At 37.1% G+C, this 144,179-nt stretch overlaps 2 protein-coding genes across 8 annotated transcripts in view; one reads left to right on the top strand and one right to left on the bottom strand.

Annotated features, from left to right (window-relative positions):
* Positions 1-2,048, top strand: part of LOC763081 (insulinoma-associated protein 1a) — a 5,572-nt gene extending 3,524 nt beyond the window's left edge. Inside the window, exon 1 of the mRNA XM_003728770.3 lies at positions 1-2,048. This exon is cut by the window's left edge and continues 3,524 nt beyond it. The gene's annotated coding sequence lies outside the window, so the exon portion shown is untranslated.
* Positions 2,049-53,996: 51,948 nt separating this feature from the next.
* LOC574609 (ral GTPase-activating protein subunit alpha-1) lies at positions 53,997-135,735 on the bottom strand. Of its 7 annotated transcripts, none has more exons than XM_030998813.1 (44): positions 135,509-135,735; positions 126,270-126,430; positions 121,106-121,163; positions 116,144-116,187; positions 115,327-115,510; positions 114,624-114,739; positions 113,282-113,420; positions 112,668-112,794; positions 111,945-112,209; positions 110,153-110,224; positions 108,863-109,111; positions 108,355-108,513; positions 107,779-107,945; positions 107,102-107,210; positions 106,089-106,211; positions 104,729-105,044; positions 102,949-103,128; positions 102,020-102,100; positions 101,099-101,611; positions 100,547-100,743; positions 99,768-100,022; positions 98,764-98,892; positions 94,743-94,877; positions 93,556-93,723; positions 92,788-92,898; positions 91,738-91,806; positions 90,820-90,945; positions 89,577-89,757; positions 89,096-89,172; positions 88,463-88,666; positions 87,741-87,879; positions 86,651-86,826; positions 85,364-85,545; positions 84,434-84,541; positions 83,643-83,714; positions 83,134-83,257; positions 82,265-82,414; positions 81,414-81,572; positions 76,834-76,961; positions 65,113-65,231; positions 62,876-62,995; positions 61,653-61,709; positions 57,151-57,351; positions 53,997-55,665 (listed from the first exon to the last, which is right to left on the bottom strand). In XM_030998813.1, exons 1-44 carry the CDS (start codon positions 135,612-135,614, stop codon positions 55,460-55,462), a joined length of 6,762 nt encoding a protein of 2,253 aa, XP_030854673.1. In that variant the 5' UTR covers positions 135,615-135,735; the 3' UTR covers positions 53,997-55,459. The 7 variants fall into 7 exon arrangements, with proteins under 7 accessions (XP_030854673.1, XP_030854674.1, XP_030854676.1 ...); XM_030998814.1 differs by having other exon boundaries at positions 102,020-102,097; XM_030998816.1 differs by having other exon boundaries at positions 108,878-109,111.
* Positions 135,736-144,179: the final 8,444 nt, after the last annotated feature.

The following is a 144,179-nucleotide window of genomic DNA, read 5'->3' as shown; positions in this document are numbered from 1 at the left end:
AGTGCTCGGAAAACCGCAGACAAAGAAACCGTTGGAGAACGCGCCTCCAACCGAATTCGCTGCACACAATAAGACGAGATTACTGCAATGAAATTGCCTTTGTCGCACCGGAAATGTATAAATCTTTATTTCTGTCATATTTTTTCCCATTTGCTTACATTCCAACGGTTGACATAGTGGTATTTCACTTTCCAATCGTATTCGTCTGTGATTGGAATGTTGCCTAATTATGTTGTCGAACCCTTGCCATTTTCTGTCAGAAAATCAATAGTAACTTATTTCTTTTGTTTGTACTTTATTTCATCTGTTGGACTCAATGATTAGTGCAAGAATGTATTGTTAACTATTTATGATTATATGATATTTATTGCTGGTGTGAGTGAATTTCTCTCTATTTATTTATTTGGTTTCTCTACTTTTAATTGAATTCGATTTTAAGCATAGTTTCCCAACTATCCTCTTTTTAATTTTTGTTCGTGCTATTTCAGAATTTGTCACTTCTCCGTTCACTGTATATTTTGAAGCACTTAAATCTGCCTTGTTGTTCACTAAGTTCAGTATTTTACTTGCACATTCCATCAGAATGTTTATCTCTCTTTATTTTCCTTTTAAAACCACAGTAGCCTTCAAAACGCAAAATGACCAGAAGACTGTCTGGCAAAATCGGCCAAAATTAACCTTTTTTGCGTCGATTTTAACCAGAGGGTGCTTATGCATTCACGGTGCCTATTTTAGCCACGATACCTTGGCCTACTTTGATTTAGAATTAGTAAAAAGAAAAGTTATGAGCCTTATTTAGTGATAATTTCACTTTGACGCGCTGATGACACAATCATAACGCGTCGATATCTATATTTCACGGAGAAAAAAGTTATCTGAAAAGTTCTGCCTAATTTTGTAAATCAATTGTTGTCAATCTGAGCATTTCTGTAAATCAAAATTGTCTGTTCAATGAATAATTGTCAACTCTATATTTTTTAAAAGAAAAAAAATCAAGTATAGATATAATCTGAATCTACTTTTCGTCATATTAATATACGTAACTGTAATGTCTGCAAATGCCTTCAATTGTTTTATCAAATATCACCGAAAAGGTACATGTGAAAATGCGTAGTTTTCCGAACGAGAAAGCTGTAATAACATTAACAGAAGTATTTGAATTTGTTTTTTCTTCGTCAATGTATACATACTGTTTTCGTGATAACATGAATTTGGTATCCAAATAATACTTATCAAAATGATGATTACCATATTGCCAGATACTGCAGTGAAGAGATACAGCAAGTCTTTGTAGCGGAAAATTTATTGTACTGTACCTGTTCGATAAGGACTGTCAATGATGCGTACAAAGTATAGATTTATCAACATATGCATTTGGGGACAAATATCAATGCAGGATTACGCATTGTCTTGTCCGAAAATGTTGTCAAATAACATGTTTATTTGAAATGCCGTCAGTTTAACTTCTTTCGATTGCTGCCTTCTCTTCTCATGCGTCTGATCATTGTTTGCTGTTACGTAAATTCCTCTATTTTTCTCAATTTCTATCCATTCGATTTGTCTATTTTGTGTATTTTAAGTTGGTGTGGACGATATAATAGTGTCCATGTCTCGCAGTCGGGTTGAAACAAATGCTGACAACAATGTTTTTATAACATGCAGATGTATATCAATGATTCCATATTCTATCTATTAACTTATTGGACACATTCCACGTTATTTATTACAACAAACACCTTGCAAATATTATTATTTGGTGCTGCGAGAAGATATAAGAAAATGGATTGGCCCTATTTAAGGGTGAGGCCATTGTTAAGTTTAACAAATACCTGTATAATGATTACCGTTGTTTTTGGATTGCCGACATGTTGGCAAGATTTTTTAGTTAGTGTTATGAATGTATTTATTTTGTCGTACATCCAAAATTTGTAACAGCTACGCATGCTCATGCTGAGTAGTTGAATTATTTGATTTGTGTAATATAACTTTTACAATTATGTTGACTGAATAAATGAATAAAGTTAAACACTTTAAATATTTATTGTGAATACGATGTGTATTTTAATGTTTCGTTGTATACTTGGTGATATTTGATATGAAGTCTTTTGAATAGATGACGATAACCTTGCTGATAATAACACTGTAATGATAATGACTGTAATGATGATGATAATGATGATAATGATGATAGTGATGATGATGATGATGATGATGATGATGATGATAGTGATGATGATGATGATGATGATGACGGCGATGATGTTGATGATGATGATGGTGATGTCGATGATGGTGATGGTGATGATGATGGTGACTACAATATGGCGATGATGATTATGATGATGATGATGATGATGGCGATAGTTTTGATGATATTGATGATGAAGATAATGTTGAAAATAATGATGATGATAATGATGATGATGATGATGATGATACTGATAATGAACTCTATTTATACGTAACTGAAAGAAAGGAGAGAAGAACTGAGGGTAATTTTATTTTTTTTATTTTTATAAATGCAATTTGAAATGTTGCTGTTCGTGATTATGACACTGGTGAGTGTGGGAAAGAGGAAAGGAGGTAGTTGGGGATGATGTTGATGATGATTATAGTGATAAGAAGATGATGATTATAGTGATAAGAAGATGATGATTATAGTGATAAGAAGATGATGATTATAGTGATAAGAAGAAGATGATGATTATAGTGATAAGAAGAAGATGATGATCAAATGATGGAAGTAAGAAAGGGAGGAGAATGGTGATGCTGACGATGATGACAATGATCCTGCTGATCACGAAGAAGATTATTGTTTTGGTGGTGATAGTGGTGGTGGCGGCAGCGGTGACACGATGATGAAGGTGATGATGATGATGATGATGATGATGATGATAATAATTATAATGATGATGATGATGATGATGATGATGATGATGATAATGATGATGATGATGATGATGATGATGATGATCAGGGCTCAAATTAATTTTTTGTCCACGGGGGCTCTTCCCCCCCCCCCAAAAAGAGCCCCCGTGAGCCTTCTCACGGGGGCTCTTTTAGTACTGACAGGGGCTCTTTTTTATACAAATATCCATTGAATTGGTACCTATGATACTCCTCAATTATTTGCTATTTCATCATTATCATTCCAATCAGCATTTTCCCTCTTACAAATTTACAAGCTACATAGCTGTTACTGGCCTGTATATAATACGCATACAACACTGATCTTTATGATGTCTTTAACGTGACATATCTTCTTCTCCCCTTGCAAACGAGAAAGAAAACAAGGTCATTAAAAGGGATTAAGCGACAAATAATGATTGTGATTCAAATTGATGCGAATATTTGTTTGAATAAGCACTACTATTCACCCGAATCTTCTTTGTAAAAACAACTTTTACAAATCTCAGCCATGCTTACTGAGTTGAGACGTTCCATTCAATGTAAAATACTCATTAAAGAATACACTTCTCCTAATCTGAAAGTGATCTTACAACACAGTGGCAGATTTGCATGGCTGAGATTTGTAAAAGTCGTTTTTACAAAGAAGATTCTGGTGAAAAGCATTGCTTATTCAAAAAAATCCTTGCATCAATTTGAATCACAATGATTATTTGTCGCATGATCCTTTTATTAAATAACCTTGTTTTCTTTTTTGTTTGCAGGGGGAAAAGAAGCTATCACTATGAACATGACAGACAAAGAAAGCGGACAAAATATACAGTTCCTCAGGTAGACAAAGGAACATTCCTTCACTGCTATTATGTAAAAAGGTGAATATGCATGTGACACCTGTTCTACACATTTTTACATAATAGCAGTGAAGGGATGTTCCTTTGTCTACCTGAGGAACTGTATACTTTGTCCGTTTTCTTTGTCCGTCATATTTATAGTGTATGTCACGTTAAGAAATCATAAAGATCAGTTGTATTATGCGTATATACATTATGATACCAGAACAAATGTTGATTATCAGAATGTCATTTTGGAATACCTCTATACAAATACCACATTGTCTTTAGCCCGTATCAGTATTAGTATGATGCAATATAAAGCTATTATTCTTTATTTAATTCAGTTAGGGTTGAGACGCTAAGAAATGGTTTCAAATTTACATTACACAAACCCTGAACCATTGCAAAATTATGGTGGTTCTCTCTCTCTCTCTCTCTTTACTTTAATCATGCATTATCAACTACATATAAAGCAGCAACCAAAAACTTAGGGTTATCTGGAAGTAAGAGTTAAAAAGATAGTCATGCTAAAACGGCGCTTCACTCCCCCCCCCCCCCCCCCCCATGAAAAAAAATAATTAGATTAGTAGTCCTCCTCTCCAGCATCCCCCCCCCCCCCGCTTTAATATCACATTTTCACTTGGCAGCCCAAGGGGGCCCGGGGTGGGAGGAGGGGGTTAAACCCCTAACCCCCTCCCCCCCCCCCCGTAGATCTGCCCATGTTATCATATCATTCCACGACATCTTGGTCTTCCTCTTCTTCTCAATAGGGACTTTTAGATTTGCGTGGACGTGGACGTGTTACGTCCTTTTAAGGCACTGGCAGTCACATGTCACGTCCTTTTAAGCACTGGCACTGCCTTAAAAGGAGGTCACACGTTTCAGTCCACGTTCCCATCGTGCAAATCTAAAGGTCCCTAATATTGATTTACTGGTCGAGGTTCATTATTTGCTAGTCATTTGAAATCACCAGATTTCAGCGGGTTAACGCTTTCACAACGAAAAACTTCTCCATGACCATGTTTCTGCCCTTGCGCGATCGCCTCCAGCTCCAGCAGACATAGCGCGGCAGCGTGACACGTACCGCTACTAAGGGCGCAGTAGGCCTATAACCAATGCTGACGGCGGCACTGCACTGTGAGCTGAATCGGTAATAATAGGCCTACTCATAAAACAAGAAATCTTGCACGCTAATCTAAGTTCCATTTCATTTGAAAATTGAAATTCAATATTGTGTTAAAGTTATAACAGAAAAGAAAATCTTTATTTTATAATTCCACGGGGGCGATTTTTAATTTTGCAATCGCCCCCGTGAGCAACCTGACGGGGGCGATTATGTAGCTCACGGGGGCGAATCGCCCACCGCCCCCGTGTATTTTGAGCGCTGATGATGATAATTATAATGATGATGATGATAATGATGATAATGATGATGATGATGACGATGATGATGATGATGATGATGATGATGATAATTGTAATGATGATGTGGACAAGATACGATTATGCGGAAGAGAAAGGCTGTGGTTATCCACGATCATAATGATGATGATGATCATGATTCTGACGATGGCTTTGAGGTGATTATTTGTTTTTCATTTTATTACCAGGCGTCTTCTATCACGTGAAAACAAAAGAAGCACAAAAAAGGTTAATGTTCCTGCTAAATTAAGATTTCAAAGAAATGCTTTATACGACATACGACAACCAAAGATAATTTCTTTCTCATTTGACTAACAATACAGCACTTGTCAGGGTCAACTATGCGTGGTGTAAACGCAAACCTCGCTCAATGGCATGGAAATATTACTGAATAAAACAGATATAAGCTTATGATCATGATAGCGGATTTGTAAAATACAAAATGCCATCAAATTAACAAATAGCTACTTACGAAAAAGAATGATGGGGCATTAGTGCTGCAATTACATAGTATCGGCATCATTGCTGGTGATTAATTGATTGCTTTGTCACGAACAGCAGCGATTCAGACTGCTTCACAAATTAGTTCTTTAATGTTGAAACAGAAAAACGCTAAGTAATTCACCATCGATGTTTACTAAATCTATATCGTATTGATTTTTATTTTATTTTTTATATTTGTTCATCAATAGTATGAATTAATTTATGAAGAAGTTATTAATATAAACGGCCTTCCCCTTTTATCAGAAAGAAAAATCATACAATCAGATAGAAAGTAGAATTCACCTTTTCTATGATTATTGAACTGGAAATATCATTTTGGATTATTCATCATTATGAATTAAATCCCTAATGCATGTTCCCTTTGCAATTTTGACAAAATATCAGCGGGTAATTTGCCTAAAATGAAATTGTAAAGCGGAAAGATTCATTAATAAATCAGATAGGTCATTAAATGCACTTCTGTGTGACAAGCGAGCTGTTCTACTTAAAATAAAAGCAATTGCAGTCGTACTTTGATCCGAATTCTCATTAATGAGATATAGGGGTGTTGCTTTAAATGTGGGAGGGGAAAACTCCTGAATCTAGTGTTTTTATCAGCAAATCCATGATTATTGTTTTCAAATTTGTAATTTTTTTGGACATTATCCACCCTTGACGACAATTTTTTATAAAAATGAAGACCACATTTTTGCACGTTTGTAAACTTTGTTTTCTATCGGCACCCCCCCCCCTAATCGATTGTTGAAACGACACACCTGACTATAAATAATCAGTTTTAATTTAAAAGAAGAGAAGATGTATTGCAATGATATTGGTGATAAAAATGCAAGCGTCGTCAGCAATAAAGGTGTCAATCTTAAGAGGGGTGACGAGTCCAAATGAAAATACCCCTCACTAATACACATTAGTTTTCAAATAGGGAGAAAATAAAACTATTTTTAAAAAAATCATCTTTTTCATCGCTCTGGGATGGAAATTTGTTTTAATGGAATTGTCATAGTCATAATCAATTTAAATGCCCTACAGAGTTTTGTACCCTAAGAAAAGAATAGGTTAAAAAGTTTTTGTTTTCAAAACTTTTGTTTGTCTCTCTTCGAAAGTAAAAATGACAAATTTCGCAAATCAGTTATATATCTTATAGCTAGATACAAGTGGCTTATAAAAGCGAATGTTAAATGAACTTTTGTAATTTTTTCTTGGAAATCAAGGCGTCGACAAGCTTATTTGTCACCAGCTTTTGATTTTAATTTTCAAAGGAAAGTGATGTCAGCTTTCTGTGTTCTTTCATTTCTGTCTTGCTCGAAACATAATAAAGAATTGTGAGACTTTTTGAGGTGGCACTTAGTCTGAAATAAAAGGAGCGGAATTGAAGGATGAGCTCTTCCCTCCTTGTTTTCGTCTGCTCTTTGTTCTCGGTCAGATGTCGCCACCCTTAAAAACATCATTGAATTATGAAAATGTCGGTTGAAGAACACAAAAAACAGTACATATTCAGAATACTTCTCAACATAACAAAGCCATGTAGACTATTCTAGAATTAGATTTGAAGTATTAGGTCTAGCGAAAGTACCGATTAACCTCATAACGCCGTTATGAAATACTGGAGGAAAGAATTCTGTCAAAATGATGTCCATTTAATCAAATTTCTTCACTAGGCACGAGATTCACAGCCATGGAATTTCTCCTCTCATATGTCATTCCATTATTGAATTTCCTTATGCCGACGCACGGATAATATCGGTCGCCAAATTGTCTGTGACGTAACAACGAGAAGACAAGCCGTATGGCGAGTAAGAACAAAAGCTGGCCGATTAGTTACTCAAAAAGGCGTTTTTAATTTGGCCGCGCGCTCTGAGAACGCGATCCGTGCGAAGAAGAACAGAAGAAGAACGCTTGGGACATAATCTGGATACGACCCCTACGGCGACACAACAACACTTTTTCTTACACTGATTACAAGTTTGAGAGGCGAAAGGGCTACATGACAAGAGGTCTCGAGACGGTTGTTATTGTATGATTCATCGCATACGCTGCTTGGACAGCGATGGGAATATACCAAGTCAAAGAGGACGACTGGCTGGAGTGGTGGTAGAAGGGGGTAAGGGACTGCACCCCCTTTAATTTAAACATCCCTTTTCTCTCCGAGGAACAAGAATATTTTTTTTATTTTTTAGTAATCTTGTTTTATTCCTCCAAATGTGTAATACAACAAAAACATACAATTTAATGAAATAACACGCACAAGCACAAAGGTAAAATAGTTATAATATTTTAAATTGCATTATTGAATTATTTTTGGGGCCTTTGAAAGTATTAACGACAAAAATTGTAATAATTCATTGTTTTTAAATTTCTATCTCCCCGGAAAAAAACATGATAACAAGTAGCCTAAGTGTTAAATAATTTGGCACTGCCAACAGAAATTCATCAAAAGTTGGATACCGTGATTTTTACGGGAATAGATGTTTACAAATTGTTTGCACGATATAATTAATCATGAGGAGATGACAGATAGATGTGTTCAAAGGAAAAATCACTCCGTTATATCGTTTATTTAATACCGCCCCCCCCCCCCTCTCTCTCTCTCTCTCTCTCTCTCTCTCGCTGTCTCAATCTCTCTTCATTCGTTTATGTTCAACATTATTATTTGTGTATAGTCTCGTGTTTTGATTGATCAATCTTTATATGAATCTACATTAGTATCTATCATTCCTTTTTTACTATCTATCTATCAAGATATCAGTCATATTTCTTTAATTTATTATGCACCCCTACCCCCCTCCCCTCCCCTCTTTCATGCTTTTAAAATTACCCTGCTACGCCCTCCCTTCCGCATCACAGTATCATCCCGTGGAGAGGGGCGGCGCAGGCCAGATATGATATTGAGTCCAAATTGTCATATTTTGACTGCGCTGTCACTCACCACCGTCTGCCCCTCACATCCCGAGGCGTAGCGCGCTTGAGAAGGCAGACACACACACACAAGCAGACAGACAGACAAAGGCTTTATAGAGGGACATCTTCTCCCGGGGAAGGAAATCATAAGTGTGGTGCCGATGGCGTGTTCTTACGAAAATTAAATAGATAAGGGAGTATTTGCACTTTTCATGCTTTTCAGCTCGAGCGAATGCAATCAAGCAGAAAATGGAATAATCACATTTTAAGCTGGAGCTGTGTCACTCGTTGTCACATAATGTCGAGTATTCTTTTTCTTGTGTTATACGCCCACTGAAATTACGATTATGGGCTAATAACATATTTTGTCTACTTATGGAAAGGAGATAAATAAAACAGGGGCGGATGTAGGGTTTTCGAGAAAAAGTACACCAAAAACAATTAGAGGGGCATATTTTGTATGCACTTAGGGTATGAACTATTAGGTTTTGAAACGGGATCATAATTATGGTACTTGTACCACCTCTATATGCAAGAGATACGTGGTTTAGCCGTTTGATGGGTCATTTACTCTGATTAACATCGAATAATCACAGAGTGAGAACATAACATAGAAGAAGAATAGGAAAGGATGGCATGAATAATAGACAAAAAAGTGAAATGAAATGTGTGGAATTAAGATAAACTTAATCATAATAGATTTAGTATCAAGATAAACTTGTTTTTACAATTCTCATGATCTTCTTCCTCTCTCCCTCTCTCTCCCTCTCTCTCTCTCTCTCTCTCTCTCTCTCTCTCTCTCTCTCTCTCTCTCTCTCTCTCTATCTTTAAATAGAAAATGAAACGAAGTCATTTCGCAACGCATGATGATCCAACATCATATACACTGTTACCATGCCCTCAATCTGAAAATAGTTACTTTATATTACGTCAGAAGATTTTGGGGAATTGCAAGTAGGCCTAGGCTATATTATGGAGAAGGGATGAAGATTGAAGAAGAAGTTATGCATGATGTGTGGATCTAGAGGCAGGCAGTAGCGAAGACGCAGCAGAAGAAAAAAAAAGACCCAAGAAGAAACGACTATTAATCAACCCAGATGTGAATACTGGTATCATCAAATTGGATAACAAGAATACCCATGCAGGTGATCTCTATAATTTACCCAAATCTTCTTCTTCGTCAGGATACTCTGGCGTATGCCCCCTCTTGATGCCACCCTCCTAAAAAAATTCAAACAAATTTGTAGTCGGTTATGGACACATGGCGCTGCAACCCCTCTCCCCCCTCATCCTCTTCCTCTCCATTCACCCCACCCCCATTAATAAACAAGGCAGAGGTCTGTGATTCTGCGATTGAAAAATTCGGGCAACCATCATAATGTCCAGCGAGTCTGTATTTAAAGATTGCAAAGTGTTTTAGTGATACTAAATTCACCGTCAGTGGAGCCCCCCCCCCCCCCTAAAAAAAGAGTATTGCTCGATTTAAAATAAAAACTATACACTATTTTCATTTTGCGAAATTGTGCCCCCATGCATGGTCATTTTGCTCCCCTTGTTATCAATTTCTGGATTAAACACCACTGCACGGAGTTATCAATAAAATAAAACACCTTTTACTATTTTCTCCCTTTACATTGTTACGTCATAACTCATCTTCAAATCTCGATGTCGCGACGTCGCGCAACTCCACCGTGATAACTATATCCGTTCATCACTCGTCGTCCGGACCGCACATGGTATGCAAGCCGAATGGCGGATTTATGAAATTTACGAATCAACCGTGAAATATCGATCAAAGACAAATCAGCGCCTTCTACAAACCTTTACGGGACGGTGGACTGGCTGGCTGGCCGTCACGCGTAATACAGTTAATGAAGAAGCGTTGATAGGTCGGAGTATCGTCTTATCTGGGGGCTAATCAAGATAGATGCTTGAATGTTGATGATGTGATAACCATATTTCACACATGGCTTTAGTATGGCCATTGCTAGTAAAGTCCATGGTTATGACTTTAATAGGAAGAGGGATATAAGGCTACATTTCAACGGGACGCATTGCTAATACTTTCGGCAATATAACTTGATAAGATCAGGGACTTGATAGATAGTTGTGAAAAGATACGCATATAATTATGTATAGTGTTAAATAATGATTTGTTTACTACTTGTGGAAAATGAAACAGTTAATCGATGACATGCATTTTCTGGAGATTGGTTTTCTTGTTTGAACAATATGGTCTGACCCCAAAACAGACTTTTGTTTCTTCTATTCACCTTAAAATCTAAATAGGGCAACATTGATTAGCCCCCCCCCCCCTCATCCCCTCTCTCTCTCTCTCTCTCTCTCTTTCTCTCTCTCTCTCTCTCTCCGTTTATAGCTTTACCTTTATGAATTGATTGTTTTCAAATACTTTAATATCGAAGTAAGGTAGAGGTGAGGAGATGTAGAGAGGGGGATAGGAATAGAGATAGAGGGGGAGATGGGGAGACAGAGAAGACCGTCAGAGCGGCAGAAATAGAGTGATGGGGAGCAATGTGAAAAGAGGCAAAATAATAGATTAAGACATCAACATGTTTACATCCTTGGTTCCCACGCCTGTTGCCACAGGAGTCACTTATCACCCATCAACATTTTCATCTTCTCCATCACACTACTAAACGCGGACGCACATAAAATAATACGAACAGCAAATAAAACTGAAAATTGAATAAATGTTTATGATGGGTACGCGAAGACCGGAGCATAAGCAAGCAGCACATTCCTCCAAATAAGGACGATGGCATGTATTTGGGGGAGAGAAGTAGGACTTTGATAGTGGTTTGATATTTAACAGAGCAGACTGTTGGATTCTACTTATGGGGTCACACAAGGTCAAGTCCACTCGCGCTTGGACGACGTGGGGTCTTGTAGTCTATAGTCGAGACTCGGAGTTGGAAAGAGGCTACTGAAATGTCAGATCGTTATTGACATATTGATTTCTTATTTTGACCGTCGTAGCGTGTGTGTGTGTAAAATTGGGTTTTTAAAGACCATTTTTAGCTGGATTACAGGCGCACGCCACAACGCCCCGTTAGCGAAGTGGGGGTGAAAAATTAAAACTAAACCATTGAATAATAATACATCAAAAGCCAGTTCAAAATATGTGAAATAGAAGAAAACTTCACATAACCTTTATTAATTACTACCGTTCATTAAATGTTTAGCTCGCCGACTTCGCTCGTTTAGATCATAAGTCATAAACTGTAAGGTTTTATTAATATTTGTTCAGTAATAGACATTATCCATTTTGGTGTGTATCAATAAAAGTTGCATGCTCGTTTGCAATTATTTTATCTAGCCCCCCCCCCCAAAAAAAAACAAAAAAACAAAAACAAACAAACAAACTTTCTTGCTGCGCTCGGTCAGAAAAGGTTAGGCTATTTCTATAATCTATAATAGGCTATCCGATTCATAATTTGATAATGATGATATTGATAGTTTTAAGGCGATAATTACATTTTTTTTAATTTGTTTGTTATAAGATGATACCGAACAAAAATGAACCGGTCCATATAGGCGTTTATAAAATGCACTCAGAAAACGAAGTGATGAAAATCTGTTTCTAGATGGTTTATTAAGCCCCGAAGAAATCCGCTAAAACTATTTTTGTTTAATCTAGCAAACCTTAGGTTTCTACATAATTCAATGAAATATGTTTTTATATCAAAGACTTGAATAGTGAAGTTTCAGGATCGACACTTTAAAAGAAAACAACAGCATCGTCATTGACTAATAAGTAGGTCTGATGTAAAGCCTATATGTGATGCTATGTCTTTCTAGCCTCTCAGCTCAGCTCAGCTCAGCCGCCGTGCAGAGCGAGGTTTTTTTTTAGTTTTGCGAGCTCGAGACCATGCATGGCAGTATATACGATGCGGGTATAAAACTTTATGACAACGCTCTCGTGGTTCACACGGATAATGATAGCTGACTTCCAGAGATATCGCTCGGTGGTTGATCTCATCTTCTGATTTCTACCCCCCCCCCCCTCTTTGTTTAGTCCACTCTTGCGCTCATCACATCATTTCCTTCCCTCTTTCTTCTTCCAAACCCACAATATCCTTCCCCATCTGTCTTTTGTTCTGTGCTATAAAGATTTCTCAAAATTCTTCAAACTTCGCTGTCAAATTAACACACACCGCCCCTCCCCCTCTTCATCTTACTTGTGTATCGGACATTATGCTCTATTTTCAGGGGGTCATTTACCCAATTTACAATAATTTTTTTAATACGTATTTTCGATCTTTTCTTTCTTTGTCTTCTTCACATAAATTGTATGAACTTTTCATTTTTGTCTGATTACGGCTGTTGTAAACCTGTAACAACTATGGCTAAAGGGCTTTCACTTATAAGCCTTAATCTACATTTATTTGATCTCTTCTTTATTTTCCAAGGGCGATACACTGTTAACATTTCAAATACTAATTGCGTTTATTCTATACTTTTTTCGTATAGATTTCTGATAATGTTATGCATGGCAGCATGATGTGGGCCTACTCTTGACAGTTTATGATTAAAATATTATTACGATTGTCTATAATTATAAATGAATATTAACATATCGACGCATCTCCCAAATCTCATTTGAGGATTTTAATCTATTCAGAAGAAAAAAGTTCGCTCAGTGATAAAAATAATGATGTCCTTTGGATAATTGCTTTTTCTTTTGCAATTAATTCGACGTGCTACAATAGTCATAATTGTTTATTTAACATTATTAATCATGTGTCGAATTTGCTTGATTTTTGTATTCATTTGAGCATACTGTCCGTGATCCGAAGCTCATGCATTAATATTGCTTTGATTTACTTTATAACTTATTTGCTGAAATTAACTCACTGCGCAGCGCACACAAAAGGGTTTACTAAGTCAACAACAGTCCCTCCTATGGCAGCTGGTGTAACCAGACAAGCACTGTAACATTGGTAGAAAATAGAGCATTATGGCAGCGCTGGCATGAGACAAAAGACGCCAGGCACGCGTCCATGCAGGGTTGGGTTTAGCCGAGCCCATCGAGGCTAGCCTACCGACCGCCTGCCTGCCCGGCCGTCGTTCCCGGTTCGTGGATTCACGGACCAGCTTGCTCCCACGCTCCCATTTTTTTTTCGCGTATCATAAACTTTTATACTCGCCCAAGATTTTTATGTCCTGAAATTTCAGCGAATAATAGACGAACAGATGAAGGTTGCTGGGAATGAACTTGAAGAAATAGAAATAATAAGAAAGAGACTGAAAATGCATTTTTCCTGCTGTCATTAATCTTTGCCTTTTTGAGAATAAAATGTATCTGGCCCATACTTTCACACAAATATTTTTTTCTTCTTTTGCTTCGATTTGTTTTGTTTTGCTTTGTTTTTGTTTTGTATTTAGTTTCATGTTTACTTCAGTAACATCTTGGGAATTCAATAGTCATTAAATAGAAATCACAAAAACGGTCCCACGATACAAAAAGAAATTATTTCTATATATATCTCTTTAGGTATTTGATAATAATCTATTGTGAAAAGAAATAAAGTCCAGCGGTATTCACAAAATAGGCATGAAACATAAAAGCGTGATTTTAAGTGGGCTTAATCGTGTTTTTCTGCCATATTAATGAATATTTCTTCATCACCATAAACTCTTCATTCAAAATGCGCATGTTTAATCTTCTCTCTTTTGTTTTGATTTGTTTGATTTAGTTTTTGTTTATTCATTATTGTATCTGTTTTTTGTGTGTGTGTGTTTGTTTTTATTTTTCCTTTGTTTATTTCGTTCATATTTCGTTCTTTACAAATGATATATATCATTATTTCAAACTATATTATAAAAAATGAGTACTTTGATAAATTGTTAATATTTGCTTGTATACATTTCGTTATGAAACGTAAGGTGCACATATTTCGACACGATCTAGAAACAGTCGTGACATCAAAATACTGGTTATGAGAATAGGAAAATAAAACATCGAAATAAAAGAAAAGTATAGCAGCAAACTACAGCTGTTTAGAGACACGCAATCAGACAAACAACTGCAGTGAGACACAATGTACTTGAAATGCTAAGTGTGTTGCTAAAATTTATTTAAAATACGTTTGTCGTAGAGGTAGGCTACAAATATTGATCATCATTTTTTTCTATCATTGTTTGACGTAGGCCTACACAGGAAACAACCCGGGGCGGAAGCAAAAGCAACTATTATATCAATACTCGTTTTTATTGATCGATCTTAAAAACAATATCGTGTCAGGTGACTTTTAAACAACTTGCGCGCCATACAAACTTGTCTCTGTATGTTTGCCGCTTGCTCAATAGCCGATGACACTGTGCTTGTATAGTCGTGTACAGTGTCAAGCAATGTCGATTCGAATGTGTCTAAATCTAATCAATCAATCATCATTCACATAACGATGGATTTAACGTTCATCGATCGCTCAGAGTTGAGTTCACGTGCTCGAGCATTGAGGAAGGCGACAAGTCAAATCGATGGAGGAACAATATAGATCGGATACTAGGATAAATATTTTTTTTTACTCGTATAGGAGAAAAGGGGACTTTTGACTCTTTCCTGGCACGCTCCATGACTGTGAAAGAAAAGAGGATGTTTTAAGAAGAGTAAAATACTGTATAACTATGTATAAATGTAGATATACCAGCAGAATCCAATAGGGAATTTATTGAGACTGCATTGTTGTGAAGATAACGCTCATTTGTAACATCATCACATTTTGTTGCAAACGCGTGTCGTGAGGCCAAAGCAAATGCCGGCAGAATTTAAATTAAATAAAACTAAAATGGAAAAAAAGAAACGTGAACAGAAAGCAAATAAGAAAAACTTTTAAATGTTGCCGAAGTTTTTAAGTAACAGTAATGTTGTATCCCTCCCCATGTTATATTCCATTAAAACATAATGGGTTCTGGTAAGTGAAAGTGAATAAAAAAACAGAGTGTCTCATAGTAAAATGAACCTTAGACTGATCTTGAAAACTACAAGTAAATAATATCTGGCAAACTGTTTTTTTAAAATAATTTATGACTATACAATGAATTGATTATGAATAGTTAGTACCGTTGAATGTTATTTATCCATTAGTATAGATTTTTAACGCTATTCTTTCAAAAACTCCTAGATTCCCCCCCCCCCCCAAAAAAAAAAAACGATCAGTGAAGTTGAAGAAAGGCTTCTCAGAAGCGTATACGCCCTGACGGAGAATGATTATCTTGCTGTGTCGTATAGCTAGAGTGATTAACAAGAGGAGAGAAAATAAGAGTTGATCTTTCATTCGAAACAGCTCTGCATCTAAAAGTATTTGGGGGAGCATTGATGGAGCATTGAAAAGCTAATTAATGAAAAGGAAGCGATGTGTCAATCGTGCTCTGTCTCCCAGATCATCAATCTCTTTCAAGATTTTTGCAATTGGGGCGGTGATGGAGAATAGCAAGTGATGCGGGATGCAATAGGGAGCATATTTTGGAAGATGCACTCCAAGGCAATGGAATGCATCAATGTCGAGGGGAGCAAGACGAGAGATGGAGAGGGGGGAGAGAGAGGAAGAGAGAGAGGGAGAGAGGGGGAGAAGGGGTGTAAGATAGAAAGAGAGAAAGAAGGGAGATGAATATACAGAGAAAGAAAGAGAGGGAATGAGAGATACAGTCAAGAGTGAGAGAGAAAGAGAGAGAAAGAGAAGAAAAAAATGGAGGAGAAGGGAAAATATAGTGAATGTAAGAAGGAGCGGAAGAGAGAGAGAGAGAGAGAGAGAGAGAGAAGGGATGTAAGATAGAAAGAGAGAGAAAGACGGGAGATGAATAAAATATACAGAAAAGGGAAAAGAGGGAATGAGAGATACAAGAGTGAGAGAGAGAGAGAGAGAGAATGGGAGAGAATGGAAAATATAGTGAATGTAAGAAGGAGCGGGAGAGAGAGGGGAGAGAGAGGGGGAGAGTGAGAGAGAGAAATGGAAGAGAAAGATAAAGTAAGACAGGTGGAAAGAAGGATAACAAGGGGGAGATAGAGACGAACAAGATTATTAGAGAGAGAGAGAGAGAGAGAGACAGATAGACATACAGACAGAGATCTGGAAGGGACATACATAACGATTGAAAGATAGAATAAGTGAGAGAAGGGAGGAGAGTGAGAGAGAGAGAGAGAGAGAGAGAGAGGTAAAATAAGATGAGTGATAGAGAGAGAGAGAGAGAGAGAGAGAGAGTGATATAGAGTCAGGTATGAAGAGTCAGGAAAATACTACGAGGGAGAAAAAAAGACAAATAAATAAACTATGTGACCAAAACGATAATCAAAAGTGAAGTGAACGAGAGTACGACGAAAAATGTCAAAGAGATAATAACAGACAAAAGATAGGGAAAGTAAGAATGAGAATGAGGGGGCTAAAGTTCATGACAGACATTTCAAAAGGGTAACTGTTTAAAACTGCATTCGTGCAGACTACCCGCGGAGTTGGCATTCGTTCCTATACAAAAGTGTGATCTATCACACTGCCTCGCTTCAATCCGCTGAAAGCATCTCTCCAACGTTCCTAGGGTGCGAAATTAGCACCTCTAAGCCAGTTCTGCATCCATTCATGCATCTAGAGCAATCTGCTCTTCATAAAGAGGAGGAATTAATGCAAAAGAATAGATCGAATCACGGATTTATATTCACTCTCGATTTTGCTTTTTTTTTCTTCTTTTCTACAGTTACGTTGTCGTGTGAAAACTGCCAACCGTAGCAGGTGAATTCAGTGTGTAGAGTATTCTTTTCTTTTATAGATGTTGTCAGTGGGATTTCGTTTTAAAAGAGGGATTTCCGGAACGTCTTAGGAAGTTAGGGTCGGAACATCAATGTCGTCATTTGACTGACAAAAAAATTTCGAAACACCTTGACCCGAGTATGCCATTGACTTGCGAAGAAAAAGTATGCGTGAACTGTGTAGAATATGTATTTGAACTTGCAGAGAGAGGGAATGTGTGTTATTTGTAAATTAGTGCATTTTAATAGTTTGTATTTGTTTTTCTGTATCAGAGTGGTTTGGTCATTCATGTATTTGTCGACCCCCCCCCCCCCTCACCCTTTGCGAAAAAGGCGCGTACTTGCACACTCACCCGTTGCTATGGAAAAAATATAAACAAATCCAAAGCACATCCGATAAAAGGTTTACTCTTAGACACACCCCTCCCCTCTCTCTTCTCTTTTATCTCTCTCTCTCTCTCTCTCTCTCTCTCTCTCCCTCTCTCTGTCTTTCTTCCTCTCTCTCTCTCTCATTCCATGTTCTCTTTCCCTAAATTAATACCCATCTCTCTCTTTCACCCGCCAACTTTTGTTCTCCATTCAGATTTTTTTCTCCTGGCGAATCAAAAAGGCTTAGACTTTTATAAAAAGATATTGAAATCTTTGCTCCAATTCCATAAAATATTCTACATCTGGTTTCGAATCATAATCCATCGGATCGCAAAACGTGGAAGAAAACAAAAACACAAAAATGAAAGAAAACTATAAAATAAAATTTACATATTGATTTGGAGTAAATTTGACGAATGCTAATTCTGTCCTACAAACTTGTCCGTTTCTTTATTCTTGAAAAGCGTGAAATCCCGTTGTGAAGCCCGGGCGTTCCTGAATTCACCCCCTTGGGCTAGCTAACTAGCAAAACTCCTCATCCTCGCATCAGCATTTGAACCCTTTTACCCCATAGTATGTGTGTTGAATACAAATTGTCATTTTAATCATGGTTGATGGATAGTGGTGTGCACTGAAGAGGCAGGCAGTAAAGCCCAGGCCTGGCATCCGGCTTTAAGAATTAGCATGGACATGTTTATGCATGACCGATTAAAAAGATAGAATGGAGGAAACGGTCTTCTATAATGTCTCCCTCGCAAGAAGAATCTCGGCATTGAGATGGATTGGTAAAAGGAGAAACGATCTCGGGGGTGAAGGGGGGAGGGGGTCGGGGAGGGGTTGACACCTCTTCAGTATACCCAACACTTCCACTGGTTTTGATGAAAGGGGTTTCAAACTAGATACCCTTTTGTAAGAGAACTATAAACAAAAAACAGACTCATGTTAAACAAAAAATAGTTGAAATAACATACAAGCGGCTGCCGCAGAAATTGTTAAAGGCAATTTTAATAAAGAGAAGCAAACAACTGTCGAGAAAAATTGTCTTTTTAATGACGACACTGTACTCGATAACATTTGCTTTCACAACTTTATTTTGATGTTTGAATGGAAATAAACACCTAAATAAAAATAATTTCACTTGATGTTTGTAAAGAATGGAATATTCATATCAATGATTTCACTCGGAATAGTAAAATTATGTTTTTAGAACTATTGGAAAAATATGACATTGATCTCATAAAAGCCACCGGAATATACGAAATTCCTTTAATGTTTTACACGCAATATGTTTCTCCGCTCGCACAGTTATAATCAAACAAAAAACATACCGACAGACAGAGACATCGAGGAGGTGTCATGGGGGAGGGGGAATAATTTGTAGGACTGACTGCCGTCTTTATTCACGTAAATGGCCCCCAATATGATGCTTAATAAACATTAACATTTTCTATTCTTCGAGTATTGTTTATCAACCAGAAGGGGGGAATTGATCGCATGAATATTTCGAGTCTTAAACACAAAGATAGGCGCCTCTCTATTAGTATGTTATATAGAGGAGGAAGAATATTTACTCATCATTTAATTGTAATACTTAGTAATGAAAATCCGTATATTATTATAGCGCATTATGATTATAACGTCTCTATGAGCTTACATATATTATTACCCCGGCTTTAGCTTCGGCAAGTTTAGCGCTCAGTGCATTCAATGAATACATCCTGTAATAGGTACACATTTACTACACCTGGGTTGAGTGTGGCAAATGTAGATTAGTGTCTTTCCAAAGGACGTTAGTGCCGAGGTATAGGGATTCGAACCCCGTACCCTGGAGGATGTATTTGTTGCGACGGCGCCAAAAAAAAAAGGGTTAACATAAGTCAAAGGCACATGTTGAACAAATAAGTTTAATTTCCTGGAAAGGCAATTCGTATATAACTGGAAGCATGTCCCGCTTTGTGTATAAGGATTGTTTAAAATATAGGTAAAAAAAACAACGCATTATCTGTTCATCTCATCCCCTTATTTTTCCACCTAACCTTCCGCAATTAGCAAACAGCCCTCTCTTGTAGTTTTTGTTTATCGCTTTCACAAAGTGATTGAAAGCATTACAACACAATATCCGCGCGATCTCTTTCCGTTCACACCGGCGGCCAAATGGAAAATAATAAAAGACGAGGCGCATATTGATTAGATCAAGACGTATCGAGTGCGCTTTTGGCGCGGAAAATTGATATGAAATTTATCTAACTTGATATCGCGATACGGGTAGGGAGGAAGAGTTGGGTGTCCCATCAATAAATCACTGCAAACAACGTTCAGTGAAACTTGAAGAGGCCCTGGTGAATTGCACAACTTCTGCTGTTACTAGAAAGGTCAGAAACGCGACTCGGCGTGGCGGATCATGAAGCCATGTTAGCGGTTGAATTATGGTAAAGATGAGGGTGGCTCTGGAACATAATATTCACATTTGATTTGGGGGCTTTCTCAGATGAGACCCTTTTCCCGCTTTTTTCACTCGGAATCTGGACCGTTCGATCATCGGATTCCTCTACTCGCTTTGTTTCACCTTCCATGACGATGCGATACAATGTGGGGTTATTACTTTCTTTGTTGTATACCTGAGGGAGATAGTTTACCCGAGCAACTAGTTATACGCTGTATTGAGGTTGTGTTGCGGATTTGCATCATTCAAGTTGGTAATCTTGAATCAGATACAGAATATCATACATCAATTTATGCAATCACGTAATATGCTCAAGATAGTATTAGCGATAACGATCAATAGAGACGTTCTATGAAAATATAATCAGGGTAAATAAAGATGTTGTCCCTAATAACTCTAATCATTTTTTCCTTCCCTGACACAAAACATTGTTAAGATATAACGCTTTTAGAGGATTTAATTTCCACTCTTTTATTAGGATGAACATGGGTTAAATTCATCAGTAAGAGGGGTGACAGTGATAAATGAACTGCTAAATGCCTCTGTGACAATGAATGGGTTAACAATTAGAACTAGAGTGATGACTCGTAGCTGATACATACATCATCATTGTAACATCCTCTGTCCATCTCTCTCTCTCTCTCTCTCTCTCTCCCTCTACCTCCCTACATTTTTAATCTTCTACTACTCTCCCCATTCTCTTTCGTCTGTCTCCTTCTCTCTATTCACCCTCCAAACATGCCCTCCATTTTTCGACCCCCATCTCTCCATCCCCTCTCTCTATAGGTTCGATGCGGTCAGTCATGGATGGTTGGACATGGCTAACACACCTGTTTTCTCATCAGATAGAGGTGATTCATTTTCCATGCCGACATCTTCCAACATGTCCACGTCATCATGGAGTGATTCAGATTAGCCGGAACGGTTCCGCTCACCATCACCACCAACACCAACCCCTCCCTCCCCACCCCCATTGCCTGCTGACTTTGTCATTGTATTTATAGTGGATAATAAGGCGCCAATCCTGTTTATGGAAATACTTGTAAACACGTTCAATTACCATAACCATCATCATCATCATATCATCATACATACCATTGTCATCTTCAGCGTCATCATTATCATCATCATCATCAATATTATTGTCATCTTCAGCGTCATCATTATCATCATCCCCATCATCATCAATAATAGTGTCATCTTCAGCGTCATCATTATCATCATCATCATCAATATTATTGTCATCTTCATCATCGTCATTATCATCATCCCCATCATCATCCTTATTATTGTCATCTTCATCATCATTATTATCACCATCATCATCATTATTACCACCCCCCCCCCCCAGACCCCCTCTCTTCCCTCTTGCCCCTCTCTCTGAGCAGGCATCCTCCCCTCCGTGCTCCGTCACGCACGCGACACGCAACTGTGATTTCTGCTCCACCATCAATCTTGCTACTCTTCCCGCCAAATGATCGAATATGCCCTCGTTAATTGCGTATACTGATACCCACGCCCTATAAACATGTCCCAAGTGTCGTCTGCAGTTGACGCTGTAGCCAGGGGGTGTAACAACTTGCACATGCCTGTAATGAGTCTTGCTGTTAAGAAGGGTTACACGTGTTGACATCTTTTCTCCCTCTCTCGACTCTCTCTCTCTCTCTTCCTTTATCTGTCTTTTTTCTCCCTCTCTACACCCTCTCTCCCTCTCCTCTCTCTCCCTCTTTCTCTCTTCATTCATGCCTAGCACAGTTAAGTTGCGTTTGCAGCAGGTGTTCGATTTTTTGTTTCTTCCTCAAGGTAAAACGGGCAAGTAGAATGAAATAAAAGGAGAGGATGTTGCCAGTCATGGATAACTGAAGGAAAGTTGGTTATTATGCTTAACTAACGCAGCGAAATGGGTCACGACAATGCATCTCAATGTTAATGAGGCTAATTATTACTTAGTAAGTTCCGAGATTATCTATTGTTTTCTTAAGATATCATTCTTCAATAATGGTAAGAATATTTATTGAGCGATTTAACACGATATATTTATATTACTTTCTGAAAGCATACACGATTCACGCTAATGTTACATTCACATCTACCGAAGAAAGCATGTTGAAATGGAAAAGGTGGATCTTTAAAATTTCTTCAAATGTGAAAGGTTTGTTGGAATCTCTTCGAATGAAATTATTGTGATGATGGTAACGGTGCTGGTTTGGCATTTTATGCAAATAAATGGTGTAATCGGTCATGATGACGTCACTGGAAGTTTAATGTTAAAGTTGGGGATGGTGATGATGATGATGGTGATGGTGATGGTGATGGTGATGATATTACAGGTGGTGATGATGCTGGCGTTAATGAATTTGAAAAGAATAACAATTTTAATGCAGCAACGTCTTGCCAATAGTATCTCTTGTATACGTACATGACACCAATCATTGTATGAAAATGTATTGTGTTCAGTTGCTGTTTGTAAGCAAAAAATCAATCAAATCAATCAAATCAATCAAATCAATCAAATAAAATTCAAACTTAATATACCATTGGATTCAATCAATCATGCATGGGTTTATCTGACTTTGTTAATATCCCACACTATTCTCTTTATCCTTTTAGACAACATCTTTAAGCAGACAGACGACCTTTTTCAACAAGGACGCAATTCGACATTTAATCAATAAATAATTTACGTACGAGACGCTACTGCTGGAATGAATTGATTTAAGCTCATTGATTGATGCCAACATGACGGATAAGACAACGATACCCCAATAATAGATGTCTAGTGGTCATTAGGGATGACCCCATTAAGACAACGATTGATCGGGTTCTATTATTCAAGCAATGACCCTGTCAAATTAAGATGATAATAGAAATTACCATCAGTCAGAAAATGGCATTTGATAAATCAGTAGCCATTGATAATGGCGTCCACGTGGGAGAATGGGGTTAGATCGTTGGTTTATAGATCTATCATGGAGCGCGCGGTGGACAGCGCGTTGTGGTGGACAAAAAAAAACGTAGCAGAGGAATTCGATATTTTGGAAATACAAACTGTAATAAACAATAAAACTAAAATATAATGGGCTAATTTGGCTTTATACCTTACTGACTACATCAAATATATTACTTTACCCGATGATTTTATGACATTGATAGCTCAAACATGACTTAGATCAGACGAAATATCATGAAACGGCAGGAAAGGAAGTATTCATACTGATGTGGATAAACCTTGAGTGAGGAAGACAAATTAAAAGGGGGAAATGACAGTTCCGATGCTACTTTATGTTTATTATTCAAGATACCTGGAAAAGTACAGGACACAAGCCGCCCAAATATTACCATGGACTTGCCGACTGAATAAGATGTGCAATCCTATGATTTGAAGAAGAGATAAATTCACAAAATGAAGTTCAGTCTCGGGAAACAAATAAAACAATCTCGAATTAGGTGCCCTCTTAAATGCTCCTGACCTTTCGAATCTGTACCTCTCGTTTCCTTCCGACAGCCTCTTGACTCTGATTTCAAATATTTAAAGTAGCGTTCCCCCCAGAAAGGCGGGAAATGAAGGAACTTTGAGAGTCAGAGGGAAAGAGAGGGAGAAAAACAGAGTGAAACAGAAAAAGAGAGAGAAAAAGACAAGGTGATGATGGAGAAAGAGATAGACAAGCAGTGGGAGAGAGAGGGTGGGAGAGAGGGAAAGAGAGAGAGGGAGAGAGAGAGAGAGAGAGAGAGAGAGGAAGAAACACTCGGGAGTATCACAATTTCCGAGCTGCGCTCAAGAGCAAACGTCACGTGGTTATTATCGTCCTCAGTTACCTCGTTCAATATGGCGAAAATAAGGTTAATCGGGTTTTCGGTCAACACGCCAATCGGTTGCATAGAGCAGGGTTGATACTTCATGAAATTTCATGCTATTCCCAGAAAGACCTTGGGATCATTTCCTCAATGAATCATTACAATCTAGGCTTTTTTTCTTTGTCGTTAAGAATGCTCTTTCATGAAGTTACAGTTTCAAATTTGGAGGTCTTTTCTAGTTTCGAAGTCTGCTGGTCGAAACTTGCAGGCAAAGTGATAACTTTTGATAATTTTTTTTGTTTCGTTCTTACACTATACAAGGCTTCAGAGAGTGGTGGTGATGGTGGTTATTTTACCTGACTGCTAAGAAAGCATAACTGCTTGTTAGTTAGCAACCAGAGGACCAACGACTTAAGTTCCTTTCGGAGGGACCTGGTAATAAGGATTAATGACTTACCAAAAGACACTAGCGCATCGACTTGGTTTCGAACCCGGGTCGCCGGATAACGAGACCACTGCTCTACCAACTGAGCTATCGCGCCTCCAGTTTGATAAAATAAATCATGAAACTTGACTAGCGTTAAGGTCAAGTGTTAAAAAATAAAATTAAAGATACGTGTAGTTTTCAGAAACCTAAAGGACAAAGGAAATTGAACACATTGGGCATGCATTTCTAGTTTTCCAAGAATACCACTGATTGTTATCATATTTCTTTGTCACTTAAGGATGCTCTGTGACTTCATGATCCCCTGTTGCTAAACTTAATGATTCCTTTTATGATGACAGCGGCCATCGAGATGAGCTTTGATTCTTTGTTACCGTCCCACGCCTATTACTGTCCAATGGTTTTAGCTAGGCCAGACTTTCCCTATCAGTTGTCCCATTCTTGCGTGCCAGGGACACACGGGGGGACTCCAAGCATTGCCCGCGTAACCCGATCTCCCCAATGTCTGCTTTTCAAGGCACCACCTCCTAGCGCTTATTACCGGGGACAAAAAAGATAGAATCGTCTCCACGGACGCGTGGTTTCACAATCCACCAAGAAATTAATAGTATCAACTCTCCCCGCTCTCATTATGTTCTATTTATTTCAGAGGGATTTCAGCACCATCATAAAATGTCATTAAGGCGAGGATGAGTCAGCCTTCCTCTGTTATTTTTTATGATCATTTTGAAATTCATCCCCCTCTCATATCATATACGGCCACTCAATCTCTCTACCCCAATTACAACTACTTAGACGTCTTCCAAAAATGTATTCGATAAATGGATTTCCTATCAACCGCGCTAATGAATCCAACTTGTGAGATGTTCCTTCATTGCTATACATGGCTAAATCATAAGCCATACTCCCCTGGGAGAAGAAAGAGAGTGATGAAAAGAGAAAGAGATTGAATGAAAGATGGAAAGTAATGACAATGCATATTTGTCCGAGATATAAGTATACCTAAACATCATTGTCTAATTATTTTCCATTTTCCTTTTACACTATAGAATTTCTTATCTAACATGAAAATATCGTTGAAACTATCGCGATCTTATTAAGGGGGATAAGGTGCAACCTAGATAAGCGTTGGTTGGTTGGTTATTGTTTTACCTGACTACTAAGAAAGCATGTATTATGCTTGTAAGTGAGCAACCAGAGGACCGACGGATTTAAGTCTTCTCCGAGGGACTTGTTAATGAGGCTTAATGTCTTTCCAAATGGCATGTTTGAAATATTGTAGAGGAATATCAATTTAATATGAGATGATGAACAATGTGATTTTAATTCATAGGTCTCCGAAAATTTGGACTAGAAAATGAGTGAGAAGAAAATTAAAATTCATCTCAGTGATTGAGCTTAGACTTGAGCGGTAATAAAAGTTTATTTCTCAACTTTTAATAATGTTTTTTGCTAAATTAATTATAACTGAAGGCAGCGTTAGAAGGGGAAGGGGCGATTGCCCATTTGATTTGCCCCCGCTCAACATGATTTGTTTTCGCATATCGAAAATATTTCAGAACTGTGCACCCCACCCCCCCCCCCCCCCCCACCCCATCCCCCTTCCGCCTCTTCCCCTGAAAAGTATGTTTACATTTTAACCTAACAAATACTCGGGTGAGATCACTGGGGAATTTCCCGAATTGCGTCGGAAAGTATAAACAAATCTATTAGTAATTTGGCAGCGATTTTCCTGTCTGAAAATAGCATAGTCAAAGTGTAGAACATAATTTTACATAAAAATTGGAGATATAATTCTACAACTTATGGTTAAATGAATCAGCAATATACATATTAGCATGATTCTTTGTAAGAAGTGTCATGGTTGAAGTTCACTTAAAATCTCGACAACATAATGGCTGGCTCTTAATTTAAAAAAAAATCGCTGTACCCTTCGTTCTTCGTGACACACTCATCAATCTTAATGGGTAGGAAAATTTAAAAGGAAGGAAAGCAAAAGAGGGAGTAAGAAAGAGAGGAAGGCCATCCCCTTCATCAATGGCATGCAGGCCATTCCGTTATGAATCGCATATTTTCTGATGTTTGCCTAGCTGAGCTATAATTCATCTTGAGTGCTTCTTTCACTATCCTCTATACACGATCGAGATTCCAGAAGATTGCATTCATCTTTACTTTGTTGTACACTCGTCAAATATGTCGACAGGATAATGTCATTAACACCTGGTTAATATTCAATCCAAATGCCAGAGTTTTATCATATTTCTCCTCATTTTCATCGTCTCCATATAGCTCCTCCACTTGAGACATGTCTTCGCAAAAATGATAAGCGTTTTTTCTCTTATTTCTTCTTCTACTTCTTCTTCTTCTTCTTCTACTTTCTCTTTTTCGTCTCTTTTTTTCTTCTTCTCTTTTTATCTTTTTATTCTTCTTCTCCCGTTTTTCTTGGAAGATATGGAGTCGTGTGGATCGTCTTGTCTCCTTTTTCTGATTTATGATTTTCTCAAAACTTCTTAGACATCATAAACTCCTCTTCCTCTGTCTCTTATCCCCCACTCTCTCTCTCTCCCTCAACCCTCTCTCTCTCTCTCTCTCTCTCCCCCCCCTCTCTCTCATTCTTTCTCTCTTCTCTCTCCTCCACTTTCCCATTTTCTCCCCTCTTTTCTTCCTCATTCTATCTTACCCCTTATCTCTTTCCATCTCAATTGACACCAAACAGCACAAGGGGCCTTCTCCCAAAAACATTTAGCTGCTCCTCGATGTTTAGACGAGTTATACCATTATGTTCCCAGACGCTTTTATATACACCGCGGACAACAAACCTCCCTAGACAGCCACCATTCTTAATGTTACAATCCGATTATGGATTTATCAGATATCAATGAATAATTATTCATCAAACACATTGTCTTGGACTCTTGGATGACCTGCTATCTAGTGAGTAGTTTCCCGAATGATAATATTCAGAGGTTAGTAATCGTTCTAGGCTCAAAAGTGTCCGAGTACCGGAGTGAATAGTTTTCAGAGGTGGGTTATTATTGTCCGGGATAATGATCCGGGTGTCGCCTTTAAAGTTAATCCCTGGTCATATTTAAATTGCTGATACATTAATGGAATACACTAAGGAATCTATATACGGGGATGAAATTATATTTTACCTCCTCTACAGTTCTGCATATCTTTAGTAGATGTAGAAATAGTGTTGTCGGCAAACTCTTATAGTATTTAAAAAAAAAAAAACTTGCATTCTGGACTGTTCCTTTAAGCCCATATACATGTACATCTATTATTAGTCTGATACCTTTTTAAAGTTGAGGCAGCCCACGTGAAGTTACCAATTCAAGTTACATCCTAATTCAAAACAGGCAAACTCACCAAACGAAAAAAAAAAGAATGATCTCAACTTCACAAACTTTGTCACACATAAGTTCATTGACCTTATGTTCAAATCATTATGAGTGATGTCATGACATTAAATCTCTTTTCATTCATAAGATCATGCGTGCCGTCGCAACTGGCGAAAAAGGGCAAACAAACTAGAGGAGAAAGGCTAAAAATAGTCGACATAATGCCGGGCATTTTCATCTGATCTTTCTACGGACCCACCTGCCCGAGTGAAGAACGAATATACATGCATGCAATTCAGAGAGAGAGAGAGAGAGGGGGGGAGAGAGAGAGGGGTGAGAGAGAAAGAGGGGTGAGAGAGAGAGAGAGAGAGAGAGAGAGAGAGAGGATAATGTCTTCTGGGCATTAGTGGTTGTGATTAGGGAGAGCAATTTTTCGCGGCGGCTTTGAAAAGTGCATGAGGAGTCAAATGGCTAACTGCATTTGAGTCGGCACCTCGCCCTCGCCTGTCCACGCCGCTCGCCCGCCCGACCGCCAGCCCGCCCGCCCCAGACCGCTGTGATGGTCCGCAATGGTGGCGGGTTAACGTACTATGATCGGGGGGTATAGGCACTACACCATTGACTCGAGAGAATTTGATTCATTAACCTTACACAAGAGATAACTTTAGAATAGGAGCGACGTGCACATTTTGGATTCATCGTCTCTTATGATCTCAAGCTATAACCCCATTGCACTGTAGATTGGATTTCTTCAAGCTCCTTTTCCCTTGTTATCTCCAGATTGATACAATACAAAAAGAAAATACTCGCCCATACGCTGCGAGCAAGGGATCAAAAGACGTTATATCCATGAAGTTTAGTAGCATTTCTGATATTTGCATTGACACGAAATATTCTTAATAGAACAGAGACAAGAGAGAGTTAGTATATTTTAAGGTTATCAAAACAGAGTGGAAAGGGAAGCCCAACATTGGGTTCCATAATATAGGCTAATATCAACACATTTATGTTGTTTTCGAGATTACTATCATGATCTTTCATTCATCTTGTATAAAAATGCAGAATGCTGAAGTACGCATAATAACTAAACATGCCTCGAAAATACGACAAAATATGTTGAGACCTGTGCTCCCACCCCTGGCGCAGCCCTGAATATAATTGTCACTATGTATAGAAAAATCAAGTAAATTCGAATACTTTATTGTACTACTATAAAATAAAAATAAATCACCACAAAACAGTTATTAATCAATGCATCCCCATACCCACTAGACCATTTACTGATTTAGGATAGTATTCAAAATCATTTAGAAATACTTTCGTTGCAAAAATACGTCTTACTATGTCTTAAATTCGTACAGAATACTTTTTCCGGTTCCAGATTTAGTATATACAAAATACATCTTGTTAACTCTCCGTTCTCTCTCTCTCTCTCTCTCTCTCTCACTTTCTCTCTCTCTCTCTCTCTCATGGCGAACCTTCTTTTTCTTGTTCGCAAATTTCAATACGTTTGACTACATTTTTGACCATCTTTTTTATATTCCTGTTTAATCTCCCCCATTCCACAGTCTACTTCCTTACCTCATCTTCATTCATAACCATAGACTATTCCATCTACATGGTAATCAAATAACACTTGATGTAGAAGATACCATGCAGACTGTACTAATGTTGGCTTTAACAGCCCATTAGCTTTATTACCCGTAATGGCGGTGCAAGCAGCGGCCCGCCTAATTGGTTGTCGTTAACACTCTCCTTCTTTTAGCTCTCCGCATCATTATTCAAGATTCGATACAAACAGAAAACCGCACTGCAATAATCTCCTTCCCCCGCCATACGGTGCCGAATTCCTGGGCAAAACAAAAGCATAAAAATGCCCGCATATTGTAAGGACTAGAATTTGCCTGCCATCAGTTAATAATTCATAGATATTTTCTTCCCGATTCCGCCGGACACGATGCAGTGCATGGCAATTTGTTAATCCGCGTCTCGAATATGGCGATCCAGTATAAGGCATATTATAAGCCAGACGCCAAAGCGGCTGAATAGAAGGGGAATCTGATAACTTTAAAGTGAACGGGTAACATTGTTGAAGGTTGATGAAAAAACTGCATAACTTTTGTATGAAATGTTACTTATTATTATTCCTTCTACAGTACTAACCCCCTAACATTCAAACAATCTTGAACAAATTCTGAAACCACACAAATATTCATGGTCTTATTAAGGCGTCACTGTACAATACCATGTGACAGTAAATTCTCCCAACCAAATTTTGAATTTTCCCAATAGTTTTCCATGAAAATAAGACATAAAACATGCTTTTAAAAATGTTTCAACACTTAAATGTTTGGAATGGTATATAGAAACGATAATATATTTGGAAAAATAAGAAATCGATCAGATCAGTTGTTTCCCAATTTATATCACTAATGATGGTCTGTTTTCACTGAAACTCTGAGAAGATTATCTTTAATTGTACATCTAGCATTAGAGTCAGTACCTTAGCACCATTTTCTCTCATCTGAACAATGTAACCAAGTCCCTTTAATGTTATGAGGAAGAAGATAAATTGTAGGCAGTTGTGCTTCAAGATGGTGGTGATGATGATGATGACGATGATGATGATGATGATGATGACGATGATGATGATGTTGATGTTGATGATGATGATGATGATAATGATGATTTTTTTCTTGTCCTCTTACCGAGGTGTTTTATTTCACATATTTCACATTTCATGTATATTTACACCAATTTACAGTTTAAAATAATAAAAAAGACAAAAGTAATTAAATAAATACTTAAAACCTTAACATTTCTTGAAAAATGTCTTTGTGTTTCGTCAATAAAATGAAAATTATAATAATAGTGCTGATGATAATGAACAAGAATAATGAGGATGGTAATGATGGTGATTATGTTGATGATGATGATAATGATATTAGTGGAGGTGGTGGTGGTGGTGGTGGTGGTGGTGGTGGTGGTGGTGGTGATGGTGGTGTTGGTGGTGTTAGGGGTGTTGATGGTGGTGTGAGCGATGATAATGATAATAATTATTATGACAATGAAAAACATATATCGAGGACGAAAGGTGGTTATTATCAGCATAACACTTTGAGGGATATGTGTAACCTATATATCATGACAACTTAATACTCTCTCCCGACACGATAATGTAAAAAACGAAGGCTTAAATTGTAATAATTTTGCAGTCAAATAAAGCTTGGTATAATTGTAAGAGTTTCATCTACCTGTGATTGATCGCTAGTTTCCTCAATTAAAACAATATCGGAAGCTAATGACCAGGGAACGCGTCTCACCCTGCAGTGGTTTAATAAGCAAGTCGTTTTTATTCCTGACTTTTTACTTGTAAACACTAGTTTTCATAATATACAACCCACGAGCGAGAGAGATTTTGACAAGATAATTTTCATGTCAAAGTTGGAATGTTGTGTCAATGAAAGAAACCCACATGCTATCGTAATCTTTGTTAAGTGAGAAGACCAGAATTTCACTGCTTGTGGTTTTGTGTTTAATAATTAACAGATCACGTTTTAGCGCTAATGAACAACGGTAAACATTGGCCGCACAAAGAAAAAGATCAGGTCCCTGCAGCAAATCTCTCCTAATAGCTCTCTCGATTAATAAGAGATGAAGAAGAAAGGAAAAAAGAAGGAGGTAAATCAGTGATGGATCGAGTACTTGGTTTGTATATGAATGACAGCTCTGACAGGGTTGCGATATTAAATACCGACATCTATTTGCTTATTTGACGACACCGTATATCAGAATTTGTACAGCGAGTTAGCGGGGATTTGGGGATCTTTTGTAACGTCTCCGCGCCTGCCAACGCCGTGTGTAATCAGTGTCCGGGCAATATTGCAAAACTGGGAACAAATAACAAAAGATGCGGAGATAATAAAAGCGATTTATTCGGAGGCGATGGAAAGTGACATGCCGAGGCAAAGAGTTGGAAAGAGGAAAAAATCTAAGATATACTGCAAATAAAATGATGAGTCTGTTTGCTTTGGTGAGCGTGCAAATGATACGGAGGGGATACGGGGCCCGCCGCTAGATAGGTGCAGTGAGAAAAAATTTAAGGAAAAATTACTAAAAGTATGCAAATGTTTGCTCACTTTTCATTGACACGGTAGCAGGAGGAATTAGAGAAACGCTGGTGGAATGATTGATGTTATATCATATTCGATAATGCGGACAAATTATGGTGAATATGAACAATAAGCTGGCGTCTATTCTCTACCACCTGGATAAGAGGAAACTATTCATCGTCATAAACTCCTGCTCGCACACAATCATAAAGACAGCGATCAATATTGATCATAACATCAAGTCAACTTTGTATCAAACTTTAGAGGGAGGTTTTTACCGAAGATGGGGAGGGAGGGGGGGGGGGGGGTCGTTGATTAGAATCTAGATGTCCTCATTAGATGTGCATATTCCATATTCAACGCGGTCTTAACATGCTTTGTGATAACCGATAAGTTGTAGTCATTATACCTGATTTATCATGATCATTGTATTGATTTCTTAATATCTGATTAGATTGGAATGATATTCCAACCATTTTTTCATGTGTCATAATGCTACTAAACTCCCAAGAGGCAAATTATATTGAACAATTCGTCCCTATTTTCACGAAGTGACGGTAGTGAATCATAATCACATACAATTTGCATGCGGATTTTCCTCACTACCGTCACTTCGTGAAAACAGGAACGAATTACACCGTAACATATTTATTTTTTATATAGGCTAAGGAGAAAAAATAAAAATGTTTTCAGATCTATACCTTAAATGAATTTAAAAGTCTCATTTTTTTAAGTAAATAAGTATTCATGTAAAAAAAAATGCTTTCTCTGTCATACGTGATTTGGTCGTCGTGTTTAATAACCAATTCGTTTAGGTACATTATTCAGAACTGCTTGAACAAGGTCATTATCTTCATTTTCATTTACGTTTTAAAAATGTTTAACGTCCGTAATTCAGGCAGCGTTAATTATAATCAAGGCCCGTGAAGATAGAAGGAGATTATTTCACACAAATCACACTCTTTGTAGACAAGAGAGAAAAGGTAAAGGATTGTTTAATAGAAGATGTGAAGAAGGAAAACCAAAGGTGTCATGAGCGAACTCGTAAAAACGAGGGTTAAATGAATGAATCGTCACCACTCTCCAGGTACGCCTCCTCCGTTTCTATATTCGTAACCGCTGCTTTGTCTTTTGTGTTAAATTTGGCCCGAGTACCACCACCCCAACAAAAAAAGTATCTGTTCTTTTTAAGTGACAAAATTGTGAAAAATAGAGGCAGGCCTATCAGACCTTTAGCGATCATTACCAAACCACTCTGCAGGGGCGAGATTTGGAAAGGAGCATTTTGTGAAAGTGGTAAAAGCTGTAAACAGGAGCCGAATGTACATGGTGAGACTACTTAGGTCGATTAAGACTCCAATGAAGTCAAATAGTGAAATGACGAGAAGAGAACAAGTTGTTCATATCTTGCTGACCTAAGCTGGTTCACTCCATCAAGCTTTCTCGCGCATCGAAACCCCGGTCTAATGAGTGTATTATCATCTGAGTGCTGGTCTAGCGAGTGAGATGTCTAAAACTCGTGTCGGAATTAATCAAATGATTGAAGATATAGCTCTTAAGAGATGGAATGGGGGATCAAGAGCCCACTCTCACTCTCTCTCTCCCTCTCTCTCTCTCTCTCTCTCTCTCTCTCTCTCTCTCTCTCTCTCTCTCTCTCTCTCTCTATCTCTGGCAACAATCTAGTTTTCATTGATGTCTGAACTAGATCGAGAAAAAAATGAGCGCGTGGTGATGCCTGCCTAGATGCAGACGACACGTGTAATGGAGCCGACGACAATAACCATTAAATCCGTCGAGACCAAAAAAAGAAGGAAAAAAAAAGCGCTACATTAAAAGGTATCTCGGTTGCCAGTATAAATCTTTGTATGGAACTAACAAAAAATGTTCAGTATCTCTCTTATAATGTTCACCTTGCCGGGGATGTAATTTGATTACAAACTATAACGACAGTGAATAACAAAGGGATTGTGAATTGCGAGATACTTGAGACGCTATCGCGCCAATTTGATGGGGAAAAAGTTGAAAAATATGATGTAATTTACACCGTCTAATCAGAGGCAAGCGGCAGTGGATATGGAGTGATGATTGGGTGCTTTCTACATCGTCCGTAACCCCCTAGCTAAGATGACAATAACAGGTGTCGGAGAGGACAACGGATGGACGATGGGGTGCATGAAGGACAGAGGAAGATGATGTATATAGAGGATAGTAAGAAAAGATGGATAGATGAAAGGAGAGAGAGGAAATAGACAAGAGACGGAATAAATGATAATGTGATAGATAGCAAAATACAAGGCTTAATGTTTGGAATAGAACAAGAATAGACATAATCACATGAGGGTTAGTGTATTTACACGAAGGACAATCGCACACGAAATTATTGAGTAGGGAGATAGATAGATAGAAAAATGGATATATATATATATATATATATATATATATATATATATATATATATATATATATATATATATATATATATAGGTAGGTATGTAGCTAGGTAGATAGATAGATGAAGAAAGGATGGAAGGCAAGAGATTTTTACTTCAAACATTAATGTTGTATGGTTTGAAGAGTGAGGGAGAGAGAGAGAGAGGGGAGGGATAAAGAGAGAGAGAGAGAGAGAGAGAGAGAGAGAGAGAAGGGAAGAAGTAAAAGAAGGAAATCTTTTTTTTAAAAAGTAGCTAAATGTGAGCAAGGATAAGATGGTTCATTGGGGGACATTGTGGTTCGAGGTGGAAAAAAAGGAACGTGGTTTGGGGAAGGAAACACAAGCAAGAATGATGACGATAACGAAAGGAGGGAAGTTGAGATAGATTGCTAAAAGAAGGATCACTGTAGAGAACGGACGACACATTTAAAGACCAACATGGAAACAAAGGGCGAGCTGACATCGTAGGGTGATGTTCGAATGAGAAAAATTAGCAGATATGTCATCGCTCTTTTTTGTCATCGAAAACAGACCAAGTAATGTAACAGCGACATGGTTCCATTGCCTGACTGGGTATACCGGGGGCTCTTACCCTTAATCCATCTGGTATCAAATGTCCCCCTCTCCGTATCACCCCGTCAAGTGTTTATACAATTTTGCTTTATTCTCCCTCTCTCCCTGCATCGGCAAAACAATGATGCCGAGAGCGCGTCGCGCAACATCACAAAGGAGAAAATGCATCAATTAAGGGTGTAAAAAAGCCGCGACAAGACCAAGACGGGGTTAGCGTTCCGCCGCTTGCCAATTTACCATTTCTTTATTTTTCATCCTGCTCTCTTTTTCTACCTCCACCTCCCGAAGCTTTTTTTCTAATGTTGCTAACATGCGCATTAGGCCGCGCTTTCGGGGTTGAATTCCCCAAGTTCCATTTACTAATTTAGTGGGAAATTTATATGGTGGTGTTTGGTGATTTGATGAAGATTTAGCGTGACAGATGGTTAAGCGACATTGGCGGCTCGCATGAACGCGGGCATGAGCTCGTTTTTCTCGCCGGCTGAGTCATGGCGAGCGAGGCCATTTTACGACGGGGCGAGCGGTGGGGGCGACCATGTATTGGCGCGCGGGCGTATATAGGCAGTTTTACACCCACCTGCCCATTAATTATTCAGAATAACCCTGATGAGGATATGTTTTTATCTACACTCACACCGAATCCCTTTTCGTGGAAATTAATCACATACATTGGGCTTCTGATGAATGATAAATAATTCCTGATTTAAACCATGGTTTTGTCATAGTTAACTCATCTCTATCTATTACTACGTGGAACATCTTAATACCCATTAAGCTAATTAGACATTTTTCTAAATGTCTCATGGTCCAGTAGATGCAATACAAAGGTGTGACCTTAATTGACAAGTTGCGAAGCTTGATCAAGAATGTGTCGCAGAATAATTCATTTCGTTCCTTTAGTTAACGAGGCAATAGACTTTCTAGTTTCCATCATGTGCGCGTTCCGATGAATAGAGGACAGATGCAACTTCAAGTAAAGAGTAGAACACGGAGTAGTAACATCAAATGTAAGTGATTACAAGTAATCTACGGTAGATCAAGACTTATCAAAAATGCCCGGCGTCTTGCCGCAGCCGAACCGATCCAAGCACGCTGTTATTATTACTCTCTTTCGCGTGCACGGAAGGCTTTATTTGTTAAGAGCAGCAGAATCGACTTAAGCGAGTAAATTATTTGCATTCTTTTTGCTCCTCCATCCTCCCCTTTCCACCCTCTTATTCCCAAACCTGTTTCGTCATTCCACTGGGAGCATATTGAATTAGTTGAATTAAATCACCGGGAGTGGGCAGGCACACTGACTGACCGTATCGATGTGTTTTGATTTGCTAGGAGTGGATGGGAGAGTACCCTTGCACCCCGGCGACGTCTCGGGCTTTGTTTGGGTTCATTCGTGTAATAGCCGAAAAGCAATGACATGTAATGATACCATCACGTTAAAGCGATACACACCAATTACGGTGGCGGCATGGGGTAAAGCACTGATGGCGACGGGAGTAGGGGTGGTAAGGGGGCAAAGTGCAAACATCTACACTTGAACAATAATTGACTAGGCCTGGAGCTTTTGTTTTATGGCAAGATGGTGTTGCATGACTACTGTTTTTTTTTTTTAGTCATCATGAATACGATCCATTGTCGTTTCAAAGGTGAACTTATGTTTGTTTAATATTGAAATCAAATCATGATCTCATAGTTGTAAGTGAATTAATTTGATAGATAGTGAAAGACTTGTTTTTATGTTTTTATTAGACTGTCTCCGGTACTATGGACACGCTTTGTCTAAAGAAGGCAACATCATTTGCAACGATCAGGCTATAAATATTTTGTTGGTCATCTTAATCATGATAATAACAAAGATAGCCTGCTTTCGCCGTACCTTTTCAATTACAAAATTCGACCAGGCACAGCTTGTGTAACATAAACTTTGATAAAATATCAGTATCTGAGACAATTAAGAAGCATATACACATAGCCTAATGCCCTATAGATGAACGCCAAAGCACTGAAAGAAACAAGATATTTTCAAATATTGAGTGACCGTAGGATGACATCTGGTGCTTGAGGTTTCTATCCCCTCCGTGCACCTCCCTGGACGTCGCCTATTATACCTTGCGGTTTTCCTGGGATTGGAGTTAGATGTCTATCGTGAACTCAAGGACTGTTCGTCATCATAAGCAAGCACAGTTATGACGCCAAATCCCCTAATGGAATTCACTTCATTCCCCCCAACAAACATACGACCAGACAGACACCCCTGTTTCTTGGAACAAAGAAATTAGACCTCATTCGGGTGGGTGAACCTTCGAGTTCGCTAAGATTATTCATCGAAAATAATAACATGGATCTTTCTCGTCGCTTACGCCTGACCAAAGAGTATTAAGGCTGATGGGTTTTTCACGGTAATTCGTCGCATTTGATGATTATTTGCACCAATAGTATCCCAGCTAGGTCGATATTTTAGGGGCGAAAAGGCATCAACCAGGTCGCAAGAATGCAAGGCATCTAATTTGATTTGTGAATGACTAAAGTACGAAGATCTTTTGGAGGGTTTTCGAGTTGAAGACGCCGTGATATTACAGAATCCCCTGTTAAATGAAATCAAATGTTTTCATCAAGGTTAATAAATCAGTGACCAATTTGGATTAAGTGGGCACAGAAGCCGCGCTTGTTGGTTGTGGAGCTAAGTGATGCGATGTGCAATAAGCGACGTAATTATGGAGCCAAAATGCACTACTTCACAGAGAAGTGAGGTCGAGGGAGAGAGAGGAAGAAGTGTTAGAGAGAAAGAAGAGAGAAGGGGGAGAAAGGAAGGGGTAACAGTTTAGCATAGAGAGAGAGAGAGACCAAAAAAGAGAACTAAAGAGAGAGAGGGGGATGGGAGAGAGAAAGAGACAGAGAGGCAGACAGAGAGAGGGAGATAGCTAGAGAAAGGGTGTGTGTATGTGTGTGAGAGAGAGACAGACAGACATATTTCAGGGACGAAGAGAGGAAAAGGGAGAACCTGTCTTTAAACATTATTGTCTTATTGTCCGACGTTTCGTAAGTTTTTTTTATTTTATGTTAATGTTTTTTTCTGCATTTATTGAAAAATTAAATACAAAATACACCAACAAAATTGCATATAATATATAATTGAAAACTTGAAAGTGTGGAGGTAAATCAAAGCATCAAGATAAGTGTAGAGCCCAACTATATCATAAGCATGAATGGTACATGGCGCTGTTTTAGGGGCATGTAGGAGATTAGATTTGTGGTGTAAGTTTGGGGAAGTAACAGTGTGAAAATCATGATATTAATCAAATTATATTTTAATTGAATTGAACATAATCAGAATAAAAATTTCCGTAATTAACCCAAATACGTGTCAAGATCATTGCATTTTTGGTCAAGGTGCTTCAAGATGTTCCAACTCGATAACACTGATAAAAACTCGCTCGAAAAAGATGAAAGCATCATAGTTAAAACCCCACAGAAACGGGGGGGGGGGATTAAAAAACAGATCAATTTCGTGGACATGAAAGTGAACATGGCACTATTTTGTTCGCAAATTTAGAATGGTTCGGGTATCTAGAAGTGTGATATCTTTCCTGATAGCCGTATAGGTCGTCACCAACAAATTAAAATAGGACTTCTATTCTGTCCCCTTTAAACCGGTAAACATTGTTTTCTCATTTTTGATGGTACACTCTGTGATTGTCAAATTAGAAATCTACATGAGAGAAAATGAAAGTTAATGATTAGTGCAAAGGCATATAAACTGCCTGGGAAAGGATAATTAGAGAAACTACCTGCAGAAAGATCAACATACAGCGCAAGTGTTTGTTTTTAGAATTTTGTTCTCTGATTGCATTTCGAGACGAAAGTATTACATTGTTTATATCAAATTATTTATTTGACTTGGTGGGTTTTTTTATTTATTTTTTTGTTTTATGGTAGCCACCGCCTTTTAGCACTTTTGATGAATATTTCCTCTGAGCGTCCGCCCACAACAAAATATCTATTAACTTTTAACACCAATATAGTAACAGGATATACGTTTCAAACTAATCTTCATACACGAGGCACTATCCGAACCAAAGAAAGAGTCTGCTACAAAAACATAAGCAAGATATATACCAGCACATTAATTCACAAACACTTGTTATCGAGTGGCTGCATTATAATGGGAATCCTTCGAGACAAAGAAAGGCTCTGGGCATTTGGATTTCGTTGTTTTATCCCACGACGTGAAGTATCCTTTTGGTACCAGTAATAATGACCAAACACAACTTAACTACTGTAAAAGAATGGGTACATGATTGGTTATTGTGAGGGCCATTTGTTATACCGTATTATAAAAATGGGCTCAAGAATGTAGCCAATGAGTAGCGTCGAATTGGATTACGTATGCGTGCATAATGTTTACTATATGCACGGAGAGTGCATTTTGGTGATGATAACAACCGACAATTTCTCGACTTTATATTCATATTGTAGACCCATCTTATAAAAAAAATAATACATGTTTCAGCTCGTGCATTAGTGATATGCACTGCACTTGGTTATTAAAGTCACAATGAGACGGACAACGAACTCGCCAAGTCTCGTTCATTACCCTTCTGTGACTTAACCTGCATGCAGTGCATATTCACTGTAGCACTCGCAAACACGTATTATTTGTATAATAAAATATAAACACTATCATGCAATAATCATTACAAACTTTGGCATGAGAACCATTCATGCATGCATGCTCCCTACAGACAAATTACATTATGATGGGAAAATAGCTCCTCTTAAGTTGTGTGGTGACATTTTGTGATTTATTGAAGATAATATCGAATTACAACGACGCTTTCTTTTGAAATTCAGAACGAAATAAAATTTGCCTTCGTCGTTTTTGGTATTATGAATGGATCAGTTGATTTGACAATGGTTGTCTAGCCTTTTTTGTTAATTAAAAGTCATTATGTTTTACGAAATTCAAAAAATCTTCATACGGCTCGAAAAGGCAATGGAAACTATCTATTAAAAGCCAGCTGAAAGATTTTGAGATATTTATAAGCAAATAAAAGCTGATTGGTACTACAAAATCGAATAACGAAACAAAATACAGATAAAGCTTTTCGTCTTCCACTCATCAGAGTAAATTGCAAACCATATCAAAGCAGCGTTTATCGACAAGCCCAATCATTTTCACATGAACACATATTGGGGAAAAAAAAATCAGGTATACAGTGAAACATGAGCTAGCAATATTATTATGCACGAACAATGATACGGGTGCAAGGAGAAAGGCGGCTAACATTTTGAGACGAAAACTTGAGAGAAAAGACGGAAGAAAACAGAAAGACAGAGAATGAAAGAAGTGGTTAAGAGATAGATACACACAAAAAGGAAGAGGTAGTAAGAGTAATGACGAAGGAGAGATTGGCATAGGAGAAAACAAAAACAAAAACAAAAAGGGAACAAGAGAGAGAAATGTCGAAGAAGAGATAGACTCCAATAAATAAATAAAAAGGGGGTAAGAGACGAAGAGTCAGCCTGAGAGAAAGAAAATCAAAGAGATAGGGAAAGGGGTTGGGAGGAGGGGTCGCGGGATGGACTGGGAGATTAAAGAAAGTGACATCAACATGGATAAGTTGGTAGAGGAGGATGTCACAAGATTGATAGCTGTTGCTCTACATCCCCCTCAATGGTTCCGGTATGGAGGGTTCAAGCAGCGGTAAATTACGCCATCTCCGTAATCGTAGAGACTCCGGATGTTTCATCCGCCTCTAGCCCGCCATACTACACTCAAACTTGTGAAAGAGTAAGAGAGAGAGAGAGAGAGAGAGAGAGAGAGAGAGAGAGAGAGATAGAGGGGGGGGGGGGGGGTATGCTAGATCAGGGGAAATATAAAGGGGAGTTCCCCACACCCGCAAGACTACTTCTGTTTAACCTGCCTAGTATACTAATACAATTACAACCAACCCTTTCCTTCCCCCTCCGCCTCCGAACGTTTCATCCGCTTCTATAGACTGCCATGCTATTAAGGGGGAGGGGGGGGGGGGGGGGGGGTAGGGGGTGTTGAATCGGGGGAACACTCAGTAGGAGCTAACCTCTCCTTTGAAATCTATACTTTAGGATTGGCCATCCATTTTGAATATCCAGGTTCTGTTAAACTAGCAATTCTTCTAGAAAAGTCTTTGCTATTGTTCAGACTTTAAGCAACAAATATTTTTATCAAGTTATATTTTGTATAATAATTATGTACTTTACGACGTCAATTTTAAAAAGAGGGACTTTCGGCCTTTATGATTGTTTTTTTTATCACAAAGGCAATGGGGCTAATACAAAAAAAAAATTAAGGAATGGGGCAAAATAAAAATAAAAGTATATTGGTCTATTGTGACGTAATATTCGTATCAATTTGTGATGCAATATTTTGTTTTCTCAGTCGTGATTGATACGATCATGATATTGATGAAATCAAGTTTGCATCTTCGAATACAAAATCTCTTGAAACAAATATGCAGGTAGAATAATTAAAGTTGTAAAGAATGCTACCTACAAGGACGTCTATACATCAGAAATGTAGACAAATAAAAGAAATATAGCACAAATTTAGAAAGCAAGTTAGATAGTATTAACAAAATAAATGACAAAAAACGGCAGGCCTATCATTCAAAGTAACGTTTCTTTTAAAATTGCAACGTGTAATCTTTCCTCAACAATCACTCAAGCTATCACAATAACCAGGTAGCGGTATTTTAGTTTCAGTTTTAATATTTTAGTCAAATGATCATGATTGATCTTTTGATATTGCCCTGAGCGCTATATCATTATTCGTATTTGGAGTGAATTCGCTGGATTCGGGATCATTTTAGATGATTGATCTTTGAAAACTAATTTGAGTTTCATTACAAAGAGAATCGTCTCATTCCAGTATACCGATACAATCTATAGCTTTGTCATTGTCTCTGCCAACACGAACGTGATAATACGGAGAAAAAATATTGCTTTCGATAAGGGTGCGTTTACATCAGTCCAAATTGATTTCAAGATGGAGAGCTTTTTCTAAAGCTTTTAAACTTGTTAATATTAATTTATTGTTTGTCTTCGTGCTATCTCTAATGGGCTAATAAAAACAAAATTATACTATAATCATGGTCTGCCTTGAACCAGGATAAAAGTCGAGAGTGCGGTCTTTGCTTTTGTTTAGTTTGTCCGTTTGTTTGATTGCTTTGTTTGTCTTCATTATTGATATTTGGAAAAGTTATACACTAATATAAAAAACTTTCTATCCCCTTTTTCTTTTCAATACATATTATTTTTTGCAATGGTTCACTTCAGCTAATCTTTTTATTCTAGTAACTATTTTTACGGCTCATATTATCAATGAAGAAATACAAATTTAAGTACCTTATGCATGTGAACTGATTTTTCATATGAAAAGTTGAAAAAATAATCCCAATAAATATTTCCAGAGAGTCAAATATCAGGATAATGAGAACACATCTGTATTTCTGATCATGCAATAGCGCTTTGACTCGTGTTGAAAAATGTGAAGGCTAAATCGTGCAGAGACAAGAATGTGTAATTACATGAGCCTCAGTCTGTGTCAGGCCCAACTGGGGCGAGAGAGAGACGGAGACAGAATTGAATAGAGAGAGAGAGAGAGAGAGAGGATAAAAAACAAACATGTTATCCCAGTTTTTTTCGATTTCAGTATTTCGGCAGACAGAGACACATTTTCTTTTTACTTTATAACGCAGGAGGAAAATTAAGCTAGATTAAATCAGTTTGCTTTAATGTTCGTGGTATCATATTGGCCCATAAATGTTATCATATTTTAGCATAAGCATTTTCTTTTTAATTAGTGAGTTTTTCATTTTGGTCGTTAACGGAAATTTCGGCTCCCCTGATCAGGGAGCTACACAAATCTTAAGGATTTTCACATGATTGCGAGTAACTTTTTAAATGAAATACAATTTTGTGTTTCTAATATATAATAATATTAATAATATTCCGCTTTTATATAGCGCCCAATACATCGATACAACGATGTGTCTGAGCGCTTTACAGATATATTATTACCCTGGTCATCGGATTCAGGCTTACCCGCACACAATGTACGCACATTTTCAACTCCCTGGGGAGCATTCCAGCCAGTCGCCATTTTACAAGCGCGCACCTGCTCATCGTCATGATCTTTCGCACCCTACAGGGTACCCATTTAAAACCTGGGTGTAGAGCAGCAAGTGCAGATAAATATCTTGCCAAAGGATCATTAGTGCCGTGACGAGATTCGAACCCTCGACCTTCGCATCTCCATCTCCAATAATGCCTTTTTTTTAATAATGTATAATGCCGACCTCTGTTCACAAACCTCATTTATACTGAAACTTGCCCAATAACATCTTTTTACAAAAGTTCCAATGAGAAAAAAGGGAAAGAAAAGAAAAAACGATCGCTATATTCAAGCTTCTTGTATTTCGAAACGATTCAACTACTATGAAGAAGACCCGATTCGTGTCTCAATATGTCAATTCATGGTATGATACACGGCTTAAAAGGAGAGAAATAAAAGCTCTAACAATGCCCTTTAATGAACCGCATCCCTAAGAGAGCGCAAAATAAACGCCAATGGGTTGGAATACTGTAAAGCGATAATGAGGTTCGTGTTGCGAGTGAGTAGTGCAATCTGTAGGCCAGTGAAGGTCAATAGTTTTTTTTTCACTTAATGTCGATACTCTCTTAATACCAATCAGTGATAACTGCGAAGAAAAGAACGATCTTGTCGCAGAGGATAAAAGATTCAATTTTTCAACAGAAATATGACTTCTAAGGTATGCCGCGCGTGTCATGGGCTTTCGGTGATATTATGGTAATGTCCGTTTAGTCGTCGGTGCGTGATCGCACGAATTACAAGCGACAGAAGAAGATGAAGAAGGAAAAAAAAAGGAAAAAAAGAGCTATCTCTTTGTTTATAGGGATAAATGCTATAAAGAGAAGGACAGTGATGTCAAAGTGTCTCTTTAATGATAAATTGAAAGAGTTTCCAAGTTTGCCAAATTTTCATAATTGTAAACATTTTGATAAAAGTTTGATAAAAGCCTGCATTTGAATTTTTTGAATTTTTTTTAAAAAGCATTTTTCACTTGAAGGATAATCAACAAAAAAAGAATATCATAATACTCAATCTAAATACAGTCATGCATATTAAAAATAGGTTTGAAAATGGTAAAATGTGATAATATTATAATCATATACGATAAATTAATATTGTAAGATTATGATAATAACAGCAGTAAAATAATGATCACGAAAACATCAAACTTTGATAATGATAATAATAATAAGAATGAATTGCATCATCCTCCATCAGTATATTCCCATTGTCATAGTCACTAATGAGGGAAAACGACCAAAAATAACACGTACTCACAGAAGATTTTTAATGTTAGAAATACACAATTTCAATGCAATTACTGCTACCAAAGTGTCAGAATATAAATACCACTACGTGCGTTAAATCACTATAATGAAGATTCAATTATTTTAAGAATTCAAATTAGGTAAAATCAACTTCTCTGGAGGGAATTAATTAGAAGCGTATGACAACTTTCCCCCAACCATCTAAGGAGCTTAATTGCTCTGGGAAGAAGGGATCACTGCTTTAATAGAATATTCCACCCTCTTTGCTTTTCACAAAATAGTAATGTTTAACGAATTTATTCTTGTAGTCCCTGGGTATTAATTATACCGACAATGATAATGCTTCGCTGATGACATACACGTGTCTGGGGATTTTATCTCCTATAATTTAGTTTTTTATTTCTTTCCCCAAAATGTACATGTATTGTGGTATCAGCAGTTTTAAAAAATATGGTAGTTATACGGATTCATTTAGCCATAAACGCTATAAGTACATGTACATTAATTTTAATTTGTTTTTCTTGCTCAACTCATCTTTGCATTATGTAGAAGGCAAAGCCGTAGCATATTAAACTGATTTTGTATTCCGAAAATAAAACATGTCCTGATTTATTTCTATCTGAATCTTAAAAAGGAATTGTTGTGCAGAATATTTGGTGCAACTAGAAACGTGAGTTGTATTGACTGGAAGCAACCGTCTCAGGTTGACTTCTCTTCAGCTATTTGTCTGCCTTTTTCTTCAGACACAGAGGTTAGAAAAACTATCAATTGATATGCTATTTCCCGTATCAGATAACACAGGTAAGATACTCTTACATACAGTTTATGAAAAGAAAAGAAGACAGGCGACATGGAGGGATCGATCTTTAGAGAGACTGCATTTTGTTGGTGCCGCCGCGGGCAATTGTCACAATATCATACCGTGACATAAGACATATTTTCATCCATTCTTTCAGTCACTGCGAAATTATTCGGATCGAATTTCAGCAGTGAAATGGCGATTCTGCCATCCTCTTTCTTATCCCCCGGCAGGGTTGTTACATTTCTACCTTGGAACGAGCAATGCAAGCCGTATCGGTTTCCCGCCAAAATGAATCGCGCGCGTGGATGCATCGCCTGACAGCTTAATATTTTTCAACTTCCGTCCCGACATCAGATGACGAAAATATTAGTTCAGGTCTCGGAGAAAGTCGGAGTCGTCATCGCGATGCTATCAAGCATAGACTCTCCGAGCGTGATGGGATGTCTGTTTTATTCTATTTAGACGCCAAAATGTGTTCTCTCCTCTTCTTCTGTGTAGCCAGCGAATGGGAGAGCAAGACAGGGAGATGGAAAATAAGAGAATGAAGAAAAAAATGGGAAAAGCCAGAGCGAAAGCGGGTACTCAATTAGTTTACAGCGTCGGGCGTCCATCGGGCTGGCGCTCCGCTCGTGCCCGTTGAGACAACTCCCGAATTAGCGACGTCACTTTCTGGGTTTGTTAGGTTTGTTCAATTGATAAGAACTTGTCGTGTTACGGCCATTACGGAGGATGTTTCAATGCATAATGTTTAGCGGGAAACATCCTTGTGATGGATGGTGTTTACATATTGAGCCTGTCAATTCACCTTTCCCCCCTCTCCGACCGAGGGAATACACACAGCTCGATTGCCCAAATTGGCACTACGACCCATTTGTCACGTAGCAGCAAATCGTAGCAATTTGATCGAAGTTTTAATGACATATGCAAGGATGATTAGAAAGTAAAGGTACTTCCGACGAAGTAAAGTCATTTCTTCGCCCCGGATTTCATTAGTGGTCTCGGCCTAGATTTACATTCTTACATCAGCTCCGAAGACAACACGATTTCTTTTGTGACTTTCATCTAATTTAAAATGGAATCGAATGTAACATTTAGTGTTGATTTAGCTGCGCCAATGCTGCCTACTGCACGTATCCCTCTCATCCCCAAACAAAGCATCAAGTATTTGTACATGATCACAAATTCCATTATCCGGTGTATACAACGTGATGTGGCTTCCTGAATAAGTTTATTCTGTAGTCTAAGTAAGTGAGGGAGATACCTCCTGATTATCCAAGTTGTCATCTAAGAGATATGAGTCTGACAGGCTCAAAATAAATGAAGTATTTTGTAAGAGAAGAGAGGAAATTATTCAGAAGTATGTTATCTAGAATGAATAGCATCGAAAGTATGAAAATGATTAATAATCGCTATATAATTCAGCCTTTGAGATGTTGAACCGGGCAGTAATGCGCATTAATATTTATCCAAAACGACTGGGTAAAACGTCAATCAGATTACATTCTCGGCAAACATTGCAATTAAATCTTTCTGGGCGGTAACTATCTTCTGCCCACGCCCCTGTGTAAATGAAGTGATGATAGCTTTCATTTCTATCATGATAGGCTCGTTAATAGCCAAAATCTGATCGATTTTATATTCGCCCATACCAATTTATTGCATCTCTATATTCAACATTTCACAATGTACAGACTCTCACTAATTGGAAGCGGTATTAGTGTTTATATAGGCCTATATACAACTTGTATACCCCTTTATCAGTTTCGTCACCCAACTACTAACCAAAATTTATTTTTTATGCCACGATAATTTGTCATCATTATACAATGTATTATTTTGAATCTCGGAAAGTAAACTACATCAAATCAACGAGTGCGATTATATTTGTTCATAACTTCGTTCTCCGTGCTATTTTTCGTCTTAGAACAAGTAAATTTCTACAATTATTTTCAAACATATTTTGTATACAATCAGAAAGCGATAATCATGCCTTTTGCTCCTTTTTTTCTTTCTTTGCCTCATCAGTGGATTTATTAGGTATACATGGTTTAAGTTCAGAGATACACATCAAACTTACATAATCACAAAAACATCATTATTGGCATAACAAAGAATTAAAATTAAGTTTTGTTTTGCAAAAACTTTTGAATCATCATTAACATAAGAATTATACTGATAATTTTGTTTCCCCCTTTTTTGTTGCTCCTAATGCAACACATGCAATGGTCATTTCTTTCACGTTTCCTTTTCGCTCTCTCCTTTACATTCTACATAAATCTCTTACTTCTCGACTGTACATGAATAATGTCCTCTTATATTAAAGATCCAATTTCTGTTATTTTGTACATGATTCACGCAAGCCTCAAAAATCGGAACTGAATAAAGAGCGAAAACAACACACCGGAGCTTCAAAATTTTCAATCTTTTTTATTGTCATGGTACTTATTTTCACATGGTGATATAACTTTTCTTGCATACATCAAACATGAAAACAAAATCCAATTGAACGAAGCTGAATATCAAAATTCATCTACTTTTTTAATTCGTGATGCTAACTTTCATTTCGAGTCATTCTATAAAACATTGTGTAGACTTGATGAACCTGCCGCCAGCAACATACTATAACATCAGCTTTCCCGTGCTTTATGATAACAATCACCACCTTCATCTTCTACAATGTATTACTATGATTTAATATATTAAACTCAATGTGGCGACAGGATTATCTTGGTACAATAACATGAATAACCCTCCTCCATTTTATTATAAGAAATTCCTGCCTAACTTGAATGTCTAACCAAATTATGTCGATATACAATTATTTTGTACACGCCGTAAGATGGTTGATTGAATGAAAGACTATGTAGGTCCTTTTAAACAACTAACAAAGCACAATCATTTTCTTTACCCATGTTTCATTTTAATGATATACGATTCTCAGGGTCGTAATATCTTTCTCATTTTAATAGTTTTAGACTTCATAGTGATCCTATAACATGATCGTTTCTAGTGACTATTATTTCGTTCAAGCCGATAGTATCAATTTCGTTCAAGCCGTTGTACCAAAAAAATCTTCCCAGTATAGCAAATAAACAACGCACTCTACAGCACAAGAAATTGATGGCAATTTGCTGACTTGTGAATAAGTCAAATAAATATGTTTAATGTTTCTTTAATCCATTCATTCATTTTTGTTATGAAGTGGCAGTGCGGGTCTTTCGTATAAAGTGGAGGTTGCATTAAATAAACACAGAAATCAGTTCAGCTCGTGAAGAACACATTCAAATAAATAACAAACCTACGTAAACATTATAACATATACTTTCCCAAAACAACAACGATCTGTACTCTACATAATTATTGGTTTATCATACTAACGATGATAAAAGCACAAGACAAAATTGGAACACTGTCGTAATCTATATACAATGCTGAATCAAAACTTAATAAATGTTTTATCAACAAATTGAACGATTCGTTTAATATACATGATAATGATTTTGACGATGATAATAAAATAATATATTACAATATATATAGAATATTCAAAATATCGTTTATGTAGGGTCATTCTCTCTACATAACAATGTACTACAACGAGAATAGACAGTTAGCCTGTAGGCCTACTTACCCGTTAAAATGTATATTTTATTTACATAAATGTGGCATTAATTATGAAATGTAAACGTCTTGTTGTGTCGACTGCCAACTCTGACATATTTTGGCTTCACAAATTCACTCAGTGGGAATAAAAAGACGGTGATATGTATTGGAAGAGAAAAGGAGAAAAAAAAAAAATTGAAATACATTGCTTAGCATCTAATTACTTACTGGATTAGACAATTAATATGGTTACAAAAATTGCAAAAATCTATTAATATTTCTCCATACATATATTTTAAACAATCTGTTGGCAATCAATATCATGGCCTCTACCTTTATTTCTTATTAATGGTGAAATATTTCCTTTACCGATTTCACTTTCTTCCTAATCAATAGGACACAAGTCAGATTAATTTTTCCAGCATTTGAACATAATATAATCATTGCCAAATCTAGGTCGAGACTTAACATGTAGTTACCTTATTGAATACACATATATCAATCATATTGGCACACATTTTGTGTCTTCATCGACACATTGTACACACACTAACACGAAGTGACAATCAAGAGGTATTGTATCCTGACAACTTAATAACGAAACAAACATACTACGTGTACATGTCACAACTCCCAAATAAGTTTATTGAAAACAATCTTTCCCAGCAAGCAGGTTTCCAGCATTAAAACAATTTATAAAAAGATACGTACATGTAAGATGGCAATTCTTGCATAGGAATGTATAACATGTCATAACTTTGTTTAATTTTATGTGACTGATTAATTGATCAAAATTCTGTATCACGCGTTTCATTAAATTAAAGATTCAGGTACAGATAATCAAAGGCTAGAGGGGAATGCACTATCAAAAATGCTAATTTTTTTCTCACTTAATATGGAAGAAACCCTTTATCTCAACTATACGAATGTGTACTTTAAGTTAACTTTGAATAATAGATGCCGGCTTCATTCATAACCGGTCCCTGGGATATCTATTAGAAGCCGGTAAAATTCGCGCCAACGAAAACTACTTTCTGCATCCCATAACACCCACCTGCTCTTCCCCTTTCCTGCACAATCTCTATACAACTTGACACCATTCCGCCAATAATTTCACAAATTAAATATTACCTATGTCTCATAAATTCCTCCATTCCAAGCAAAAACACAAGGGTAGTTCACACTGTAGAGAATATCTACCGCAGTGTGAACTCGTTTATGAGAGCGGGTATGCTTTAGGCTTTAGAGAGCTAAAAGAGTCTAGATTTATACGAAGGTGGTCAAGAATAATAAATCAACTCTGGATTAGGTTAATTGATTATATGAAAGAGAAGCAAAAAGTGATATGTGTGTGAGCGTGTGTAATCGCATTTGAAAGCATTTCTAAATTGCTGCGTCGCATATCATTTTCAAGCGCCCATCAGTCGAGTCGAAATTGTGCGTGGCGGCAAGCAACATATATGGATTAAATTCAAGAATGGGAGTTGCACACCACATCGTAGATGAAATTGGGGGGAAGGGGGACAGACCCGGCAAGAGTCGACAAAAATGGACGTGGCCGAGAGGAAACGATGGAGGGGAGAAAGGGGTCAATTTGTAAGGAATGAGAAAGAAAGAGTTTCCGGTGGTATAGAAAGATTAACATCTGCTTGCCCGACAGAGGTGCCGATTCCTAATTCTGTCCTCGCCGACCTTTTCTCTTCACCTTAAATGCACCACTTTAGCAACAATCCTCGACTTTTTGCCTCCGATCTTTATGAGGATATCCAATAAGAGCAAGAGCGAGAGAAGAGCATCAGTTAAACTAGGCGCACTTTGGAGGTATTTTTTCGTCTTCTAGGAAGTGCAGTGAAACATTATGCCTCACAAAAGAGTCTCCCTAAAATGGCGGAATGAAAATGCATACCCACTTTTGGTTATCAATTGGGTGGATGAAATTATTATCTCATGCCGTTTCTTCCAGATAAAATAAAAGCGTTTAGCACATATAGGCAGCTTTTCTCTGTGGAACATAATAATCAGAGGCGACCACACAATAAATGTGGTCACCCTATACAGGTGGCCCTTAAACAGGTTTGAGTGTATTTGAGCACAGGGAGATGTTATTCTCTGAGATAATGCTCTTTAATTTAATTGATGTTTTCTGCTACTGCTAAAGAGCCATTTAATTTTAACAAGTGCCAATCACATTGCTCCCTTGCAAACACAAAAGAAACAACCGCGTTCTGAAATCAAATTCACCTTTTCTAAAGTGCCCCGGAAGTGGGCAGCCCACTTACATCTGAATTTGAAAAGAATCAAGCCAATGAAATTATCAATCTGATTCAAATATATTATTAAAGGCTAGGCAGCACTTTCTAAATCATGTTTCTCAAAAACAAATTCATAGTCAGGAATTTCCTTAACTGATAGTTTGAGGCTCTTACTTTGAAAGAATAAAGATTGGATTTTTGAAGCTTTCATCAGCAATACGTGGCTAAACAAAAATGTTGGGGGAAAAGTGGAGATACAAAATAATATCAAAATGATATGAGGTGACATCATTTATATTTTCATATCAATATACATTTATTTTCTATACTCTTCAATAGGCTCTTGCATAGCCCATGGATTAACATTAGCATGTGTATCTCACAATGTCTTCAATTCAAAGACTGTGGCACAACCCCGAGATGAAAAATAAGGGGACTCAATGGCTGGCTCACTGATAAAAGTACAACTTATATGAGGCTGTAAATTTGAGAGATGTTAACTAAATTTGGAGGACGTTTCATCTTTCAGTAATCTTTTAAAAAAAATCACTTGAAATTTAATACAGGTTGTCAAAATAAGTTGCACAATAGACTTTCATTTGAGATGACACATACACACACAGAAGTGAAAATAACTAAAACCTTTTGCCAATAAAATAAGGCCGAGTGCTATACAGTTTGTGTCATAAATCAAGGTAAATTTATATTACTTAAGCGTTGACATTTTCATATCAAAGCCATGGTCATTGCTTTTCCCAGGCTGAATAATCCATTAAAAACAAATCAATAATCTGAAAGTTGGTCCAATTAAGTTTATTACTGGTAATGTATTCTCTGATGTGATGGTGAAAACACAAAAAAATAAAAATGGAAATGGGAGATTAAGCAATCTTTGGTCATAAAGGTTTGTTTTAGCACAAAAGGAGAAATGATAAATGAAATCATTACCATTTGTAGTAAATGGCCCATAAATAATTGCAGATTGGGTTGCTCTTTAGAAATAGGCAACTGAAATCATGTATTTAATGGCATTAGACAATCCAATCACCTTTGCTACAAATGTATCAGTAATTCTATGAGATTCCATTTAATTTATTGAATGGAAATGTTAATGACAGTTTTGACATGAATACAGGATGCCACAACAGATAATTAATTGTTTCTATTAAAATAATATTGAATCGATCGTACAAAGCTAAAAGGAAAACAATTGTTCTATTAAGCCGAGTAGCATATACAAATAACATAATAATCGTCAATGTGCCAATGGAATGGCGCAGAACCGGTTGGTCTCTTGAGAAGGGAAGAAAAAAAATTATACTGAGAAAGAAAGATTCATTAATCTAACAACAACTTATAGATAAATCTAAACTCACTGTAGCACTGTGCCACAGCATAGTGCATTGCCTATTGTACTGTGTTATTATTACAAAAACCTTTATTGAATAGACTTAACACAGTTTCAATTAGCAATACAATAAGGTTTTTAAATTGCTGTCGAGCAGGTATTTTTTTTCAAGTGTTTGCATAAATGTTTCAAAGAAAATAGAGATTAGTCATAAATGTAAAATGAAATCATGATCCTTAAGCTGGTGGCAGTCGACAACAGTCAGAGCAACACGAAAATCATGCTCATGAAAATTAAGTCGATTTCATTGGATTTATACAGTTTTCTTCAGACTATACCCCCTCTCAATTTTCCCAGACTTGAACAATTGATTTCTCTATCCAGCTATGTCTTGTAGAGACATATTTAGCATTTCTTCAAAAATTAATGTGACATTAGCTAGCAGGGGCAAACAAAGAATTTTTTTGTTGGACAAAATAGGTAAGTGTAAATGTTGTCTTGTTTGGGAAATGAAAGTCCTGGCACTATCATTTCCATTCTTCCAGCAACATCCATTGTGACATCTATCAAGGTCTAAATGACAGTTACTGATATGAATGACAACAAAATAAATTAGCACACATCATACAACAGAGAAACAAAAAATACGATGTCCAAAACAACACATCTTAACTCATAATATTGCACTTTCAAAAGTGGACTTGCACATGCAGTATAGGCACGTAGGAATAAATAACAAGTCCACAGTGTAAATATATATATTACAAATGCATATTAATGCATACATGTGTTCCCATACAGGTACATGTATTTGATATGTGATTATGGTATGTCTAATGTACATTCACCGGTATTCATGTAAGACTGAGCCAGCTCTAAGATCAACCATTTATTTTCCAATCACACATCACAAAACATCCTTTTTTCCATGTAAAAGAGAGAACATCGTTGCTTTTAATGTGCTCTCTTTTCCAAGTGATCCAAATCAAGTTGACGTTCACTTGTTAGTTTTTCTCTCTGGGTTTGAAAGAGAGTGTAATTCTCTTGCTTTTCATGCTGCAAGTAGTAAGTAAAGGCAAGATTAGTAGACCAGTTAGAAGAGTAGTAGTGAATATAGAATATTTTTTTAGGCCTTGATGTTTGACTACAATAAACATTACTTTTGACATTTGCAACAAGGATGCACTGTAATTTTACAGTGTAAAAATTCAGCACTTAGTGTATTTGCTGTCTTTTTCATTATATTTCTTAAAATTCAAATACTTTGTGTAACTGTGAATGATTAGAATACGTAATTTTATACGGTAATGAGGAACATGATCTGGTTTGACTGGCTTTTACAGGATCCTGCTTGTCCTTCATCTGGCAAGGGAACTATCCCAGTGAAATTATATTTTATATTTATTTGGCAGTGATATCTCATCGATAGATCCTTTGAAATTTAATGTGAGGTATTAAAGTGCAGCAGTGTTGAGGCTGGAATCAAACAGAACTAGAAGTCATCCTGATTCAAAACAGGGTACAAGATGAATGCAGGGTGCAGTCCCTGGTGAGTCCTGTGATAGTGGACGTGTCTCCTTTCCCCTACTGAGAAACCTGGGCCCCGTCTTACAAAGAGTTACGATCGATCCAAATCAATCGTAAGTCCTCCAATCAATCGCAAGTCTGCAGTCTCCTATCTCTTATGTACATAGTTACGATTGATATCAATCGCAATTAAGTTACGATTGATATCAACTCTTTGTAAGACGGGGCCCTGGTCTGAGATACGAAGGGTAATCAATCGTCTCTTGGGTTATTCCAAAGATGAAAGGAATACTGGAGTGGATAATTCACTTTGTGTTTCTTTTGACATGAAAGAAAAACCCCACTTTTATAAAATGAGCTGGCTGAAATGGCTTTGGTTTGTAATTCTATATTTTGTAAAAAAATTGCTTTGATATCTCTCTTGTAATCTGTATCTTCACTGGACACCTTATTCCGCAATCTTGTTCACCATGTTCTATGGAATCCCGTTTAGAACATATGTTCTTATCAACATATTCAGGTTTTGATGCAAGAAGTGATATAGTCAAACCTGTTTATAGTGACCACCCAAGGGAAACACAAAAAGTGGCCTTTGTAGACAGGTTCCTTTAGTACATGATTCAATGAGAAACCATTTTCAATGGAAACAACAGATGTGGCCTTTTTAGACAGGTAGTCACTAAAGCAGGTTTGACTGTAGTAAGAATATCTTTGTTCACTTCTGTCTTTGTACATTCTAGTTGTCTGTTCCTAGAGATGATGCTCGCATGCCATCACCTGGACAAAGCTCTATCGATGTGTCTAAATGTATGTGACTGTCTTATATCAGCAAGGAACTGTGTGAGGTGACTAAGGTGTAGCTACTGTGATAAGATCTTTCAACCAAGCTGAGACCTCATGCAGCATCTGACATTTGTTTCCCCCTGGAGCTAGCTCTCCATCAATATACCCCCTTGCTTGAGTACCGGTGCTTTTCTGTAAGAGAGGCTACAGATTATCATTTGGCATTTTCACAAATCCAGCAACAGTCCTTGATCACTCACAAAGACTTGACACTCCTTTTTGTTGGTATACTCATGTCACAAAGTGCCTAATTTCCTCTCTGGACCGCAGTGGTCTCTGCTGTGCCAAAGATCTGCAGGATTGATGCCAGAGAAGGAAGAGGGTGAAATAATGCAGGCTGACAAAGGTAGAACTGTCTAGGTGCCTCATTTCTTGTTGTTCTCTGGATTCTCTGGAGGGGTTATCTCAGAAGTGGCCAACCCTATTGACGATTGTCTCTTGGTATGGCTACAATGTCTGCTACAGTTGATACCAGAGATGGTGGAAGGAGTAAAGTGCTAGATGATGCTGTCAGATCTGTCAGGATGTCTCATTTCTTGTTATCTGGACTCTCTAGTGGAGTGGTCACTGAGGTAGCCGACCCTGATGATCACTGCCTCTTGGTATGGCTACAACCTCTGCTGGAACTGGTGCCAGTGGTGTAAGAAGGTGAAGTAGTGTTACGATGGTGTCAGATCAGTCTGGGTGCCTCAATTTTTGTTATTATCTGGACTCTCTGGTGGAGTGGTCTCTGAAGTGGCCAACCCTGATGATGACTGTCTCTTGGTATGGCTACAACCTCTGCTGGGATTGGTGCCAGTGGTGTAAGAAGGTGAAATAGTGTTAGACGATGCTCTCAGATCTTTCTGGGTGCCTCATTTTTTGCTGTTTTCTGGACTCTCTGGAGGAGTAGTCTCTGAGGTAGCCGACCCTGATGATGACTGCCTCTTGGTACGGCTTCGAGGTCTGCCAGGGTTGATGCTGCTGGAGTTGGAAGCAGTAGAAGTGGTGCTGGATGATGCCGTAAGATCAGTCTGGGTGCTGATCCCTTGGACCTCACTAGAGGGCGTCTTCTCATCACCTGTCAAAAAAAGACAACACCCAATAATTTTTATTTAAAGGCCATCTGAACTAGTTTGGCTAGGGGGGATTAGACCACACAGCAAGGTCACTGACAGGTGGCATCAACTCAGCTCTCAATTAACATAAGAAAAAGAGGATCATAGGGGACCAACAGGCACTGATAAGGCATTGTTTTCTATATAGAGGGAGCAAGTAGCTACAAGTAGTACAGTGGGGCTTTAAGAACAATGACTGAGGAGGATACCTGCTGAACTTCCACACCAAATATTAGGAATCTCTTGAGGCGAGATTGGGAATAAATAAGAACTAATTTGCTTGTACATAGGGAGTTTCCAGAAAGTAGAGGAACCTACAGATCCTAAAAACATTAGCAGGAAGGCAAGAAAATAGGAAACAATCCTCCCATAAATGAATGGTTGACAGTATTGAAAAATTCTGTACAGAGAAGGTGAGATTTTATGCCATATAATTTTCCTTTAAAAGAAATAAGACCCAAATTTAATCAATCAAAAAGTTAAGTGATTTCAAGAATACATGGTAGATTTTTGTTCAGTATTGTAGAGTATCCACTTGAAAAAAAGAAGTTTATCCTTGATAGCAAATACAAGGATATGATACCAGCTACCATTACTTGGAAATGTGCTGGTATTTTTCTGTTAAAGCATTTCAACAGTCACTTGGGTTGCTGTCTGTATATTCCATAACACTCTACATACATGAGCTAACAAGAAAATTCATTGTATTTTTAATTTCTGATCATGTCTCATTATTCCATGACATGATTTCTGGTTCAAGTTCTCTAATTACTATGTATGAGACAAAAAAATATGCTATTTATGAGACAATATTATGCTGGTTATGCATATTGTTTGATATCCTAACATGATTTAAAATTCTTCTCCTGTGCTACAAAGCTATCAATGGCTTAGCCCCCTCTTACCTTTCCGATCTCATATCCTTACGTTCCCGTACGTCGTCACGAACACTTCGTTCATCTTCCACATTACTGTTAACACCTGGACCCCGCACTAACACCCGGTATGGTGACCGCGCCTTTTCAGTTATTGCCCCCGCTCTCTGGAACAAACTGCCCGCCTTTATTTACTGCGCCCCCTCTGTATCTCAATTCAAATCTCTACTCAAAACCTATCTTTTCAAATTGTAAATTGCAGTTGTGCGTCGGTCAATGGAGGTGCGCACCATATTTGTCTTTATTTAGTTGATTGCCACTGTTTTTCTTACCTTATCTATGTTACTTTTGTATTTTTGCTTTTTCTTCTAATTTAATTCTACGGGTTATAGTCTTCTCTTAATCAGAACACTGTGCGCTTAGAAACATCAGTATTAAGCGCCTAATAAATGTTATTTATTATTATTATTATTATGATTTCTAAGGGATATGCCATAGAGTATCGAGTTCAGTTGATTTTTCAGAAATGTTTTTGATTGTTTGCGATCGTGTTACACGTAAACTACAGCTCACCTCTGCCTTCCTTGCGTCCACCAAGTCTTGGAGAGTGCCTCTCACCGCTCCCTTGGCTGCCGGTGAGCTTGACCGAGGCGTTGAGGGAGGAGGAGAGAGACAGGGCAGGCTGGCCCTGGGTCATGCTGGCCAGGAGTCTCTCAGGCTGGGAGAAGCGATTGGGGCGGGTCACACTGCTGGAGGGCGACACCCCAGGCTTCTCTATGGGGTGGGGGGTGGGTGGGTGGGTGGAGGATCAAAGAATGGTAGGAGGTGGGTGAGGATTGAACAGTAGTGGTAGGAAAGACAGAGGATAGGGTGAAGGCAAAAGACAAAGGAAAGAAGAAAAAGAAATGGAATTAATTTAGATATTGCAAATACTTTTTTGTAACTTAGATCATTTGCCATATAGATTATAGTACAATCAATTGTCCTTGGTACTTGGGGTAATTGTCTGGGGGAGGATATTTGTCTAATGAGGGAGTTATTCGGATACGCACCGCACCATATAACTGTTCTTCTTTCATCATATTTGTACATTTATTTTCATGGTGAGGGAATACATGTCTCATGCCTTATAATATGACAATTTAATAATACATACTTACCAAATCTTTTGAATGTAAACATTTAAAGGGATAGATTTATACAAAATTATTACATGTAAATAATATATCAATAGAAATTTATATGATAAATCTCCTGAACAATCGTGGATACTTTTTTAATTCAAATAATTTAATTAGGAACAAGATATAAAAAGCCATGTCAAAATACTGAGAGGTACAGGTTAGAAAGAAAAAAGTTTAGAAGATGAGAATTTTTATGGTTAATCATAAAGTTTAGACCCAAAGAAGTAGTGATTATTGTCATTTGTAAAATGAAAATTCAATGGTTTGATGTTATTCTTTGTCAAGGCAATGTGATCAAGCATTTCTGTTGAGGTTTGGATTAAATAGTGATTGTTATTTATTATTCATATTTAATAATACATATTCAAATGTTTTTTACAATATCAAAGATAGGCCTATTTAGTCATTTTGGCACATATTCACCCTCAAAAAAACAAAAATAGGCTTTTTTGCTCATGCATGCAAAGTTAGGTAATATATTATACAATTTATAACCATGAAATACAAATCAACTCTCTTATAGTTATCACAATATTGTACCAAAAAAGTGAGTGATATGTAAATCATGCATTGTTTTATACATTCATCTACATGTACATTTCTTTTGAATGGACTACCATATCTGATAACCTGTATGTGAATGGCTAGTTGTGGATGTTTCTTGCATTAATACATTAACTGATGGTGTGGTAATGATTAGTATGTATGAATACATGTGTTCAAAGGAGAACTTGGAATAAAGGCATGCAATATTCCAAGTCCGTCACACCTTGCAAAAATGTCAACAAAGGTGACATTCCATTTCATGTGCATGTAAAAACAATTGAAAGAAACTTGGATAAAGAACAATACTGTATAGCCTTTAATAATGGGTAATTTCCAGACTCCTTTTGGGTCTTAATATTATTTTCTGGAATTTACTCTTTACAACATCTACTTGCTTGTTCAAGGCTATTCAGATCTAGCAATAACAATTACAACATGTACGATGTCACCTAAAAATATGAATTCAATTACAATTTGTGATATCAATCTAAATTATTGATTACTCAAACTCAAGAAGAAGAATAAATCTGATAAATAATGCTAAAAGCATCTCAAGAACTTGCAAACATGTCTTATATGTATATGAATATCAATCTAATTTCTAGCATATACCACCCATTTTTATCACCTTCATTTAAATACATAATTGATCAGTGACCATGCAATTTATCCTCCACACACAACTCCAATCTCTGCATGCGATCAATAAATATTGGATTGACATGGAGAAGAATAGTAGGAATCCTTCGGGTATATGATAGGAAATGACCTGTCAACAATTTTGCACCAAAATGAGGCAATTAATCTCTTCCAAGCTGTTGTGTTGAGTAACTGCCTCACTGTACAGGCAAAACAATCAATAAGTTGGCCTCATCACAATCCATATTTTTCCATGAAAAAAATGTAGCCACTCCTTGAGTGGAGTTATCACTATGGCTTGTTTGATCGTTGGAGACACGCGTTGATATTATCTTGGTGATGATGAGGGCATTACAAACATCCTGGCTGATCTTAATTAGTGCTCACCCCCTCACATATTATACATACTAGTTATAAATTTAGGTAGAGATATAATAAGGGAGAAAAAGAGAGAAGAAAAGAGTGAGAGAAACAGAACTTAAGAGAGAGAGAGAGAGAGAGAGAGAGAGAGAGAGTGGGAGGAAGGAGATAGAGTGGAACAGAAGAAGAGAAGGAAAAATATTTCGCATGATGATATCCAAATATAAAACAAATCAGGAAAATGTACTGTGCAATTTACTGCCCTTCCTCACAAGTATGTATACAAAAGAGGCGAGATTGGGGAATATGACTGCAGCTATAAAAATATGGACAACCAGGAAGCTGCATTTAGTATAATTCCTTAGTCATTATTTATGAAGAACATATTTGGACTTAACTCATCTTCTTTTTCTAGCAATGCCTAAAGGGATTTGGAAGTATTTGCTTTTTATCCATTTTCTGAGAAATAAAAATGGGGTTTCATACATGGTAAATATGACAAATAAGATGTATTAAATTTTTTATTTCTTAAAAGGAGCAAAATAAGGTTTCTTTTGGACCAACAATGCATAGTCGTGGTATTTTGATGAAACAAATTGTGACACAGTGGGATAAAATCGTCAACACAATTTGTATTTTTAGCCCCCAAATCCAGTAACAACAAAAAGATCACATATCAAGCTCATTATTTTCTGGGAGCTTAGCTAACCCTCAATACCCGTTTTTAGGAGAATACATTGATCTAAATTGCATGGCAGCATACCACCCACAGGGAGTAGATCAGGCATCCCAGATTCTGCAACAAACTGGGTCCCTATATCAACTTAAAGTCAAACAAGATTACCGGGTATGTAATTGTGCCGCAGCAAGACTTGAAGCTAATTTGTTATGCATTATTAATGAATACTGATGTAGAAAATATTGCATAGAACTGAATGTCATTATGTAAAATATATCATATTTAAAAGAAAAAGTCTAGATTTTCCCCCGCAGCCAATAACAGTGTGCTATTTTTAGTGATTAACTTTCTGTAACACTTAAGTTGAGTCTATAGAAAATACAAGAAAGTATACGAAAATATACAGAACATGATTATAAAGAACGTTTCTCATAAAGAACCTTTAACGACTAATATCACCATTTACAGCGACTGAGATTCTGTCATGGCGTCAATAGCAAGGCAAATGATTAATATCACAGTAGACATTCATTAAAGAAAAGATGATATCATCATACATTCACCCAAAACAGGTTTAATTAACATGATTTTCCTATTTGCACGAGCTTGTTCAAGCCGCTGGTATGACTGCACTAAAATGTGGAGTTCATTATGATATAAGTATTTTCATATTCGCTTGTAGCAGTGGACAAATAAGATGCGCCAATGTGTCGCCACTGACAAAGAGCAGAGTAAATCCTAGATCTAGATCTTTAAAGATAAAAGGGATTCGTCGATAACAAAATGAGTGCTCTCTGACAAGACCATACTGTGACTTTTGTTTAATATCAACAAAATATGGATAAGTGCCATTGCACAATTTGAAGAAAAATTGATGGGAGGGAAACTGGTTTCATAGTCAAATACTTTGAAATTATATTTCTGCTACTTCCCATATATAATTAAAAATTGTGAGAAAATATAATTAAAGCTCATATTTTGAATTCTTGAAGTGCCCACAATTTAGATTTGTCCACAACCTGTTGATAACATTCATATCAAGATTTAAAGCTGAAAAGTTCAAGCACTGTTCAGTTGTTACTTTGACTGTCAGTTGTTAATTCATCTGGTTCATTTAATAATGCATGGCAAATAAGTTAGAATGATATTTTGTGGTAAAAAAAAGCTCAGGTATTATCACTATTCATTCAGTTGAAATTCTTCTTACAAGTTAGTCAATATATAAAACTGATTCCTTAAAAGTTTTTTAAAAAAACAGAAAGAACTGTCATCCCAATAAGTCAAATGACTATCAAAAAGAAATCATACATTTAAAAATACATTTCGTAAAAATGTGAATATTAAATTCAGTGTTATTTAAAGGTAAAGTTAACTGTTAAGCCAATGTTTTTGTGATGATTTCACAGGGCTGAGATAAGAAATATCAAGATTAAAGGTTCATTTACTGGAATTCTGTTAATGACAAGTCACAGATCAACGCCTGGATCAACATGCATGAAAATAAAGGTGATAAACAAAGGAGAAAAGGTGATAAATGAAGGGGAAAAAGATGGGGAAAAAGATGAAGAAACTGCGGAATGGGTGGAATTTTCTTCTCTGCAGTTGATTGGATGAAATTTCCATGCAGCAGCTCTGATTGGTGGACTAAGACTAAGAGAGCAACGTACCGTTCATGAAAAACGTTACCACTGATTTGTGTCTTGAAGGGGAGTAATACACACATTCTTGTCAAGAGAGAAAAATGAGTTAAAAGAAATGCATTCATTAGCTGTTATATGTGTATTTTCTCTATGTTGTATCATCCCAATAATTTGTTGAAATACAAATTATATTTAGTTTTGTTGGTAGTTGAATACACATACTGGAGAGTATCATAAATAAGAGAGTGCCAGTTCAATTTACAAGTATAAGCATGGACCTACTACTTTTCAAAAGAACAACAAGTTTTATATCTAACACCAAACACCCAAAACAGCTGCAAATAACTATAAATACAACACAATTCGACTGTGTACACAAGTACTACCAATGCAACAATGTTTGTTCAAATTATCAACAAAAATAAAAGAAACAAAAACATTAAAATAACTATTTAACTAACAAGAAGCAAATTAACAGAAGCCACAGCAATATCAAAATCTGTTGCTACCAATAAATACCCAAACAAAAGAGCAAACATATCAAACAAAATAAAACTGGAGATACAAATGTACCAATAAAATAATTAGCTTGTTTAGAAATAGAGCATGCACTAAATAAAGAGTTAGAGTAAGTAAAAACATTCCACCCAAAAGACAACCCTTGTCAATTTCCAAGTCCCTCTTTTAAAATCAAACTTAAAGGCATTCTGGCTGAAATATAGTTGATGTAATATTTATTAGAGCCACCTCCCCCCTTCATCTTTACCTCCACCAAAGTTTAAGACTAAATGGTTAGCATTCTTTTTCAAACATTAATTAACAAAAGCAAATTTACTCTTTTTTTCTCTGAATTATGTTTGATTTTGACCAAGAATTCTTGATTGACAACATCCAAATTCAAATCAAAAATAATTTTCTCAAGTTCCTTGATATCGTGCCTTAACTTCTTCAGAATTCTCATCATTTATTTACTTTTCAAATGGAATTATTCATTTTCAAAATTTTGCTGAAGAATAATGCAATGAAAGATAAAGCCAGCTAAATACATAGCAATTTTGTCGCATACTTCCCCCAAAGTGTAATATAAATATAAAGTGCAAGATACACACAGTCAAAGTAAGAGGAATCCAGGAGTACCACAAGGCCTAATAGGTAAGGAGAGTCAGAAATGAGTGATATAATAGAAACCATCAATATATGACCAAATACAGTGAACATCAAACCAAGAAGTGAGTGCCATGGTGAGTTACCCGTGGACTTTGACGTGAACTGAAGCTTTGACGGCAAGAGGGAGCCCTTCGAATCCACGTTGGTCAGGCTGTGGGCGGGGCCGCTGCCGGACGACTCGGGGCTAGTGAAATACCTTGTGTCTGATTGATGCGTGCAAGGAAGGGCAAGTTATTCATACAGCAAGTTTTTTTTCTTCTCAATAATCACACAACTCAATGTACCACGTAAGAATCGATCACGGATCTATGTGCTATGACCCATCTAAATCTGTTATATTCGTAAACGTGTACTATATATACAGGACAATTCAATTATTTTTAAAGAATATTTCAGATGTAATGTTTTATTAAATATTATTCATACTGCAATCTGACCTGATTGGCCATATTTTACTAAAAATTTAAACCTGATGCTTAGCTTGGTTAAAGCTGGTTCTTCATTTTAAGTTCAATCAAACCAAGGTCTAATATTTCCCTTTATTGCATACGACTTGTTCTCAGCACTGGGTTAAAATCAATGAGTAGAAAATGGAATTAAAGAGTTCAACCCATTTAACAAAAAGCTTGACTTAAATTGATGAATGACAATGAAATGTATTCAACAGGTAATTGAAAGATCAGCTTTAATGATAGCTTGATAAGTATATATCACAATATTGGCCTATTAAAAAGAAAGTGACATGTTGACAAAGATCTGTACACCAACAAATTTTGTAATGGAGATCAGCAAATGAATGTGACTGAATTCTCTCTTAAAGGTAAAGACCAGTTATGGTCATGCGATTGCATTGTGAAAGAAACGTTGTGGAATCAACCAGAAAGGTTGATGATCTAGCATCTAGTATCTGCAAGGTTCTGAAATCATCAAAATGATAAGAAATTTGGCCCATTCTTCGTAAAGTTACAAGCACTATACACAGAAAGATGTATATGGGACTACCCTATATCTCTCACAGACCATGAGAGAAACAAATTTACCAAATATATGAATTAGTAGGCGGTTTCCCGGCAAATTTTGTATCATCATGTATTAGTCAAAACATATTCTTTAACATGATTGGTAATGAGAGCTTCCATTTCATTTTTTGAAATTGGGGCATTTCCAATACTGGTCTTTACCTTTAACCCATTAACTACAAAATTCATTCATTGCCATAAGTTCCAGGAAGCAATGGGTTAAAGATAAAAGCATTTACAACAGTACATTCAATATGTCTGAAGCACTGTTGCTGAATAAAAAGATGATTCATGTGAGGGTAGAGTTTTTGGTTACACTTTTCAACAGTATAATGACTCTATTCCTAGAAATCATTGACTCAATGGTAATGAGCACTATAGAAAGGAAGATATGGGGGTACAGGGCGCTGGAGTATCTTGATTACAACCTTCAATTGGTGACAAGAACTGTCTGTTCATTAAAAAAAACTAAGATATATATCATTATAATTAGCAAGACTCATACAATGTAAACATTTCTGAGAAGGATGCCATAAACACAATGGCCCAAATTCACAAAGGAGGTTTAGATTTAACCCATAGTTTAAAAATTGCATGCGTCTAATATTGGACCTCTGACATGTGTCACGCTTATTTTGTGCTTATTTTAAACCATGGGTTATGTAAATGAGGGTTTAAACCATGGGTTAAATCTAAACCTCCTTTGTGAATTCGGGCCCATAGGTCCATTTTTAATATTTTTAATAGTAATCATGCTTCCCATCATAATTTACGCATTTTCGAAGAGATACTTCCAGAAGTCAAATTGTGCATTCTTTAATCTAACAAAAAATTTGTGATAAAAATTGACATGTATGACTGCCTCAAGACAACATTCTGATCATTCATCAAATTTGGAACATTTCTTTAAAGTTTCAATCCAGTCAGAAAGAGAGATAGATCATTAGATTGTAAACTTTCTGCATCATGAGAAGACAACTTACTTTGTATTTTTTGTCGACAAGACAACATTACTGATCATTCATTAAAATTAGAACATTTCTTTAAAGTTTCAATCCAGTCAGAAAGATATAAAGAGGTAGATCATTAGATTGTAAACTTTCTGCATCATGAGAAGACAACTTTATTCTTTTTTCTGGTCCCCATGGAAGACCAGCGGCATCATAACGATACCGCTGAATATGGGCTATCCAGCTGTTTATTTTATCTTGTAATTCATAATTCTATTTGTAATTGTTTTACTGAATGCATGATGTCTTTTTATACGAAAATATAAACAAACAAACAAACAAACAACTTACTTTGAATTTTCTGTCGAGCGAGGGCTGGCTCAAAGACGTGGGCCGAGTAGTCTTCAAAGGTGGAGCAGTCTTTGTGGTTTTTCACGATGGTATCCAGATACTTGGATCTTTCCTCATAGCTAACAGGACAGGCAATGTGTTAAGGAATACTGACAACATGTATTCTGACATTGGCAACTTGATTTCAACAACTAGTATCACATCTTTACAAAACAATGGTAAAAATACTGTTTTGACAAAACACGGAAATAAACTATATACCGCAATTAACGGTGTATAAACCGCATCTTTTTGCCGCCGAAAAAAATTCAAAGTCGGGGTGCGGTTTATACACAGTACACCATTTTTTTTTTTTAAAGTTTCGATTTATGCCCCTCCACCTGGCGCTATGCCTGGCAATGTCTCCCAGCTCAGTAATCGTTGTGTTGACTCACCACTCAGAATCTAGAACAACTCTAAAATTTGTCTGTGATCTCAATATGTACCGATAGTTTATAATAATAATTCCTCCAATTTTTCTTCTATTACATGGTGTACCACAAGGTTCTATCCTAGGTCCTCTGTTTTTTAATTTACATTAATGATCTTGCACATTCAGCTGCACCTCGCAGTTAAATGAAAGGCCTTCCTGCGTGGGTTTTTTTAACACGGACCAGGCTTGATGCCGACATAGTCGGCAAAAAAAAGTTGACCAAAAAAAAAAAAAAACTTTTTTGTTAAAGGCCGAAAAAGAGGGGTGCGGTTAATACACAAGGGCGGTTTATACAACGTTAATTACGGTAGCTAGTTTTCTAAAAAGCATACTAAACCTGAAGCATTTTAGTCCAATGCAGAAAGCTATCCATAGAAAAGATTGGTAAAATATATATTTTCAATGACCTAATTCAATAACAAATGGTAAATCTCATTAAACTACTTGGTATCAGAGGACTCCTAATGCCAGGGGCCTGTTTCATAAAACTTGATATCAATAACAAGTTACAAGCTAGTGTTATATGCTACTGAAATCAAGGCATCTGATTGGCTGAGAGCAAATTTATCATAGAAATTAAGCATTTGTTATAGAAAAAAACGTTTATGAAACGGGTCCCAGGTCCGCTCCTACTCCAAATTGTACTGGATTCTCGATTATTTGACCAGCCAGAGGGCCACATGGTCAGGAGAGCCCTTGAAGAAACGGATAACAGCAAGTAGACAGCAAATGATATTTGCTTCATAACACTCGAGAAAAGGGTTTTCCCCTGAGATGTTAAAGTGTCTAGGATAATACTCTCTCATAACGAGATATTTCAATGACTCTCACTGCTGGAATGTTTTTCTCTTGCACTTGTTCAGGCATCAAATGCCTTCTTCATCGACATGTGCAGAGTCGTCAAGTAATAATATGAAGGATATGATTGAATATACTAAAAGAATCTTTTCAAGATGCGACACGAGATCCAGGGAAGCGTTTAGCATGAGGACATTTCAAGTGACTGCCCCTGCAAAAGACTTCCATGTGTGTCTGAGACACGTTTGACATGAAGGAACTATTCAAATAAACAAATAACATTCTACAGTATGTTGATTACAGTTGTTACATAAAGAATAAAAGAAGCTTTTAAATCATTGCAAGGTTTTACTTCCAAGAAACAGAGTTGAAGTACATTGTCATTAGGACTATTCTACAGATCTACCATTAAAATCATTAAAAAAATGTCCACAGTTTAAAAATGTTAAGAGCAAAGATAACAGCTCAGGGTCACTGTTTGACATAAAGAAACTATTCAAATCAAGGTATTATATTTTATGTTGATTAAAGTTGTTACAAAAAGTATAAATAAAAGAAGCTTTTAAATCATTGCAAGGTTTTACTCTCAAGAAACAGAGTTGAAGTACATTGTTATTAGGACTATTCTACAGATCTACCATTAAAATCATAAAAAAATGTCCACAGTTTAAAAATGTTAAGAGCAAAGATAACAACGCAGGGTCTAACTAAAAATTATTCCTACTTTCCAGGGAAAAAATACTTAAAAATTTGGGGGGCTACTTTTCAAGCTTGCTTGCATGAAAATAACACTCTTTAATTTGTTTTGCACTGAACTCTATGCAAATTTTGGGGGCTCTTTTGGGCATTTCGGGGGCTAATTTGCCCTGAGCCCGCGTGTATTTTTTTCACTGCTACTTCCAAATATACAAAAAATAGGAGGCGGCCCCCCAAAAGGAAGCGTGCGGGGACGCTAAACATGTGTATTTTGTTTAATGGCCTTACCGGTAGGTCACGCCTCTACCCCTCCTCCTCCTCCTCCTTCTCCTCCTCTTCCTCTCCCCCTTCCTCCCCCTCTCCCACCTTCTCCCCCTTCTCCCCCCACTCCCCTCAGCCTTCCCTCCCCTTCTCCCCCCACTCCCCTCAGCCTTCCCTCCCCTTATCCTCCCCCTCCCCTTATCCTCCCCCTCCCTTCCCCCTTTCCCCTCCTTCTACTCCCCCTTCCACCCCCTTCCACCTCCTTCTCCCCCTTCCCCCTCCTCCCCTGATAGTGTTTGATGGTCAAGCAGCTGAGAACTGGGGGGCTTTTAATATTAAGCTCATTGACATCAATCCTTAATGCCCATTCAGGGCAGGGGAACAATAGTGCTAGCCAAGCCAGCAGCTGCTACCAGACATAGCACTGGGGCACACTCCTACCTCATACCATGTTAGAAACACAATTTTACTACTCTTGGGGGTGTGACAGTAAGGGGAGGGGGGGGGGGTGAATCTATGTTCTGGTTCACGATCATGAAATCCGAATAATTAATTTTGACAGATTACAGGAGTTTTCACTGATCTGGGGAATATAATCCTATTTATTCATTACATGAAATAACTGCAACTTTATACATGTATCAATTATGGTAGTGACAGACTAGGAATTATACTTATTTATAATTTAATAATCCACTATTACTATTAAAGTTTGCATTCCTTCACAATCTCCATATTCACTGCATTTTTTTATCTTCTAAGAGCATGATAGGAATGTATCACACCTAAAGTACCTCGGCCTACTGTAAAAGAAGGAACTTTATGATCTTAATATTCAACAACTTGTTAACAGCTGTCTATGCAGTATGCATACTATCAGAGTTATCTTTGCATCATGCAATTTGCCCAAAACTAGACCACTCGCAAAATATGCACAACTTTTTACAAATAGCGACAAGTTCTAACAAGCACTTGTGATCCTACGATCTGTCATCTTTGAAACATGCCTCTCAACAAATCTGAAGTAAACACTAAAAAAAATAGCAGTTTGTCTGTTTGGAAACAGAAGGCAATTAACTCTGTGTAACATGATGAGTTAAAACCCTAATGGTTCCAACGTGGCAAGTTAATTGTTTCTCTAAAACCACCTGTAGCAGGAGGTAACCTACTAAAACTTAAGTATGGAAACTATTAGACTTGACACAAAATATGCAATTTCTCCCTACAGGGGATAGTAGAAGCAGACTTTTCATTTTCATAATCATCAGGACATGATCAATTTTGGATGTGGAAATATTATCCCTGCGGTCAATACGAAGCACCTGTCAGACATCCCTTACACACACTAGCACGTTCTAAATTCTTGGGGGATCGCTTTCATTCCTGAAACTTTTTAAGCCAAGGTAGAGAGGTATAATTCCAATGGTACGTCAAGTTAATCATGTACAAATTGCTAACCTGCACATATTCGTTCGTTTGTTTATTCATTTCAAAATAAAAATAATGGAAGCTTTTACACAGAGATCTATCTCTTTAGGAAAAAGAGTTGTAATTACTTTTCAAACAGACCATAATGGGTATATTCATGACAGTTATTCCTTTAATATATGTCATTGTAATCATATATTTCTTCTATAAAAGCAGAGGGAAAGGGGATATAAAACAGATGTTGATCATGGAGAGAGAGAGACAGAGAGAAACAAGGAAGGACAGTCAAGGGAGAGAGGGGGAGAGAGAGAGGGGGAGAGAGAGAGGAGGAGAGAGAGAGGGCAAGAGAGAGAGGAGAGAGAGAGGGGGAGAGAGAGGAGAGACAACGAGGAAAGAGGAGAGAGAGGGATGGAGAGATGGAGAGATGGAAAAAGAGAGAGAGAGAGAGAGAAAGAGAGAGTGTGAGACAGAGAGAGAGAGAGAAAGAGAGAGACAGAGAGAGTGAGACAGAGAGAGAGAGAGAGAGAAAGAGAGAGAGAGAGAGAGAGAGAGAGAGAGGCTTATGGAGAGTGGAAAAGAGAGAAGAATACTGAGGGAGAGGGGAGAGAAATAGAAATAAGATTACTATGTACATTTACAAGGCAAAGGTGCATTAATACAATATTGATATTCAAAGGAATGGGATAGAAACCTAACATGAAAAAGATTCTGCAACTCAAACCTCATACCATCAATACACCTCTACATTTTGAAAGATGAATGTAACATAATATCCATTTTCAAACATGCATGTAACAGTTTATCAAATTATGAATCCACTGTGGCTGAAATCCAAACCAGGAACTACATAACACACCCAAAGAGATTTTTCTGATGGGAGTAATTGAAAATCAGTTCAGATTTCTGCAATTTACGAGCAACATTTCATATACGTGCATATGATGGTATGCATGATATACCAGATGGCGCGCCCGGGTTAAAAACATCCTTTCAAATGCATCACAATTATTGTTTAAACAGAGTCTCAAGTTACCTCTTGCCCAGATACCCAATCTGCCCTGATTGTTCCATATTTTCAATTCTGCTGGTTACTCAAATATTGGATTGCTCTTAGTGCCCAGTCACCATGGGGCCATTTTCCACTGCTCCTTTTTGGTGTCAAGATATTGGTTACAGAATGTTTCGTAAAGGGTTGTCTTGCACAAAACTTAAGATTGTTTTGCAGAGCAACAAATTACTTTAATGAATCAATTAATTCACTTGAAGAAGAAAACAAAATCAACATTTCAAAGTGAACAAGAATATGATTTATTTTGGGAACTTTGTGTCAGATTTTAATGTTGGTCATTCTCTAATGAATTTGATAACTACTTGCCATATCTTCTTATGGAAGAAATCTTATAAGTCTAATGTTATCCTCTGCAGACTATTACCTAGAATTATTATAAAGGGTTACTTTTTTTCCTTATATTAACTTTTAATATCCCATTTTGTTTCTGAAGACGATTGAAATGAAGATCCCGTTTGTAATGGTTTAATGAAATTATTTTTATATACTCTTGTGTGAATGTCTGGATAGATGAAAGTGGCCGTTGTCAAATAAATATACCATATGGAAAATATGCCAAATTCCTTTGAACACCATCTGAAAATGGCTACCTTTTGGTCCAGTGGATTGCAGCAAAAGGTGCAGGCAACCGGAGCACGCACATGTGTCTATGGACACTCTATATTCTGATGCACTGCACAACACCCACACTCCATAGTCAGCGGCAGTGAGAACATACCCAGAGAAAGATACTGGCATGCAACTCGATCCTCTCTGATTGATATGAATAGTCCCACAGCTTAATTGCTTTTATCATTCACACTCCATTACAAAGCCTTCAGCAAGACTATACATTCTTCTTCACTTTCTTCTGCAATCGATACCAAGCGATAGCTTTATCAATTACTGCAATTTACCTCTTAGAAAATGTTTGACATTTGGGCCATAAGGACATGTAGATAATACGCAATTTAGGAATGTATGACCCTTATAATTTTTTAGTAAATATATGTCAGCTCGCGCTCAACCTTTTTGTGCATCATGAAAAAGAGGAACGAGAATAGACATAGAATATTCTCTCTCATACAAATTGAAAAGAGAAAAAAAAGACTACATATAAGCAAAAAATTACCAGTTAAGGTGAGAATCACATCGTAATAACATGCGGACAAGAGAGGAAATGCAGCATAAAAAATGTCTGATGCAAATAGAAAAAAAAGAGTTATCTAAAAATACCTTTACATGACAAAAAGTGATTACAAAACTATACATATCTCGTTCTTGTTCTTTTTATATTCTACCCACATCCGCTTATCCCAGGTCTTTGTAATGTATTAAATTGCCTTCCCTGCATATCAAGGAGGTGTGCTGGCTTAGTGGTAAAGCAGTGGTCTTGTAAACCAAGTGGATGCGCTATAGTGGTCTTTGGCAAGGTATTTATCCTCATAAGCAAGTGCCTTGGAGAGGAATTAAAGCTGTTTGATTGGTTACTTACAAGCATACACATGCTTTCTTAGCAGTCAAGTTAAAACAAACAAATAAACAAGCAAACAAATGCAAATATCGTGCTCTATTAAATGTAGAATGCCTCAAACTGCTTTGAAATGATGTGGAAGCATTCAGTTTAGTTGATTTAAAAACACCAGACATAGCAACCATGGCGAACAAACATGATCCAAATTGAGACGCCAAAAAGCTATGCTTGTGAGTGGGGCCCCTGGAATCAAAATATATATAATATTGTTATACTAAACCCAAATGGGGTAATTTTTTGTTTTTAATACACAAATATTTCTCCACTTGTTCAGCAAATGCACTGTTACATGTATGCCAAAACATATCTACCATGCACAGTATTTCCTGTTCAAACATTTCTATCTACAAATGTCTGATGACAGATGCGCTATTATTCTACTATTCTTTATTTCTTTTGCACCAACATGTTCAACAAGACAGTTGATATGACTGGTGATGCATCAGTGATAGGAATAGTGAAGGATAAAACTGAAGATATCCTTGAGGAAACACTGCTGATGCCCAGTAGATCTTAATCAATAAATCAGCATTACATGAACCGATACGAGGGAAGCCCAAGCATACTACATGTATGCTTTATACTTATGCACAGGCATCAGTAGCATCATGATAATACTAAGCTTGTACAGACAACTTCAATCTTTATGACTTTCTCTTTCTTTTCCCCAAGACAAAGGACAGTTATATGTTACAATAAAAAGGGTTTACTCAACACATTTTCAATTAAATTCCGGACATTGCTCTTTGCAATATGAATGATAAATCTAAAATTTATCATTATTATTATTATTACCCCGGTATTATTAAGTATTGGCATCGCCTGTGCCTTGAGGGCAAAAAGCAAACTGAATCACTGAAACAATTGGGTCTCTACCCAAGTATAACTGATTGGGGGTGTGCAGGTAGACCACTACCCAGGGGTTTCCCCCTACTCTTATACCAACAGTACAGTGGATTCTGAACATGCAAAGGTGGTGACTCTCCTCTAAACTGAGCCTCCATTTACCTTTGTATCTGTGGGACGGAGTGCTTTCCACTTAACATAGCCTACATCTATGAAACAGGGGAGAGGCTCGTTAACACACAATGCAGGCTTCAGTCATCCATCTGAGTTGGATTTGAACCCACAATCTTTGGTTCGACAGGCAGAGGCTTTACCAACTGAGCCAACTTGCCTCCTCGTCTCCTTTGTGATTCGGATAAAAGAATAGACTATGAAATATTTGCATACTATGCTCATACACGAAGTGATACATGGATATCTTCTAATCTGTACCTTTTCAGAATTTTACAAATCTTAGAATGAAGAAGAAAAAAAGCTAACCACATACAAATGATCTTTCCCAAATTGCATCTGATTCCGAGACCAATCTGCTACCAACAAACACCATTTGGGCAATTTCTTGACCCAATTACCGACGAAATAGTCCACGTTTTGTGTCATTACCCGGACCATGTTAATAGATTCTAACGGGCAAAAGGGCAACTTGTTGCTCCATCATCCTAATTTAGCCACCCAAAATGGACTCTCTGGAAGTCACAAATACAAAAATGGCACTTCTTCCTGCTACAGTTTTACCGGAGCGGAGAGGAAATTTTTGTCAGTAAGCGTTTAGGTCTGTTCCATTAACCTATTAACCTCATACCAGCACTAACCCTGCTTAAGGTGCATGTCAGCCTTAATACCGGGTTTGATCCCATCTAATTAGGCAGGATCTGGGATGCTTTTAGTGTGAGAATTTGAGGTTTGTGAGCGACACAAGGACCCATGAATACTTGTGCAAAAGGGGTAGAAGGAACTTCAAGGAAGTCACAGTGAATATTAAAGTCAATTGATTTGGAATGATTTAAGTGAAAGAACGTTGATGTTTGTGGGCGACACAAGGACCCATGAATACTTGTGCTAAAGAGGTACTGGTAGAAGGAAGTCACAGTGAATATTAAAGTCAAGTTATTGGGAATGATAACAGTGTACAAATTTGATAGTTGTGAGTGTCAAAAGGACCCCTGATCATACATATCATGTAAGTACATTGTGTTTGTGCAAAAGGAGTACTACATGAAAGTCAATCAAGAGCTGCTTTAATTGTTTGTCAGTGGCACAAGGACTCCAATCAAATCCAATTAATGCCAATATCTAGTTACCTAATCAAAGACACAACAAATTTCTATTGTGATGACAGATAAACTTGTTTATATTCTTTTAAAATGGTGACGATATATAATTGTACTTTTTTCTTTTTCTTTGTGACAAGCAAACAAATGAAATTTTGCATGTTGAAACTGTCAAAAAAAGGGTTAATTTTTCTCTGAATTCATTTGTGAGGATCATCTCTTTTTAAAATCAAAGTCTTGTTTTCAGAGATTTTGTGTGATAGAATTTTTAAGTAAACCGACAATATCACAAAATCTGACGCCTTATTTTGACTGGTTAAAACAGATAATGTGCACAGGGACTTTAAAATTCTGAATTGAGAATTGTGCTGTGGATACTCCATTTCTCATAGTAACATGGGATAATTCACATACCATTTCTTAATGGACCTCATGTCCCCGTAAGTCATAGGCTACCCCCATCCATTGATAACCCAAATCAGTCAGGTTTCATTATACTCATGTTCACAAGTTCACTGTGTAAAATTTAAAAACAAAAATCTTACTCAGTACAAGGTTTTGGAGTGACTTCAAGTATCTAATTTCAATTTTCACTACAGCTCCTTATGGTATTCAAGAGCATTTTTCAAGCTTTACAGAGCTTAATGATTATATAAAACTTAACTCTCACAGTCTGGATCTACATACATGTATGTAAATAATCCTATGATTTCTTTTCATTCAAAAAATCTTTGTTCAAGGTTAATGCAATACAGTCAAACCTGCTATAGCAACCACCAGTCTATAAAAATTGTTTTTGATTGAAACATGCACTAAAGGAACCTGTACATAAAGACCACCTGGCCATGAAGACCACTTTTCTTGTCCCCTCGGGCAGTCTTTATATAAACACTTCACAGTATGCAAGAATGTAGCCTTTTCCAATCCATGCCCAGGATAATAGTTAGGTCCCTTTTCCCTATACTTCAAGTGTCCTTCAAATTGTTATGAAGTAGTAATGCTTGAAAATAATGAGGAATGGCAACAACAGGAAGTCGTTGAACAAGCTCTTCTTCTTCTTTTTAACAAGAATTTAACAATAACGGCAAAACTAAATCCATGATGATGACCCAGCCATTATAAATACGCTTGCTTCTTACTTTCCTGGGAAGATGAGAGGGGAACAAAAACAGGGATAAACATGTCTAAAAAGAGACAAAATAATAAATAAGTTATAGTGCTTACATACGTGAGTACAATATATAAAGAGTAGAATAGAAAATTCCAATCTTCATTGTGTGAAGTACATATTTACAGACTAAGAGTCATCAAACAAGTTCTCCTTGTTTTTAACAATAATAGCAATTGTTAAATTCATGATGACACATTCATCAAAGATTTGCTTAAGCTATGCTTGCTTTTTATAATAAATGACAAATAAATTAAAGAATGCGTTCTAATACATCTTCATAGTGTGAAGTTAATACATCTTCATAGTGTGAAGTACATATTTTTGCATTCACAACAACAGAAAGTCATTAAAAAGCAAAATTAAATTCCTTGATGATGACCCAGCCATTACAAATATATTTGCTTGCTACTTCCCTGGAAGATGAGAGGGAAACGAAAAGAGATAAACACGTCTACAAAGAGAAAAGATAATGAATAAGTCATCATACATACACAGTGGGTACAATATATAAGAGTAGAATAGAAAACAAAAGTCTAATCTTCATACCGAACCAATATATTCGCTTGTATTTCAGGGCTAAAATGCATGTGACCTATCATTCCACCCAACTCCCCATCCATTTATCCCATCTTCCTTCCTTCCTTTAACATCAATCATTTGTCAAGATAATAGTCTTTGAAAGTTACAGGAAACGTCCAGAAGATCTATGATAAATGACATTTACATTGAATTCTAGATTTATCATGATGTCCGGTTGAATGCTCAACTAGGTTCATATGAAATCAGCAATTTTGCAAGGAATTAAAACCAAATTGATCGAATGAAAAACATGACATAAGCAAACTTGCTTCCAGAGTCCATGTACCGGTATGTTTGATTTTGTTTTTCTTTGAAAATGTAGGTACCTTCTACATCATCCATTTGGAGCCGGAAGGGTGTTAGCTCCAAAACTTGAATATAACCTTCTGGCTCTAAATAGACAATGTGTTTAATATCATCAGATGGATAGTTCTTCATATAACCTTTTAATTGTTCAGGAGATAGCCACAGGAATGTGATATTTGAAATTTGGATCAACTTGAAAGGGATGTGCTCCAAGTTGATTGCTATAATTTAGAAATACCAATTTGAATGTATAAATTTGGAAGTATAAACTGGATATCATCCAGTGGGTCTGGTAGATTGATAAATAATTTTAGAGCAGCCACACCATCGGATTTCAGACATTTCAAGGCTGCTGGTAGCAAGTCTTGCATGGCCTTCATACATGTAGAGCACTTCACCTTAACGCGGATGTACTTATATTAATTTATTACTCCATTTTGTTTAGATGTGGACATACATTGTATGTACTGTAATACCAGAAACTTTGAGTGCACAGAACCCTTGCAAATTATTGCAAGAGGTTGAGATTTACAGAAGTTTTATAAAACTTATAAATGTTGCAAAATTTAAAATTAGAGTTTACCGGTAAGCACAATGTGAGTATATTTGCAATTTGCAAAAGTTTTTTTAAGTGAAAATATCATGTCACATAATTGTGACTTAAATCTTATGCTCACATGTGACTTTTTCTTTTAAACACAAGACAAAGATTCTCATATTTTTATTCAAAGACTAGATATATATCCAACAATACTGATACCCTAGGAATATAGGCACATTGCACAAATCCTTTTTCAGACAAAATTATGAGCAGCTTTCACCCTAAATACATTGACATCAACATGTATTAATATATGTAGAGTTTTACTGTGGTGACAGTTAAAACAAAATTCTGACCTATGACCCAATTGCAATTCTAATCCTATATATTTCTAATGAAATAAAGCCCAGAGCAATTGTGGTTAGGGCAAATGCAGAACATTGTGGCAATTTATTTTGGGCCATTCACATCCGAACGGGGCTTACAACATTCACTCTTTCATTTCAGGGAACCGTTTCACCAAGTCTTTTTTCAATGACAAATGACTAAAATCAGTGACAAATCTGCTGATAACCAATCAGAAGCAAGAATTTCAGTAGCTTATCACAAAAACTATCATTTGTCACTGATGACAAGTTTTGTGAAACGCCGCCCACATCATATATAAAAGTGGCTTCACAACTTTCACCCATTCATCATATCTCAAAGAGACTTCATAAATTTCACTCATTCACTTCAGATTAGAGCAGATTAGATAATCCAAAGGATACAACTGTTGGTAGAACTCGAGCTGAGATCTCTTGATGCGGTTTGCGTTGATGGCTGTCGCCCTAACCAGGCCAGGTAGAACTCGGTAGTCCACCACTGCTCCGTCAAAGAGGGGACCAAAGAATGGCACCTGTTCAATCGGATAAAATTAAAATGATAAATTTTAAATTAAAAAAAACATGAATTTGTAATTGCAAATGCATACCGTAATGTTGTGGCCGTTTCTTTGGGGCCATTCACTGATCTCATCTGACAACATTGACTCTTTCACTTCAGGGACCCGCTTCACAAAGGATCAGTTACATAAATTGGTGAACTGTATTTTTAGATTTAAAAAATAGCACATGGTATAAATATTTAGGCAAGGCAGATGAATGTACCCTTTTATCTTGTGACATTGTGATCATATTGCTAGATGTTTTTTTTTTTTAAGGAGAAAGAGAAAAAGAAGAAAGCAAAGAAGAAGAAGAACAACAACAATAAGAAAAAGAAGAAAAAGAAAAAGTAGAAAAAGAAAAAACAACAAGTAACATCCAATAGAAGAGATTTAACACCAAACATTGTCCGACATTGTTTAATAGCTATGAATTATGTTTGTTGACTGTACCTAGTACTATTGATACAATTCCTTGATTTTCTACAAATTCTGTGATCCACAAATGTCACAATTTCTTGACAATTGACATCATATTAGAATGTATTGCAGTGGTTGTTTTTCTTAACAAAGAAAGTAATTAGGTGAGATCCCACACAATTTCATCATTGTGGTTGGAGATTACTACATACCGGTAAACATGAGGACTTTGACACACAGTCTACCCAAAGGGAAACAAACAGGAAAATACCCCCCCCCCCCCCCCCTGCAAAAAAAAAAGAGATCAAGAAAAATAAACGTTTTTAAAATGCAGACTGAAAGATTGTTATGTAATATAATTATTTTTAAAAAAATCAAGGCCATAATTACTTGGTCATGCCCAAGTTATTATCTATGGCAAACATATACAAAATATTTTTTTAGCTTTTTGCTTTAAACTTTCCCAATTAGGTGCTATTCCCCCCCCCCAAAAAAAAAAACAACAACAACAACAACAACCACAACAACCTCTAGGTATTTAAAAACTTCCTTTGAACTTAAAAAATGTAATTTATAAATGTGAGTTAAATTTAGGATCTGCCTGAATTGATGTTCTTCAAATTCAATGTGTCACAGCCCTCTTATCGCATTGATTACCATATAAGATCACTTATTACCATCTCAAGTTATGATGTAAGTTTGGGGTGAATAGAAGAGAAAAAAAAACAATAGTGCCATGTGAGGAAATGCAAGGTGTAAATATATAAGATTTTATGCAGCTGTTTCCAAGAATAAAAGATGTTGTCAAAAAGCAAAATGAAGAGAATATCACACAAATAAACAAGACTAATGGTAGTAGTATTTAGATATATCAATAATTAAAGAGGCGGGAATGACTTTCTTGCGTGGGAAGAAAAATCACTTTCAAACAAAGAATACCGCTGATGCTGAGAATTTTTTTTTCCATTCCATTCCCCTGAGCTCCGAGAACAAGAGAACCCATTGAATTCTCTTGCAATTTTGACAAGGGAAGATGATGGATGTGCACCCTGGTTATGGCCAATCTTTGCCTACACGTGTTTCCATTGCTACAACGGGTGAACAACCCTGTAGATGGATGACAAGAAATCTCTTAATTGCCGGTTTTCTCCCCATTCCTGCGACAAATGAATAATTTAGAGAGGCTTTTCCCCGGCAAGGGAACTCTGGTGAATGTTTAGAGATTGAATAGTGTCAAGGCATATCGTGTCATTGTGTTGCGTGTTTTCAAGCTTTAATAGGTTTCTATTAGTACTACTATGCATAAAAACGCATGAGAGTCAATGACCGAGAGTATGCTAAAAATTATGCAGTTTCAAATACCGGTAATGTATACATACATGCATGCATCAAAGATAAGCTACATGTACCTCATACACATTAAAATACAGTATAAGTGTTATCCGCTATTATCAATATTTTCTTTGGTCATATTCTTGATTATAACTTAATGAATGAAATAAATACTAATCATAAAAGCTATACATGTATATTACAATTCAATGCTGTCCAGGGCAATACCATGCAATCAGTCCCGTACGACATACATCTTTTTATTTTCTTCATTTATTTCATCCAAAAATGAAATTTATCTTTGTATGACGATTCAATTATGTTTAATAGCCATACCAGAAACAGCCATTAGTTCATGGTCAAATCAAGAAATTTTCATTTTCATTGTTGGATAAAATACATGAATAAATGTCATATGACCTCGAGACACATTGCAAAGAATTGCCCTCCGACATATACATGTACACATGAATTCAAGATTGTCATACTGATATGGATAACATTTTAAATGTAATACTATGAAATCAGTACGTTGTGTTATGGAGGGGCAAGACAATAAAGAAAACAAACAGATTTTAAAACTTTCTTATTCAAAATATATATCATTTTTGCAGATAATTACATATAATATTTGGCCGTCTGTTTGGCGAAATAAATCTAAATTTTGAAGGTCATTTAAACTATGCAAACTCCTCTTCCAACCAATGCATATTAAACATTTGCTCTTATTTTTGTCGATATATGTCCTTCTAATAATTGTGAATACAATTATGAATGAGTCTTTTCTCCAAAGACACATTCTGTTCTTCATGCTTGTGCCCAATAAAATATAATATCATCAATCAAATGGATTCTTTGGGCATTTCTGTGATACGTAGAGAGTTGAGCAATCATGATATTTTTCCTTCTCTTTTTGTATGTTTGTTTGTGTGTTTTCCTTGGTATTTTATAAAATGTCTTTTTTATTTTCAATGTTTTTAACTGGAATGTGGAAACTGCATAAATGAAATGAAACTATATTGTATTCACATCAAACATGCACTTTGATGGTATCAGCTACAGTAAGTTCTCATTTAAAGTAGGAGGAGATTGGTATTAAAGCAATATTATCTGAACTCTCATTACAGTGATGCAAACATGCAAATTTATGACAAAGCTTTTTTGTCTACTTGAGTAGCTAATGCCCCAGTTCCCAAGTTAACCTACTGGCTATAGAAAAAGAATGATGAATACTGATTGTTATATTGTTTGGGATGTAAGCAATTGTTAATATTTTTAATGATTTTCTAATGTGTCATTCAAGTAAAAAATAATAGTCATAAGAGATTCTCTCTTGAAAGGACAACCTCTTGTTTCCAGATTTCATCTGAGTCATGACATAAAGGTAGAGCATTAAATTCTACAATTGACCTAGTTAAATATCAAGGTACATACATGTACAAGTTTTACCAGTATTTGTCAAACTGATCATTTTCAATAAAATATATTGTATCGACAAAAGTCTTCAATGAAGGTATCTCCCTCTCTGTCAATATTATTGTCATCCTTACAATAACTATCAGTAATTTCATTTACCACTAACATTGTGAGAATGAAACCACTATCATCAATATCATCATCACCACCACCATCATCATCATCATCACCAACATTGTTGTCGTCATCGTAGTCTTCGCCGTCATCATCACCATCAATGCCATCATCACCAATTCACCATCAATGCTATCATCACTGTCACCAATACCATTCAACACTTCCATGATTTTCACCACCATAATCGGCAACCTCCTTTTCATTACCAACATAGATTAAAAACACTAATGCTTTCAACATCATCATAACCATGATCTCCCCTTCATGACCACTGAAATCTGCAGCAGCATATCTCCTGCACTTTCAGCACTGCAATGAGTGCTGCCCTTATCTGTTATGGGTAATACTCTAATTAGTAACACTGACATGAACTTCATTAAGACTCCACTAGTAGTAATCATGCACACACCTACATGACCATTCAAATCTACAACAGTATAAATCGCCTAGATTATCAGCACTGCAATGAATGCTGCCCTTATCTTTCATTGGTAACAGTCATATTAGTAACAGCGACAAGTACTTCATTACTAAAGACCCCACTAATTAATCATGCACACAAGTTTAATTATGCACACAAGTCTTGTTCACACATGGTAATATACGCTGCCTCAAAATCCAATGTGAATGTGGCAGAGTAAAAACTTGTTTTACATCTTAATCAATGTAAATCAATCTGCGGTGACAAACAAAAATGCAGCTACATGCTACAAAGGATAATCCTCTATTCTGTATGTTGTAAAAACATAAAAGTCATTCATACTAATAACTTGTATTAGGCCTAAAAAAAAAGATGTTGTATTGCTTAAACATGGGTTGGTCAGTAGGAAATCTTTTTTTCACTCCCTCTTTGGGCTGATATTTTTCAGTTTTTAATGCTTTAATACATTTTTTTTCTTTCTAAAAATTGGTTTGACAAAACAAACAAAAAATTAAAAGCCGACCGTAGATTTCAAGATTTTGGGGCTATACAGCATCTTTTTTGTTTTAGGCCTTATCATATGTTGCTACAGCAGTGATTTCTTGAGGGAATTTATCTTCTTTGTGTGAATAAGCCTCAAGTAACAATGTCTAGCTACTCACATCTCCTTTCCGTTGGATTTGTATCCTGAAGAGCTGGTTCTTGAGAGGATAGATCACGATGATCACATCTCCAAATTCCGTTGCTATGATACCTCTTCGATAGTCCCTGGAATGCTCCGACCACACAATGTGAACTTCGTCATTGCCGAGGTGACGCATCTTTTTAGTGAAAGCAGAAGTGAAAACAAAACATGAGTTCATCCTATGTCTTCTTCTTGCGAATATCGTGAAAATGTAACTTTTCTAGTGATTACAGTAACCCATTATCAAAACAAAACAGACTTTTATTACTTAAACAAAATAAAATTGCTCTTTACAAGTTATAAAATTCTCAATATTTTTTTCCTATTAATATTTGATATTGACTAAACAACTCAAAAGAAATCAATCTGAATACTTACTACATGTTTGCTTTCAGATTTCATCATTTTCTGAATGACCTTAACAAATTATTATTTTTGTTATGTAATAGTTTACAGTATGTTGACTCATTTCTTATTCATGTGAAAAGAAAATCTGTGGATGCTAGATAAATCAGGCAACTAAAGTAGCTTCACTGCTTTAGTAACACATCTATTCTACCTATAAAGAAGTATTACATATCTTCACTACAGTATTTGCACTAATAGATCTGCATACTATATTGGGAATTTTCCATTACTTCATTCATTACAACACAAAAACTTTCATCCTACTTATAAGTATCGGCTTGCATGGTGATGTAGATATACAGTAGACTTGTGGTCGCACCATGTTGCAACCACAAGCCTACTGTAGGTTCACTTTCTAAACGCCACACATAAAATGGTCGCGACAAATATAGGAGTCTAGAGTAGACCGAGAGCACTCACCTTCTTATTGAGGTCCGTTCCTGAAGGCATCCTGGTGGAGACATGGAAGATGACCTCTACTGTAGAGGTAGCGTGGTAAGGAGCCGTCTCTCCTGTGCTGCCGTTCTTATGCAGGCCTCCCATGAACCCTGGATGGGTGCTCAAGTCAACCTGTATTAAACAGAAGCACAAGAAATAGTTCACATAGGACTCAGGGACAATGTTTGATTTTTTATATAAAAACACACATATGATGTTGTTGTTGTTTTTTGGTGTTATCGGCATTTCATTCTTTTTGAAAATACTTACGTCTTTCACTTTCAATTGGGGATGAAAAAAGTAGCCTAACAAAGTTCTTACCCATACTCACTTAACTGTGAAAATTATCAAAATACAGTAATGTGAAGCCATATGTCATCACAGAAAAATTTTAAAATGCCATGGTTTACCCGTTTAATATACATGTACATGTATGTAAACAAGCCTTTTAATGGTATCATTAGCGTACAGTTCCCATACATGTACGAGAACACGAATGCTCAAATAATACTCACCACAAGATAGGTCAAATGTATATTTTATACACTAATAAGGGTTCAGCACAAACATAATATCTAATGAATTGTTTTTCATTTCTATTAAAGCCAATCTGCACTAGTTTGGCATGGAGGGATTAGACCTCCCTGCAGGTGGTTATCTCATCAAATCAGCTCTCAATTAACTTCAGAAAAAGGGCATCATGGGAGATCAACGGGTACCGCTTAGGTATTGTTGGCTGTATAAGAGGGCGCAAGTAGCTATAAGTAGTGCAGTGGGGCTTTAAATATCCCCGAATGATTAGCAACAAATTTTCTTCCCCCCCCCCCCCCATAAAGTTTGAGATCTCTTACCTCCCATCCTAGCCCTGAGATGAAGTTTTCATAAGCCTTGCTTCCTCCACTGTTGGATAGAACAGACTGCTTATCCTCCTGCCCTTCTGCTACATACAGCACTGCTATCTTGTGGGTCTCCCGGCTGAAATCAATCAATCAAGCAGAAATACAATATAATAATATCAATAATCTGGTAATAAGTAGGGTATTTCATGCCTGTTTTCAAAGCATGAGGAAATTATCTTCTTGTAAGACTATTCTATTTAAAACAAGACGTTTTGTTTTGTTTTGTTTTTTCATAAAAAATTGCTAAAATGTATATATTGAAAACCAAAATATGATGCCAAAGAGTAGCCAATACGTTAAAGAAGGCAGGATCAAAGGTTCCAATAATAAGATTCTCTTTTATTCTAATTCAGATGGATTCAGATCTTCTGATTGTGATCCAGAGAATATCTGATAATTGTTCAAATGTTCCAAATATCTAACTACCCTTGGATTTAACTGAGACGATATTGTATACATACCATTGCCTGGAATCCAAGTTCTTGAGTTCTCTTGCAAACTGCTCATTCTTCTTTACAATATCAACCTCATCCCTGCAATACAGAGAAAACATAACAGATACACACTCTAAGATGTACTACAAAAGATAAATTGGTTTAAAACAGTCCTGCACGTAGACATTTCTTTAGATAAAGGGAAAATAGACGAAAGATGTACTTTTATACAATGACGTTTCTCACTAAACATACATTTCAATGATATGTTCATACAAAGCACAAGATGTCTAGCATGTTCACATTATTTTGATATATGGAGAAATAGGGAAAGAAAATAATGGCACTACACTTGGGTAAGAGCCACAACTTCCACAAGTATATTGAGAAATACTGCCAAGCTATTCAGAACAAGAAAAATTCATAACATACTCAATACCATCATTTCTATCCCTCAAACCTAGCAACACAACTACAAAAAGATCAATTGCATTTAATTATTTACCCATGCTGAATAACCAAATTATAAGGTTTATTACCATAATACTTGCAATTCGTAAATTTAAGACAATAACATGATCTTTAACATACATGTAACTACCTGCCCTCCATATTGTCACAAAACAAACACATTATTAAATAGCCGGTATTGAAAAGATAGTTTAAACTTATGCACTTCAGTATCATACAGTTGGGTTTAAAAAAAAATCCCCTTTCTTTACCCACCATGTGGTGATATTTTGTTTTCTAGGAACATATTTGTAGCAAAGAAATCATACATTCCAACTATATCTCTCACTAACGAGATAAACACATACCTCTTATCCCAGTTCATGAAGCCTAACTGACTAACCAGCTGTCGACACAGGCAGAACTGAGACTCAGGATCTTTGTGCGCAGTCTGCCAGCACTCCTCGGCAACCATGCTGCATAGATGAAAACAAATCATTGTGTTAGTTTATTCATATCATAATCATTATCATTATTAAACAATTTGGAAATCATAACAAAATTAATATAAAGGAAGGAACAGTGTCTAATTGAGACATGCCCTGTTACCTCTGAAGCTGTCTAAAACTATTGAAACAGATGGTCATGCTGCTACAATAAAAATGCATTCCATTTGTTTGTCATGGTAACAGAGTTGTACATGGATTGGTGACTGATGTGAATACTGAAAGATAAATTATTTGGATATACAGGTGGCTAACTGAATTGGAATCATCAAATGACTCCTTGATATAATCTTGATTTAAACACTATTTTTTTTTAATCTAAAAAGATAATGTTCCCGTTACTCAAAAAGAGTTATGTTAATGTTGAGACCTATTGAGCAGTTGAACACTAAGCCTTGGATAACTTGAGCTAGAGTCTCTAGAAAACATATTTTCTACGCACATCATCAAAATTCAACAGGTTACAGAAGAGGGGGGAAAGGGGGAAAAGGGGGAGGGGGGGGGGGGGTTCCTTCAAATATTTATTCCTTCTGAATAACACTTACAAACTGGAATTCCTTCCCATCATCCATAGATAACATTCAAAGTCTCTCGAAATATTCAAGGCTCATGTGCAACATCATTATTTTATCATTTCATGCGCACACCCAGTCCGACTCGCTTCACTCAACCAGGTGTGTTGAGCCATATCATTTTCAGATTTGGATTCAGCGAAAAATCAATGAACTTTGTTTAGGTATTTTCTAGTGCAATTATCCTTGATACAGCATCAACACAGATAGTTATGCCTACCTTTCCACCTCCCCATATCTCTCCACGTATTCAGCCTCCTTATCACACTGTTTGAGCAGGGCACCCATGGCATAGCGCTCCATGTCACTGCACATGTCTGCTGGTGATGGGAAGGGAAGATTGAGGGGAATCCCCGGTCTGAGTAAACACTCCGGGCTGGTGAAGCCAATGTATTGTTGAAGCTGAAATGGAATAAAGATTGAAAATTCTTCATGCATGTAATGTCTACTACATACATACTACCAGCTCTAAGTATTAAGAACGCCTTATTAAATTTGAAGGAAACATAAGAATAAAATTCATATGTTTATATTACATGCAGTATTGTCAAAATTGATGACAAATTTGTCATATTTATTTTCTGAAATGCTACCAGCAAATAGTCTCTAAAATTAGACAAATCACTATTGATAACATCTACCTTGGCATTGCAAATTGAAAGTAACCCATTTTCTAACTACAGTCAGGGAATAAAGCAATAATAATAATAATGTCAATTTATAAAGTGCACATATCCATTCTAAAAGACTGCTCAAGGCGCTCTTGTATAACATCAAAATAATTATACAATATTAAAACTACAACATAATTATACAATATTAAAACTACAACATAAACAAATGGTGCTTAAGTTTCTTCTTAAATATTTCAACTGATGATGATTGTCTTATTTCTAATGGTAAAGTGTTCCATAGTTTGGGTGCAACGATAGCAAAAGCCCTGTCCCCCCATTTGTTATTGGTTTTGGGTGTACATAACTGAAGCTGTGAACCTGATCGTAAATTCTGTTGTGGGGTGTACGGTTTCAAAATCTGATACAAGTAATGGGGTGAAGAATGAAGAAGTGTTTTGTAAGTAATGAGTAACAGCTTATACATAATTCTTTTTGAGACTGATAGCCAATGAAGAGATTTTAATATATCTGAAATACTATCTGATCTACTGCGGAGAGTGACAAGCCGAGCTGCCATGTTCTGAACTCGTTGCAGACGGGCTATTTGATTTTGAGGAAGGCTAATATACAATGAATTACACATATCCAAACGACATGTAATAAAAGAATGAACAATCTGTTCAGTGGCTTTCTGATTCAGATATTTTCTGATCCTCCAAATATTGTGAATATGGAATGATGCTGAACTAACAACATTTGAAATCTGAGATTTCATGGTCATTCCAGCATTCATGGTCATTCATGGTCATTCATGGTCATTCCAGCATCAAACAAAGATGATAATACAACCATTCTATTCCAGGAGGCAGAATAAATAAACCACACACACTCACCTCCGTGAGTACATCTAAAGAGTCTCCTTCTTCCTGCCATGATGGAACAGTACTCCTGGACTTCTTGTTGTTGGTGATGATGTCGACAGAGAGCTTGCGAGACTTGGGTGCCATCCAGAAAACAGAGTCTGCTTGATCCTCTGGGGGAGGGGCAACAGGTGGCTTCTGTCTGGTCACTGAGATCCATGAGATAAGAATGATATACCATCATCACTAAGAACTGACAATAATACACTATCTAGACTCAATAAATGTGAGGTAGTGATGTATTCAAAGAAAAGTCAAAACTGTATTAAACATTTATGTTTCTATAAATGCACATCCCTGGCGTGGATTCAAATGTACCCTCCAGCCAGATAACAGGGCACACTGTGACCCAAATTCCTCCTTGTTTACAGATTTAGTGTACATTTCACAGGAAGGCAGAAGGAGTTTGCTCGTAAATTTCATCATTCTTGAATAGTCAATTTCACTCTTTGATTGACAGATGGAATGTAGGAAGATGCTCTTCTTATTGATTTCTTGTTAATTTCATGACAGATGAATTCCTTGCTTGTGTATTACATCCTCTGTCCCAGATGTTTTTCTTGGTTGTATATTTTTGCATTCCTTGAAGGTACATTTCAGGAAGGTGACCTTCTTAAAGGCTTTACACATTATATTGCATCTTTCCTCCCCTCTCTATATTTCAATACATTTTGTTTATCACATAGTAGTAATCATCAATTTAAATTACAAGAAAGCAAAATCAATGTCAAATCTCACATCCAGTTCCTTCTTATCTTAAAAATTGATACAGTATCATAGCAGTAATACAATACATTCTGACTTATTCCGGCAATTTTCTTGTTAAATATTTGGACTACTATAGGGTAAAGCTTAAAAGGTGAGATTGACGGATTTACATTAAATATTCAGAAGAATTCCGCTTTGCACTATCCTCATGTTTGATCCTTTACATTGGCAGAACCGTGAGTGTTCCTACTATACAGCAACAAGTACCTCCTTCACTGAAATAGCCCTTTTCTCACACATTTGAATGTACACTATCTATAAGATGAAATTACAGGACTTAATTGTTAGACCTTACCTAGTCTTGTTGGTTGTGCCTTGCAGTCTGCGGGTCCATAGATGATCCGACCGTCCCATGCAAACTTTCCTGATACATTCCTTACCACAGCTCTCAGGTCTGATGTGGCTACAGAAAGTCCAGACTCTGATCCATCATCCTAGATACAAGGGATCAAGATTAAAAGAAAATTAATCTTAGAATGGATGTGTACTTTACGATATTCCACTTTTAGGAAGAATAAATTTCACACTTCATTTTAATGCAGTCAATAAACTGATCTTTCATTCTTTCAATAATCATTAACATTTAGAATTGATAATTAGTCTGGAGCCTACAAGCCAAATAAAAAATATTTCTAAAATGGATGTGTACTTTACGATATTCCACTTTTAGGATAACAAATTTCTCACAACCAAACAAGACACTATCATTCACACTTCATTTTGATGCAGTAAATAAACTGATTGTTCATTTTTTCCAATAATCATGAAAATTAACATTGATACATTAGTCAGCAACCTGAAAGCCAAATAAAATGCTTATACATAGACATACACAATAGAAATGCTAAACTCTATATACTTCAAACAAATATTTGTTGACCAATAAAAGACACTTGTAATATCGCTACAAATCGTTTTAAAAACCCCCCAAAATATTTGTTCCTCTTTTGTGAGTGTTCTTGAGCCAATTTCTTGAGTTGACATTGGTTGAAATGATAGACAGCAAACCAAACTCACCAATGGTGGGATCTGTGTGAGAGAGACCAATGAAGCATCGTTGTATATGAAGAACTGTACATTCTCAGCCTCAAAGAGCCGCGGCGTGATGTCATCGGTGTCAAAGTTCGGCAGGTCATCGACCTCATTCACGAGTGACGTGACACAGGCCGGTCCCCCACCAAGGGGAAAGTGATTCAGCTTGTCGATCAGCTGTGTTAGGACCTATGGTATGAACAGGTACAGAGAGTACATGAGACACAATGGCTGGTACAGTGCTATTGTACTGCGTGTTAGATGGAATATATTCATGAGATCAGCTCTTCCACTAACCATTAGAATTACTCCCACATATCCAATAACTGAGAAGTGCTACACAGTTTATGGTATTCACACAAAGTGTAAGGAAACAAAACTTCACCTCAAAATGAATAACATTTCATTAATAAAGATAAAAAGATGTTTCAAACAATAAATAGAATAAAATAAATTTAATCATTTAGAAATCCCTCATCATAACCAATTTCTTAAACTTCATTTTTTTTTTTACATTAAATTTTCTTTTTTGTTTCTGTCTTTTATAAATATCGGCTCAACTCATATGGAAGCAGTGTATAATTTACTGAAACACAAAGGCTGAAAAGGTTAACTTACTGTTCTGGCTGTTAGTCTTGTAAGTTCTGATGAAAATGAAGATTGTACTTGGTATGAAGATGAAGATTGTGATTCACCTGTGACAGATAAACAAAACAGTATCAATCATGTTTGCTTATATGATATAACTACTGTATTTTACTCAGCATACTAATCTCTATACAGAATACATCAAATTCTGTAATGGCGCTATGGTACATAAAAAGGTTAGGATGTAATGATAACATAGTAAGGAAAAAAGGACAAATTTCAATCAAAGATAAGTTTTTTTAAAATCAACCTGTCTGCAATCAATCACAGAAAGATGAATAATGGATCTTTAGCATTAATGTCATATTGAAATGAGTTTTTAAGAGTACATGTATATCAGTTCCACAGGTTGAAAATTCTGTCTTCTTCAAATGACCAAACACTTTCCCTGTAACCATTACTAAGCAAGTATAAAATAGTCTTGATAATGCAAACCGACAAAGGGACTTACCCTCGTCAAAGATAAAGTCTGAGAATTCCATGGGGTTGTTTTTGAGGGCTGGGTGTAGGAGGTGACTGTCCTTGAGAGAGTCTAGGTTGATGTGGGGGTCGTAGTCCGGTGATGCTAGCTCAGAGAAGTTGATGGTGTATAAACTCTCAGCGGCTACACCCTCCACTGCTGTCTGCAATACCTACCATGGTTAGAAGACATATAAGGGATGATATCAGGGACCCGTTTCACAAAGCCACTTTTCAATGACAAATGACAAAAATCAATGACAAATCTGCTGATAGCCAATCAGAAGCAAGGATTTCAGTAGCTTATAACAAAGACTGTCTTTTGTCACTGATGACAAGTTTTGTAAAACGGGTCCCTGGACTTTGGTCTTGAAAGTTGATGAAATTTGTGATGGCTTCACATTTACCAGAATGGAAGCAAGTACAAGCTCTAATTTTAGGACTTGAGGGGATTTTTTTCTATTCTTCTCCTTAAGCTTCAACTTTAATTTCAACCATTTAACAAGTAAATATCATGATATGTAATATAGGCCTGGGCCCCGTTGCACGAAACTTACCGTTGACGGTTATTTGCCGTCAATGGTAACTACCATGGAAACCTTGATTTTGATTGCCTGTTGAGCCCTGTTACCATGGTAGTTGCCATTGATGGCAAAGTTACCATCAATGGTAAGTTTTACGCAACGGGGTCCTGTTGTGTCCAAGTTCGGCAAAGTGGGGAAAAGAGCTAAATACTCTCTGTTGACACTATTATCGATAATCTATTAAAGCTAGAGTGCATTGCTGTGACTTTACATGAAAGGGTGTAAAAATATGTCACCTGCTGGGAGCCAGAAGGGCAATAACTTGTATACCTTTTCATTGATCTATTGTCTTTCTGGCTGTCAGCAGACAGTTTATGGAAGCCAAGTCTTGACCCTTAATTTTAAAGCCCCTTTTAGTGTTGGGAGCCCCAAATTCGCCAAAATTTGATGGCAAAATTGTATCATAATGCAGAAAACCTAAATATTATATTCTTTCATCAATATTCAACTTCAGACACATTTGTTATGAAAATACTTGCAGAAATGTGTCTTAAATGACATCCTCTTTCACATTATGATACAATTTAAGTGAAATTTTGCGATCAAATTTTTGGGGCTCCCAACACTTTAGATGGGCTTTAACGGACATGGACGGGTCCATGAACGCAGAGTAACAGGTTTGATTCTCTTGTGCAATGAATGCCATCTTACCTTGAATACTGTGTGTAGGAGAGGTTTGGCCTCTTTCTTTGACTTGCTCTCTGTGCCTTCAAGCAGGGATGAGAGTGGAATGGAAATACACCACTCAGACAGACAGAACATGAGTGATACAATCAGCTAGGGAATGAAAGAAATGAAGAATAACACTGCATTAACCTTTGATTTCCGCCTTTAAAATGGTACACAATCTATTAAAAGTGGTAATATGACAGACATCAAAGTCTACTGCTAATGTTGAAATGAAATTGCACTTTTTTTAATTAAACCTATAAATTATTCTGAATTATTGATCAAAACGTAACTGTGAATCCTCAGATACAATGAGTTAGTTTTGACCGGAAACAAAACTGAGACGTCTTCTCGAAAAGCAAATGTTCAAAATCTTACAAGCATAAGATTTTAATCTTATAACTGTTGATTTGATATCGGAATAGATACTATACTAATCAATTAAATGCTTCTTCCTCATAAAAGCATAATTAGGGTCAAACTCTTTAATAATGTGTCGCAAAACAAAACTGAAAGAAACACACACTTCCTTCTAAGTTACTTCCTTCTCAGAAGTAATTGATTCTGAACTACATGAACTCTATTCATACAATCCCTGATATTTAAGAGTGACTACTTGATATTATCAACTTCATAGCCATCCATACCTGACCATAAAATATTCTTCTTTTTTTCCCCTTTCTAAGTATACAAATGCGAAGTTTAAGCTTGATCAGAGCAAAATTGTTGAAGAAAGTCTCCGCCAAGCAAGGAGCATACTTTGTCTTTTAATAGTATGGCTATTATTCCAATTTTAAAAAGTGGGCATTTGAATTCTTTTTGTAAGGTTATTCACTACATTACAAAACTATTAAGCACATTCAGTTTCTTCTTCAAGTACTATTTGTATAATGATCTTACCTTTTTATCCTCTTCCTGTTCAGTCATCTCGGTACTTGACAATAAGCTAGCTATTGTCATGGCTATTACCTGTTGAAATGTTAAAAATAAAAAATATGCTCAAAATACATGAAAAAATACTACTGTAGGATTTATGGCTATTATCTTTAATTCAATTTTGAGATAAACTCTGAAGTTGGTTATTTGCAGGCTTTTTTTTTCCTCATGGAAACCAAGCACTGAATCTACCCTTTTCCCGCACACATTGTGAGAATATTACTTTAGCAGTTTCATATGCATATCCAGAGCTGCCAACCTCCAGAACAGAAAATCAGTAATCACAAGGCTCAAAATCAGTAATTTGGGGTATAAATCAGTAATTTCTTATGCGGCGCTATGAATCTAAAAAAACGACACGCCAACACTGCGCGGACGCATGATTATCTGAAATTTTTGGTGATTTTACTCACACAAAGATGTTAAGTATTGAATTTCAGGTCATCACAACACAGTTTATCATGAAAAATGGCTCCTATTCACAGCACTCGCTACGATAAATCATATTTAATTCATTAAAAAAAAAAAAAAAAAAAAAAAAAAAAAATCTTTTTTTTTTTTTTTTTTTTAAATCCGTAATTTGAGACAACATTCCGTAATGGTCGTTAATTTCCGTACCAATTACGGAAAATCCGTACTAGTTGGCAGCTCTGCATATCTAAAAGAAAATTGGTAACAAGTCCTTCTTCATGAATGTGTGTGTGTTGGTGTGTATGTGTGTGCTTGTATTATGCAAGTCTTTCACTTGTCATTATTTATGTTCATTATCTTGTTATCGTTTGATACAGGGCCCCAATTACAAGCAGAATTCTGTTTCTTTAGGGGTTCATACCAATATCATATTGCATATTGTCATTGTAAATTGTTTTATAAAGGTGTATAAAGATTTGAATATAATTGAAAAATATCACCAGTCATTATTTGATCCCTCATTAGGTTTTACGCATATACAACATGCAGCATTATGTATGTTTTTCCCTCAAATTCCAGACAGACTGCTCCGATAAAACCTACCTCAATGATCTTCTTAGGAGCTTCTGGCAAATGTCTCCTCAACCGTTCAGCATGGTCACATATAACCAGGAGCATGTCACACGCGACCTGTCCAACTAGCTTGTTCTGGAACTAAAATGACAAAAAGAAAGGACATATTTCACTTCAAAATGAATTACAATAGTGGCAAATTTTGAATGAATAATTGAATGCTTGCTTTTTCAACTTCTGAAGTACAGACAAACTTCTAGTGTACTTTCATTGTTAATAGGGGGTGTGTAAATACCACGGAGGAAATTAGATGCTACAAAAAGACAATCTCACTTTAAGAAATACTATAATGGTAAATGTAAAATATAATAAGATGTCTTGTACAGATACCGACACATCAACAGAACACTATTCATAATTTTACTGTTTATGAACTTGCTTGTGCTTTTATAGGGACATCTTGTGGTGCCTTATAATCCCCCCCCCCCTCAAAAAAAAAACACAACAACAACAACAAACAAACAATTATGTTTTTACACAATTATTTAGTAATATACGTCTCATATAACTAATGCTATGGTCACAAAGGTTTGTACGGACGATAATGCGTACGAATCTCTGTTTTTCCATTGTCTTCCCGAATTTCTATTGTCTGAAAATAGTTTGTACGGCGTTCGTAGCAATTCATAATGGCATTTGTGACTGAGGCTTAACATAATATAGCTATGAAGGTGATATTTTTTTAATGTAAATAATGTATATCTTCAGACCCAAATAATAAAAGAAGTATTAACTCACTTTCAGACTGGCAAGGAGTACATTGATTGCTTCTTTGATACGAGGGTGAAAGGTCGTGTGCGCTAGCTCCTCGTAGACAAAGATACCCAGACCACAGAGGGCGATACAGCGAGCTTCACAGTTGGGCTCCTTCTTTCCACATTTGAGTAGAATGCTGATGAGGTGATCCTATGAAATAACAAAAGTACAAACAATAGCTTTAAATCCAATATGTCGAAATTTTGGTCGTCAAGAAAAGATCAACTGCTGTACAGTGCCACTAAACATGTGTCCTGATATGGATTCTTCATCCTAAGGTCAACAAGAGGCAAATAATTTTTTAACTTTAAATGCCTACTTCCAAGGTATATTTCCAAGGTATATTATAGAAGTCATATCAAGATAGTAATATATTGTAATTACATCAGCAATATGGTTTGAGTTTAACAAGTATTAGCTCCAAACACTGTCATAAGGTGGATTTTTTTTCTTCTCACAATTAGCTTAAAAGTAATGCAAAGTTTGGGGAAATTTTGAAAATTGGATATATAATAATTATTTAAAATTTTGATATATTTGGATGCACCTGTGGATGAACTATAAGCACTAGAAATGTTAGCCCCTAAAACACTTCTGCTTTCGAGAAATTAAATAATTAAAATTTACCGGTGTGCTCCCGGTAAATTTCAAATATTTCAAATAGCTCCTAAGGCCATTCCATGGTAGCTGTGACCATGATAATCTCAGAATATGCAGTTCTGATATATAATTTCCAAACATAAATAACAAATTGGTAGATTGTAGTCAAGAAACATTGTTTTAAAGCTAAAGTAACATCAGTCTTGAGAGGGAGCTATACAACCTAAGGAGTTTATTATTTAATAATATATATTATAAAATGATATTGTAAAATCGCATATGCTTCCAATATGTTCATTTGAACCAAATTCATGACCCCATACCAAAACTCTGTATTCCCTTTAACTGATTGATAATATTCATGAAGTAAATCACTCTTTTGATTTTCCTTAATATCTTGGATATTCAGTTTCTCTGTTATATTGCACAAACAATATTCTAAATTGTGAGTACTATACAAAGGAAATACCAATTAAAAAAAAAAAAACTTAGATGATTACCTATAACAGCCATGCAAATGTAAAACACCACTAAAACATACAAAGAAAGCTTTACTATAACAAACTCACCTTGACAGGCTTGATATCCTTACACACCATGGTACTGATGTCTTTAGGAGCCGGCTGGAACACCGTTAGGTTACAGAACATGTTGGGAAAACACACCAGAGAACCCAGCAGAGACAGAGCTTCTATCCTTGGAGCCTGCAGGTACAACACACAGCAGATCATAGAACAATCAAAACTAATTACAAATCATCTTCAGAAGCGATTAATACTTGAAAGGATATAGCGTGCTACAAGAGGAAGATAGCAGATAGAACAATCAAAACTAATTATAAACCCTCTTCAGAAGCGATTAATACTTGAAAGGACATAGCTTGGTAGGAGAGGAAGTGGTATTTGATATTTTTTCTCTGGTTTCTACTGTATGGTTGAGGGAAGTTGCAAACAATCACAAAGTGATAAAAACCATGTAAAAGATACGCAATTAAAGATAACAATTGACCAAAGTACAAACAAATAAAGTAACAAAATACACTATATATATGACAGATAAGAAGTGTTGAATCAATAAATCAACTTTCTTTCCAAAACACCATTCCAAAATACAGAGATTTTTATAGTATGTTGTACTTTTTAGCGATTACTGCCAGAAGAGGGCAGGCTGAATTTTACTAATACTGAAAATAGAAAGATATTGAGATAATAAAAAGAGGAAGTGTAACAAAAATATATATATAAACACTGAAACTAAAAATTGAGTAACCAGCACTGATATACATGTATAGCACATTTGGCCTTCCTATTCAGATACATTACCAGTAATCCAATAACATCTTTCCATAAAAATCATCCAGAAACAATTGCAACCCATACAAGTCATGTAATAATAATATTTGGTTCTTGTATAGCGCATATCACACTATACAACGTCTCTATGCACTTCCAAAGATGTACATAATACACAGAATAAATTAGATTATCTCTATTAAATATGAACCACACCTCCAACACTCCTTGAATCCAGTCCAATATTATACTGTTTCCTTGCACTAATCATTCAAGTTCATATAAAGATAGACCTCCACGTATATAATCCAAGCATATCGAGGCACTCCATACAATAACAAAGGGAAATCCAGTAATCCACATATGACACAATGACTAATAGCCTACAGTAGACAATGTTGAATAGAACAATGGACGTTGTGAAACACACAGTGTCACCAGAAATATCTTCAAGTGAGAAACAAATGGTGAATAGAACAATAAAAGGTGTGAAATACACCACCAAATAGTGTTCCTGAAAATAATTTGAAGTGCGAAACATAGCATGTGTACTGTATGTCGCTGCAGCTCACAATATGGTACTCCTGTTCCACAGCTGGTAATACAAATAACTAGTCTTTAGTACACAAATTATCAAGTCCTCATCACGGACAGTATTAAATGATACATATGCAATTCCAAAGCAGCCATGAGGCGCTGTCATCGCAAGATTCAGTTTTTCTGACAGGAAAGGCTCTCACCGACTTGGTATTTAATCTGATGGATAACTGTAGCTCACACAACTGTCATCACTGCATTTAAATAGCCTTGCCCACATAAGCTTGTATCTTGAAAACAAGGATCAACTTTAAATCCCATAATTCTGCTAAAGCAGCTATTAATCATCTCATAAACAAACTATATGTATTACACATCCAGTGCTTGCATTACCTTGATGATAAAACACTTGAAACATGTACAAAGTCAATGAATAATAAATAGTGCATGTGCTCTACATATACGTACTTCCCTGTAATTAATAACGATGTAATAAAGTTATATTGTCCATAAACATCGTCAGTAAAAGGTTGAATTACATGTTGAATCATGCTCTTATTTATATCTTAAAAATACACAGACAAAAATAAAAAATAAAATCACCTTCCCTGCACTAAAAATCTGTATTTATATTATTGAACTTGAACAGTTTCCAAAACTAATTTGTGTACTGTCCTTGATAATCTACAATCTCTAATTAAAGGTACTATTATCATTATCATTATTTTTGTAGGGTGGAAGAGGGGGGTATAGTGCAATATCAAGTCAAAATCCTATGGACACAATAACAGAGAAATGAATATCATTGAAAGGAACATGATATTGATAAATTTGAAGATAAATCATTATTGGTAATACATAATACAATTACCTTCAATTCATTTCATTTAAAAAAAAAGTATTGGACACAGTAATGTGTCCAGGAGAAATCCACTGTCTTTAACATAAAGATTTTAGAAAAGTGGCACAAAACCTATATTTTGTTTGAATTGAATGCATTTAAAGCGCACTTCATTTAAGCATACACTATATACACTGTAATAGGAATGGATAGTATCAATTTGTCATACATATGCTACTGACTAATATGAGTTATTGCCAGAGTAATAAAGTGGTTTCTACTTTTTGAAAGTTATATATCAATGGGGAAGTCCAGACCTGTCCTACCTTTTGTACGTACATGTGCATAGTCAGTCATGCACACAACATTTATTCCCTTTTCTGATTTTAACATTTTATAACCATCTACACTGTATTTTTTTGTTTCTTAAATGTTCAGGCAAGAGCCTCATGACATAAGAAAATTAAAATTCACAGATAAATAATCCTATAACCAAACAACTATAAAATGTTTAATGTACATCGCACTTCTATGAGCAAAATGGGCTTGACTTGAACCCCTTTAAGAAATATATGTTGAATCAATATGACGTATTTGTCAATAAAAACCAGGGACAAAAGTAATTATGCGTATATAAATTATATTTAATAATAATAGCACTGTACAAGGTTTTAATGCTGTTGTTTTTGCAGGTACTAAGCTAACGCATTTGGCAGAAATGCTTACAATGACATGCCTGCATCATATTTTAACTCATTAACACTATTTTTTGCAGCATGTATGACAATACCAACTTCATTTCAACATTATGATGATAGACCTACACATTATTACTTACAATGTTTATTTTACCAGGAACCTATAATTTACAAGCACTGCTTTTCAATATATGTTCTTCACATTCCACTTAATCTATCATACAAATTGAGATTCGCTGAGATGTGTTCATATATATACTACATGTATTGTATATATATATATATATATATATATATATAATTTCTATTTTATATGTACGTCTATATTTTTTGAAAATGTGGAACAAATGAACTTGAAAATTGAAACATGTAACTCTTATCTTGTTTAATTTTTTTTTCTTCTTTAAATCTAATAAATTTAATGAGTTTTACATGCTCATGAACACATAAGGTGAGTCAAGTTCTGAAAACGAATTTTGAAATGGAAATAAAAAATTCTATAACTGCCATGTTTTGTTTTGAATGATGATAAGAATCCTGTTGAAACAAAGTCAAAGGGGCAAGGTGTTTGTTTAACAAAGGATAAACGTAAGGCAGCATCCTGAAAATGCTTAGTAGTAGTGCAAACTACACATACAGTGCATGCTATACCATAAGAAGCAAACTTCACAAGTCATAAGAACTAATGATAATTTCATTGCATACAGTAGTAGATTTTCTTGAAAATATTTCCCGAACAGCCATATTTGTCATCTATTTTCCAGCAAAAAAACAACTCGTCAGGGACGATATGCATGGGTATGATACTGTACTTTTTCCAACACCCTCTTCTTCTACATGCATCTTCTTATTATTTCTTTCCTTTTTGTCTATTTCCTTTCTGAACAAAAAAGTATGTTGTGTATACGTCTTCCCAATCTCATCTTTTCTCTCTATCTTTACCTCCACATATCTTGTCAGCCTCTTTCTCTCTCTCTCTCTCCCTCTCTCTTCACCTGCAAATACATGTCAGCCTCTCTCTCTCTCTCTCTCTCTCTCTTTCTCTCTCTTCACCTCCAAATACCTGTCACTCTCTCTCATTTTCTCTCTTTTTCTCGCCCATTCTCTTTCTATCTCCACGACCCTGTATTGTTCTCTCTCTCTCTCTCTCTCTCATTCTTTCTCTCCATTTCCAGATCTCCTTCACTCTCATACATATATATATATATATGTGTGTACTTACATCTAGATCAAAGTTGGCCGTTATCATGTTAGCTGCTTGAATGAAGTCCAGTATTAGGAGGGTAGCTCCTGGCAAGTCACAGTAGAAGAAGTCAGGAGCACTGTATTGCACAATAGTATTGATCACATCCTAGAAAGACAACAAAGAGAACAAACACATTGTCAAATGTAAAATTTAGCAATTATAAGGTAAACTGGAAAGATAACTATTGCCTTTAAATATTTGAAACAGTGACTATCATTACAAATAAAAATCAAGTGTTATTAATACTAAGATACTATACGTTGTAGCACTCATGCTTTTCCAATACAATTTGAGTAGACAATTTAAGGTGACCTTAAAAAATAATCCATGTAATGCCGGTCTGTTCAGATAGTTAAATGGACTGTTACAAGGAAAATAGAAATAATTGATTTGACTTCAATGGAACTGAATGGAAGTGACAACCAATAAAGTATTAAAGACCAAATCTACTTCCATTATTATCATAGACATGAACAATGTGTGGCTGATACGGGTTGTTATATCTAAAACCAATCTCTGGTCACTAAGTCACAAATATTCAAGCCTGTCCACAACAAATGGCAAACGAGGGGCAAACAAATTTGGTAAAATGTTGCTGCGATGCAACATCAAACACCGATTTCACAATCTCACCTGATCTACGATCAAATCTACTTCCATTATTATCATAGACATGAAAAATGTGTGGCTGACACGAGTTGTTATGTCTAAAACCAATCTTTGGTCACTAAGTCACAAATATTCAAGCCTGTCCATAAAAAACGGCAAAAGAGGGGCAAACAAATTTAGACAAATGTTGCTACAATGCAACATCAGACAACACTGATTTCACAATAATAATAATAATACTAATAGGCATTTCTATAGTGCCGTCTATCTAGAAATTCTATTCCGAGGCGCATTTATTATTACCCCGGCTTTAGTCTAGATGCCATTACAGCGGTCTAGCATTTCAAGGAATTGATTCCTGCCAATCTCACCTGATCGGTTCCAACCAGTCCAAAGTGGAGGACTCTGTAGAAGTGGACCAGGTGTTCCTTGGGGAGGGGATGTTCCTGCCGTCGTACCGTCATGGCACAGAGCTGCTTGTACGCAGACAGCCTGCCGTGCTGGTAGCCGACAGGGAGGTAGGTCGCTCTGAAGAGCCAGGGAGAGAAGAGGAGGAGGGGTGGAATGTTCTCTGGAGGAGGGGGTGTGGTCTGGTTGTCCGTACTGATGCCTTGGTTGTCACGGATCTGAGTGGAGGGGGGAGGGGGGATAGATGATCCGGTCACTGACTTTGATACTTCTTTAAACAAAAAATCTTGGTCTAATTATTACAGAGAAAAAAATCTTCAGCATGTCAAGGCACTATGGTATGTTTTTCACTTTCAATGTTGATCAAGGGTCGGTCTCCATTACCAGCACACAGCTATAAAAAACTCAAAATTAGACACTTTTTATGAATTTTTTTTCATATTTTTTTTTTTTTTTTTACTCAAGTGCAGTTTAATGGTGTCTTGATAGGTAATTAAAAATCACTACGAGGACAACAAAGCTCTTACAAATACAATCAGCTAGAGCAAGGGTAATGAATTACTTATCATGAGATAAAGAAAAACAATTGTTAGCATTACACATAAATCAACTTCCATAACAGAAACAAAATTCCCATTTCACCACCAATTCTCTATCAAACTAAGAAAGTAACATTCTAGTATACTGCATATTGAAAATCAAGATCACCCACATGCATATAGATCAAGTCTTGACACCTTACCTTAGCTAGCATCTGCCAGATGGCCCACAGACATTCTAGGACCACCCAGTGAAGTCTGGGATCACTAATCTGATTGATGTCACCGAGAATACACAGCAATCTCCTCCACACTACCACCGCAACATCAGGATGCCATCCTATCCGGGTACCTCCCGACATCACGCTGGCATCGGGTCTTTGAACGGATCCATTTTCCCCTAAATAAGGTGAGTTTTTGAACAAACAGAAATACAGATAAGAGAAGTCTCTGAATATTCATACTATGGGGCCTGCTGCTAGAAACCACCATAAGTCTATCATTGTTGCCACCCTCTTCAAACTCATGGTAAATTTAAAACCCATATTTGAAAGGGATGTCAAAAACAAGACTTAGGACATTCATTTTTTGCAATATAATCTAGCTTGTCATACACTGCAGTATATGATTTAATTTTAGGAGTGCAATTTTTGTGAAACTATTTTACATTTCATTACATATCAATTACACTTGTATCCTTTGCTAATATCAAGGATCAACCATATAAACTTTAAGTGATAAGAGTAACGACTAACCTATTACTCCTGAATCAGTCGTATCTCCAGCTAGGTCCATCCTATCCTCTATATTGATATTTTGATCCTCTTCCTCCATCAAGGGTGATTCTTTGGCAAGATCAACGATGTCTCCATTATCGTTCAACACTCCAATGATTGGCGTGTCCCTCGAACTCCCATCCGAGTTATAATGATTATTACCCCCGGGCGACGTATCATCCGAGTTACAGAACCTGAGACCGCCCGGCGATGTCCCTTCGTAACCAAAGTGAGGCGTGGTTGACACCGGCGTCACACTGCCACTGCCCCCTGAATGGTACGAGTGCACTCCTATATTGACCTCCTGGTCTATCTCCTCAATGAGACTGCTGGTAGGTGTGAGGCGGTTGATGTCTGTAGGGGTGGTGGGACTGGAGTCCGGCAGAGGCACCTCCAGGGAGTTTTCGTCAAGGCTCAGGTTGTCCGGGTGATTGATGAGCGGTATGCTACTCTGGCTCAGGCTCAAGTCATCTAGCATCTTATCATTCTCACCTGAAAATAAGGGCCACAAATACAAACTTGTAAAAAAAGAAATTCATACAATTCAACATATTTTGTCTTTAACAATAAAACTTTTGATGACCAACAATGACACATAATGATATATGACAAGCAATGATAATTACTGGTACACAAACAATGCATAATTATGTTTGCATTACAATACAGAGCATTTCTTTCAGTATGGTGAGTAATGAGTACCAATGAATATGATTCATTTGCAATGTTGAAATATTTGGCAGGTTAACAAAAGAAATATGAAAACCAGAGTAAGTGTAAAGACAACAGAGATGTATGAGCATTAATATCACAGACAGAACCAATCCAGGAGACCACAAATGATAAATGACAAATGTTAACCAAAAGAAACGATGTAATGTGAAGAGCGATGGTGCATACCATTCTCCGATGGATGTTGTTGCCTGGTTACCAGAGGAAATGTGGTTGATTTGACCATGCCTTCTACCCTCTCTCCATCTTCTGAGCAGGATGGTGTATTATGGAATAATCGGATATGAAATGGAAAAGATCCATGAAATGGCATGATGCCCATGAAATGAATATGATCAAATATAAGCCTCTTTATCCATGATATAAGTTAATGTAAGCAGTGATTAAAAACAGATTACTAAAGCAAACACCAAATTTTGATATTGCAATGATTGAAACAACTGAGTCCTTATTATACCAGCTGCTTGAAAAAAATTGATATGACACAGCAAAACCGGGGCAGTTTCCCTTATGACGTAAGCTGTAATATGCTTCACAAATCTGTATGTCCTTTGTTTTTGTTGCGCTCAGCTGCCATGCAATAACCCTTTTTTTTTTAAAGGGGCGGCTTATTTGCGGCATTGTACCACGCCACATTTGAAAAAGCCTTAAGTCCATCCAACATCCCTGAAAGTTTGTGCAGCTTCACCGTTTTCAATTTCTGCCAATTGCAATTAATCTAGCAAAACAAGCATATCAATAACATTTTCAAACAATCTTAGTTACATCAAAAGCCAAGTTCAAGAAAATAATAACTATTCTCTGCCTCCTGAGAGTATTCTACAAGCCCATTTTAGGTAAGGCCTCTACATAAGTAATTACTACTGGTGACCCTCAAGATTGCCAAAGGGTTGTCTGACATATAATGTCAAGCATCACATATCACTAGGCTATTTGGAAATAAAAATCCATACATTGGCATACACATGTAAACTGGTTTATTCTTCAAATCTGCACAAGTCAGAAGACTTTAAAAGATCCAGTAAAGAACAAACAAAACAAAGGCCTTGCCTCAAGCAATTCCTCAAATTCTGCACCGAACGTAGGAAATCACTGACCTTTATTTCTCTGGAAGTTGAATCCATCAAAGAGCTCTCCCTCACTGCTACTCCTGGGTATCTGGACGGAGGCTACCAAGGTCTGTTCCTCTCTTGTGGCTAATGAGGGATCCACAGTCAAGGAACGTTGTCTTGTTAGGTTGAGGTTAGGGTGTGACGAGTGTAATGAGATTACATCACCTGTTAGAGGGAGGGATAAGGTTGAGGGAATATGTTAGGGGGTTGCCCAGGAGATGAGATTGTACAAAGCCAGCTTAAATATGGAATATAAGATTCAAGATTATTTTATTGGTCCATGCCTGCATTGAAATTTTGCTTCCAATGGCTTTTTTGACAGTGAAAATACAATACAAAATTTAATTATAGAAAACGATGTACATAAATATGGATAATTATTTATAAGTTACATTGTTTGATGATTTCTTGAGATTTTATAATCATAACATATAATATGTCCTTTAAATTTACTGTGCCTTATCAAATGTACCAATCTTTCACACTACACAGAATTTTTCAGAAAAGAAAGGAATCTAGGGTTCATAGCATTAATGTAAATGCCAAAAATAGGAATGGATGGCAGTTTTGCCTTATAAGCTATAAGGCAATTTTTCTGTCCTAATTCTTCCTGGATCAAACTTTAGTCTTTATCAAGTAATTTGTTGTATTAAATAACTTGACAGCAAAAAGTAATAAAAATCTTCATTTCATAGATATTGCAATGTTTGGGGTGGAAATTGTGTTTTACAGACTACTCAGCATGAAATTGCAATTATAATATAAAGCTGGTTCCATGAAAGGGATATTCATAACTAAAGCAAATATGATCTGGATATGCAAATACAAAAGACAAAACTTTGAAACAAGATTGACAATATCTAGATGTCATTTCAATCGTTCTACATTGATATTGCGAGTGTCATAAAATTGCCAAGGAGAGCAAAAAAACAGCAAGAATATTTGTGTTACAAGAAACCTGCTCTTATGAAAATCAGATTTGTACATGGCCTATTGCGCCTGAATACAAGACTTCGTTATTCAGGGGTTGAAATGACCAAGCATGCAGTTTATATAGGTGGTTGGGTGACAATGAAAGAAACATTGGTTTGTCTCTTCATAAAACTAACCCATCCACCATGATGGCCTACTGAATATTTGCAGCAGGCATATTGGGTTCTATGATAAAACTGCACAATATTCAAAGAAACAACTTCTTTGCTGCTTTAAATCTTATAGTTCATTCAGCTTTTGAACTTTTGACACCGCAACCAATTTTCAACTGCTTAATGTTGATGTGTGGTGTGATCATTTAGATTCTGGATGCATCAGGTACATTTGAGTCATATTTACATTTACAAGAGTAGAAGTAAAGGTTAGTGTAAATCTGTATCCAAATAAATATAGAAAATGGATGAAGTTACACAAACTTAAAAAGAGAGAGTAGCCATATCTGTATAAATTCTGATTACAAAATGATGGTAATTGTACAGATAGAAGAGGACGTAAAATCAGTGGACTAACTCAAGCCACTAAGTCAGTGATTATTAACCAGTTAAATATTAGTTTACTTCCAAGAGTACCAACCAACCAAGCTTGCTTGCATGAAAATAACACTCTTTTCTTTTTGTTTGTATTGAACTGTATGCAATTTTTTTTTTTTTTTTTTTTTTTTTTGGGGGGGGGGGGGGGGGGGGGGCTCTTTTATGCCTTTCGGGGGGCTTTGTGGGGCGTCTCAGGGGCTATTTCACCCGAGCCCCCATATATTTTTGTCTCCGTCTCTTACCATCCTTCTCACTCTGCCTCATCTCCCTGATCCTGGTGAGATCACTCTGGCTCCCGATGGTGTTGAGCTTGTTCCTCTTCCTCTCCAGCTCCTCCATGGTGTTGGGAGACGTCGAGTCGCAGCGGCTCCACCCCCTGGAGAAGGAGCGCTCGTGCATGCCCTTCTTTATCAGGTCGGCCGCCTGGAGGGGTGGCTGGCGCCCTGTGCCCCGCAACCGCTTCTGCTTCTGCTCGGAGAGCTTGTCCAGGGGCAGGTTGCTGAGGTCTAGGTGATAGACCCGTCTGGCAAGCACTCTGGTCAGGGTCTCCATGGTTCTCTGTGGAGTGATGAGAGAGGAATAGAGAACATTTATGAAACTTGGATGGAATATTCAAACTTTACAAACAATTGTCCTCGGTATTTGATGATTTTTTTTTTTTGGATCCTCAATGTAATATAATCGGTTAAATAATTGGTTAAATACTGAATTCGAACACTGATCAAACTCCCAATTTAATCCCTGGTTGTGACACGAACTAACCCTAACTCTAAATCTAACCTTAAACTCAATCAGAACGCAAGTGCTTCCTTTAACTAAAGCCTGGAGCAAACGTTATTGAACCAAATTTTGAATTACTTCTGAAGCCATATTATCATAAACTCACATAGATTTAAATGAGATAACACAGATACACCACAAATATTTACTTGCAATCCACAGCAAGACACTGTTAAAAATATAGGAAAACAAGAGGTACTTACATCATTACTTGGGATCTACATAATTGTCACCTTTTAGTTGCAACACTTTGGAAGAATAGCACTTCCCAACAACTTAGAATTGTATCTTACTTTCCCATCCCCTGAAACCTAAGAATTCTGAAAAATAGCTTAAAGGAGTTAACCAATATTCTACCTGAGCAGAGATGCCAACCTCTTGACACAAAAAAATAGACTGAGTATCCTAAAAAATCAGAGTTTGGAGAGAAAAATCAGATTTTCACGAAAAAAATTGACACTACCACTGGCCAGTCGGCCCCGGGCTAGTAAAATTTCAGAAAAATGTTTGCTCTATCATTAAAATTTAATGAGAAAATTGTACAGCAAAGTTTTTGTTGAGGTTGGGGGGATTTACTTGTACATGATTCTGTGCGATTCCGCTGTTTTTATGGTTTAAACAAAAAATTATGAATTATTTCTTTTTTTTGGAAAAAAAAGATGAAAAATCATATTTTCAGATTTTAAGATCGTATTTCACTCTTAATATCATACTAAATATGATTTAATCGTACTGGTTGGAATCTCTGAGTTAACCAATATTCTACCTGGTAAACCTGAAGGCAGTGTAATGATAAGAGGATATTGACTGAACGACACTTACCGACCACTCCTTGATAAGCTCCTCCCAATGAGTGAGTGATGATAGCACTCTGAGGAAGTCTTCCCAAAGACTGGTGGACACCTGGATCTCAAGGTTGGCTTTGATCCAGGTTACGATCAAGGTCTGTACAACATGACAAGAACAAAGAGACAATCAGACTGACCAGCCCATCATATCATTTATCAATAGGCAGAAGGATATTTACTCTACGTTAACATATATGAGTTAAAGGTAAAGACCAGTATTGGAAACGCCCCCATTTCAAAAAATGAAATGGAAGCTCTTATTACCAATCATGTGAAAGAATATGTTTTGACTAATACATGATGATAAAAATGTTGCCGGGAAATTAGTTTATCTATTGGCCTGTGAGAGATAAATGCATGTGTCGCGCACATGTGCGTAGTCCCATATACATCTTTCTGTGTACAGTGCTTGTAACTTTAAGAAGACTGGGCCAAATTTCTTATCATTTTGATGATTCCAGAACCTTGCAGTACACACCAATACTTATATGCTAGTTGATCAACCTTTTCTGATCGATTCCACAACGTTTCTTTCACAATGCAATCGTATGACCATAACTGGTCTTTAGCTTTAATACCCTTCTGGATCTCTAAACTCTTAACAGACAATATCTGGCCTTGAAGAAGATAAAAACTTATTTTTATTCAAACTGAATACACTATGCTTTGAATTTGAATGTGATGTAAAATACTTTTTTTTCACAAGTGTTTGGTGAATACTGAAACGATGGAGTAAGAAGAGAGCAGTGTTACAGATACTTCATCAAAGCAGCAAATAAATTTCAAAATGTAGAGATATCTATGGATAAAAATGGATTAAAATATAAGTTAAAACTATTTAGAAGAGTCCAACAACAGGCGAATAGAAGACCACACATAAGATTATAATATCCTAAAGAATCAGTCGGTCTGGAGTCAGTATAGAGTTGCTTTGGCGGTGTGACTGAGGTATCAAGACTGCTTGTAATCAGTTAACAGGCTACTTACTTGAAAGAGTATATGCGCCAAATGTTGGCCAAGGGCAAGACGAGGTTTACTGGGTGTACCTCCCAAGATACCCTCGGTCACTCGGAGTAATACCATCAGAAGCTGATCCCTGTAAAACACAAACAATTATCAAAATGTCACATATTCATCAACCACATGAACTATACAAAAAAAAATCATCCCCCTTTAACCTTTTCTCCACTGGACAGTATATGTATTTTGGTTTGTATCTTACTATTTGAGCACAGATTTGTCAGGTCTAACTGGGTATACAAAAATGATAGCAGCTTCAAAAAATGGATAAATATTAAGAACTCCCCCTTTTGTAAAACTGCCATTGGTTTAATTATAATATAATCATAAATTCATTTTTAAACAGGATAATTATCATACCTACATCTACATTGCATCAGATTTAAGTCGAAAAACATGAATCTTTTAACCTACAATAAAAGAGGAAAAGAATCTTGCACAAAAAGACCTTGTAAATAATATCAAATTTTAATACTACATAGACTAAAGACCATGGCCCCGTCTTATAAAGAGTTGATATCAATCGTAACTATGCACAAGTCTGCAAACTTGCGATCGGTTGGAGGACTTACGATTGATTGGGAACAATCGTAACTCTTTATAAGACGGGGCCCTGATATAGAAAGTATGGCCACTTCACTCACCAGGTAGTTTTCTCCAACTTGACGTTCATAACGATATGTCTGTAGCTACCTAGCACCCTCCTGCAGATGTCCACCTGATCTCTGATGGGATGGATAGGGTCGGGGGCACCCGATGACCCTCCCCCGGGCTCCAGCAGAAACACATTGGAGGAGTTGGTGATGAATACCTGAAGAGAAAAAGAGATGTAGCTCAGTGAAGAAATCAGGGTTGCTAAATGTATTAACAGAGGACAGACAGGGATGATAAATACTAGATTAAATAGCAACATAAAATGTATGCAGAAACTTTTTGGAAGGGAAAAACAAATCTGTAAGTGATGAAGCTAAAGTGTGACCAAATGTCTTTCATCGTAAGAAAGAATATGAATGAAGATATTTGAAATGGTTGGCATGGATATCTTTCATTTCAGTTAATAATAACTTGGGCAAAAAAACTTGCAGAACTAAAATTTATTTATATGCAGCTACTTACTCACAATTCTGTTTATCTGATTCACTACTCCATTAAAAATCCTTACATTTTGGTTATTCCTATCTGGTTAGGTCATTGACTAAGTCATTAAGTCGATGACTTACCTGGACTACTCTCTGCAGCCCAGCACCTACATTGCACTTGTTCATGTCATCTCGGATGGCTTGGTTGATTGCACCGATGTACGAGTTACTGCGTTTAGCTTTGGTTCCATCAGAGGAAACTGATGGGCTCTTAACCAATGGTGGACCCCTCGTTTCGTTCTGAAACAGAGAAAAGCCGTTCATTACGAGATATTTTTTAATTTGAAAGTGCTTTTGACAAAAACAAAATTTAAAGAGGCACAATGCAGATGATGGCTGCAAAGCATTATTGGAAAAAAAATGTTATTGATGGTACATGTGTGATATTCTAACTGGAGTAAACACATTCCCATAACTTTCTGTATTTGTCTGAATCAAGTAATTAGTAGGGCTATCAGCTTAATACAGTCCTCAGATATACTGAAATCTTGGATAGGGTGAGTAATGTCTGGAACAAGATAATGCAGCTTGGTCTTGCCCAGATACATAGCAGAAATCAAACATAAACAACAGAGATAGTCATATTCACCATCCCAGCGCTCACCTCCACATCTGGCAAGTACCCTGCAAACGTCTTATCGGCCGACTCCGAGGAAGGGCTATCAATCTCGGAGAGCCCGCCCTCTTGTGATGTCCCACCTTCCTGAGATCCTTCCAGGATGGAACTGATCTGACTGGTCAGAGAGGCCGGAGGTTCAAGCCTCTTGACCTCATTCTCTCTCTTCGCCTCATCTTCCTCCTCAGGCTCCTCCATGAAAACAGGCTTGACCATCGAGTTCTAAAGAGACAAATTGAATGTCAAAGGTCATGCATCGAATCGTGTTCCATGGACCCAGTCACATAAATGAAATACTTGGTGATGTCACTTCATATTGATTTCATGTATGGATGATAGTAAGAAATATTAAGTAAAAAAGGGGTCATTGCAGGGACGTTCAACAAAATTCGGTTACACTTTAAGCCGAGACGCCAAGTTCAAAGATCGGCAATGCGTGACATTTTCATGATTCGGCGCGCACGTATAAGGTATAGCGTTTTTTCAAAATCTAGCGCGTGCGTCGTGCGTAAGAGCATTTTCAGACCCTCGAAATGCGTGATGTCATGCCTAAAAGTTCTTGAAAATTTGTCAAGTTGGGGGGAATCTTTAATCCAAAAACAAGTATATCTTACACTGGGCTTGTTACACAATGCTTCAGTGTTTTCATCTTTTTTATGTCAATGGTATAAAGCTTTGACATTCAGAAAGAGATTTGACTTTCACTGCTTAATTCTTTGGAATGATTTTGTCAGGTTTCATCTAAATATAATTTGGGGTTTGTTGCATCTTCAAGTACCACCAAAACAAATACATAGAAATTCTTACGTAACGATTCACTTCAAGAACTGAATATCAATTTCAGCTAGTACCATCATGCAGTGAGCAATACATTTGTTGTTTGCATAACTGCTTTCCTCTCTGTAAATGCATTAATCAAAGATAAAGTTAAGCTCTCTTAAAGTGATTACAACATGAAAGAGATTTGCGACAGCTGAGAAAGACTGATTGCATATCAGTGAATACCAAGGACTATATAAACATGCGGCATGAAAGTTTGGTCCAAACTTTTTAGTTATTACTGGTCATGTTTTGAATATGAGGGCATTTGAAGAGCAATCTCTTTCAGGGAAGGTTTCTTCTATGATGTTCTTCCAAACTGATGTTTAAGAAAATGAAAAAGCAAAATTTTTGTTCACCTCTACCAGATTTAAACCTCTTCTCGGAGACAGAACTTTGTTAGCTACTATTCTACAAAAATGAAGCTTTGAAGTAAGTTCTTACCTGTATCCACTCATTGTAGACTTTCAGAGAGAGCTTCACAGCCTTTGACTCACTCATTGGTAGGAGGAAGCCCTAGAAATAAGAACACGTATAAAAAAAAATGATAATCTGAGAAAAACAGAATAACAATACGAAAGTAAGAAAAATTACTGAAGACATACACAAATATAAGGAAGTAAGAATTATTAAACAAGACATAGACAAAGATATGGAAGAAGAAACAAACAACACAATATCCAATAAGCGAGTTCGTAATTAGGATTCGCGCATGGGCAGATAAAGGTCATACGTTCCCAAATAGTAAAACCAGCGAGACGAATGCTGGTATCGTGCTCATGAAAGTTATGTAATCAGTACTCTCCTATGCACCGACAGTACATTTATCTGATACACAGGTGGAAGTATTCTTCTCAAGAGGCAAACAAAAGGTATTCATGAAGCACCTCCATCACTTCACCAGTGAGTATTCTAAAATGCACAAGGGGGACGTTTCCATCGTGTAAAAGATCTGTGGATATTTGAGGGTCATGCGTTCCTAAGCTATTTACGAAGTGGCTTACTCTCTAGGAACAGTTCACAGTTCACGGATGCACACTAAATGATAGAAAGGTAAGGCTCTGTTTTTCTTGTAAACACCAAGCAGAAAAATTATTAAGAAAAATGGATGTTAAGTGGACTGACCAATGCCCTTGGAAATGGGTTAACAAAAGTAAATGACTAAGTCCATGCATTTACTGGGTAACCCATTCACATTCAATCACTTTATCCCTTAGAGTTAAACTCCTAGGTCCCCTTAGACTCATTGAACACGCATATAGTTCGATACGGGTTAACTCAGTACAAGGGTCAGCTTGGATTCGTCAGATAATTGTGGCCTTGTTTTCCAAGAGAGCTTCATCAGTTGTGAAGACTTGTGTGAATTTTGCACTAATCAGCCACTTTGCTACCCGCATTCAAGAATATCCGATGGGAAAGTGTAAAATAATGACCTCAAAAAGGCAATATTGAAAACTTCAGGAGGTGGAATTCTACAAAACTTGGATTTCATAACATTATGTAGAGGTCTGGGCCCTGTCTAATGCTACGGTCACAAACGTTCGTATGAACAAAAATATCGTACAAATCTCCGTTTTTCCATTATCTGAAAATCATTCGTACGGCGTTCATAGCAGTTCGTAATGGCATTTGTGACCGAGTTGCGATTGATCCAAATCAATCGTAAGTCCTCTAATCAACTGCAAGTTTGCAGTCTCCTATCTCTTATGTACACAGTTGAGATTGATATCAATCGCTAATAACTTGCAATTGAAATCAACTCTTTGTAAGACAGGGCCTGGTGTATAGCTTGCACCTTAACTTTTGACACAGAATCGCCAAGCAGTAATAACTTTTTGCCCTACTGCCAAGTTAGCCCAACCACTTGCCATCATGTCATTCAAATTCATTATTTTCCTCTTCTTCCTCCTCTTCCTCTTTTTCTTCTTCTCCTTCTTCTTTTTCTTATTATCATTTCTATCATCAGTTTAATGTTGTTAATATTATCATCATTACTATCTTTAATAAGTTTTGTTCTTATCTGTCTGTAAATATTACTATTTTAACTTAATTAATTTTGTACATGTATGTCAGGGACCCCACTGGAAATAAGCTCTTGAGCTTTCGTGGGTTATCCGGTTCAAGCTGACTTAATTTTGATCTGTTATTCTTGTATATTGTTGTATTTTGGAAGCTTGGCGAAATAAAAAATTAATCAATAAATCAATCAAGTCAATTCAAGAAGAAAGCTACCTACCTGTCTGAGTACTTCCTGGACAAAGTTGATGTTATCCCTGGTGGAGTAGAGCACCCTCTGGACCAACTCCCTCCCAGAGCTCTCCAGGTCATCCTGCAGGGGCAGGGCTAGGGAGATGGTGCTGGCGCTCAGGGACAGGGTGGAGTTGGGGCTGATGGTCGCTGATGAGGAGTTAGAGGAGTCGCCGCCCTCTTTCAGCAGCATGGTGTCCAACTTGCGTTCCAGAGAGTCTTTGGTGTTGAGCTCTGGCTTGTCCGTTAAAAAACTAACGGGGAGAAAGGGAACCATTTACGAGAGGATCATTAAAGCCTGTCTGTACTAGTTTGGCCAGGAGGGATTAGACCACCCAGCGTGGTCACTGTCAGGTGGCTATCTCATCAACTCAGCCCTCAATTAAACTAAGAAAAAGAGGATCATGGGGGACCAACGAGCACTAATACCAAATGAAAGAGCTGGGGCCTGTTTCACAAAGCATTTTTTCAATGACAAAAATCAGTGACAAATCTGCTGATAACCAATCAGAAGCAAGGATTTCAGTAGCTTAAAACAAAAACTGTCATTTGTCACTGATGCCAATTTTTGTGAAACGCCCCCCTGATTTTACAACTATGCCAACCATTTCATCATGGCATATATAATATCCAAGCTGATAGTTATAATACGGGTGGGGGGAGGGAAGCAGAAGTATGAATTTGATGCAACCATTTCTTTTTTCCAACTTACCTTGACTTGTTCTTGTGTGTGGTTATAAAACTGACCACCCAGTTGACCACACTGACCCGACACGCAGCCAGATTGTTAGTATAACTGGATCCGACGCTGTTGCCAGTACTTCTAGCTCTGGGAATTTCTACATAGACACAGGTATATGAAGAGCAGTGGGGAAAGAAAATGTTAGAATGTCCTGAGTGAGGACTGATACAGGCAATAATGAGGGACCTTGAGCCTTGACATATCTCAAGTCTTTTAAGATAGATATTGCAAAACGTCTAGAGAAATGCTACAGAATTTGCTAATTATACAATTTAACACAAAAATAAATAGCAATCTGAATGCATCACCTAGAATATTGAACATAAATTAAGTGTCTCACATCAAAAATAATAAAAATCAACTCTTAAAAGACATATTAAAGGGATATGCAGCCCCATCGACAGAAGAATACACAAAACTCATCTGTTTGGAGCCAGAAGGATGTTAAATTATATACCTTAACACAAAGTTAATGCCCCTCTGGCTCTGAACAGACATCTCTGATCTCAATTCACCCCCCTCCCCCTCCCCTACCCTTTCCCCTTCCATCCCTTCTAAGATCTAGTGCTTTAACAATCAAATACCTAATATTGGGCTGTACAGACTGGTGCTATGAAGAAATTCAGGGAATATATGTGGCAAGTAGAATCCCTTGAAGTTTTCCAGCAGGAAGATGAATGCCTCGTCCTTCATGCTTACATCAGACCATTCCACTCTAGGAACCTGCAAATGGAGAGGGGACATCAATGTTAATACAGTGAAACCTGTATATAAAGACCGCTCAAGGGAAACGGGGAAAATGGTCCTTATAGGTAAGTGGTCTTTAGGAGTGTCGTGGTTGAGTGGTTTGAGGTGCTTGACTGGAGATGCGAAGGTCGAGGGTTCGAATCCTGACACAGAACTAATATCCTTTGGCAAGATATTTACCTGCACTTGCTAATCTCCACCCAGATGTAAAATGGGTACCTGGTAGGATGCGAAAGTTCATGTGGTTGGATGAGCAAGTGTGCGCTTGTAAAATGGCGACTGGCTGGAATGCTCCCCAGGGAGTGGAAAATGTGCATACATTGTGTGCGGGTAAGCCTGAATCTGATGACCGGGGTAATAATATATCTGTAAAGCGCTTAGGCACATTGTTGTATCGATGTATTGGGCGCTATATAAAAGCGGAAGATTATTATTATTATTTAATGTAGAGGTTCCTTTAGTACAGGTTTCAATGAGAAACCATATTCAAGCGAAATAAAAAAGGTCTTTAAAAGGTGGTCTTCCTATACAGGTGGTTGCTAAAGCAGGTTTGACTGTATAAAGTAGAGATAAAGTATGATATTTTGAATACATTATATTGCAATTAAACCCCTAACATACAGATCAAAGTATTTGTTTGTACAATGATGAAAAACACTTAAGCATCTAGTCTGTTTGGCATACAAATTCTACTATAAAGCCCTACACAAAAACACTACATTAAATGTGAACTGCATGGGCCAGTATATTGTCATAATGACATTTTCATAAACATCTCCTAGTATGAACCAACTATTAAAGGTTTATGTGGGACCAATCATTGTAGAAATTTTTTTTTTTTTATAACATCAGCAAGCTTTCCAATGTGATCCAAATTGAAATAAGACATAAGACAAATTGCATAAGACATAAGAAATAATACCCACTCTTTAGAGACATAATCACACTCTTTAGAAAGCATTATTCCAGAAGCTAAGAGAAGATCAATATATCAAATATTCTGTGCTACAAAGTAAAAGCATTAATGGCAATAAGAAGAAAAACAAATTCATCTTGACATATGAATGAATACCGACATTCATGTACACATCTACATGTACATATTTACGCATAATCACGAGTGTCTAACATTACACACAGATGCGATGTATATGTTCTAGAATACTGCGCTGTACATACCTGTGTGACTGTGTGTTTGAGTAGGCTTTCAAGCAGTAGTTTGGTGAGGTTTTCTGTCGGTTTCTCTCCCGGCTGAGCAGGGACTATAGGGTTGATCTCTACCTCAAGAATAGGACCTAGTGGAAGAATGAGAGATAAATAGATGGAAATAAGAAATTGTCCTAAAATACATTTCAAAAGGTGATATCAAAGAAATATCTATTTTTTAATCTTCTGTAGACTAAACTAGGATAAAAGCTTAATAACAATTTTTTTCTTTTTCTACTATATGATTAATATATTGACCCCACATTTTTTTTTGGGGGGATGAGGTGTAATATGAAGATGCCTATCAAAAATACAGTCATGAAACTGCCATTCATGCAAGGTTCAAAATCCTATTTGTCCATTTACGAGCAATTACATTGAAAATATCCTTAATACCTTTGAAAAACAATTCAAAACAGCCAAATGGAATGATAAGCATAAGTGTGTGTCAATGGGAAAAATTCCTTTATGACAAATTTCAACTGTCTGAACCCTTCTTGTGGATACTCTGCATTATGGTTACTATGGTAAATAGGATTAAAACGTTTAATTTGTCCATTGACTACCCAATTCTTTAATCCCCACAGGCTTAATACTGGAAATAGCCAGCTCCCTCCCATTGGGCAATGTACAGACCTTTTATATTGTGTGTACATGTATGCTCCCATTTACTTACTGTCAAAGTTAGGGGACGTCCTGGAGTTGTGTGTCATGACATGCTCCAGGCTGCTGCCATAGATCCCTGTAGGGACTGGGAAACCTGGGACCAGGGTAGCGTACATCAGGTAGCACTCTTCGGAAGCATTCTTCTGGAGGATCTGGAACCAGAGGAGGAACAACCGCATCCCGTCCATCCGATGCTGCATGGAGAAAAATAAGAGGTGTCGGTGTCAATACCTGTGTTTAATGTCAGGGGCAATTCCAAATTTCCAATATCAATTATAGTTGTTTCAATATCAAGAACAATGACAAACACATAGGCCCGAATTCACAAAGGAGGTTAAAATTTAACCCATGGTTTGAATCTTCATTTACATAATGCATGGTCTAAAATGAGCGCAAAATAAGCATGACACACAGTCAAGGGTCCAATATTAGATGCGCGCAAGGCAAGTTACGCTTTTAAACCATGGGTTATGTAAATGAGGGTTTAAACCTTGGGTTAAGTATTTGAGCCATTAAAGTTTTCTCAAAGGATGCTTTGTATAAAGAAAGATGAAAATAATTTATGTACAGTGTAGTCTGTGGTTTTAAGATCCCTCCCTCTCTTTCGCTCAAATCCCTCCTCCCCCTCCCTCCCTCCTCTCTCCCTCCCTCCCTCCATTGCTCCCTTCCTCCTACCAACCCACCCTACCTAACTCTCTTCTACTTTTGTTAAACATTACATATTATATTTGAATACTACCCCAAAAATCCATACACATACATGTAAGTAAAAGGGTTTAAAGAAAAATCTTTATTGGACTAAGATAAATCAGTTGAATTAATGTTACCTTCAATCCGTTCCCAACATGCAGGAGCTTCTTCATAACACGCCCTGCAAATTGAAAAAAAAATCAACAAAAATGTTTATACACAACATCCTATTTTGAGAAGAAATTAATCATTAACATCATTAAATTCCTGACTTCTCCCAAAGGAATTTTGTAATGCTCATCCATGCATGCATACCGGGTACATGTTAGAACTTTAACTGAATGGAATTGTGTACATAAACATCAACTATTAAAAGCGAAGCTTATTTGCTGACAACAAAAGTCCTTCATGCAGAATACTAAAATACTTGCATTGTATTTCTACTTGAAAAAATACAATGTACAAAGCAAGTGGATTCACATGGAAATGAAGCCTATATAATGAAATTGATTGAGTTTCTGGAAAGCTATACAAAAGAACAATAACAAAATATTTCAAAAGATGATTAAATTGATATCTATTTTAAGAATTGTGTACTGTTCAACAAGAAAGATGTACGTGTACATGTGTATGACCACATACTTGTATGTATACATGTACATGTACATATATGTAGGCTCTATAGGAACATGATGTAATGATTCATCAATTCCATTTTAGTCCGTCACATTTAAATGGAGATGAAATACAAAGTGATGGTAAAATGTGATTGGTGAAATTAACAGTTTACACTTACAGTTGTATCTTTTCCTTGAATAATGACTGATTATTAACACATATAGGTTTGTTCTTTGATTCACTCTACCTCATCTTGCAAAATGTGTACAGTGTAGTTTCTACGTTGGTCAGGTTTAATTCCCCTATCTGACTGACTCCCCCCCCCCCCCCCCCCCTCTCAACGGATCCTGCTCTAAACCTTTATTCACAGAGTAACTTTCCTACACTGCATTTTGTATATTCATAATCATATTTCATGTCTAATGACCAGTCATACAACAAAAATGTATGTGTGTACAGGCCAAGCCCTGCGTTGACTCTGTGCAATATTGCTGTAGCATTAATCTCAAGTGCCATCAAGGGTAAACACAAGCAGGCTGGCTGGCCGTACCAGTGACCTGCCTGCGTCCCTCCCAGCATGCCTGCCCTCGAGCTTGATAAGCCGGCTATCCTCAAGGAACAGTGGGTTATCATCATTCATTAACATCTAGCAATACACAGGATGCAGGCAGGTGCAAAGCAATGCCCACCCTACGCCGGCTTTACATCAGGTTCCATGTATATACAATGTAGCTTGTTAAAGATACACGTAATGCCGAGTTCTGGGGGTGTTTCACAAAGATCCAAAGTCAAACTTAACTCTAAGTTGGACTTAAATATTATGGAGAGCCATTTGTACATGTACTGTAGCATCAAAATACATATTCAAAAGTGAAAAATCAAGTATTTTAGACTTTTCTTAAATTCCACATCAGGAACATAAAATCTCCCATAATAGAAAATCTGAATGATTTGAATCAACATTTTACGCCTTTTAAAATAACTTTTACAAAATATTTTCAAAGATGCGAACGGCTTTCCATAATTGTTAAGCCCAACTTAGAGATAAGTTCAACTTCAGGATCTTTGTGAAACACCCACCTGGTCATATGATGGAAAGTGTCTGCAGCTATTGGATAAAGTCGATTATGTTGTTTGTAAGAGTGGTACAAACTGTGATGCTTGGGAGTCACCAAAATGAGAAGAAGTTGACTCAATCTTGCTCTAAGTCGCATGTACTGCACACAGAAACGGGTATATACATGTAGGACCACACTAACATGTTGCATGAAAGTTTGGTCCAAACTTTTCAGCTGTTTTCCCATCATATGACAAGCAAACCAATATTTAAGGGGATATTTTTACTTCATGTAATATGTATGATAATTGATATCTTCTAAACGGACAAAAATCTAAAAGTACAAAGCTCTTAAATTATTTTTCATTTTACCAGAACTCAACCTTCTCTTTAAACACACTGCTGATTCTATCAGACAATACACCTGCAGAAGTCATACATTGTATTGTATGTTCTCCTTTGTTTGTGACATATTTTTGAACACAGATGTTGCGACCCTTCAGATTAAACGAGGCACCTGTGGGACATGATTGTCAAGTGGGTGTCTACATACATGTACATGTACATGTAGATGGACATGTTACTGTTAGTGAGCTAAATATGGGGGAAAAGATGACATAGACAGAAATGAATTTTGTTTACAAAAGGGCAAAAAACTAAAAAAAAGTATGCACAAAGAGACCAAAGATCAACTAGATTTCAAGACAAGATTCCAAGAAGATAAATCTATCACGAAAGAACAGGAGAAAAAGGCAGAAACAACCCTCTGTTTCAAAACATGGTAAAGAAAATTGGGGAAAAAGAGATAAAAAGGAAAGGGACACAAAGCACAAAGGGACACGTACAGTATAAAGAATTCAAAGCTTGCTTATAATGTAACTGTCAATTTCTACACATCAAAGAGGACAATAGACAATAACAAAGAATGGAAGCGACATTCAAATCTCTTTAACATGAATAGCAAAGAAATCCTTCATTAGGCAATCATTCATGTTTGCAACAAAAACCAAAAACACCACCAAAACATAACATCTTAAAGGGGAGTTAATCTCTCACAGAAAGTTGTGCTCAGTGGAAACAGAATCATAATAGAAACATGCAGATGATTGAAACAAGTTGGACTCTTTCATGTTATACATGTAGTTAAATATAGAATTTATAGATAATATTCACGTAGTACATTTGACACATTGGAAATTTAGTCATGATCTGTGAAGAAGTCTCCAATTAATGTGTAGTACGAAATGATCAAAACATCTTCCATTTCTTTCCAATGTAAGTTACTGTACATGTACATGTCTTTCCACAAAAACAAAGTTTGTTTCATCATAACATTTAAGGAAAGGGAAAGTTTCTTCCATAATTAGACTTGAGGAAAGGGGTGATTCGAGTACCGTAATTTGGGTACAGACTAATTGATAGTCAAAAGACAATTAAAGAGAGTTTACTCTGTGTGAGTGTGTGGCATAACATGATTACACAGACATGAACATACATGTACATTGTCAACATTGTCAACATCATTAATGATATCTCAAAGCACTCTAAAATTAAAAACAAACTCATTAATTGTCTAATTTTGCTCCAATTTATCATGTGTTGCTCTGATTATTTTGTCCTGCTTAGGATTATGCCAACTTACAACTTGAATGGGGCTCTTCATGCCCCTTTAAAGGCATTGAATCAATTTGAGGTAAATCTTGTGGGTTGATAACCGTAAAGAAAGGTAAGGTACATGCACTATGGACAAGTGGCCTAGGAGTCATGATACGTGTCTGTCTACTGAATACACATCGGTTATGTTGTGAACACAAACTCTGATTCATTTGGGATATATTTAGACGTGCCGACATTCCTCTGCAAAATGGCAAGCCAAATATGAGACATTCTTGAATTAGTCGGTCTGTCATCACCGACTTCCAGGCATATTCCACTCAAGATGCATGTTTATTTCATTTCTATTGCTTGCATTGCACGGACATCCAGGTGACTATTTACATGTGTACACGATGCACTAACTAACAAAACATGCTACAGTTTATAATGCTCTCTATTCAGTTATTGAGGTTGCTCTTCAGAATATTTGTGAGAATTCATACACGTACAAAAGGAAATCATTCGGACCAGTCAAAACAACATTTACAAATAAATTCATGTAACTAGAAAACATACATGTCTGTGACTACATGTATGTATACCAGCTTCATACATCATACATATCAATCAAATATTTCAAGTGTTACAATTCTAAAATGATGCTGTAAGCAACTTGAAAGGAAGGGGTCTTTCACACTGGTGCACACAAATATTTGAAGAAAGTAAATGCATCTACTGTACATGTAGATGTTTGGCCTTCCTAGCACAAATCCTACAAAGCCCTTGATTCTGTTTATGGAAGAAATCCTTGTGCTTACACTGCACTGCCCTGTATGTCAATAGACAATGTAATACAACAGGTAAATGATAGCTAAACATGTTGTATTACAGGTATGTGTAAATATTGCATATTAAATCTAACTTTAAAAAATGCTGAATTCTTGTTGCCACACAAACTTCTGGAGAAAAAAAGTTATTAGAGAATACTTAATCTAAAAAAAGACATAAAATACATCCATAGACATTGTATGAACAGTTCTGAACTTACATGTACACGTATCAAACTGAGAAAGGTACAGTGCACAGAATAATTGCATTTTTAAGTGACTTTTTTCACACAGTCATCATCTTGCCAGGGTGAAGATTAAACACAACTTAAACATGTTTGTGCATTCAATTCCAGGGCAAAATCACAGACATTAAAAAATATGCAGTGTATGACCCCTCGGCCATCTCCCAGAATATCTTATCTGGGATGGTAGGCAAAAATCATATTACTCTACGGGAGATCTCTGCCTTCCATGATATAGCTAGATCATGCAAGTTTGAAGTAAAGCTCTCCCATCTACCCCTAGAAGCTTCCTGAGGCTTGCTGGATATAGCAACAATAAAATGCATTGATAATTGGATTCAAGCATGAACTTACTACCAGCCATAAAGAAGCTATCATGTGGGTTTTTTTCATGCTTTTTTATTTTTACGATCGTTCTAAAACAAAATTTGGCATATATATATTACACTTTTGCTTTTAAAATTCCTGACTTCCCAACAAAATCATCTTGATAGGCCTTGTTTTTTTGTTTGTTTTGTGTTCTCTCTTTTGTTCGTTTTCTTTCTTTCTTTCTTTCTTTCTTTCTTTTCTTTCTTTCTTTCTTTCATTCTTTCTTTCTTTCTCTCTCTCTCTCTCTTTTTCTTTTTAAAAATTATTTGTCATCAATTTGTCTCCTTAAAAACAACCCCATATCTTCTCCATTCCCTCATTCCTCATCCCTCCCTCTGTTTCTTTTTTCCATCTTCTTCATCTACTTCTTCTTCAAAATCCACTCACCTATACTGTGGAACTGCCATCTGGAGTGAATCAACTCGGGCAAAAACAGGAAGATTTTCTGCAAGATAAAAAATGTTATGAAAATGCATAAGAAAGTCAGTCAGACTGATGTCAGAATCAAAAGGTCAAAACATGCAGGGCAAAACAGGTCCATTCCTTGAAGCGCTTGCACAAGGAAGATGTGGTTTGTTAGAATGAGACAGTGAACTTCAAATCCAGCATGTTATCCATTAATATTTCATTTCTTCCTTTGCTCCGTAAATAAAAAAAATAGAGAATGTCAATCTAAAATTTAAAAAATGTAGAGATATACATTTATGGGAGATTTAGTTTTAGATTTGCTAATGAAAAAGTGAAATTTAGGCACAGACAAATTTCTACATATTTCTTTGTTTTGCCTTGTTTTCTTTTTCTTCACAGAACTCTTGACTCTTATTTTAGTTTATAAATACACAATTCTTTGAGAACTTTCCAGAGCTAATTCGTTAATGCTCCTGTGTGTTTTCTTTTCTCTAAAGTACGCTTTGTGATATGGAAAATTAGGTATCACAATGAAATTAATATGAGAGGACAGTTTGAAACAACAAAATATTCCTCCTCAGGACCTATTCAAATTGTCAACAAAAATAAATAAATAAATTGTGTTGAAGAAGCTCAATTAATGTCATAAAAGAAGATAAACATGTTTTCTTTGACATGACATGCTGTACAGAACTTAACCCCTCATTCCATACAAACGGAGGAGTACAGAGTCTTACATGTAAAATATTACAGTATTAATATTGGGAAGGATGACATGAAGAAGAATGAACAAGAATCACATGATGGAGGACGGCAGCTGTCCATCTGGCAGCGTGCCTTACATAATCCTGTATACCACCACAGGAAATATGATTTAAATATGATGCATCTACAGTACATATTTATAGGTTTTTTTTTTGTTTGTTAAGCTTGTTATACATGTACATGTACAGTATACATGTATGTTCATGCTTATTTTACATTTCACATTCGCAATCATTACATAATTCATAAACAATAATGAAAAAGTACATACTATAATATCAAGCCATGAAAGTAATAATATAGTCAAATTAACATACAGAGATATAAAATATAATTGCATGGTATCTAAACTGAAATTAGAGAAATATATTTGTAGTGAAATATTATGAGGGAATCTAAAAGTACAGTAGGTACATGGAGGCTACAATACTGGCTCATACACTTAAAGGGGAAGTCCACCCTGAAATTAAGTTAGTTTTAATAGGAGTAGAAAAATGAGAGAAACAAGTCAGTGAAAGTTTGAGCAAATTCCGATTAAAAATAAGGAAGTTAGGATTTTTGAAGTTGTGATCAATCAAACACAAATTGGCAACTCTATGACGTATCATGCGAGCTCAACTTCCATTTGCTCAGTACTAAAAAAATCTAAAATTTTCATTTTCCCTCAAGAAAAATTTCAACCATACATGCACCCTAAATATAATAATTGCAAATATGTTTCTATACTCCCCCTGCAAGGAACAAATATATATTCCGTCATCAATAACAAAGAAAACATGATTTTATGGAATATTATGCACAAAGCAAATGAAGGAGAGCTCGTATAATAAGTCACAGAGTTGCCAATTTGTATTTGATTGATCACAACTTCAATAATTCATAACTTTCTTATTTTCATTCAGAATTTGCTCAAACTTTCACTCACCTGATTTTCTTATTATTCTGCCTCTATCGAAACAAACTTATTTTGGGGGTGGACTTTCCCTTTAAAGAGTCAGATACATGTACCTCCTTTTCATTAAAACCAAGTACAATGTAAGTGGATATACTGCTAATAGTTGAAGCCAGACTTTACATACATGGACAGACATGTTTAATGTATTTAACATTTAGATGTGTAATTTTCTTTTCTGAATTTTTCACTTACCGGTACTTTCCTCTTTCTTTCTTTCTTTTTTTATTGAAAAAATATTTCATACTTCTTTGGGTGTTTCATTTCATCATTAATTGTACTTGCCAATCACTGCCTTCAAAGGATAATGAAAACAATGAGAGCACACACAGAGTACATGTACATTTGTACTGTAGGTGTAGAACAATTGTATGCACACACACGATAGCCCATGTGAACATGAATAATCAGGTCATCTGGCTTTCTAGGTATCTCAAAGGATTACAAGTTTATCACCTACATGTTCATGTATCTGTAATTTATTGAGCACAAATAAATCTGTCCACATTCCGCCAACTATAAATCAGCTCCATCCCTCACATATCCAAACTGTGTTGATCAGGGAAATCAGAGACTTTCCCTGTTTGTACATGTATGTACACAGGTAGATGTAGATGCCAGATCATGTCTGATACACTTGATTTCTCCCTCTTCTCTCTCTTAAAGGTAAAGATCAGTTTTGGAAACGCCCCCCTCTCAATAAATTAAATGGAAACCCTTATTACTAATCATGTGAAAGAGTATGTTTTGACTAATATGTGATGATACAAATTTTGCCGAGAAACCACCTACTAATTGATATATTTGGACCCGACAGATATCGCGCACGTGTCGCGCACATGTCGCGTAGTCCCATATACAACTTTCTGTGTACCGTGCTTGTAACTATACCAAGACTAGGCCAAATTTCTAATCATTTTGATGATTCCAGAACCTTGCAGTACACACCAATACTTACATGTATATGCTAGATGATCAACCTTTTCTGATCGATTCCACAACGTTTCTTGCACAATGCAATCGCATGACCATAACTGGTCTTTATCTTTAATCTATTACAAAGTGCAAAAATTGTACAACAGAAAGGTAGATATAGCCCTATAGGTGAACAGAAACAAATGGCCCTATGCTACAATCCATCCAAAACCTTCTGTACATCCAGCACAGTTAGCCAAGTGAAATTTGGACAGCTAATAACAAGTAGTGGCAGTGTTTTATCTTGGAAGAAGGAAGGAAGCGATATACTGCCTCTAAACCCCCAGCGGGGGGAGGGGGACAGTTCTTCCTCCACTCTCCTAGCTAAGCAGGGAGTAGAACGCGTTGAAGGTGGGGTATGATTGGGAGTAGGTCAACAGCTACATGTAGCTCCCTACCTCCTGTACAGTACATGAATGAATGTAAAATATAAACAGGACAGGTGGGAGATATGATATGTTCAGTTGTACAGACATTTACATGTATATAAAAAATGAAAATGTTAAATTCCAACAGCATTTGAAAGATAATCCTAATTTAGAACTTCCCTCAAAACAAAAGGGCATCTTGAAAATAACGAGTTAACGACCATTAGTTGTTGAACGACTTTAGAGATTGCAAATTTGCAATCCATTTATTAATAGTCTGATTTTCAGACCCTTGTCATGAATGGTCATCTGTTTGTGCTGCGCAAAGATTCAATCAGTTTAATTTTGATTACAAGAAGGGGGTTATGTTCATGTACCATTTACAGCTCATTTTATGTTTGTTATTACCAAAGAAAAAAAAAAGTCAGTCAGTCACTCAATGGTGTCTGACAGTGAAGTCTAGAAAGTAAACAGGTTTCCTTGCATAATTTGAATATTAGGACACTGCTTGAATTTCCAGATAGGACATACGTGACATATTCGTAATTTCTGCAAAATTCTACAGATTTTGATATTGGCTGCAAATGGGACATACACTGTACATGTACATGCAGTACCTTTAAGTTCATGTACCTTTACATGTAATGAACTGACTCCTAACGCTGTCATGTATGCAGTCATAAATTCACCATCCTTGTTTATCTTGTCAAACCGTTCAGACTTGAACAGCTCTGCATTGCTTCACAGAAATGTGCTACATACATGTAAGCCTGTCAATTGCACATCACACCTACCATTTCACAACTCCTTACATTTAATTTTCATTATACATTAACTCTATGAAATGAAGGATATCATAAGTGGGTTTTTTAAACTTTCTCCAAGAAATTGATCATGAATGCAAGATTTCTGGTACAAAGCATGATAGCATTTAAAAGTAATATACATTGAGAAGACACAAATGTATACATTTAAACCATGGACCCCACTACAGATGGACTAATACTGAGAGTCTTTCTTTGATCACCATGACCACCGCCATATAATGTGTATGTTAATGAGGACATTCATTTGATGGTCAATGCTGATTATGTAATCCCGCATCATCACAGACAAAAGAACCTTTTACATTTCTTCAGATTCTTTTTGTTGGGCCAGGGCCAAGAGTGTAGTTTCAGGAAAAGTATCATGATTTAAGACCAGTTAGAGGAGCAGTGAACTCCAAATTAGGAAGATTTGTGTGATATTAGATTGATTATTAAAGAAGTTGACATACATTTGGACTTGCCAAACTTTGAAAAATACCTATACTTTACTATTACCTTCAATTTTTTTGGAAACGGATAGGATAGGTTTTTAAATGAAGGTTAAAATCATTGAATTACAGCCAAATTTACAGGTACATGTACAGGTACTCTTGTAAACATCTTCTAATTTCCTATTGAAAACTTCATATACGTCAATATTCATACGTATGTAGGCCACAACTGCACATGCATGTCTGTGATTTTAAGCGATTCAGTTTCTTTTGCACAGGCATTTTGTTGATTCTTCAAGACACAGTTTGAGTTTTTCATGGCTGACTGGCGGTGGCGGTCGTGATGAGATCAAAGCTTGGAAGCATGTTTGGAATGTTATTATGATACTTTTGACAGAATCAGGTGCATCAATGTATTATGGTACCGATCAGTGTCCATTTGTAGTAGGTCCATGTGTAAACAAATGTCAAAAACAAAGTGCACATAACAGGGACCAGAATCCAAAACTAAATTGCATCAAGATTTAATATTGCCCCCCTCCCCTCTTTCCACTTTAATGTAAACGTACTGAAATTTCTTTTTCTTATTAATGTCAGGATTTTTCCCTCAGACTATAGATGTTATAAAGTTTGAGAAATGCCCTTATATTTATTATTTTATAATGGAGCACAGTTTCAGATATCCCATGCTTGAGAAAAAGTAATTAATACAAAACCGAAAATTTGGGCTTGTACACCGTCTGTACAATGACATAAACATGGCAGCACCATTTTGTCATACTTTGGAGAAATTTTTGTTGAAGGGAGTTGTGTTCTCATATTTACCTCAAACACTGCTAGTATTGCATCCAAGTCCTCTCGCTGTGCCTTATGGACCCTCTGTTTGGTGCTCGCCTCAAGAAGGATAAAGTTTTCATAGAAAACATGGTAGATGTGGGAGAAGTACTGCTCAAAATACGACTTCAGTTCTGACGTCTCAGCATTTTCTGGGGAAACAAATGCACAGGGTATACATGTAGTTACAAAAACTGTTAGGTTCTGATGTTATACTGATACTACCCTTAGCACTTACATGTACCAATACTAACTAGTATTGAGTTCTGTTGGACATTTAACACCTGTAGAAAAATACTGGCTGGGCTGTACCATACCATTCTGATTTTGTTTCCAAGAGCAAAACCAGGAGTTGATGAACAAGTTCTTGTCTACATACATTGTAGGTAAACATCCATGACATGTTTGTTATTCATACCTCGTGGAACAGGTAAGGTGTCCAAAAAAAAATCACTTAAATTTTCCGCTTTATAAAAAGACTTTATTAAAAAAAGTCCCATGCATTTATACTTGAAAGACAAAATACAAGAATCAAGCTGAAAACACAGGCTCTGTACATTTATATATAAACATACAGTACGAATCTGTAAATCTATTTTAAACTGACCATTCTCACATGACATTCCTAAGAATTTCACTGTTAAAGGTAAAATCCAACCCAAATAGACAACTACTCTAAAAGAAAATCAGAGAAGCAAACTGATGATAGTCTGACTACCTAAATATAAGAAAGTTATGATTTTTTTAAAAATTGTAATCACTATACACGTACATGTACGTATGGACACTTCAAATTGGCTGAAGCGGCCATGTCAATGTGATGTAGTACTGGACTACTTTCCCATTTGTTCCAACATGAAAAATGACTAAAATTTAAATTTTTCAAAAAACTATGGCTCAGGAGGGTATATTCTTTTTAGAGGATCTACAAAACTACAAATGTATAATAATATGCTATCTTTGATATATTTTGAGCAGTGCCCCTAGGGAGAAGAAACCCAACAATATTTTTGTACACAGCAAATGGGAGAGTTATCCACGTCCTACATGTACGTCGCAATCCACTGACCAAACTACCAATTTGAGATTTGCATAGACTTAGTGATCTCTTTAATACTTAAAACATTCATAACTTCCTTACTATTGGTCAGATTCAATTGAAACTTTTGCGATTTCTTGCTAAACCTTGGGGCCCGTAACTTTCAAGATATTTCTTTGTACAATAATTCATGCATCCTGGGTATACTACTGAAGCCTAGTAGAGTAGTAAATCTCATAACATATAAGGTCTTTGGATTTTGCCTTGGCATATCAGCATGAATCAGAGAGATCAGTACTGAAAGTGGGGTATTTTTCCAGAAAAAAGGCAAGTTGTTGTACCATAAATCTCTGTGTATAAGACGCACTTTTTCGACGCCGAAAAAAATTGAAAGTAGGGGGTGCGTCTTATACACAGGTACAATTTTTTTTTTGATTTATGCCCCTCCATCTGGCGCTATGCCTGGCAATTTCTCCCAGCTCAGTAATCAGTGTGTTGACTCACCACTCAGAAACTAGAACAACACTCAATTTTGTCTGTCATCTTGGTTTGAAAGTAATCTTTCTAATGGATCTCAATATGTAGTTTATAATAATAATTCCTCAAATTTTTCTTCTATGACACACGACGGAGCCAGACGTAGTCTCAGCGCAACCGTCAATGTCAGACTCAGAGAATGAAGATTTAGTTTATTCTTCTTCTTCCTATGGATAATCTGCCTCCTTCAATACAGAAGATTCTTGCAGATGTATACTGGTGTGTGCAGGTAGACCCCTACATGTACACCAGGGTTTTCCCCTACTATTATACAAATAGTGCAGAGGGTTCTTAACGTGCAAAGGTGGCGACTCTCCTCTACACAGGCCTCCATCTGTTTGGGTCTCCATTAGTTTGGGTTTAACTTTGTTACAGTTTCAACAACAACAAATCTCAAGAGGCAAGAAGAATTGTCACAGAATTCATTTCGGAAGTTTCAGCAGTGGTTCTAGGCATAGCAGCAGTGTTTTGGGGCTGCATGTGCCATGTACTAAGTCAATGGGGAGGGCGCTTGCACCTTTACATTGTAAGTGTAGGGTAACGCGCCCGGTATTCGGTCAATTTCTAGTAATTTAAATAATAATTCATGAGCCACGAAATTGGGACACATCAGGCACCTGAACAACTTATCCTAACTCTCAAAATTAAATCAGGTATACGGCCCCGGAAAGATCTCCAACTTATCTCCAAGTTCTGCACTTACGGGTTCTGTTAGCACATCAGTTTAAAAAGCATAGCCATATGTCGAAGCCTATAGTGAAACAACTACGTGTGCTAGTGCAATGAATTTAGTATGTGTGTGAAGAGTAGCTCATATGTGGCCACTATATCGCAGCTCTTCCGACGTGCAAGAGGTATTTATACAATACCCTTGCCATGCAGTGGTGCTTGTCCAGTCTTCGGTCAACGCAATGATCTTTGCACAGGAAATGAAGTCTTGCCGTTAAATATTGTTTTTAGACTTTGATGCCCCTATGAAGATCTAAAAACAATAATTATTGACAAGACTGCGTTGCCCGTACAGAGATCTAAAACAACAATTATTGTCAAGACTTTGTTGCTCCTACAGAGATCTAAAAACAATAATTATTGGCAATCTTTGTTGCCCGTACGGAGATCTAAAAACAATAATTATTGGCAAGACTTCTTTGCCTGTGCGGAGATCTAAAAACAATAAATATTGGCAAGACTTTGTTTCCCCTATAGAGATCTAAAAACTGTAGTGATTCAGCCTGAGCCACTACGGCTCTGGCGGCATATGCGCGTAAGTCCCGCATTAGGCGACACCCGCGGTAGTTTCCGCGGGCGTGCTTATCACTGGGAACGGTAGATTGAACCTGAGACTGCACACGACAAACACTGTTGATTGCCCGTCTCTTCTGTCTCTTCGGTCTACTACTACTAGCGACGGTGGAGCTCCACTCAACGAGCAACACTTCAAGCGCTTCTTGAGACAGACTTCAAGCAGTATAGTATACAGCCTATGGTAGGATAAATCCTTATTATAGTCGTTTAATGTAATTATAGTTAAGATTTAGGCCCAGTAAGTTATATTCCGCTCCGTCACTACAATGGCGTAATCGCTCTTTTTCGGACCTGCTGTAGGGGCTAGTTTTTTTTTTATCGCGCACGTTTTTGAGCCGCCATCTTGTCGGCGTTCACTCGTGTGTTGAAGGGATTTTCTATTTTTGTAATTTCATTCGTAGGGCCTTGTAAGCTTGTTTATTCCCTATTGGTAGTTGATTAGTGCTGTAGATTAGTATTTTAGGGACTCGTAGAGTATTTTCAGTGCTGTATTCCGGTTTTTGGGTACTCATTTCGGTGTTTTGGGGATAATTTTTTGTGGTCGCACACATGTCCGAGCCGCCATCTTGGATACGTTGACTCGTGTGTTGAAGGGATTTTTTATTTTTGAAACTTTTTTCGTAGGGCCTTATAAGCTCATATTTTTTCATTTCTTGTCTACTTAGGGTTGTAGGATAGTTTTTTAGGGACTCGTTGGTATTTTTACGGCCGTATTTCGATTTTGACATCGGTTTCGGTCAGTTTTTGTACTTAAATTTGCTCGTTTTTTTTCTACTCACTAGACTAGTTGTACAGCCGTTTTTTGTCGTGCTCGTAGTTTTGATCCTCTCGCCAGAGTTTTATACTGTGGAGATAATTCCACGGTGTTCTTTTTCGGTGAGGTATAGGGTCGGTTAAGTAGAACTTAGTAAGTAGGGGTAGGCTCTATTTAGACTAGTTTCAACCCTCTTGCCGAAGTATTATTACCGTGGAGATAATTCCATGGTGTTTTTTCGGTGAGGTATACTATGGGTATAGGGTTGTTTAAGTAGGAGTAGAATTAGTGAGTACAGTGTAGGAGTATAGGCCTAATTAATTTAGTTTCAACCCTCTCGCCGAGGTATTATTACCGTGGAGATAATTCCGCGGTGTTTTTTCGGTGAGGTATACTATGGGTATAGGGTTGTAAGTAGGAATTTTTTAGTAAGAAACTAAGTAAGATTATGAAAGAAACTAAGTAAGATTTTGGAAAGAAACTAAGTAAGTTCTTACTTTTTAAGTAGGCAATAGGCCTAGGTCTTTCCTGTAAGAAACTAAGTAAGAAACTAAGTAAGTAAGCAAGTATTTTCCTTTAAGAAACTACATGTAAGTAGTCTAAGCAAGAAGTATTTTCCTTGAAGGAACTACGTACGTTAGTACATGTAAGTAAGCAAGAAGGAAGGATTGGGTAGGTACCTAAGTGGGATTTTTGACTGTCAGTCTTGTTTTGGATATCTGTGGATTTTGGGTTAAATCGTGGGTGGTATTTAATTTCATCTTCATTTCATCATTACTAATATTGTACGGCCATCTCGCCGAGCATTATACCGTGGAGATAGTTCCGCGGTGTTTTTCGGTGAGGTATATTGCCGGTTTAAGTGTAGTCCTTTAGTGTTACTTAGTAGGGTTTAGTTTTGGCCCGCTCGCTGAAGCTGTTCACCGTGGAGATAATTCCGCGGTGTTTTTCAGTGAGGTTTAGGGTTTCAGTATTTACCTGTCAGGCACTTAGTAAGCTATTAGGAAACTAAGTAGGGTATTAGTAAGTAAGCAAGAAGGAAAGATTGTATGTGTATTTAATTTTATCATTTGGTTATATAATCGTTGCTGATTTGAAGCCGGTTATGACCTCGGAGAGGGTTAAAGTGAATTATGGGACTGAGGAGGCTTTACTGGCCGTTGTGGATAGAACTAAGTCCCACAAGATTTTTAGTTGGAGGGAGCAATGTGGGAGTTTAACTGAGGAGTTATTTTTGCAGTGTCCCCGTCTCCATGAAGCCAAGGAGCTGGTACATTTATTTGATTTTGAGCCTTATCGGGTGGATCAGGCTGAGCAGGCACAGGGGGTGGGGGAGGGGACTGGGCAAACCTTGACTGCACAAACCCAGTCTGTCCAGAGTCCGGGTCCCGTTCCTTATGGGCATACAGTGTACCCCCCATTTTCGGGTGAAGGCCCAGCTGGGCCTATATCCGGGTCTGCGCCCTCCCCAGCCGGGCCCTCCGCCGACTATCGGCTTAGGGACGATAGCAGTGTACCCTCCAGGGAACCCCCACGTAGGGATTATCCCTCGTCTAGGGATTTCCTTCCTACTAATCATGGTCCATCTTCCAGGGAACCCCCACGTAGGGATTATTATTATCCCCCATCTAGAGAATCCCCTTCTAGTAATTGTGGTCCGCTTTCCAGGGAACCCCCACGTAGGGATTATGTTTATCCCCCTTCTGGGGAATCCCAACCTGACATTCAGTATCCTCCCAGGGAATCCTCACCAGGGGGTCAGGGAGAGTATCGGTCGCAGGGGCGCCGGGATTGGCCCCCCCGTCTGCCGAGGTCACTTAATTACGATGGGCGAACAAGTTGGCATTCCTTTCTCAGGAAGTTCACCAGTTATGCTGTATCGTGTCAGTGGAGCCCAAGCGAGTGTTTGGACGCACTGGGCTGGTGTTTGGAGGGGTCGGCCTCAGATTGTTTTTCGAACCTTAGGGATATGGGCACTAATTCTTATTACCATATGTTAACAGCGATGGGGCGTCGGTTTGGGGCTACCCGATTCCCGGAGGAGGCCATAGCCGAATTTCGGACGGCTCGCCAACTCCCGGAGGAGTCTCTTCTTGGGTGGTCCGATCGGCTCCAAGCTTTGTCCTTTGAAGCTTTTGGGTGGGACCAACGGGGTGACAGCACTCAAATGGTATTGCAGTTATGCCAGGGTTGTACGGATAAGGCGGCGGGTTTAACAGCTCTCAATACGCGCCCGAAGTCCGTCGAGGAGGCCCTGGAAGCCATCAGGTGGGCGCAACATACCCAACGTGTTGTTTATGGGGGCGAGGCTCGCCGTACGTATTCGGCTTCTCGGCAGCAGGTGCAGCAGACTTGCATGTACGATCAGGAGGTGGACAGGTATGATACGGTAATTTATCATCATAGGCAACCCCATCCCCTAAATCGTTCCCCAACAGTTTCCGAAGGTCAAGATGTTCCCCGTCCGGCTCCTGTGGAGGACCGGGGGAAGGTCACAACGCCTTTTGAAGTTCAGGCCAGGAATGACATTGGCTATTTAAAAGAGGAAGTCGCCAGTCTTAAGACGCATGCGTACAATACCGATTGTATGCTAGAAGAAATACTGAAGACTGTTAAGTCTTTGGAGTTTTCTATGCTTTCCAATGCCCGCCCTCTATCTCCCGTGGCTACTGGTGTTCCGGAAAACCTGGAGGGGTCGGAGAGCGAGGCCGATCTCCGATCTGGAAATCGAGAGGCCTACAATCGGTAAATACTGAGGTAGTTAATGTTAGTGACCCACCTGACTCTTCGGTCGGTCCCTTGGACAAGGTAGTTAATGTTAGTGACCCACCTGACTCTTCGGTCGGTCCCTTGGACAAGGTGGTTAATGTTAGTGACCCGCCTGACTCTTCGGTCGGTCCCTTTGTCAAGGTAAATAATGTTAGTGACCCGCCTGACTCTTCGGTCGGTCCCTTTGTCCAGGTAGTCGCTAGGACGGCCGTGGTGCCTCCTTCTAGTGGGAAGCGGGTAGGATGTAAGGTTGTTGGGAGTCCAGGGCTCCACAGTAAGGACCTTTCCCTTTTCCAGCCCACCCACAGGCTCCCATTTTGGATTCCTCGGATCGTGTTTGATCAGGGGAAATAACATGTTAAGTATATATATTATGGTTCATTATCAAAGCCATTCACAACGGCTCGTCCGCGAGGACATGGTGCCGGTTCCTGTTCCTGGGAAATAACATGTTTGTCTTAAATATATATATATTTTAGTTCACTTTTGTTTACATTGTTTAATTTCATTGTAAATCGTCCATTCTGAGTTCCTGAACTTTAAGTGTTGATGTTTTTAAACTGAATAGATAACAATTAAATAAAACTGAAAAGTTTCTGCTTCGGTTAGCGGAGTTATATATGCTGAATTAGCTGCTCCGCTTTAAGAGCTGTCTAGGAAGCATTCTTTCCACAGGGAGACAGAGCACTCATGTGTGTTCGAGGCCATAAAACGGCCGGCTTTTGATATCTCCCAAGTGACACTACGTGGTACTGGTTCCAATATTAAGTCAGAATATGATCATGTTTTGGGGGAGTAATTCCTCTGGAGTAATTCCTCTGGATCAACAAGAGCCTTTTGGATTTGCTTGATGGTGTTACGGGCCTGGGTGCCCTGAATGATATCAGGAACTTGCCGGCAGTGGCTATTGTGCCCCCGGGTGCCGAGTGGCCCAGAAAATGTAATCTTATTTTGTTGAAGTGTTTTCACCTTCTATATCATTTTCCATCTGATTTCAGTGATCTGCTTTTATCATTCTAATACTTCCTATATGCACCGTTTGGACTGCCTGTAGGGAGCCGTTTGGCTCTCATGTGGGACTGCCCAGTTTCTGGACATTGTACCATCCAAACTGCACTTGGGGAATGGAGAGCCATCGGGCTCTTCCCCTTTTCTGCACACTTATTGCCATTCATCGTTTATGTTGATCACTCACACTTTCATGCTCGGTCACCTTGGGAATTTAATGTAATGCCCCGGTTAATCCCTTATGCCTGTGCCAGGACGTTTTGCAATTTGTCATTATGTAATATGTATAACCGGCACGGTAAGGGTTAACTGGTATATTTCTGTTTCTTTATGCCTGTAATGCCCCGGTTAATCCCTTACGCCCGTGCCAGGACTGCTATTCTTTGTCATTTACACGTGACACCGGCACGGTAAGGGTTAACTGGTATATTTCTGTTTCTTTCTGTTCTTGATCCCTGGGACATTTCCGGGACTTGAATCCTATTTAGTACTTAAATATACCAAATTGTGGAATACAGTGCATTTTACATTTTACAGTGCATTTTACCTGTACTTTAAATAATATTTCCCGTACCAAAGTTTGGAATACAGTACGTTGTAAGGTATGATGAAGGCGCCCGCCCCCTGGAAAGACCAAGACTTCACTGGTGCTGGCAAGGAGGGTCCTTGACCCATCCACCAGCGGGAACGGCGTGACCCCGCACTGCGGTACGGGGGTAGTTTTAAGTTAGTTTTAGTTTAGTTTTAGTTAGAAGTAGGCTTTAAACTCATTAAGTGGGGAATAATGTAGTGATTCAGCCTGAGCCACTACGGCTCTGGCGGCATATGCGCGTAAGTCCCGCATTAGGCGACACCCGCGGTAGTTTCCGCGGGCGTGCTTATCACTGGGAACGGTAGATTGAACCTGAGACTGCACGCGACAAACACTGTTGATTGCCCGTCTCTTCTGTCTCTTCGGTCTACTACTACTAGCGACGGTGGAGCTCCACTCAACGAGCAACACTTCAAGCGCTTCTTGAGACAGACTTCAAGCAGTATAGTATACAGCCTATGGTAGGATAAATCCTTATTATAGTCGTTTAATGTAATTATAGTTAAGATTTAGGCCCAGTAAGTTATATTCCGCTCCGTCACTACAAAACAATAAATATTGGCAAGACTTTGTTGCCCCTAGTATAGAGATCTAAAAAACAATAATTATCGGCAAGACTTTGTTGCCCCTACGGAGATCTAAAAACAATAATTATCGGCAAGACTTTGTTGCCCGTACAGAGATCTAAAAACCAGAATTATCGGCAAGACTTTGTTGCCCCTACGGAGATCTAACAACAGTAATTATCGGCAAGACTTTGTTGCCCGTACAGAGATCTTAAAACAATAATTATCGGCAAGACTTTGTTGCCCCTATATGGAGATCTAAAAACCAGAATTATCGGTAAGACTTTGTTGCCCCTATGGAGATCTAAAAACAATAATTATTGGCAAGACTTCGTTGTCCGTATCGTCAATGAAGTCTTAAAAACAAAAACAAAACACATGTAACAAACTGCACAAAAATAATGGTTAAACGGAGCGAGAAATGCTAAAGGGTTTTGATGAATGCAGTCGTTTATTAAACAGTCGGTTAAACGTTTTGAATCGGGCTCTAGATCTAGGCCTAATACTAGTAAGTAGTTAGACTACACATTGCAATCTGTCTAGCTGAAGAGGGGTTTCTTATTGACTTCAACGTTGCTTCTATACTAAACATTAAATCAACATGACCAAGCCCCTGAACTGAAACTAAAAGTTTGAAGAAAGAGGGAAAGATTCGCCTACCGATCACAACTCGCAGGTGTCTGAGCCTAGAAAGCACATCTTTCTTCAAATCGAGCACCTTCTGACCGGATTTCTTGAAGTCCCCGTGTGATTTTTTACTAAACATGTCTTATCACTCGATAAAAACACGATAAAAAGAACGAAATCTACAGAAAATTGATCCCATTCTCATCTCAAATTGTATCACAATACACGGCCGAATTCACTGTAAGGTCAACGGAGAATCCATTTGCGCATGCTCATAAAATCTGTATGAACATCGTCATCTTGAAATTGGCATTCTGTATTTCTAACTTTGTTGAATTTAAAATTAATCTAAATCAATTTTAAATTCAATAAGAATATATTATTATTACATAAGTGTTATAAAATATTTACTAACTTGTATTAAACTTTAAAAAATTAATATATATTACATGATGATACTTAATCAAATCGATCATAAGAATGAAGGACAGAAAGACATGCGATCATGTGACATAGTCACCTGTTCAGTAAAGCTGAAGTTAGCAGACGTTTCAGATTCAGATAGAGAGCGGTAACGAAATGACAAAATTATTTTCTGGTCCAAGTTTTCTTTTCATGACCGGGAAGGGCAAAATGCGGGTGACGAGGGAGCATAGTGAATAAGAGAGGTGAAGGTGACGGAAGTGACTAGCCCCTAACAGGTTTTTGAAGTTTTGTTGTATTAAAAAATTACATTACTATAGTATACAAACAAGCAATATATTTTGTATAGGCCTACTTTTTTCACACTTCACTTTTACTTTGCCGGTAATTAGGATGCAGTCCAAAGGGCTGTAGATATTTAGTAGGTAATTTTAGTAAGTTTTTCTAAAATATGTACTTTTACATTTTGAAAAACATAAGGCATGGGGGCGTAATGACCGAGTGAGAAAAATTTTGCATTTTTATTAGTTTAAACTCTGCACTCTTGGGCCCTTTTTTTCTCGCCCTTTTTCAAATTTCCCGGGGGGACGACCCACCCCCCCTCACCCTTAATTCTACTTGATAAATGTTAGGTGTCGAATCCCCCCCCCCCCTTTCGGGCGGTTCATTTTTATGATTTTGAGAGCCGGACGATATAATAAAAGTATAATCTTTTCGCTGTTATTCCGTATTGCCATGGAAATTACTTTATACTTGATAGGCCTATATATCGGGCAAGGTTGACTCGAGCGATGCTCCTTCCCGTTTCTTTTCCTTCCTCGTTTGCTGTCTCTGATGATAAATTGGACTCATTTGTGCGGAATATTTTTCTACGGTTTGTCTTTTTAGTGTAATAAAGGTTCATACGAGCACAAACAAAACACAAGAAAGATCACTGGCTGTAATTGGTTCTTCGCCATTTATCCTACACAACTCAACACTACGAAGAAAAGCAATCGTGTCAATTTATTTTAGTTTACAATTTTAAATAACAAAATGATTTAGCCATCACCCACTGTCCCACAAAATATCTTACTATATACTGGTTGATTCATTATCAATAGCACGTGAAATCATGTAATAACATGAATATCATCTCATGTTGTTTGCTTGAGAAGTAACAAATACAGGGCAAATGTGGAACACTGGAAATCCGATCCGCATTTCTCATCAATTTATACATAATTGCCGTGTCTGTACGTAAGTTTCATGTCAACTGCAAAACCCCTAATAAGATTAGAAGAGTTGGAACTCCCTGGTTAGAGGACTCATCAAAAGGGGCCTTTGTTGGTTCTTCAATAAGGCGGGGCTGCAGCTCCAACCCATCCCCTGAATTTTGAAATTACCAATTTACGGACAACCGTCAACTCGTATTCAACAGCAAGACGGTTTGCAATATATATGGTACATTATGTTTTAAGACAAAATTACATATTTTTCACATTTTCACATTAATCGAAAAATCTTTTTGTTCGCTGACTTCACTCGCAAATTCGCTCACAAATTACATAAAACGGATAATTTTGTATCCAAGTAAGAGCTTTCAGCACCATAACTTTGTAACAACATTGTGCCTCAGTTCGCCTATAATTTCAAACACTAATTTTTTTTGGACCTCGAAAATTTGAAAAATCGCACCCCCCCCCCCCCTTGAGCGCCGGGGGAGGGGGCTCATCTAAAAAAAAAAGGTAATATTAATGTGTTTTTACACGATTTTTCCCCAAGGGGGGCGGGCCCCCGGGACCCCTGGATCCGCCACTGTGTTACCCGAGAGCGACAAAAAGAACGGGCTCGAGGCCAGGCTACCAACAAAAAAGGGGGGGGGGATTATTAGATTATAGGTGCACTTGCATCCAGGATCTAAGAAAGGAGGGTGTGAAAAGTGGACACGTAATGAACATTGACTGTAACAAGTTTTGCTTCAAGGAGAAGTGGGGGTGGAGGGGGGGGGGGGCGTCGAATTTTCCTAAATGTGGATCCACCTATCGTTAAGTTTATATTTTTTGTTTCCCTCCTTCGTGCTTCTTCCGATTCTATTTTTTTCCTAAGATCTCTTAGCAAAATGCCAAAACAACCATCAAATTAAGAGGCATAACGTAAATTATTAATTTTCAATATCTTCCTTTTCAGAGCGGGAAGATGCTCCATCTTTGTTCTTGATACATCCGCTTGCTGCCTTGTTTTTATTCATTTTAAAATGCTTCATTTCTCTGTGCATTCCATTTGTTTGGTTTGTATTGGAGAAATGCTCAATTCTAACACATTTTTGAGATAACCATTCTTCTTTTGCTCTTTTACATTCATTAGCAATTTTCTTGTTGATGTCTCTGTATGATTTGGAGTTTCTGACTTGCTTTTGCCTCTCCTGCGTAAAGTTGAGAATCTTTTCTGTCATCCATGGTTGTTTTACCGGTTTCTATTTAGTCGGAAGTGTCTTATTTCCATGCTGAATGCTTTTTTTTTTTCTTTAAGCATTTCCATTCCAATTCTAGTTTCTCAATGTCATTTACTTCATTATTTTTTTGTTCTATTTCTTCTGTGACTAGACAATTAAACCTATTTTTAACTTCCATTAAGTATTTTTTACTGCTATATCTGTTTTATTTTAATAGAGCTGTGACATCAGGGGCGGATCTAGCTTTTTGCTAAGGGGGGGGTTGACCAAAATAATGACGATGCGGAGCATCGTCCACGAGCCGCGAAGCGGCGAGCCGATTTTTTTGGGGGTGTTTATTTGAACCCCGTAAGTGATGTTTTCCTGGCATCTATTAACACAATGGAGACCATAAAAAGCAGTGCATGATAACGTCTTTTTAAATCAAGTAACAGTTAAATACACAGTTATATCCAGAGTTATCATGTGTTTGGTTAAGTTACCTGATGAGTTGAATATCTTCTCACAATATTTGCACTTGAAAGGGTTTCTCTCCAGCGTGCGTTCTTTTTTCTTTCTTTTTTTCTTTCTTTTTTTCTTTTTTTTTCCTTTTTTTTTTTTTTTTTTTTTTTTTTGGGCCGCCCAAGGGGGGGGGTTGCAACCCCCCCAACCCCCCCCCTGGATCCGCCACTGGACATCTGGAATAGGGTTTCTTTTTGTTGGGGAGTGTTTTCTTTAGCTTTATTTCGACTTCTGCAATCACCGGGTTGTGATCAGAATCTATGTCAACTCCTGGGCATGTATTTACCTGCTTGATACATTTCTTAAACCTATTCTTTATTAAAATGTTATCGATCTGATTTCTCTTTATATCTCCTTGAATTCCTCTTGCATTTCAGGTACGTTTCGAAAAGCCGTAGGAGAGTGAACCTAAGGTTGGAATCCCCGAAAAGAAGTATACGATAGTTCAGCTAACTGCCAACTACTGCGGACTTAGAGAGGGGTATTCTAGAAAATAAGCGACGGAGAGTAGAAGCGTTGTAAAGACTCATTCCTACATTATTAAGGTGAGATAATAGAAGTACATATATATTTCCTTACGTGTGCCTTGAGGATGTTTATTTTCCAACAAGGGATAAAGAAAATTTACAAATTGTATTTTTGAAGAAGTTAGATGACAGTATTTTTGTCCAGTATGATCGGGACTATTTAGTTTTATTAGGATGTGATTCTAATAGTATATTGGATAGAAAATTAGATTATGTGGGGTCAAAAACACCTGTGAAATCTCAGATTATTGATTTGATTAAGGAATTTGTAAATATATATACGATTTAGAAGATATATGGAGGAAAAAGAAATCCGAAGGTAAAGCAATTAACTTTTCGACATTCAATACTAAATCACCCAAAGCTGGTCATACATAAACTACTATCAAATGTCCGATATGATTTTAGTGTGGTACGGTATGTCACTGAAACAGCTCCCGTAGGACTTTTGTGCCAAAATTGATTTTTTGGCATTTTTGGATTGATTGGGGTTGAAGCTATCAGAAATTGATGGGGTTCAAATTATCCTGACCCTCAACCCCTCTCTTGGGGGGGGGGGGGGTAGTTTCCTATCATGAGACCCCCTAAAATTGGGTGTGTCATTCATCTAATGACTGGTTTCACAAAACTTGAGTTGTTTTCTAGAACTGTGGTTATCCCTCAACAGCGAGAAAGGTAATTTGAAGACTTTCAGTTGGATAAACCCTTCAACCAACCCACCCCCATCCCTACCCCACCCCCGTCAGCCCAATTTGCGTACCTTTGTCATTGTTCGGCCAGCTGTTTTAAGGTGTAGTACTTTATTACCATTATCATATATATTTACTAGCCCATTTCCAAACACAAATAGACAGAAACAAACATACAGACAACCTTCATGTATACACATCTACCTCCCCACACACACACACACACACACGCACGCACACACACGCTCATGCACACACGCACACCCTTCCTCCCACACGCACATACTCACACACACCCAAACATTCACAGGCAAGTGCGCGCGATTCCTACATAATATTATGCTGCTCTGTGATCATTGTTTCCAGCTCTTCTGTGGTAAAAGTTGTTTTGTTCCTTGGTCTTCGCAAGTTTGACAGAATAAAGACCCCTCTTTTTGCAGTATATTGCCTGATTTCCCAAGGTAAGCATAAACATATAGCCAATGGCAAATCTAGATTTTAAAATTTTATGTGATATGGGTCTTCATTATCGGTTAGAGAAGAAGAAAATAAATTGCAAAAACAAGAGAGAACTTTATTACTCTTGATCAATCAATCAACTTAGATGGTCAAATTGACAAATTGGTAAACATTTTATGCATTGATATATATATATATATAAGATCATGGACCTATTACGGAAGGACATTCAACATTATTCTTTCTTTGATCCAATGAGATCCACCGCCTTCTGATTATGTGCATCTTAATGAGAACATTCAGCTGTTTTAACAATACGACTGCTCAAGCATTTTCGGTTACTAACAAAGGAGCAGTATCCCTATCTTGGGTATTGTCTTCCTGATTTTGTCAAGAAGGGTGTGAACATCTGGTTTGCCATTGACATTGTTCTCTTGGAAGACACACCCACAGGGCAAGGATCCTTTCACGGGACAGTGGTTGTAATCAACCAACAGGCTGTAGATGGAGAGCCAGTGAATCAACCACGTGTCATACCCGAGAAACTTTCTTCGCAAGACCTTCTAGCATTTGAGATGAATGTGCTTCCAGAGCCAGACATCAGAACTAGCCCACTGAGATTTCAGGCCTACAAGAAGAGGAAACAAAATCTCATTTCTCAAGAATTCACTCATACCTGGGCTCTTGTGTACTACCTTACAACAGATGACAACGGAGAAATCATCCGAACTGAACCTCAGCTGCACGATGAAGAAGCCCAGCGCAGTGAAGAGATGCCAAGTGATGCAGAGTCTACAAATGATGAGGAAAATGAGCCTTCTAGCAAGAAGGAGGAAGCTGGGTCTTCAAAGGACAGAGAGGAAACAAACTCTGTCGTGATCATCAAAAAGCAGGTGAAGAAATCAGATAAACTAGCAAAGAATGATGTTCTTCCAACATGGGCTGCAACTAGGTCCTTATTGTTGTCTCAATCCTCTCCCGCTAGCACGCCTACAAACACAGCGGTGGTTCCCCCATTATTCAAGACATCGCCAACTGATTATGGGACCCTCTATACTGTTCTTCGGTTATCCCAAGGAATATCTGCGACTGTTGTTGGCCCTCACAGAAAGACATTGATAACGCTAGATCTCGATCTTTACTCCCGAGCGTTGAAGATTCAGCAGTCGGTGGGAAACGCCAACTGGATCTTAAGAGCTGGAGCTATCCACATTGCTTTCGCTGCCTTACATGCTCTTGGCAAAACCATCGATGGTAGCGGTCTTGACACGTGTGCTATCGAATGTGGTGCGCACACCTCAGCATCTCTTCGCAGGATCTTTGGTGGTAAAGCTTATAAGCGTGGCCTTGAATTCCACATTACTGCAAGCCTTACAATCATGATGTTGCATTTTGATGCCATACTATCGGATCTTCCCAAGGGTCCAATTCGCATCCAGTGCAATTCTCTCAAAGAAAAACTTCATGGACGTGACACGGAGATGGTGGAGATCTATGAAGAAATCCAATCCTGGTACTCAAGCAATGTCAAACCGCTTGAAGAAGCTGAAGACCTTGGCGAGTTTGCCCAGTTCTTGACCCGGTATCTTAACCAGGTGGAGAGTCTTCTACATCTCATTAGTTCATGTCGATCAGGGGACTGGGAGGGCTACTTGTCATCACTAGAAGACCTCACCAAGTACTTTTTGCTCGTGATCTCCTTAACTATGCTCGAACTATCTCGCTCAAATGAATGCCCTAGAATAGGATGATCCAAAAACATGGAATGCCCTCAAGTCTGGAGACTTTGTGGTGGCAAAGTCAGAGATACCCTTTTCTCTTCTCTTCACTGATCATACTCTAGAGCAAGAAATCAAGAAACTAAAGGGGAATGGTGGGATGGTTGGACTCACAAAAAATGAAGCCGCTCTTGACCGACTAGTCACTACCACACCTCACCTTGCTGCTCTGGTAAATCATTACCTCAATGACTTCCCAAAAGCTACTGGAGCTTTTTGAGAATTTTGTTATATTATCATCTGAAGGTGTTTGGCGCCATCTGGTGTTTAAGTAAGTTATTCATTTGATAGAATACTAAAATAGGGTTGATTTTTATATTAACAGCCTAAAATAACAGTAACAGGAAATATTTCCCAGTTTTTCAATTTTTTTCTCGCAAATTGCGCCCCCATAAGGTCAAAGTGAAAAAGTTTTATGACACAATATCATTAAAAATGAATCCTTATATACCTCAAACAACTTCACTTTGAAATTGGCGAAAAAATATATGAATTAGGGTGGAAGACACCAAATTTCCCTACTGCGCTTTATATATGCAATTTTGGCGCCCAAAATGGACCCCCCAGGAAGTGAAGGAGGGGTCTGAAAATTTGAACCCCATCATTTTTGGCCAATTGGGACCCTTTTGAAGCCAAAACAGCAAAAAATTCAATTTTGGCAAAAAAATCCTACGGGATTACATACCGTACCGCACTATTTCCCCAAAACAAACTTATCAACCAAATAGTTAAATAATATTCTAGCCTATAACGCTCTAGGGTAATAGATGTTTAAATCTCACATCATTTTTTTACCCACCAATTTTTTCAACAGAACGAGGTATAAACCAATAATATAATCGACTTTGCACAACCGGCCACTTTTGTCAACATAATAAATACAATCATATTAGAAATAATAGAGAAAGAGAAGGAAATGAGAAGCAAGGAGAAGAAGAAAGAAATGGTTACCTATGGGTCAGGGTTCGCAAAAGTAAAATGCTTCACTGTTGCCCGTAGGCGTGCGAGCCCTCATAGGTAACCATGTGATTATGATATAAAAAAATATTAAGTTCGTTTTAGATATTCCATCGTACTTGGAATGTTGAAAGCATGGCAAGAGACAAATAATCTAAGATATTTGGATGGTGATCCACCAATATAATAACCCCTGAAACATCGAATGTCAATCCCTCTGCATGCATAGGGAAAGTACACTTGCACATAGAAGAGATTTTCTGATCGGTGCATTTCTCTTTAAAGGTAATACAAAGTTTAGGTAAGGGGTCATGAATTTGGTTCAAATGACCATATTGGAAGCATATGTGATCCTACAATATTTAGTGATCGTTGTCGCGGTTGAAAACGATTCCAAAGTTATGAAATTGTAAATAATAAACTCTTTATGATGTATATAGCTCCTTCTCAAGGTCAAGATATTAATTAATATAAAGCAATGTTTCTTGACTAAAATCGACCGATTAGCTATTCCCGTTTGGTAATTATATATCACAACTACATATTCTGAGGTTTTCAGGGTCGCAGCTACCATTATACGGCCGTAGGCGCTATTTGAAATTTATCAACATTTACCGGGAGCACCGGTAAATTTTCATATTAATTTTTTCTCAAAAGCAGAAGTGTTATAGGGGCTAAATTTTCTAGTGCTTATAATACATGCACAGGAGCATCTAAATATATCGAGATTGTAAAGAATCACTATCCACCCAATTTTCAAAATTTTCCAAAACTTTGTAATACCATTAAAAAAGTTATCTTTTATTTAAAATTAAACTTTCATTTTCATTGATAGAAATATTCAAAAACATAAAAGTGTGTATACTCTAAAAGGTATTTTGTGAATGATAGGTCGGTAGTTTTCGGTTTGAGCCCCGACGCAGTGGTGCGAGTGTA

Source organism: Strongylocentrotus purpuratus, unplaced genomic scaffold (assembly GCF_000002235.5).
Source record: "Strongylocentrotus purpuratus isolate Spur 01 unplaced genomic scaffold, Spur_5.0 spur5_scaffold_5, whole genome shotgun sequence".
Classification (NCBI taxonomy): domain Eukaryota; kingdom Metazoa; phylum Echinodermata; class Echinoidea; order Camarodonta; family Strongylocentrotidae; genus Strongylocentrotus; species Strongylocentrotus purpuratus.
Note: the sequence above shows the minus strand (reverse complement) of the source record. Positions and strands in the feature narration are given on the sequence as shown.

What these genes read in the sequence shown, in the direction of transcription:
- LOC574609 (XM_030998813.1), bottom strand. Translation starts at nt 135,614, where the DNA reads ATGTTTAGTAAAAAATCACACGGGGACTTCAAGAAATCCGGTCAGAAG. An exon ending in GAGGCAGAGTGAGAAGGATG is followed by an intron (nt 103,129 to 104,728) that starts GTAAGAGACGGA and finishes TCCCTCTAACAG; the next exon opens with GTGATGTAATCTCATTACAC. An exon ending in AGGATATCAAGCCTGTCAAG is followed by an intron (nt 93,724 to 94,742) that starts GTGAGTTTGTTA and finishes GTTATTTCATAG; the next exon opens with GATCACCTCATCAGCATTCT.